Here is a 144,179-nt window from a genome sequence, read left to right as displayed (position 1 = left end):
AAAACATCCCATAAGTGGAGGTAAGGCATAAGTTAGGAGTGAACTGAACACTGTTATGGGCAATTGGACTTCAAATAAAGTGTGAAAGGCAGTGAGGTTACACTTTTAATGTAATGCAGATTAAACACACAGGGGAATTAGCCCAAATGGTAGAGCGCTCGCTTAGCAAGCGAGAGGTAGTGGGATTGATGCCCGCATTCTCCATTATAAAATTTGCATACATTTTATTTTTAACTTGTCATTGCCAAGGTCAATGCAGAGTAAGATCAGAAAAATCACAGATGGCTTTCAAATATGGTCTCATTATAACAACTAAAGTGGTTTAATCAAAAGGGTTCAGGTATTCTTTAGCACGTGAGAGGAATTTGAATTCTTATGCAATCTCAAAATGAAGTTCTCACAACTTCCGTTTTTATTTTTTCTTATTTTATTTGACACTCTGTCCTCTGAAGCATGTATAAATCTGGCTTTCCTTGCAAAACAAGAGTAGAGGAATATCCAGGATTTGATTTTCTTCACAAAAAGTGATTGGTCTGCATACTGTCTTAAGGAGGGAGCCCGGCTAGCTCAGTCGGTACTGTATGAGACTCTTAATCTCAGGGTCGTGGGTTTGAGCCCCACGTTGGGCGAAAAAGAGTAAGTTTTTGCCTGAATATTGCATTGACTCTCTTAATATGGAGATTAATCTTGCATTAGACATGCAATAACTTCCAAAAATTGTCCAGGAATGGATTTCCTTCATAAAAAATGATTAGTCTGCATACCATCTTGAAGAGGGAGCCTGGCTAGCTCAGTTGGTAGAGCATGAGACTCTTAATCTCAGGGACGTGTGTTCGAGCCCCACGTTGGGTGAAAATGAGTAATTTTTGCTGGATTATTGCATTGACTCTCATAATCTGGTGATTTTTCTTGCATTAGACATGCAATAAGTATCAACAATGGTATCTCCCTTGGTTTCTCATTGGTGGGAAATTTAACTTCAAGATTAGGTAGGGTATGAGTCTAGATGAACACACCGCAATATCACTCATATTCTAGGAGTAAACAGGCCAACCTGAACTGTAAAACATCCCATAAGTGGAGGTAAGGCATAAGTTAGGAGTGAACTGAACACTGTTATGGGCAATTGGACTTCAAATAAAGTGTGGAAGGCAGTAAGGTTACTTTTTTCATGTTATGCAGATTAAACACACAGGGGAATTAGCTCAAATGGTAGAACCCTCGCTTAGCATGCGAGAGGTAGCGGGATCGATGCCCGCATTCTCCATTATAAAATTGGCTACATTTTATTTTTAACTTGTCATTGCCAAGGTCAATGCAGAGTAAGATCAGAAAAATCACAGATGGCTTTCAAATATGGTCTCATTATAACAACTGAAGTGGTTTAATCAAAAGGGTTCATGTATTCTTTAGCATGTGAGAGGAATTTGAATTCTTATGCAATCTCAAAATGAAGTTCTCACAACTTCCGTTTTCATTTTCTCTTATTTTTTTTGACACTCTATCCTCTGAAGGATGTATAAATCTGGCTTTCCTTGCAAAACAAGAGTAGAGGAATATCCAGGATTTGATTTTCTTCACAAAAAGGGATTGGTCTGCATACTGTCTTAAGGAGGGAGCCCAGCTAGCTCAGACGGTAGAGCATGAGACTCTTAATCTCTGGGTCGTGGGTTCGAGCCCCGCGTTGGGCAAAAACGAGTAATTTTTGCCTGAATATTGCATTGACTCTCATAATATGGAGCTTCATCTTGCATTAGACATGCAATAACTCACAAAAATTGTCCAGGAATGGATTTCCTTCATAAAAAATGATTAGTCTGCATACCATCTTGAAGTGGGAGCCCGGCTAGCTCAGTTGGTAGAGCATGACACTCTTAATCACAGGGTCGTGGGTTCGAGCCCCACGTTGGGCGAAAATGAGTAATTTTTGCTGGATTATTGCATTTACTCTCATAATCTGGTGATTTTTCTTGCATTAGACATGCAATAAGTATCAAAAATGGTATCTCCCTTGGTTTCTCATTGGTGGGAAATTTAACTTCAAGATTAGGTAGGGTATGAGTCTAGATGAACACACCGCAATATCACTCATATTCAAGGAGTAAACAGGCCAACCTGAACTGTAAAACATCCCATAAGTGGAGGTAAGGCATAAGTTAGGAGTGAACTGAACACTGTTATGGGCAATTGGACTTCAAATAAAGTGTGGAAGGCAGTGAGGTTACTTTTTTCATGTTATGCAGATTAAACACACAGGGGAATTAGCTCAAATGGTAGAACCCTCGCTTAGCATGCGAGAGGTAGCGGGATCGATGCCCGCATTCTCCATTATAAAATTTGCATACATTTTATTTTTAACTTGTCATTGCCAAGGTCAATGCAGAGTAAGATCAGAAAAATCACAGATGGCTTTCAAATATGGTCTCATTATAACAACTGAAGTGGTTTAATCAAAAGGGTTCATGTATTCTTTAGCACGTGAGAGGAATTTGGATTCTTATGCAATCTCAAAATGAAGTTCTCACAACTTCCATTTTCATTTTCTCTTGTTTTATTTGACACTCTATCCTCTGAAGGATGTATAAATCTGGCTTTCCTTGCAAAACAAGAGTAGAGGAATATCCAGGATTTGATTTTCTTCACAAAAAGGGATTGGTCTGCATACTGTCTTAAGGAGGGAGCCCAGCTAGCTCAGTCGGTAGAGCATGAGACTCTTAATCTCAGGGTCGTGGGTTCGAGCCCCACATTGGGCGAAAACGAGTAATTTTTGCCTGAATATTGCATTGACTCTCATAATATGGAGCTTCATCTTGCATTAGACATGCAATAACTCGCAAAAATTGTCCAGGAGTGGATTTCCTTCATAAAAAATGATTAGTCTGCATACCATCTTGAAGTGGGAGCCCGGCTAGCTCAGTCGGTAGAGCATGACACTCTTAATCACAGGGTCGTGGGTTCGAGCCCCACGTTGGGCGAAAATTAGTAATTTTTGCTGGACTCTCATAATCTGGTGATTATTCTTGCATTAGACATGCAATAAGTATCAAAAATGGTATCTCCCTTGGTTTCTCATTGGTGGGAAATTTAACTTCAAGATTAGGTAGGGTATGAGTCTAGATGAACACACCGCAATATCACTCATATTCGAGTAGTAAACAGGCCAACCTGAACTGTAAATCATCCCATAAGTGGAGGTAAGGCATAAGTTATGAGTGAACTGAACACTGTTGTGGGCAATTGGACTTCAAATAAAGTGTGGAAGGCAGTGAGGTTACTTTTTTCATGTTATGCAGATTAAATACACAGGGGAATTAGCTCAAATGGTAGAGTGCTCGCTTAGCATGTGAGAGGTAGCGCGATCGATGCCCGCATTCTCCATTATAAAATTTGCATACATTTTATTTTTAACTTGTCATTGCCAAGGTCATTGCAGAGTAAGAACAGAAAAATCACAGATGGCTTTCAAATATGGTCTCATTATAACAACTAAAGTGGTTTAATCAAAAGGGTTCATGTATTCTTTAGCACGTGAGAGGAATTTGAATTCTTATGCAATCTCAAAATGAAGTTCTCACAACTTCCATTTTCATTTTCTCTTGTTTTATTTGACACTCTATCCTCTGAAGGATGTATAAATCTGGCTTTCCTTGCAAAACAAGAGTAGAGGAATATCCAGGATTTGATTTTCTTCACAAAAAGGGATTGGTCTGCATACTGTCTTAAGGAGGGAGCCTGGCTAGCTCAGTCGGTAGAGCATGAGACTCTTAATCTCAGGGTTGAGGTTTGAGCCCCACATTGGGCGAAAAAGTGTACCTTTTGCCTGAATATTGCATTGACTCTCATAATATGGAGATTAATCTTGCATTAGACATGCAATAACTCCCAAAAATTGTCCAGGAATGGATTTCCTTCAAGAAAAAATGATTAGTCTGCATACCACCTTGAAGAGAGAAACCGGCTAGCTCAGTCGGTAGAGCATGAAACTCTTACTCTCAGGGCCGTGGGTTCGAACCCCACGTTGGGCGAAAATGAGTAATTTTTGCTGGATTATTGCATTGACTCTCATAATCTGGTGATTATTCTTGCATTAGACATGCAATAACTATCAAAAATGGTATCTCCCTTGGTTTCTCATTGGTGGGAAATTTAACTTCAAGATTAGGTAGGGTATGAGTCTAGATGAACACACTGCAATATCACTCATATTTGAGTAGTAAACAGGCCAACCTGAACTGTAAAACATCCCATAAGTGGAGGTAAGGCATAAATTAGGAGTGAACTGAACACTGTTATGGGCAATTGGACTTCAAAAAAGTGTGGAAGGCAGTGAGGTTACTTTTCTCATGTTATGCAGATTAAATACACAGGGGAATTTGCTCAAATGATAGAGTGCTCGCTTAGCATGTGAGAGGTAGCGGGATCAATGCCCGCTTTCTCCATTATAAAATTTGCATACATTTTATTTTTAACTTGTCATTGCCAAGGTCATTGCAGAGTAAGAACAGAAAAATCACAGATGGCTTTCAAATATGGTCTCATTATAACAACTAAAGTGGTTTAATCAAAAGGGTTCAGGTATTCTTTAGCACGTGAGAGGAATTTGAATTCTTATGCAATCTCAAAATGAAGTTCCCACAACTTCCATTTTCATTTTCTCTTGTTTTATTTGACACTCTGTCCTCTGAAGGATGTATAAATCTGGCTTTCCTTGCAAAACAAGAGTAGAGGAATATCCAGGATTTGATTTTCTTCACAAAAAGGGATTGGTTTGCATACTGTCTTAAGGAGGGAGCCCGGCTAGCTCAGTCGGTAGAGCATGAGACTTTTAATCTCAGGGTCGTGGGTTCGAGCCCCACGTCGGGCGAAAAAGAGTAATTTTTGCCTGAATATTGCATTGACTCTCATAATATGGAGCTTCATCTTGCATTAGACATGCAATAACTCCCAAAAATTGTCCAGGAATGGATTTCCTTCATAAAAAATGATTAGTCTGCATACCATCTTGAAGTGGGAGCCCGGCTAGCTCAGTCGGTAAAGCATGAGACTCTTAATCTCAGGGTCGTGGGTTCGAGCCCCACGTTGGGCGAAAATGAGTAATTTTTGCTGGACTCTCATAATCTGGTGATTATTCTTGCATTAGACATGCAATAACTATCAAAAATGGTATCTCCCTTGGTTTCTCATTGGTGGGAAATTTTACTTCAAGATTAGGTAGAGTATGAGTCTAGATGAACACACCACAATATCACTCATAATCGAGTAGTAAACAGGCCAACCTGAACTGTAAAACATCCCATAAGTGGAGGTAAGGCATAAGTTAGCCTGAATATTGAATTGACTCTCATAATATGGAGCTTCATCTTGCATTAGACATGCAATAACTCGCAAAAAATGTCCAGGAATGGATTTCCTTCATAAAAAATGATTAGTCTGCATACCATCTTGAAGTGGGAGCCCGGCTAGCTCAGTCAGTAAAGCATGACACTCTTAATCACAGGGTTGTGGGTTCGAGCCCCACGTTGGGCGAAAATGAGTAACTTTTGCTGGACTCTCATAATCTGGTGATTATTCTTGCATTAGACATGCAATAAGTATCAAAAATGGTATCTCCCTTGGTTTCCCATTGGTGGGAAATTTAACTTCAAGATTAGGTAGGGTATGAGTCTAGATGAACACACCGCAATATCACTCATATTCGAGTAGTAAACAGGCCAACCTGAACTGTAAAACATCCCATAAGTGGAGGTAAGGCATAAGTTAGGAGTGAACTGAACACTGTTATGGGCAATTGGACTTCAAACAAAGTGTGAAAGGCAGTGAGGTTACACTTTTAATGTAATGCAGATTAAACACACAGGGGAATTAGCTCAAATGGTAGAACCCTCGCTTAGCATGCGAGAGGTAGCGGGATCGATGCCCGCATTCTCCATTATAAAATTGGCTACATTTTATTTTTAACTTGTCATTGCCAAGGTCAATGCAGAGTAAGATCAGAAAAATCACAGATGGCTTTCAAATATGGTCTCATTATAACAACTGAAGTGGTTTAATCAAAAGGGTTCATGTATTCTTTAGCACGTGAGAGGAATTTGAATTCTTATGCAATCTCAAAATGAAGTTCTCACAACTTCCATTTTCATTTTCTCTTGTTTTATTTGACACTCTATCCTCTGAAGGATGTATAAATCTGGCTTTCCTTGCAAAACAAGAGTAGAGGAATATCCAGGATTTGATTTTCTTCACAAAAAGGGATTGGTCTGCATACTGTCTTAAGGAGGGAGCCCAGCTAGCTCAGACGGTAGAGCATGAGACTCTTAATCTCTGGGTCGTGGGTTCGAGCCCCGCGTTGGGCAAAAACGAGTAATTTTTGCCTGAATATTGCATTGACTCTCATAAAATGGAGCTTCATCTTGCATTAGACATGCAATAACTCGCAAAAATTGTCCAGGAATGGATTTCCTTCATAAAAAATGATTAGTCTGCATACCATCTTGAAGTGGGAGCCCGGCTAGCTCAGTTGGTAGAGCATGACACTCTTAATCACAGGGTCGTGGGTTCGAGCCCCACGATGGGCGAAAATGAGTAATTTTTGCTGGATTATTGCATTTACTCTCATAATCTGGTGATTTTTCTTGCATTAGACATGCAATAAGTATCAAAAATGGTATCTCCCTTGGTTTCTCATTGGTGGGAAATTTAACTTCAAGATTAGGTAGGGTATGAGTCTAGATGAACACACCGCAATATCACTCATATTCAAGGAGTAAACAGGCCAACCTGAACTGTAAAACATCCCATAAGTGGAGGTAAGGCATAAGTTAGGAGTGAACTGAACACTGTTATGGGCAATTGGACTTCAAATAAAGTGTGGAAGGCAGTGAGGTTACTTTTTTCATGTTATGCAGATTAAACACACAGGGGAATTAGCTCAAATGGTAGAACCCTCGCTTAGCATGCGAGAGGTAGCGGGATCGATGCCCGCATTCTCCATTATAAAATTTGCATACATTTTATTTTTAACTTGTCATTGCCAAGGTCAATGCAGAGTAAGATCAGAAAAATCACAGATGGCTTTCAAATATGGTCTCATTATAACAACTGAAGTGGTTTAATCAAAAGGGTTCATGTATTCTTTAGCACGTGAGAGGAATTTGGATTCTTATGCAATCTCAAAATGAAGTTCTCACAACTTCCATTTTCATTTTCTCTTGTTTTATTTGACACTCTATCCTCTGAAGGATGTATAAATCTGGCTTTCCTTGCAAAACAAGAGTAGAGGAATATCCAGGATTTGATTTTCTTCACAAAAAGGGATTGGTCTGCATACTGTCTTAAGGAGGGAGCCCAGCTAGCTCAGTCGGTAGAGCATGAGACTCTTAATCTCAGGGTCGTGGGTTCGAGCCCCACATTGGGCGAAAACGAGTAATTTTTGCCTGAATATTGCATTGACTCTCATAATATGGAGCTTCATCTTGCATTAGACATGCAATAACTCGCAAAAATTGTCCAGGAATGTATTTCCTTCATAAAAAATGATTAGTCTGCATACCATCTTGAAGTGGGAGCCCGGCTAGCTCAGTCGGTAGAGCATGACACTCTTAATTACAGGGTCGTGGGTTCGAGCCCCACGTTGGGCGAAAATTAGTAATTTTTGCTGGACTCTCATAATCTGGTGATTATTCTTGCATTAGACATGCAATAAGTATCAAAAATGGTATCTCCCTTGGTTTCTCATTGGTGGGAAATTTAACTTCAAGATTAGGTAGGGTATGAGTCTAGATGAACACACCGCAATATCACTCATATTCGAGTAGTAAACAGGCCAACCTGAACTGTAAATCATCCCATAAGTGGAGGTAAGGCATAAGTTAGGAGTGAACTGAACACTGTTATGGGCAATTGGACTTCAAATAAAGTGTGGAAGGCAGTCAGGTTACTTTTTTAATGTTATGCAGATTAAATACACAGGGGAATTAGCTCAAATGGTAGAGCGCTCGCTTAGCAAGCGAGAGGTAGTGGGATTGATGCCCGCATTCTCCATTATAAAATTTGCATACATTTTATTTTTAACTTGTCATTGCCAAGGCAATTGCAGAGTAAGAACAGAAAAATCACAGATGGCTTTCAAATATGGTCTCATTATAACAACTAAAGTGGTTTAATCAAAAGGGTTCAGGTATTCTTTAGCACGTGAGAGGAATTTGAATTCTTATGCAATCTCAAAATGATGTTCTCACAACTTCCGTTTTTATTTTTTCTTATTTTATTTGACACTCTGTCCTCTGAAGGATGTATAAATCTGGCTTTCCTTGCAAAACAAGAGTAGAGGAATATCCAGGATTTGATTTTCTTCACAAAAAGTGATTGGTCTGCATACTTTCTTAAGGAGGGATCCCGGCTAGCTCAGTCGGTAGAGCATGAGACTCTTAATCGCAGGGTCATGGGTTTGAGCCCCACGTTGGGCGAAAACGAGTAATTTTTGCCTGAATATTGCATTGATTCTCATAATATGGAGCTTCATCTTGCATTAGACATGCAATAACTCGCAAAAATTGTCCAGGATTGGATTTCCTTCATAAAAAATGATTAGTCTGCATACCATGTTGAAGTGGGAGCCCGGCTAGCTCAGTTGGTAGAGCATGACACTCTTAATCACAGGGTCGTGGGTTCGAGCCCCACGTTGGGCGAAAATGAGTAATTTTTGCTGGATTATTGCATTTACTCTCATAATCTGGTGATTTTTCTTGCATTAGACATGCAATAAGTATCAAAAATGGTATCTCCCTTGGTTTCTCATTGGTGGGAAATTTAACTTCAAGATTAGGTAGGGTATGAGTCTAGATGAACACACCGCAATATCACTCATATTCAAGGAGTAAACAGGCCAACCTGAACTGTAAAACATCCCATAAGTGGAGGTAAGGCATAAATTAGGAGTGAACTGAACACTGTTATGGGCAATTGGACTTCAAATAAAGTGTGGAAGGCAGTGAGGTTACTTTTTTCATGTTATGCAGATTAAACACACAGGGGAATTAGCTCAAATGGTAGAACCCTCGCTTAGCATGCGAGACATAGCGGGATCGATGCCTGCATTCTCCATTATAAAATGTGCATACATTTTATTTTTAACTTGTCATTGCCAAGGTCAATGCAGAGTAAGATCAGAAAAATCACAGATGGCTTTCAAATATGGTCTCATTATAACAACTGAAGTGGTTTAATCAAAAGGGTTCATGTATTCTTTAGCACGTGAGAGGAATTTGGATTCTTATGCAATCTCAAAATGAAGTTCTCACAACTTCCATTTTCATTTTCTCTTGTTTTTTTTGACACTCTGTCCTCTGAAGGATGTATAAATCTGGCTTTCCTTGCAAAACAAGAGTAGAGGAATATCCAGGATTTGATTTTCTTCACAAAAAGGGATTGGTCTGCATACTGTCTTAAGGAGGGAGCCCAGCTAGCTCAGTCGGTAGAGCATGAGACTCTTAATCTCAGGGTCGTGGGTTCGAGCCCCACATTTGGCGAAAACGAGTAATTTTTGCCTGAATATTGCATTGACTCTCATAATATGGAGCTTCATCTTGCATTAGACATGCAATAACTCGCAAAAATTGTCCAGGAGTGGATTTCCTTCATAAAAAATGATTAGTCTGCATACCATCTTGAAGTGGGAGCCCGGCTAGCTCAGTCGGTAGAGCATGACACTCTTAATCACAGGGTCGTGGGTTCGAGCCCCACGTTGGGCGAAAATTAGTAATTTTTGCTGGACTCTCATAATCTGGTGATTATTCTTGCATTAGACATGCAATAAGTATCAAAAATGGTATCTCCCTTGGTTTCTCATTGGTGGGAAATTTAACTTCAAGATTAGGTAGGGTATGAGTCTAGATGAACACACCGCAATATCACTCATATTCGAGTAGTAAACAGGCCAACCTGAACTGTAAATCATCCCATAAGTGGAGGTAAGGCATATGTTAGGAGTGAACTGAACACTGTTATGGGCAATTGGACTTCAAATAAAGTGTGGAAGGCAGTGAGGTTACTTTTTTCATGTTATGCAGATTAAATACACAGGGGAATTAGCTCAAATGGTAGAGTGCTCGCTTAGCATGTGAGAGGTAGCGCGATCGATGCCCGCATTCTCCATTATAAAATTTGCATACATTTTATTTTTAACTTGTCATTGCCAAGGTCATTGCGGAGTAAGAACAGAAAAATCACAGATGGCTTTCAAATATGGTCTCATTATAACAACTAAAGTGGTTTAATCAAAAGGGTTCATGTATTCTTTAGCACGTGAGAGGAATTTGAATTCTTTTGCAATCTCAAAATGAAGTTCTCACAACTTCCATTTTCATTTTCTCTTGTTTTATTTGACACTCTGTCCTCTGAAGGATGTATAAATCTGGCTTTCCTTGCAAAACAAGAGTAGAGGAATATCCAGGATTTGATTTTCTTCACAAAAAGGGATTGGTCTGCATACTGTCTTAAGGAGGGAGCCTGGCTAGCTCAGTCGGTAGAGCATGAGACTCTTAATCTCAGGGTTGAGGTTTGAGCCCCACATTGGGCGAAAAAGTGTACCTTTTGCCTGAATATTGCATTGACTCTCATAATATGGAGATTAATCTTGCATTAGACATGCAATAACTCCCAAAAATTGTCCAGGAATGGATTTCCTTCAAGAAAAAATGATTAGTCTGCATACCACCTTGAAGAGAGAAACTGGCTAGCTCAGTCGGTAGAGCATGAAACTCTTACTCTCAGGGCCGTGGGTTCGAACCCCACGTTGGGCGAAAATGAGTAATTTTTGCTGGATTATTGCATTGACTCTCATAATCTGGTGATTATTCTTGCATTAGACATGCAATAACTATCAAAAATGGTATCTCCCTTGGTTTCTCATTGGTGGGAAATTTAACTTCAAGATTAGGTAGGGTATGAGTCTAGATGAACACACTGCAATATCACTCATATTTGAGTAGTAAACAGGCCAACCTGAACTGTAAAACATCCCATAAGTGGAGGTAAGGCATAAATTAGGAGTGAACTGAACACTGTTATGGGCAATTGGACTTCAAAAAAGTGTGGAAGGCAGTGAGGTTACTTTTCTCATGTTATGCAGATTAAATACACAGGGGAATTTGCTCAAATGATAGAGTGCTCGCTTAGCATGTGAGAGGTAGCGGGATCAATGCCCGCTTTCTCCATTATAAAATTTGCATACATTTTATTTTTAACTTGTCATTGCCAAGGTCATTGCAGAGTAAGAACAGAAAAATCACAGATGGCTTTCAAATATGGTCTCATTATAACAACTAAAGTGGTTTAATCAAAAGGGTTCAGGTATTCTTTAGCACGTGAGAGGAATTTGAATTCTTATGCAATCTCAAAATGAAGTTCCCACAACTTCCATTTTCATTTTCTCTTGTTTTATTTGACACTCTGTCCTCTGAAGGATGTATAAATCTGGCTTTCCTTGCAAAACAAGAGTAGAGGAATATCCAGGATTTGATTTTCTTCACAAAAAGGGATTGGTTTGCATACTGTCTTAAGGAGGGAGCCCGGCTAGCTCAGTCGGTAGAGCATGAGACTTTTAATCTCAGGGTCGTGGGTTCGAGCCCCACGTCGGGCGAAAAAGAGTAATTTTTGCCTGAATATTGCATTGACTCTCATAATATGGAGCTTCATCTTGCATTAGACATGCAATAACTCGCAAAAAATGTCCAGGAATGGATTTCCTTCATAAAAAATGATTAGTCTGCATACCATCTTGAAGTGGGAGCCCGGCTAGCTCAGTCAGTAAAGCATGACACTCTTAATCACAGGGTTGTGGGTTCGAGCCCCACGTTGGGCGAAAATGAGTAACTTTTGCTGGACTCTCATAATCTGGTGATTATTCTTGCATTAGACATGCAATAAGTATCAAAAATGGTATCTCCCTTGGTTTCCCATTGGTGGGAAATTTAACTTCAAGATTAGGTAGGGTATGAGTCTAGATGAACACACCGCAATATCACTCATATTCGAGTAGTAAACAGGCCAACCTGAACTGTAAAACATCCCATAAGTGGAGGTAAGGCATAAGTTAGGAGTGAACTGAACACTGTTATGGGCAATTGGACTTCAAATAAAGTGTGGAAGGCAGTCAGGTTACTTTTTTAATGTTATGCAGATTAAACACACAGGGGAATTAGCTCAAATGGTAGAGCGCTCGCTTAGCAAGCGAGAGGTAGTGGGATTGATGCCCGCATTCTCCATTATAAAATTTGCATACATTTTATTTTTAACTTGTCATTGCCAAGGCAATTGCAGAGTAAGAACAGAAAAATCACAGATGGCTTTCAAATATGGTCTCATTATAACAACTAAAGTGGTTTAATCAAAAGGGTTCAGGTATTCTTTAGCACGTGAGAGGAATTTGAATTCTTATGCAATCTCAAAATGATGTTCTCACAACTTCCGTTTTTATTTTTTCTTATTTTATTTGACACTCTGTCCTCTGAAGCATGTATAAATCTGGCTTTCCTTGCAAAACAAGAGTAGAGGAATATCCAGGATTTGATTTTCTTCACAAAAAGTGATTGGTCTGCATACTGTCTTAAGGAGGGAGCCCGGCTAGCTCAGTCGGTACTGTATGAGACTCTTAATCTCAGGGTCGTGGGTTTGAGCCCCACGTTGGGCGAAAAAGAGTAAGTTTTTGCCTGAATATTGCATTGACTCTCTTAATATGGAGATTAATCTTGCATTAGACATGCAATAACTTCCAAAAATTGTCCAGGAATGGATTTCCTTCATAAAAAATGATTAGTCTGCATACCATCTTGAAGAGGGAGCCTGGCTAGCTCAGTTGGTAGAGCATGAGACTCTTAATCTCAGGGACGTGTGTTCGAGCCCCACGTTGGGTGAAAATGAGTAATTTTTGCTGGATTATTGCATTGACTCTCATAATCTGGTGATTTTTCTTGCATTAGACATGCAATAAGTATCAACAATGGTATCTCCCTTGGTTTCTCATTGGTGGGAAATTTAACTTCAAGATTAGGTAGGGTATGAGTCTAGATGAACACACCGCAATATCACTCATATTCAAGGAGTAAACAGGCCAACCTGAACTGTAAAACATCCCATAAGTGGAGGTAAGGCATAAGTTAGGAGTGAACTGAACACTGTTATGGGCAATTGGACTTCAAATAAAGTGTGGAAGGCAGTAAGGTTACTTTTTTCATGTTATGCAGATTAAACACACAGGGGAATTAGCTCAAATGGTAGAACCCTCGCTTAGCATGCGAGAGGTAGCGGGATCGATGCCCGCATTCTCCATTATAAAATTGGCTACATATTATTTTTAACTTGTCATTGCCAAGGTCAATGCAGAGTAAGATCAGAAAAATCACAGATGGCTTTCAAATATGGTCTCATTATAACAACTGAAGTGGTTTAATCAAAAGGGTTCATGTATTCTTTAGCACGTGAGAGGAATTTGAATTCTTATGCAATCTCAAAATGAAGTTCTCACAACTTCCATTTTCATTTTCTCTTATTTTATTTGACACTCTGTCCTTTGAAGGATGTTTAAATCTGGCTTTCCTTGCAAAACAAGAGTAGAGGAATATCCAGGATTTGATTTTCTTCACAAAAAGGGATTGGTCTGCATACTGTCTTAAGGAGGGAGCCCAGCTAGCTCAGACGGTAGAGCATGAGACTCTTAATCTCTGGGTCGTGGGTTCGAGCCCCGCGTTGGGCAAAAACGAGTAATTTTTGCCTGAATATTGCATTGACTCTCATAATATGGAGCTTCATCTTGCATTAGACATGCAATAACTCGCAAAAATTGTCCAGGAATGGATTTCCTTCGTAAAAAATGATTAGTCTGCATACCATCTTGAAGTGGGAGCCCGGCTAGCTCAGTTGGTAGAGCATGACACTCTTAATCACAGGGTCGTGGGTTCGAGCCCCACGTTGGGCGAAAATGAGTAATTTTTGCTGGATTATTGCATTTACTCTCATAATCTGGTGATTTTTCTTGCATTCGACATGCAATAAGTATCAAAAATGGTATCTCCCTTGGTTTCTCATTGGTGGGAAATTTAACTTCAAGATTAGGTAGGGTATGAGTCTAGATGAACACACCGCAATATCACTCATATTCAAGGAGTAAACAGGCCAACCTGAACTGTAAAACATCCCATAAGTGGAGGTAAGGCATAAGTTAGGAGTGAACTGAACACTGTTATGGGCAATTGGACTTCAAATAAAGTGTGGAAGGCAGTGAGGTTACTTTTTTCATGTTATGCAGATTAAACACACAGGGGAATTAGCTCAAATGGTAGAACCCTCGCTTAGCATGCGAGAGGTAGCGGGATCGATGCCCGCATTCTCCATTATAAAATTTGCATACATTTTATTTTTAACTTGTCATTGCCAAGGTCAATGCAGAGTAAGATCAGAAAAATCACAGATGGCTTTCAAATATGGTCTCATTATAACAACTGAAGTGGTTTAATCAAAAGGGTTCATGTATTCTTTAGCACGTGAGAGGAATTTGGATTCTTATGCAATCTCAAAATGAAGTTCTCACAACTTCCATTTTCATTTTCTCTTGTTTTATTTGACACTCTATCCTCTGAAGGATGTATAAATCTGGCTTTCCTTGCAAAACAAGAGTAGAGGAATATCCAGGATTTGATTTTCTTCACAAAAAGGGATTGGTCTGCATACTGTCTTAAGGAGGGAGCCCAGCTAGCTCAGTCGGTAGAGCATGAGACTCTTAATCTCAGGGTCGTGGGTTCGAGCCCCACATTGGGCGAAAACGAGTAATTTTTGCCTGAATATTGCATTGACTCTCATAATATGGAGCTTCATCTTGCATTAGACATGCAATAACTCGCAAAAATTGTCCAGAAATGTATTTCCTTCATAAAAAATGATTAGTCTGCATACCATCTTGAAGTGGGAGCCCGGCTAGCTCAGTCGGTAGAGCATGACACTCTTAATCACAGGGTCGTGGGTTCGAGCCCCACGTTGGGCGAAAATTAGTAATTTTTGCTGGACTCTCATAATCTGGTGATTATTCTTGCATTAGACATGCAATAAGTATCAAAAATGGTATCTCCCTTGGTTTCTCATTGGTGGGAAATTTAACTTCAAGATTAGGTAGGGTATGAGTCTAGATGAACACACCGCAATATCACTCATATTCGAGTAGTAAACAGGCCAACCTGAACTGTAAATCATCCCATAAGTGGAGGTAAGGCATAAGTTAGGAGTGAACTGAACACTGTTATGGGCAATTGGACTTCAAATAAAGTGTGGAAGGCAGTCAGGTTACTTTTTTAATGTTATGCAGATTAAACACACAGGGGAATTAGCTCAAATGGTAGAGCGCTCGCTTAGCAAGCGAGAGGTAGTGGGATTGATGCCCGCATTCTCCATTATAAAATTTGCATACATTTTATTTTTAACTTGTCATTGCCAAGGCAATTGCAGAGTAAGAACAGAAAAATCACAGATGGCTTTCAAATATGGTCTCATTATAACAACTAAAGTGGTTTAATCAAAAGGGTTCAGGTATTCTTTAGCATGTGAGAGGAATTTGAATTCTTATGCAATCTCAAAATGATGTTCTCACAACTTCCGTTTTTATTTTTTCTTATTTTATTTGACACTCTGTCCTCTGAAGGATGTATAAATCTGGCTTTCCTTGCAAAACAAGAGTAGAGGAATATCCAGGATTTGATTTTCTTCACAAAAAGTGATTGGTCTGCATACTTTCTTAAGGAGGGATCCCGGCTAGCTCAGTCGGTAGAGCATGAGACTCTTAATCGCAGGGTCATGGGTTTGAGCCCCACGTTGGGCGAAAACGAGTAATTTTTGCCTGAATATTGCATTGATTCTCATAATATGGAGCTTCATCTTGCATTAGACATGCAATAACTCGCAAAAATTGTCCAGGATTGGATTTCCTTCATAAAAAATGATTAGTCTGCATACCATGTTGAAGTGGGAGCCCGGCTAGCTCAGTTGGTAGAGCATGACACTCTTAATCACAGGGTCGTGGGTTCGAGCCCCACGTTGGGCGAAAATGAGTAATTTTTGCTGGATTATTGCATTTACTCTCATAATCTGGTGATTTTTCTTGCATTAGACATGCAATAAGTATCAAAAATGGTATCTCCCTTGGTTTCTCATTGGTGGGAAATTTAACTTCAAGATTAGGTAGGGTATGAGTCTAGATGAACACACCGCAATATCACTCATATTCAAGGAGTAAACAGGCCAACCTGAACTGTAAAACATCCCATAAGTGGAGGTAAGGCATAAATTAGGAGTGAACTGAACACTGTTATGGGCAATTGGACTTCAAATAAAGTGTGGAAGGCAGTGAGGTTACTTTTTTCATGTTATGCAGATTAAACACACAGGGGAATTAGCTCAAATGGTAGAACCCTCGCTTAGCATGCGAGAGGTAGCGGGATCGATGCCCGCATTCTCCATTATAAAATTTGCATACATTTTATTTTTAACTTGTCATTGCCAAGGTCAATGCAGAGTAAGATCAGAAAAATCACAGATGGCTTTCAAATATGGTCTCATTATAACAACTGAAGTGGTTTAATCAAAAGGGTTCATGTATTCTTTAGCACGTGAGAGGAATTTGGATTCTTATGCAATCTCAAAATGAAGTTCTCACAACTTCCATTTTCATTTTCTCTTGTTTTATTTGACACTCTATCCTCTGAAGGATGTATAAATCTGGCTTTCCTTGCAAAACAAGAGTAGAGGAATATCCAGGATTTGATTTTCTTCACAAAAAGGGATTGGTCTGCATACTGTCTTAAGGAGGGAGCCCAGCTAGCTCAGTCGGTAGAGCATGAGACTCTTAATCTCAGGGTCGTGGGTTCGAGCCCCACATTTGGCGAAAACGAGTAATTTTTGCCTGAATATTGCATTGACTCTCATAATATGGAGCTTCATCTTGCATTAGACATGCAATAACTCGCAAAAATTGTCCAGGAGTGGATTTCCTTCATAAAAAATGATTAGTCTGCATACCATCTTGAAGTGGGAGCCCGGCTAGCTCAGTCGGTAGAGCATGACACTCTTAATCACAGGGTCGTGGGTTCGAGCCCCACGTTGGGCGAAAATTAGTAATTTTTGCTGGACTCTCATAATCTGGTGATTATTCTTGCATTAGACATGCAATAAGTATCAAAAATGGTATCTCCCTTGGTTTCTCATTGGTGGGAAATTTAACTTCAAGATTAGGTAGGGTATGAGTCTAGATGAACACACCGCAATATCACTCATATTCGAGTAGTAAACAGGCCAACCTGAACTGTAAATCATCCCATAAGTGGAGGTAAGGCATAAGTTAGGAGTGAACTGAACACTGTTATGGGCAATTGGACTACAAATAAAGTGTGGAAGGCAGTCAGGTTACTTTTTTAATGTTATGCAGATTAAACACACAGGGGAATTAGCTCAAATGGTAGAGCACTCGCTTAGCAAGCGAGAGGTAGCGGGATTGATGCTCGCATTCTCCATTATAAAATTTGCATACATTTTATTTTTAACTTGTCATTGCCAAGGTCAATGCAGAGTAAGATCAGAAAAATCACAGATGGCTTTCAAATATGGTCTCATTATAACAACTAAAGTGGTTTAATCAAAAGGGTTCAGGTATTCTTTAGCACGTGAGAGGAATTTGAATTCTTATGCAATCTCAAAATGATGTTCTCACAACTTCCGTTTTTATTTTTTCTTATTTTATTTGACACTCTGTCCTCTGAAGGATGTATAAATCTGGCTTTCCTTGCAAAACAAGAGTAGAGGAATATCCAGGATTTGATTTTCTTCACAAAAAGTGATTGGTCTGCATACTTTCTTAAGGAGGGATCCCGGCTAGCTCAGTCGGTAGAGCATGAGACTCTTAATAGCAGGGTCATGAGTTTGAGCCCCACGTTGGGCGAAAACAAGTAATTTTTGCCTGAATATTGCATTGATTCTCATAATATGGAGCTTCATCTTGCATTAGACATGCAATAACTCGCAAAAATTGTCCAGGATTGGATTTCCTTCATAAAAAATGATTAGTCGGCATACCAGCTTGAAGAGGGAGCCTGGCTAGCTCAGTTGGTAGAGCATGAGACTCTTAATCTCAGGGCCGTGTGTTCGAGCCCCACGTTGGGTGAAAATGAGTAATTTTTGCTGGATTATTGCATTGACTCTCATAATCTGGTGATTTTTCTTGCATTAGACATGCAATAAGTATCAACAATGGTATCTCCCTTGGTTTCTCATTGGTGGGAAATTTAACTTCAAGATTAGGTAGGGTATGAGTCTAGATGAACACACCGCAATATCACTCATATTCAAGGAGTAAACAGGCCAACCTGAACTGTAAAACATCCCATAAGTGGAGGTAAGGCATAAGTTAGGAGTGAACTGAACACTGTTATGGACAATTGGACTTCAAATAAAGTGTGGAAGGCAGTAAGGTTACTTTTTTCATGTTATGCAGATTAAACACACAGGGGATTTAGCTCAAATGGTAGAACCCTCGCTTAGCATGCGAGAGGTAGCGGGATCGATGCCCGCATTCTCCATTATAAAATTGGATACATTTTATTTTTAACTTGTCATTGCCAAGGTCAATGCAGAGTAAGATCAGAAAAATCACAGATGGCTTTCAAATATGGTCTCATTATAACAACTGAAGTTGTTTAATCAAAAGGGTTCATGTATTCTTTAGCACGTGAGAGGAATTTGAATTCTTATGCAATCTCAAAATGAAGTTCTCACAACTTCCATTTTCATTTTCTCTTGTTTTATTTGACACTCTATCCTCTGAAGGATGTATAAATCTGGCTTTCCTTGCAAAACAAGAGTAGAGGAATATCCAGGATTTGATTTTCTTCACAAAAAGGGATTGGCCTGCATACTGTCTTAAGGAGGGAGCCCAGCTAGCTCAGTCGGTAGAGCATGAGACTCTTAATCTCTGGGTGGTGGGTTCGAGCCCCGCGTTGGGCAAAAACGAGTAATTTTTGCCTGAATATTGCATTGACTCTCATAATATGGAGCTTCATCTTGCATTAGACATGCAATAACTCGCAAAAATTGTCCAGGAATGGATTTCCTTCATAAAAAATGATTAGTCTGCATACCATCTTGAAGTGGGAGCCCGGCTAGCTCAGTTGGTAGAGCATGACACTCTTAATCACAGGGTCGTGGGTTCGAGCCCCACGTTGGGCGAAAATGAGTAATTTTTGCTGGACTCTCATAATCTGGTGATTATTCTTGCATTAGACATGCAATAAGTATCAAAAATGGTATCTCCCTTGGTTTCTCATTGGTGGGAAATTTAACTTCAAGATTAGGTAGGGTATGAGTCTAGATGAACACACCGCAATATCACTCATATTCAAGGAGTAAACAGGCCAACCTGAACTGTAAAACATCCCATAAGTGGAGGTAAGGCATAAGTTAGGAGTGAACTGAACACTGTTATGGGCAATTGGACTTCAAATAAAGTGTGGAAGGCAGTGAGGTTACTTTTTTCATGTTATGCAGATTAAATACACAGGGGAATTAGCTCAAATGGTAGAGTGCTCGCTTAGCATGTGAGAGGTAGCGCGATCGATGCCCGCATTCTCCATTATAAAATTTGCATACATTTTATTTTTAACTTGTCATTGCCAAGGTCATTGCAGAGTAAGAACAGAAAAATCACAGATGGCTTTCAAATATGGTCTCATTATAACAACTAAAGTGGTTTAATCAAAAGGGTTCATGTATTCTTTAGCACGTGAGAGGAATTTGAATTCTTATGCAATCTCAAAATGAAGTTCTCACAACTTCCATTTTCATTTTCTCTTGTTTTATTTGACACTCTATCCTCTGAAGGATGTATAAATCTGGCTTTCCTTGCAAAACAAGAGTAGAGGAATATCCAGGATTTGATTTTCTTCACAAAAAGGGATTGGTCTGCATACTGTCTTAAGGAGGGAGCCTGGCTAGCTCAGTCGGTAGAGCATGAGACTCTTAATCTCAGGGTTGAGGTTTGAGCCCCACATTGGGCGAAAAAGTGTACCTTTTGCCTGAATATTGCATTGACTCTCATAATATGGAGATTAATCTTGCATTAGACATGCAATAACTCCCAAAAATTGTCCAGGAATGGATTTCCTTCAAGAAAAAATGATTAGTCTGCATACCACCTTGAAGAGAGAAACCGGCTAGCTCAGTCGGTAGAGCATGAAACTCTTACTCTCAGGGCCGTGGGTTCGAACCCCACGTTGGGCGAAAATGAGTAATTTTTGCTGGATTATTGCATTGACTCTCATAATCTGGTGATTATTCTTGCATTAGACATGCAATAACTATCAAAAATGGTATCTCCCTTGGTTTCTCATTGGTGGGAAATTTAACTTCAAGATTAGGTAGGGTATGAGTCTAGATGAACACACTGCAATATCACTCATATTTGAGTAGTAAACAGGCCAACCTGAACTGTAAAACATCCCATAAGTGGAGGTAAGGCATAAATTAGGAGTGAACTGAACACTGTTATGGGCAATTGGACTTCAAAAAAGTGTGGAAGGCAGTGAGGTTACTTTTCTCATGTTATGCAGATTAAATACACAGGGGAATTTGCTCAAATGATAGAGTGCTCGCTTAGCATGTGAGAGGTAGCGGGATCAATGCCCGCTTTCTCCATTATAAAATTTGCATACATTTTATTTTTAACTTGTCATTGCCAAGGTCATTGCAGAGTAAGAACAGAAAAATCACAGATGGCTTTCAAATATGGTCTCATTATAACAAATAAAGTGGTTTAATCAAAAGGGTTCAGGTATTCTTTAGCACGTGAGAGGAATTTGAATTCTTATGCAATCTCAAAATGAAGTTCTCACAACTTCCATTTTCATTTTCTCTTATTTTATTTGACACTCTGTCCTCTGAAGCATGTATAAATCAGGCTTTCCTTGCAAAACAAGAGTAGAGGAATATCCAGGATTTGATTTTCTTCACAAAAAGTGATTGGTCTGCATACTGTCTTAAGGAGGGAGCCCGGCTAGCTCAGTCGGTAGATCATGAGATTCTTAATCTCAGGGTCGTGGGTTTGAGCCCCAAGTTGGGCGAAAACGAGTAATTTTTGCCTGAATATTGAATTGACTCTCATAATATGGAGCTTCATCTTGCATTAGACATGCAATAACTCGCAAAAAATGTCCAGGAATGGATTTCCTTCATAAAAAATGATTAGTCTGCATACCATCTTGAAGTGGGAGCCCGGCTAGCTCAGTCAGTAAAGCATGACACTCTTAATCACAGGGTTGTGGGTTCGAGCCCCACGTTGTGCGAAAATGAGTAACTTTTGCTGGACTCTCATAATCTGGTGATTATTCTTGCATTAGACATGCAATAAGTATCAAAAATGGTATCTCCCTTGGTTTCCCATTGGTGGGAAATTTAACTTCAAGATTAGGTAGGGTATGAGTCTAGATGAACACACCGCAATATCACTCATATTCGAGTAGTAAACAGGCCAACCTGAACTGTAAAACATCCCATAAGTGGAGGTAAGGCATAAGTTAGGAGTGAACTGAACACTGTTATGGGCAATTGGACTTCAAATAAAGTGTGAAAGGCAGTGAGGTTACACTTTTAATGTAATGCAGATTAAACACACAGGGGAATTAGCCCAAATGGTAGAGCGCTCGCTTAGCAAGCGAGAGGTAGTGGGATTGATGCCCGCATTCTCCATTATAAAATTTGCATACATTTTATTTTTAACTTGTCATTGCCAAGGTCAATGCAGAGTAAGATCAGAAAAATCACAGATGGCTTTCAAATATGGTCTCATTATAACAACTAAAGTGGTTTAATCAAAAGGGTTCAGGTATTCTTTAGCACGTGAGAGGAATTTGAATTCTTATGCAATCTCAAAATGAAGTTCTCACAACTTTCGTTTTTATTTTTTCTTATTTTATTTGACACTCTGTCCTCTGAAGCATGTATAAATCTGGCTTTCCTTGCAAAACAAGAGTAGAGGAATATCCAGGATTTGATTTTCTTCACAAAAAGTGATTGGTCTGCATACTGTCTTAAGGAGGGAGCCCGGCTAGCTCAGTCGGTACTGTATAAGACTCTTAATCTCAGGGTCGTGGGTTTGAGCCCCACGTTGGGCGAAAAAGAGTAAGTTTTTGCCTGAATATTGCATTGACTCTCTTAATATGGAGATTAATCTTGCATTAGACATGCAATAACTTCCAAAAATTGTCCAGGAATGGATTTCCTTCATAAAAAATGATTAGTCTGCATACCATCTTGAAGAGGGAGCCTGGCTAGCTCAGATGGTAGAGCATGAGACTCTTAATCTCAGGGCCGTGGGTTCGAGCCCCACGTTGGGCGAAAATGAGTAATTTTTGCTGGATTATTGCATTGACTCTCAGAATCTGGTGATTTTTCTTGCATTAGACATGCAATAAGTATCAAAAAGGTATCTCCCTTGGTTTCTCATTGGTGGGAAATTTAACTTCAAGATTAGGTAGGGTATGAGTCTAGATGAACACACCGCAATATCACTCATATTCAAGGAGTAAACAGGCCAACCTGAACTGTAAAACATCCCATAAGTGGAGGTAAGGCATAAGTTAGGAGTGAACTGAACACTGTTATGGGCAATTGGACTTCAAATAAAGTGTGGAAGGCAGTGAGGTTACTTTTTTCATGTTATGCAGATTAAATACACAGGAAAATTAGCTCAAATGGTAGAGTGCTCGCTTAGCATGTGAGAGGTAGCGCGATCGATGCCCGCATTCTCCTTTATAAAATTTGCATACATTTTATTTTTAACTTGTCATTGCCAAGGTCATTGCAGAGTAAGAACAGAAAAATCACAGATGGCTTTCAAATATGGTCTCATTATAACAACTAAAGTGGTTTAATCAAAAGGGTTCATGTATTCTTTAGCACGTGAGAGGAATTTGAATTCTTATGCAATCTCAAAATGAAGTTCTCACAACTTCCATTTTCATTTTCTCTTGTTTTATTTGACACTCTATCCTCTGAAGGATGTATAAATCTGGCTTTCCTTGCAAAACAAGAGTAGAGGAATATCCAGGATTTGATTTTCTTCACAAAAAGGGATTGGTCTGCATACTGTCTTAAGGAGGGAGCCTGGCTAGCTCAGTCGGTAGAGCATGAGACTCTTAATCTCAGGGTCGTGGGTTCGAGCCCCACGTTGGGCAAAAACGAGTAATTTTTGCCTGAATATTGCATTGACTCTCATAATATGGAGCTTCATCTTGCATTAGACATGCAATAACTCACAAAAATTGTCAAGGAATGGATTTCCTTCATAAAAAATGATTAGTCTGCATACCATCTTGAAGTGGGAGCCCGGCTAGCTCAGTCGGTAGAGCATGAGACTCTTAATCTCAGGGTCGTGGGTTCGAGCCCCACGTTGGACGAAAATGAGTAATTTTTGCTGGACTCTCATAATCTGGTGATTATTCTTGCATTAGACATGCAATAAGTATCAAAAATGGTATCTCCCTTGGTTTCCCATTGGTGGGAAATTTAACTTCAAGATTAGGTAGGGTATGAGTCTAGATGAACACACCGCAATATCACTCATATTCGAGTAGTAAACAGGCCAACCTGAACTGTAAAACATCCCATAACTGGAGGTAAGGCATAAGTTAGGAGTGAACTGAACACTGTTATGGGCAATTGAACTTCAAATAAAGTGTGGAAGGCAGTCAGGTTACTTTTTTAATGTTATGCAGATTAAACACACAGGGGAATTAGCTCAAATGGTAGAGCGCTCGCTTAGCAAGCGAGAGGTAGCGGGATTGATGCCCGCATTCTCCATTATAAAATTTGCATACATTTTATTTTTAACTTGTCATTGCCAAGGTTATTGCAGAGTAAGAACAGAAAAATCACAGATGGCTTTCAAATATGGTCTCATTATAACAACTAAAGTGGTTTAATCAAAAGGGTTCAGGTATTCTTTAGCACGTGAGAGGAATTTGAATTCTTATGCAATCTCAAAATGAAGTTCTCACAACTTCCATTTTCATTTTCTCTTGTTTTATTTGACTCTCTGTCCTCTGAAGGATGTATAAATCTGGCTTTCCTTGCAAAACAAGAGTAGAGGAATATCCAGGATTTGATTTTCTTCACAAAAAGGGATTGGTCTGCATACTGTCTTAAGGAGGGAGCCCGGCTAGCTCAGTCGGTAGAGCATGACACTCTTAATCTCACTGTTGTGGGTTCGAGCCCCACGTTGGGCGAAAAAGAGTAATTTTTGCCTGAATATTGCATTGACTCTCATATTATGGAGATTCATCTTGCATTAGACATGCAATAACTCACAAAAATTGTCCAGGAATGGATTTCCTTCATAAAAAATGATTAGTATGCATACCATCTTGAAATGGGAGCCCGGCTAGCTCAGTCGGTAGAGCATGAGACTCTTAATCTCAGGGTCCTGGGTTCAAGCCCCACGTTGGGTGAAAATGAGTAATTTTTGCAGGATTATTGCATTGACTCTCATAATCTGGTGATTATTCTTGCATTAGACATGCAATAAGTATCAAAAATGGTATCTCCCTTGGTTTCTCATTGGTGGGAAATTTAACTTCAAGATTAGGTAGGGTATGAGTCTAGATGAACACACCGCAATATCACTCATATTCGAGTAGTAAACAGGCCAACCTGAACTGTAAAACATCCCATAAGTGGAGGTAAGGCATAAGTTAGGAGTGAACTGAACACTGTTATGGGCAATTGGACTTCAAATAAAGTGTGGAAGGCAGTGAGGTTACTTTTTTAATGTTATGCAGATTAAACACACAGGGGAATTAGCTCAAATGGTAGAGCGCTCGCTTAGCAAGCGAGAGGTAGTGGGATTGATGCCCGCATTCTTCATTATAAAATTTGCATACATTTTATTTTTAACTTGTCATTGCCAAGGTCATTGCAGAGTAAGAACAGAAAAATCACAGATGGCTTTTGTGAGAAGTTGGCCCGATATGCAGCGTTCGCTATTCTAGCGACCGCTATGTATCGTTCCAAACGACCCTTATGGTGATTGGTTGTAAGTCAACCTACAGACCAGCTATCCTAGTAGCGTGGATACGAGCAGTCTAAGGTTAAAGACTCGAGAGGGCGTGTTAAGCCAGCTGTTATACCATCTGTGAGAAGTTGGCCTGGTATATAATGCTCACTAATTCTAGTGATCACTTTGTACCATGCCAAGCAACCCTTATGATGATGGTTGTAATTCAACCTTGTAGACCAGTTATCCTAGTGGTAACGTGGACAAAGCAGTCTTAGGCTAAACTCTGAAAGGCATGTGAAGCCAGCTGTTATACCATACACAACCCCCTTGAATACCAAATGAAAGGGACACCACACAGATATATATTGAAAATATATATTGATTTATTAACTATTAAAATCCCCTGGACTCTTTATGAGCACAGAAGCACAAGCGTAAAATCACAAGACAGTTTAAAATACACAAAAGTTGCACAATATGGATGAGCCCTAGGGGCCACCTAAACCATATACTAAATAAGTGGTATAAGAGATACCTAAAGGAAAGTGAAGAGGCCTAGGGCCTTGGGAATCGCTGGAGCTATTCGAGACTGGAGTTAACTAAGTCGGGAAAGGCCCACGGGACTCGGGTGCAGTGTTCAAAGTGCACGCACTTCTCAATACAAAGTCTATGGTGCGTAAAAAGCACAAAGTTAGAAAGTTAGGAACCTTCCGAGTGACCTACGGAGCTGAAACTTAAAACACAGGCCCTTGGGATGTGTACCAGTGCAGGAGCACTGGCGGAGCTGAGTTACCTCACCCACAGGAAGCGGGTGCACAGGGTCGAAGATGTGTCGGGTTTCGTCACGCTGGTCGATGGTGCTTGGAGCTGAAGATGCTGCAGGCGGCTCGATGAGAAGAGTTCCGGTGGATCCAAGGGTGGATCGGAAGAGTTGAAGACCTGAAAGCAGAGGGGACAGTGTTCAAAGTCACTAGCCAGTGACTGCCGTGGAACCAGAGTGGAACCAGGTGATGTCGGGTGCAAACAGGCGTTGTCGGGTAGCTTCTTTCTGCAGCCACGTGGATACCCGGGGTCGAGGACGTCCAGGAGTCGGTCACGAGCTGTCCCACGTAGGCTTCTCGCTGTTGGCGGTGTCGGCGACCTGATCGGGGCAAACAGGCCTTGGCAAATGCAAGCCACGCAGAAGTTGAAAGATGCTGTTCACTCGGACCAGCAAGGTCAGAGCGAGGGCTCCTTTTCACAGGAGCTTGGGTAGGTCTGGAGCAACCAGACCTGCTGTTTAAATCTTCGGGTTCGTCGCCAAGATGGCCGCTGGCCGCGTGGCTAGTGGCCGGGATGGCGCGTCGAGTGGCACAGTGCAAAAGGGCCCCACGCAGATCGTGGAGATGCTGGGGGGCTGATCTTCGGTGCAAGGGCTGCTCGGTGGTGGGGGTTCTCAATCCCCAAAGCACAACGTCGAGGATGCCTCAGAAGCTGCGCAGTCAGCTTTTCGAGTGTCTTTCAAGAGGTCCGGTCCCACGTCACTCGGTGCCTCCACGGGTCCCTTCTTCGCAGGGACTGTGGATCGGGCTCTGAGAGGTCTGGGAGTCTGGTTCTTGTCGGGCTCTGGGCTCGGTCTCCGGCGGGAGGCGGCGGCAAAGCAGACGTCGAGTTGCTGGTTGGTACCTGTGTTCACAGGGTGGTCACTCCTTGGCCACAAGGGAGATTCTTCTTCAGTCTTCTGTGCAGCAGAATGTCGAAGTCCAGTCTTCTTCTTAGTTTTAAGTTGATTTCGGGATGATCTGCTGTGCAATGGCACTGCTCCCCCTCTTATTCCAATCTAGGGGGTGGATCACCTACTAGGTCCCTCCTCTGGGAGGAACCAGGAAGGGGGGCGGTTACACCCCCTTTCCTTTGTCCAGCTCCGCGCCAGGACTGGGGCTGGAAGGCCCCAGAACCGGTTTGGGCTGGCCTATGCACGGGGACACCTTGTGTGCCCCGGGCATGTCTGATTCTATTCAGCCCTGTCCTACCCAATACACAAAATCCTGTCTGGGGTGGTGCTCGCACCTCCCAAGGCAGGAAACCCTTTGTCCAGGCCACCATCTGCCGAGTTTCGGTCAGCAGCAGGAGGCCAGACTTGTGTCTGTGGTGGCAGCGTCCATTTTGTGAAGCTGAGGCTCTGTTTAACTTTAACCGGGGTTAAGGCTACACACATGTCGTGTCCCTCTAGAAGGGTGGAATGCTATCCCCGTCGCCAGAATTGGCGAGGGGATAGTATTCCAATTCGTATGACACCTTACTCGACATGTTTTGATAAAGCCAAACCAAAGATAGCATTTAACCGCGAGGATTATAATGCACTTAAGAGTATATGGTATGGCAATATCCCGGAACAGCTTAGGGAGTGGTTCCCGACAGCTGCAGACAGGCTCAGCTCATGCTAGAGCACCATCTCACATATTTCCAAGCACTCTGCCTCCAGGATTGATGAGGCCTTCCATAGGAGTGGCTGATAGGAACATATGTGTCCAGTTTAGGGTTAGGCACAGACATACTGTACCTAAGTAAGAGGTGATTACACCAACTTACCCCAGCTGAGTGATCAGCCAGTTGTGTCAAATATGGAGGCCAGGCCAGGGGTGGCACAATACATGCTGCAGCCCCTGGTAGGCCTTGGCTACACCTATGCCCTGGGTACCTATGGTACACTGTTACAGGGGCCTATAAGGTGAACCAATTCCAATTGTGTTATGCACCTAAGGTACATGGAGTCCATTTTAAGGAGAGAGCAATCAGCCTGGGGCCCTGAATAGCAGGATCCCAGGCCAACTAAGTCAAAAACCAGCTAAACACCAGGCAAAAAGTTTGGGGGTAACCATAGTCAGATATCCACCTTCCTACATAACCCCCCCCCCAAACGAAAGGAGATAAGGCTATCCTTGACCAGGTAAGCCTATATTGCCTAAGTGGCCATATAAGGAAGTACCAGCTCTGGCTTGGTAACCCCCTGTCTCATGGTCCACTAAGCAATCCCTCACCCTAAGGGTATCTGAGGGTCTCCACCATAGGGAATCTCTACCTGTGGTGTGTCTTTGCAAAGTCAAAGGCTGGTGTTGGGATGGAGTACTGAAGTGAGTTTCCTCTGTAGGGCTCAGCTTCCTCCAATCACTCTCCACCATGTGTGCCTTTCTTTCTCTGACTGAGTTGCACTGTGCTCTCAGGGTCAACCTCTGGCTACCTAAAGCTGGAGGCTGGGTCCCTCTGTTTGGCTTACTGGAGGGACAGGTCAGGTTTGGGGCCTTTTGGTCCCAGGTTTGGCTGTGCCCAACAATATCCATCTGGGGGAGGTCCCTAACTACTTTTAAGGGGGATCCCTCAGGAGTTTTTAAAGTTTTCACCTCACTAGGGCTACTAGTTTCGGTGCCCCTAATCTGTTGATGGGGGTGCTTTATTTGACAGGGGGCCCTTTGGGTCTCACTGTCCTTCTTGTCCTCTGCAGCCCTGGGCTGAGTAAGGCAAGGTAGAGAGGGGCAGGTTACCTGCTCCAGACTGGGTCCCTCCTGAGAAGGGTCCACTGCCATCAGAGGCTCTGTCAGGCCAGGCCTAACAACCTCTGGGACAGTTCCTTCATCAGGGGTAAGATCAGTTCCCTGAGGAGGCTGATCCTTTCCTAAAGTCTGGTGGGAGGGAGATTTCTCTTCCTCCTCAATGCTCTCTGTTTGGGTGGAGTGATCCATCATTTCAGGCTTCACTACCCATGTATCAGTTTGAGTTTGGGCTGTGGCCATCACAGCCCCACCAACCTTTTCAGGAGGAGACTCAGTTTGGGTATGGGCTGTTACTAGTACAGCCCTGCTACTCTTTTCAGGAGGGAAGTTATCTAAAGATGGGGCTGAGGTTTGCTCAGCCCTCCCAACCTTTTCAGGAAGGACATCTTGAATTGGGGCTGTAGCCATTACAGCCCCACTAACCTTTCCATGGAGATTTACCATTCTAGAATGGGTTTGCTGTTCAACCTCAGCCCAGGCTGAGATTTCCAAATCATTACCCAGTAGGCAATCTACAGGCAAGTTTGCTGACACTGCCACTCTCTTTGGGCCAGTGACACCTCCCCAGCTAAGATTGACTACTGCCATGGGATGATTGGATTCTATGCCATCAATGTTTGTCACCTGATATTTGGCATCAGGTAAAAGTTGCCTTGAGGGGACTAGACATTCAGCCACCATGGTGATGCTAGCCCCTGTGTCTCTGAAGGCCTCAACTTTCAAGCCATTGATGAGGGGCTCCTGTCTATACTTGCTCAAAGTGTTTGGGCAAGCCGTGAAATTGGCAAACCCCATGCCAGTCTCATAGACAAGAGTATCTGAGTTAGGGGACCTGGATAGGCCAGAGTCCACCTGTCCTCCAAAAGTAAACCCACCCAAATTCTTGGGGGTGCTCCCACCACCTGGGGGACCACTGCTAACAGTGACAGGAGGTGTTGGAGCCTTACCTGGAGGTATATTCTCCTTATTGCCATTCTTGGGACAACAGCTATCTGTTTTGTAATGCCCCACCTGTTTACAGGTATGACAATAAGGCTTTTTCTGGGATGTAGAAGTGTCTTGGGACCCACCCCCATTCTTGGAGTTTTGGGGCCCTGGGGAAGTCTTTTCCTTACTTTTATCCCCACCCTTCTCTTGAGGCTTGGTAGTCTCTTTCTTTTGGTCACCACCCTGGTTCTTAGGCCTGATCCTGGTTCTGACCCATTTGTCTGCCCTCCTACCCAATTCTTGTGGGGAGGTCAGATCAGAGTCAACCAGGTGCTGATGTAGAAGCTGATTTTGACAATTACTTAAGATTTGCTCTCTCATAATTAAATTATACAATCCTGTATAGTCAGTAACCTTACTTCCCAGCAACCAGCCCTCCAGAGCCTTAGTGGCACACTCAACAAATTCAGACCAGTCCTGAGTCTGTGTCTTCTGGGTGTCTCTGAACATTAACCTGTACTGTTCAGTGGTTAAGCCTAACCCATCAATCAGAGCACTCTTCAGGACCATGTAGTTTCTAGAATCCTCATCACTAACTGTGAGGAGTCTGTCTCTGCCTCTACCTTCAAAGGAGAGCCACAAGATTGCTGCCCACTGCTCCTGAGGGATCTGCTGTACCATGCAGGCTCTCTCAAGTGCAGTCATCCATTTGTGGATATCATCCCCAGCTTTGTAGGGGGGCACAATCTTACTCAGGTTTCTTGTATCAAAGGACCTGTCTTTATCCTTCTGGATATTGCTGCCACCAGTGGATCCTAATCCACTCTCTCTAGGCTGTCTTGCTCTAGCAAGTTTCTCCTTGGCCAGGGCAACCTCTAGTTCTTGCCTCTGGATCCTAAGCTCAGCCTCTCTCATCTTGGCCTCATGTTCCCTTCTCTGAGGGCTAGTCATCTCCTTTCTGGAGTGACCATGAGAGCCTCTAGAGACATGGGAGGTATTGGATTCACCTGAGTGATGCCTTCTCCTCCTATGGCCCTGGTTAAGTCCACCTGGGGGTCTGAATGGGTTGTTACCTGATTCATTCCCAAGTTGACTTAAGTTAGCCTGGTTCAGTCTACTGACCAGCACCTGACTATCTCTGTCATCATCTGACTCACTGCTTTCCACCTCCTCCTCCTCTTCTTCTTCCTCTTCCTCTACATCTACTTGAGGAGCTCCAGTGGTGGAGGCTTCCTCATCTACTAGGATGATAGGGGTAGGGGTGTCTACAGTGTCATCCTCTGAAGGATGGCCTCCTTCAGCATTCCCTGTGGGGTTTGCTTTAGAGGTCTTTAGAGCTTCAGACTGATCCAAGAGCTCTCTTAGGTGGTCTGCAGTAGGGGAAGGCCCTGTCTTCAGACCCCTTAAGACACAAAGCTGTCTTAGTTCCTTAAAAGGAAAAATAGCAAACTGGGATGGTGCCCTTGGAGGGTCACTCTCAACAGGAGTAAGTCCACTGGACCCCTCTGTTCCAGACATTGCTCTAGTGTGGGTGGATGTGTTGCAATCTACCTACACTGGTGTTTACCTACTAAACCTATCTAGTAGTTGTAGCTAGGGTGTGCTACTCCCTTTGCTCTACAACAACTAAGTTCAGTAGAACTTAAGTATACTAGTCTTGTTTTATATGTACCTAGCAGGTACCTGTGTGATCTTTCAGATGATAATCTCAAAGATTGTAATGGTAAAACAACAGCAAGCTCAGATCCCAATCCGCTGCTCACCAATGTGAGAAGTTGGCCTGGTATATAATGCTCACTAATTCTAGTGATCACTTTGTACCATGCCAAGCAACCCTTATGATGATGGTTGTAATTCAACCTTGTAGACCAGTTATCCTAGTGGTAACGTGGACAAAGCAGTCTTAGGCTAAACTCTGAAAGGCATGTGAAGCCAGCTGTTATACCATACACAACCCCCTTGAATACCAAATGAAAGGGACACCACACAGATATATATTGAAAATATATATTGATTTATTAACTATTAAAATCCCCTGGACTCTTTATGAGCACAGAAGCACAAGCGTAAAATCACAAGACAGTTTAAAATACACAAAAGTTGCACAATATGGATGAGCCCTAGGGGCCACCTAAACCATATACTAAATAAGTGGTATAAGAGATACCTAAAGGAAAGTGAAGAGGCCTAGGGCCTTGGGAATCGCTGGAGCTATTCGAGACTGGAGTTAACTAAGTCGGGAAAGGCCCACGGGACTCGGGTGCAGTGTTCAAAGTGCACGCACTTCTCAATACAAAGTCTATGGTGCGTAAAAAGCACAAAGTTAGAAAGTTAGGAACCTTCCGAGTGACCTACGGAGCTGAAACTTAAAACACAGGCCCTTGGGATGTGTACCAGTGCAGGAGCACTGGCGGAGCTGAGTTACCTCACCCACAGGAAGCGGGTGCACAGGGTCGAAGATGTGTCGGGTTTCGTCACGCTGGTCGATGGTGCTTGGAGCTGAAGATGCTGCAGGCGGCTCGATGAGAAGAGTTCCGGTGGATCCAAGGGTGGATCGGAAGAGTTGAAGACCTGAAAGCAGAGGGGACAGTGTTCAAAGTCACTAGCCAGTGACTGCCGTGGAACCAGAGTGGAACCAGGTGATGTCGGGTGCAAACAGGCGTTGTCGGGTAGCTTCTTTCTGCAGCCACGTGGATACCCGGGGTCGAGGACGTCCAGGAGTCGGTCACGAGCTGTCCCACGTAGGCTTCTCGCTGTTGGCGGTGTCGGCGACCTGATCGGGGCAAACAGGCCTTGGCAAATGCAAGCCACGCAGAAGTTGAAAGATGCTGTTCACTCGGACCAGCAAGGTCAGAGCGAGGGCTCCTTTTCACAGGAGCTTGGGTAGGTCTGGAGCAACCAGACCTGCTGTTTAAATCTTCGGGTTCGTCGCCAAGATGGCCGCTGGCCGCGTGGCTAGTGGCCGGGATGGCGCGTCGAGTGGCACAGTGCAAAAGGGCCCCACGCAGATCGTGGAGATGCTGGGGGGCTGATCTTCGGTGCAAGGGCTGCTCGGTGGTGGGGGTTCTCAATCCCCAAAGCACAACGTCGAGGATGCCTCAGAAGCTGCGCAGTCAGCTTTTCGAGTGTCTTTCAAGAGGTCCGGTCCCACGTCACTCGGTGCCTCCACGGGTCCCTTCTTCGCAGGGACTGTGGATCGGGCTCTGAGAGGTCTGGGAGTCTGGTTCTTGTCGGGCTCTGGGCTCGGTCTCCGGCGGGAGGCGGCGGCAAAGCAGACGTCGAGTTGCTGGTTGGTACCTGTGTTCACAGGGTGGTCACTCCTTGGCCACAAGGGAGATTCTTCTTCAGTCTTCTGTGCAGCAGAATGTCGAAGTCCAGTCTTCTTCTTAGTTTTAAGTTGATTTCGGGATGATCTGCTGTGCAATGGCACTGCTCCCCCTCTTATTCCAATCTAGGGGGTGGATCACCTACTAGGTCCCTCCTCTGGGAGGAACCAGGAAGGGGGGCGGTTACACCCCCTTTCCTTTGTCCAGCTCCGCGCCAGGACTGGGGCTGGAAGGCCCCAGAACCGGTTTGGGCTGGCCTATGCACGGGGACACCTTGTGTGCCCCGGGCATGTCTGATTCTATTCAGCCCTGTCCTACCCAATACACAAAATCCTGTCTGGGGTGGTGCTCGCACCTCCCAAGGCAGGAAACCCTTTGTCCAGGCCACCATCTGCCGAGTTTCGGTCAGCAGCAGGAGGCCAGACTTGTGTCTGTGGTGGCAGCGTCCATTTTGTGAAGCTGAGGCTCTGTTTAACTTTAACCGGGGTTAAGGCTACACACATGTCGTGTCCCTCTAGAAGGGTGGAATGCTATCCCCGTCGCCAGAATTGGCGAGGGGATAGTATTCCAATTCGTATGACACCTTACTCGACATGTTTTGATAAAGCCAAACCAAAGATAGCATTTAACCGCGAGGATTATAATGCACTTAAGAGTATATGGTATGGCAATATCCCGGAACAGCTTAGGGAGTGGTTCCCGACAGCTGCAGACAGGCTCAGCTCATGCTAGAGCACCATCTCACATATTTCCAAGCACTCTGCCTCCAGGATTGATGAGGCCTTCCATAGGAGTGGCTGATAGGAACATATGTGTCCAGTTTAGGGTTAGGCACAGACATACTGTACCTAAGTAAGAGGTGATTACACCAACTTACCCCAGCTGAGTGATCAGCCAGTTGTGTCAAATATGGAGGCCAGGCCAGGGGTGGCACAATACATGCTGCAGCCCCTGGTAGGCCTTGGCTACACCTATGCCCTGGGTACCTATGGTACACTGTTACAGGGGCCTATAAGGTGAACCAATTCCAATTGTGTTATGCACCTAAGGTACATGGAGTCCATTTTAAGGAGAGAGCAATCAGCCTGGGGCCCTGAATAGCAGGATCCCAGGCCAACTAAGTCAAAAACCAGCTAAACACCAGGCAAAAAGTTTGGGGGTAACCATAGTCAGATATCCACCTTCCTACACCATCACATACCTCTTGAACACCAAGTGAAAGGACACCACACAAGTGTTATGAAAATAAACAGTATATTTATTAAGAATCACAACAGCCCTGTACTCTTTATGAGGACAGGGTACTAAGCACAAACCAAATCTCTTAGGAAAATACTTCAAGTGCACAATTAAAACAAGTGTCCGAGGACACGGAAAGTTTAGTGGTCTCGGGCGGACCCGATAAGGCAAGTCGGAAGCGAGGGACTCGGGACCCTAGAGTAAAGAGGCTATGCAGGCACCGAAATGCCGAAGTTACCTAGCCACGAGGGCTGCGGCTGCACAAGTCTTACAGGCGTCGGGGGTCTTCGCTGACGAACCAGGAGCCGGAAGAAAAAGGAGTTGCTGGCCGGCGACCAGTGATGAATAGTTCGTAGAGATCCAAGCCTGGATCAGAGATCGATGATACCTGAAAGCAGAGGGGACCAAGTTCGTACTACTAGCCAGTAGTCAGAGGGTGCCAGGAGGGCACCGGTTGGCCGTCACCTCGACCAGGTGAGTGGGCGACGCTAGGCTCTGCAGTCTCACGGACCAGGAGGCGTTCTCGGCGACCAGGATGGAGGTGCGAGCTGTCCCACGAAGAATGATGCTGTCGGCGTCGCTGGGCCCAGGATTGGGGCAACAAGCCTTGGCAGATCTCGGGCCACGTGGTGGGCCTAAGATGGCGTCTTTGGATGGACCAGGTGGGTCCGGGGTGCTCCTCTCGAAAAAAAGGGAGCAAGGGCCGGGCTGGAGCAACCAGACCAGCAGTGTTGGTTGTCGGATGTCGTCAAGGAAGGGCACAAGCCAGCGGCTAGTGACCAGACAACGTGCTTGAGCAGCGAGCAGAAGGGCCCCACGCAGATCGTGGAGATGCTGGGAGACTGCACTTCGGTGCTGGAGCTGCTCAGGGTCGGGGCTTCTCGGACCCCAGAGCACTCACCAGAGAATTGCTTCGATGGTCGTGCTGGTTAAGAAAAACGTGCAGGTTTTGATGATGGCCGGTCCCTCGAGGTCTCGTCGCACCCACAGATCACAGCTGAGCTGATGACGTGGGTAGAGGTCGGAGGTGCCAGGGAAGCCGGTTCTCGTCGAGCTGGGCCGTCGGATCCTTGAGGAAGGACTTGCAGCAAACCGCAGAGTTCTTAGATGGTGCCTGCTGATGCAGGGTGACTACTCCTTAGTCACAAGGGAGAAATCTTGAGAAGAGTCTCGAATGTCCTTTCGTAGAAAGTAGTTCTTGATTCAAAGATGATCTAATTTGGAAGGGTCCCCGCTCCGGCCTTTATTCTAAAGAAAGGGGTGGGTACATGACTAGGTCCTGCCCTAAGGGTGGGACCAGGAAGGGGGGTAGTTACACCCCTCTCCCCTGCCGGACTTTCCCCAGGCCAGGGCTGGCGCCCCTGGAACTGGTTCTGACCGGCAGATGCGTAGTGAGCACCGGGGTGCCACTCCGCAGTCACCTTCTCGCAAAAGCCCTACCTACCCAGAATACACAAACCCTGTCTGGGACGGTGCGAACACCGCCCTTGACAGGAACCCTTTGTCCAAGCGCTCCTCGCTGGAAGGACTCCCAGCAGCAGGAGGTCAGACTCGTGTCTGTGGTGGCAGCATCCATTTTGTGGAGCTGAGGCTTTAGTTAACTTTAACCGGGGTTCACAGTTACGTACATGTCGTGTCCCTCTAGAAGGGCGGAATGCTAACCTCGTCGCCAGAATTGGTGAGAGGGCAGCATCCCGATTCGTATGACACCTTACTCGACATGCCTTGATAATGCGACACCGAAGTTACCGAGGTGGTACGCGTTATCATGGAACAGCCATTGGGTCTTCATTCCGCAAGCTGCAACCGGGCTCGGCTCGGGCCAGAACCTAGTTCACACGAGCCCACGCACTCTGCCTTCAGGATTGTCAAGGCCTGCCATAGGAGTGACTGATAGGAACTCGGGTGTCCATTGTATGGTTAGATATAGAGCTACTATACCTAAAGCAAAGGGTGATTACACGACTTTGCCCCAGCTGTCATGCAGCCAGTTGTGTCAAATTTAGGAGGCCAGCCAGGGGTGGCATAATACATGCTGCAGCCCCTGGCGGCCCTGGGTACACCTATGCCCTGAGTTACAGGGTCTGAAAAGGTGGCCCAGTACCAATTGGTAAATGCACCTAGGGTACATATCGTAATTTAGAAAGAGAACAGCCAGGCTGTGGGTCTGATTGGCAGGCCCACAGCCAGAGAAAGTCGTAAACCAGTGAAACAAAAGCAAAAAATCTGGGTGATCATAGGATTGCAGACCCTACTCTCCTACATGACCCCCCCCCAAACGTCGGAACAATAAGCTAACCTTGACCAGGTGAGTCTTCTTGTTCTAAGTGGAAATATCTGGAGAGCCCATCGGCATTGCCATGATCAGTACCAGGTCTATGTTCCACTGTAAAGTGCATCCCCTGTAGGGAAATGGACCACCTAAGCAGTTTGGGGTTTTCACCCTTCATCTGATTTAGCCATAAGAGGGGCTTATGGTCGGTCTGAATCTTGAAGTGAGTGCCAAACAAGTATGGCCTCAGCTTCTTCAGGGCCCAAACCACAGCAAAGGCCTCCCTCTCAATAGCTGACCAATTCTTCTCTCTAGGGGTCAGCCTTCTGCTTATAAAAGCAATGGGCTGGTCTTGACCATCAAAATTCAGTTGAGAAAGAACAGCTCCCACACCCAACTCAGAAGCATCTGTTTGGACAATGAATGGTTTGGAGTAGTCCGGACTCTTAAGGATAGGCGCCGTGCACATGGCCTGCTTTAGGTCATCGAATGCTTTTTGACAGCTCGCTGTCCACTGAACCTTTTTTGGCATTTTCTTGCTTGTCAGTTCGTTTAATGGTGTCACGATGGAACCATAGTTCCTGACAAACTTCCGGTAGTATCCAGTCAGGCCCAAGAAAGCTCGAACCTGAGTCTGGGTGGTTGGAGGAGCCCAGTCCCTGATTGACTGTATTTTGCTCTCCAGTGGCTGAACCTGGCCTCCACCTACAAGGTGGCCCAGGTATACAACCTGTGTCTGCCCTATCTGGCACTTGGTGGCCTTGATAGTGAGGCCTGCTGCTTGCAGAGCCTCTAACGCTTTCCGCAGGTGGACCAGGTGATCCTCCCAGGTGGAGCTAAAGACAGCAATATCGTCTAGATACGCCGCACAGAAGTCATCCAGCCCAGTAAGGACTTGATTCACCAACCTTTGGACGGTGGCAGGTGCATTTTTCAGACCAAAGGGCATCACCACGAACTGATAATGCCCACCAGGGGTAGAAAATGCGGTCTTAGGCTTGGCGTCCTCAGCTAACCTGATTTGCCAATACCCAGCTGTCAGGTCAAACGTACTTAGGTAGTTGGCCGAAGCCAATCTATCGATAAGCTCGTCTGCCCTTGGTATTGGGTGGGCGTCAGTCTTAGTGACTGCATTGAGACCCCTGTAGTCTACGCAGAACCTCATCTCTTTCTTACTGCCCTGGGTGCGAGGTTTCGGCACTAGAACTACGGGACTAGCTCAAGGGCTATCCGAGGGTTCAATGACTCCCAGCTCCAACATTTTCTGCACTTCACTCTTGATGCAGTCTCTAACGTGATCAGGCTGCCGGTAGATTTTACTCTTGACGGGCAAGCTGTCACCAGTGTCAACCTCATGGGTGCACCAATCGGTCTGACTGGGTGTTAGAGAGAACATATGTCTGAAAGACTGAAGAACCTGTTTACAGTCTTTCTGTTGATGTTCGGAGAGGCTGCCACAAAAGACAACACCATCGACCGATCCATCGTCAGGATTCTGAGTGAGCAGGTCGGGGAGAGGGTCACTCTCCTCTTCCTGTCCCTCATCTAGGGCCATGAGCAAACTCATGTCCTTCCTGTCGACATATGCCTTGAGCCTGTTGACATGAAGCACCCTGTGGGGGCTCCGGGGAGTTCCCAGGTCGACCAGGTAGGTGACCTCTCCCTTTTTCTCCAGGATGGTGTAGGGCCCGGACCATTTGTCCTTGAGTGCTGCTGGGGCCACTGGCTCCAACACCCACACCTTCTGTCCGGGCTGGTAAACAGTCAAGACAGCCTTTTGGTCATGCCAAGCTTTTTGGAGTTCTTGGCTGGCCTTAAGGTTTTCAGATGCCTTCTCCATGTATTCAGCCATCCGCGAGCGGAGGCCAAGCACATAGTCCACTATGTTGGCTGCAGGCTTTTTGAGAGGTCTCTCCCATCCTTCCTTCACCAAACACAGGGGTCCTCTCACAGGATGCCCGTACAAAAGTTCAAAAGGGCTGTAGCCAACCCCCTTCTGTGGGACTTCTCTGTAAGCGAATAAAAGGCAGGGGATCAGGACGTCCCATCTACGCCGAAGCTTTTCAGGTAGTCCATGAATCATCCCTTTTAGGGTCCTGTTGAATCTCTCAACAAGCCCATTGCATTGTGGATGATAGGGTGTAGTGAACTTGTAGTTGACACCACATTCCTTCCACATAGCAGTTAAGTAGCTCGACATAAAGTTTGCACCTCTGTCGGAGACGACCTCCTTAGGGAAGCCCACTCTGGAGAATACTCCAACTAGGGCTCTTGCCACAACAGGCGCTGTAGTGGTCCTAAGGGGAATAGCTTCAGGATACCTGGTGGCATGATCCACTACCACCAGTATAAATTTGTGCCCTGATGCTGTTGGTGGTTCCATGGGACCGACGATGTCGATCCCCACCCGTTCAAAGGGCACCCCCACCACTGGCATTGGTATAAGGGGGGCCTTTGTCGTGCCACCTGACTTACCACTGGCTTGGCAAGTGACACAGGAGCGGCAAAACTCCTTGGTATCTTCGTTCATATGAGGCCAGTGAAAGTGTGAGACAAGCCTGTCCCACGTCTTTGTCTGGCCTAAGTGACCTGCTAAGGGAATCTCGTGGGCCAAGGTAAGTAGGAAACCTCGCTGAGACAAGGGTACAACCAGCCTCCTGGTCATGCCAGGCTTGGGGTCTCTTGACTCAGTGTACAGGAGTCCATCTTCCCAGTATACCTTGTGGGTACCTGTGGCGTTCCCAGCAGCCTCAGCAGCAGCCTGCTGTCTGAGGGGTTCAAGAGAAGGTCAGTCTAACTGGTCCTTCCCCAGGTCTTCCCTTGAGGGTCCCCCTGAACCCAAGAATTCAACTTGATCAAGTTCGAACTCTCTAGGCTCAGTTTCCCTCAATTCCTGTAGGTCAGCCTCCTCTGAGACTTGATCCACGACCTGGGGCAAGGGGGAAGGCGCAGCCTTAACCCTACCGCTCTTTTTCTTGGGAGGTGTCTGGTCCGTTGTTCCAGGATCCAGCACCTGTTCAGTGGGGCATTTCCTGACCTGTGACCTGGTCACAGCGAACACATGTGCTGGCAAGCCTAACATTTCCATGTGAGTCCGGTGCTCCACTTCTGACCATTGTGATGACTCCAAATCATTGCCCAACAAACAATCCACTGGGAGGTCTGAACTAACTACAACCTTCTTTTGGCCAGTTACCCCTCCCCAGGAGAAAGCTACAATTGCCATACTGTGATTGGTAGTGACATTGCTTGCATTGGTCACCAGGAATTCTGTACCTGGCATGATCTGTCCAGGGTCCACAAAGTTAGGTGTCACCATGGTGACACTGGCACAAGTGTCCCTATAGGCCTGAGCCATTTTTCCGTTTATGAAAGGTGTCTGTCTGTATTTGCCCAAAGTATTGGGGCTTACGTCAGGGGACATATCCACATCCCCTGTACTGACAAGGACAGCCTGAGTGAGTGTACCAACTAAGTTGTCACGCCCCTCAGAACCCAGGGTTAACCCTACTAAACCCTTGGGAGGTGCACTACCACTGCTGGCTGTACTAGGGGGCACAGGTGCCTTAGGGGCTGCAGTGGCAGGAGTCTGCCCTCCTTTCTTGGTGCACTCACTAAACCAGTGAGATTTACTTTTGCAGTATTGGCAGCATCTTTTAGATTGGCCTTCTTTCTTCTTTTGGGGAGCTTGACCCCCACCCTCTTTGGGTTGTTGGGGACCTGTCGAAGACTTCTGGTCATTTTGTTCCCCCTTAGAATCTTTACCCTTCTGGTCTGCTTTCTTCTGACCACCTTGATTCTGGCCCTGGTTCTGTTTAACTCTTGTTCGAACCCATCTGTCTGCCTTCTTTCCCAATACTTGGGGAGAGGTCAGATCCGAGTCGACAAGATGCTGATGCAACAACTGGTTCTGACAATTGTTTAAAATTTGTTCTCTCATCATCAAATTATACAATCCTTCGTAATCAGTAACCTTACTGCCCAGCAACCAGCCCTCAAAAGCCTTAGTGGCACAATCGACAAAGTCAGACCAATCTTGAGACTGCGTTTTCTGGGTATCCCGGAACAGCACCCTGTACTGCTCCGTGGTTAGGCCAAACCCTTCAACCAGTGTACTCTTCAAGACGTGGTAATTATTAGCATCCTCTACCCTTGTGGTGAGGAGCTTGTCTCTACCTTTACCTTCAAAGGAGAGCCACAAGATAGCTGCCCACTGACTCTGGGGAACACCCTGCACAGTGCAGGCTCTCTCCAAAGCAGTAATCCATTTGTGGATGTCGTCCCCTTGTTTAAAGGGGGGCACTATCTTACCAAGGTGTTTCGTATCAAAACTCCTTTCCCTATTGCTAGGTACAATGCTGCCACCAATGGGGACTGCCCCACCTAACTGTTGCTCTCTATCAAAGGCAAGCCTCTCTTTGGCCAGGGCAAGTTCTTCCCTTTCAATCCTTAGATTAGCTGCCCTTTCTTTAGCTTCGTACACTCTCCTCTGAGGGGACGTCATCCCTCTTTGAGAAGAGTTGTGAGAGCCATTGGTTTGAAGGGATCTGCCAGAGTCTCTTGACAGAGATCTGGCTCGTCCATTCCCAATGTTAAGCTGACCTGATAGCGGCCCCGGGGGTCCCTCAGTACCACTGTCATGTTTGCTTAAGTTGGACCTGCTTAGTCTGACGACTTCTACCTGTCCCTTATCTGCCTCATCCCCAGAGGGATCCTCATTCTCATCATCCTCTACATCTTCAGTCTCAGTTGAGAGGTGGATGAGGTCAGGATCGTCTCTGGTTCCCTCGAGGGGAGGCATGTCTCCTTCTGGATTAGAAGAGCTAAGACGGGTCTCAGCTTTTCTGGCATCATAAGTCTCCAAGAGACCAATCAGAAAGGACGTTGTGGGGTTAGACCCCTGCTTGATCTTCCTGGAGTGACACACCTGTCTTAACTCCTTGAAGCTCAGCACAGTATATCTTGAAGGGATGACCTGTGGAGGGTCAACTGACACAAGGGGAGACTCAGAGTTTCCTCCTTTGTCCGACATACTGTTTCTAGTGTGGTGTACCTACACTATGTGTTTACCTACTGATCCCTTGCTAAGAGTTGCAGCCAAGGTGTGCTAAGCCTTGAGGAGCTACAACAGCTGGTTCAGTAGAACTCAGAGTATTCTAAGCTTCAGTTATATGTACTAACAGTACTTATGTGATCTTTCAACAAGATATTCTTAGGATACGTGTGGTAAAACAACAGCAAGCTCAAATCCCAACCGCTGCTCACCAATGTGAGAAGTTGGCCCGATATGCAGCGTTTGCTATTCTAGCGACCGCTATGTATCGTTCCAAACGACCCTTATGGTGATTGGTTGTAAGTCAACCTACAGACCAGCTATCCTAGTAGCGTGGATACGAGCAGTCTAAGGCTAAAGACTCGAGAGGGCGTGTTAAGCCAGCTGTTATACCATCACATACCCCTTGAACACCAAGTGAAAGGACACCACACAAGTGTTATGAAAATAAACAGTATATTTATTAAGAATCACAACAGCCCTGTACTCTTTATGAGGACAGGGTACTAAGCACAAACCAAATCTCTTAGGAAAATACTTCAAGTGCACAATTAAAACAAGTGTCCGAGGACACGGAAAGTTTAGTGGTCTCGGGCGGACCCGATAAGGCAAGTCGGAAGCGAGGGACTCGGGACCCTAGAGTAAAGAGGCTATGCAGGCACCGAAATGCCGAAGTTACCTAGCCACGAGGGCTGCGGCTGCACAAGTCTTACAGGCGTCGGGGGTCTTCGCTGACGAACCAGGAGCCGGAAGAAAAAGGAGTTGCTGGCCGGCGACCAGTGATGAATAGTTTGTAGAGATCCAAGCCTGGATCAGAGATCGATGATACCTGAAAGCAGAGGGGACCAAGTTCGTAAAACTAGCCAGTAGTCAGAGGGTGCCAGGAGGGCACCGGTTGGCCGTCACCTCGACCAGGTGAGTGGGCGACGCTAGGCTCTGCAGTCTCACGGACCAGGAGGCGTTCTCGGCGACCAGGATGGAGGTGCGAGCTGTCCCACGAAGAATGATGCTGTCGGCGTCGCTGGGCCCAGGATTGGGGCAACAAGCCTTGGCAGATCTCGGGCCACGTGGTGGGCCTAAGATGGCGTCTTTGGATGGACCAGGTGGGTCCGGGGTGCTCCTCTCGAAAAAGGGAGCAAGGGCCGGGCTGGAGCAACCAGACCAGCAGTGTTGGTTGTCGGATGTCGTCAAGGAAGGGCACAAGCCAGCGGCTAGTGACCAGACAACGTGCTTGAGCAGCGAGCAGAAGGGCCCCACGCAGATCGTGGAGATGCTGGGAGACTGCACTTCGGTGCTGGAGCTGCTCAGGGTCGGGGCTTCTCGGACCCCAGAGCACTCACCAGAGAATTGCTTCGATGGTCGTGCTGGTTAAGAAAAACGTGCAGGTTTTGATGATGGCCGGTCCCTCGAGGTCTCGTCGCACCCACAGATCACAGCTGAGCTGATGACGTGGGTAGAGGTCGGAGGTGCCAGGGAAGCCGGTTCTCGTAGAGCTGGGCCGTCGGATCCTTGAGGAAGGACTTGCAGCAAACCGCAGAGTTCTTAGATGGTGCCTGCTGATGCAGGATGACTACTCCTTAGTCACAAGGGAGAAATCTTGAGAAGAGTCTCGAATGTCCTTTCGTAGAAAGTAGTTCTTGATTCAAAGATGATCTAATTTGGAAGGGTCCCCGCTCCGGCCTTTATTCTAAAGAAAGGGGTGGGTACATGACTAGGTCCTGCCCTAAGGGTGGGACCAGGAAGGGGGGTAGTTACACCCCTCTCCCCTGCCGGACTTTCCCCAGGCCAGGGCTGGCGCCCCTGGAACTGGTTCTGACCGGCAGATGCGTAGTGAGCACCGGGGTGCCACTCCGCAGTCACCTTCTCGCAAAAGCCCTACCTACCCAGAATACACAAACCCTGTCTGGGACGGTGCGAACACCGCCCTTGACAGGAACCCTTTGTCCAAGCGCTCCTCGCTGGAAGGACTCCCAGCAGCAGGAGGTCAGACTCGTGTCTGTGGTGGCAGCATCCATTTTGTGGAGCTGAGGCTTTAGTTAACTTTAACCGGGGTTCACAGTTACGTACATGTCGTGTCCCTCTAGAAGGGCGGAATGCTAACCTCGTCGCCAGAATTGGTGAGAGGGCAGCATCCCGATTCGTATGACACCTTACTCGACATGCCTTGATAATGCGACACCGAAGTTACCGAGGTGGTACGCGTTATCATGGAACAGCCATTGAGTCTTGATTCCGCAAGCTGCAACCGGGCTCGGCTCGGGCCAGAACCTAGTTCACATGAGCCCACGCACTCTGTCTTCAGGATTGTCAAGGCCTGCCATAGGAGTGACTGATAGGAACTCGGGTGTCCATTGTATGGTTAGATATAGAGCTACTATACCTAAAGCAAAGGGTGATTACACGACTTTGCCCCAGCTGTCATGCAGCCAGTTGTGTCAAATTTAGGAGGCCAGCCAGGGGTGGCATAATACATGCTGCAGCCCCTGGCGGCCCTGGATACACCTATGCCCTGAGTTACAGGGTCTGAAAAGGTGGCCCAGTACCAATTGGTAAATGCACCTAGGGTACATATCGTAATTTAGAAAGAGAACAGCCAGGCTGTGGGTCTGATTGGCAGGCCCACAGCCAGAGAAAGTCGTAAACCAGTGAAACAAAAGCAAAAAATCTGGGTGATCATAGGATTGCAGACCCTACTCTCCTACAGCTTTCAAATATGGTCTCATTATAACAACTAAAGTGGTTTAATCAAAAGGGTTCAGGTATTCTTTAGCACGTGAGAGGAATTTGAATTCTTATGCAATCTCAAAATGATGTTCTCACAACTTCCGTTTTTATTTTTTCTTATTTTATTTGACACTCTATCCTCTGAAGGATGTATAAATCAGGCTTTCCTTGCAAAACAAGAGTAGAGGAATATCCAGGATTTGATTTTCTTCACAAAAAGGGATTGGTCTGCATACTGTCTTAAGGAGGGAGCCCAGCTAGCTCAGTCGGTAGAGCATGAGACTCTTAATCTCAGGGTCGTGGGTTCGAGCCCCACGTTGGGCTAAAACGAGTAATTTTTGCCTGAATATTGCATTGACTCTCATAATATGGAGCTTCATCTTGCATTAGACATGCAATAACTCGCAAAAATTGTCCAGGAATGGATTTCCTTCATAAAAAATGATTAGTCTGCATACCATCTTGAAGTGGGAGCCCGGCTAGCTCAGTCGGTAGAGCATGACACTCTTAATCACAGGGTCGTGGGTTCGAGCCCCACGTTGGGCGAAAATGAGTAATTTTTGCTGGACTCTCATAATCTGGTGATTATTCTTGCATTAGACATGCAATAAGTATCAAAAATGGTATCTCCCTTGGTTTCTCATTGGTGGGAAATTTAACTTCAAGATTAGGTAGGGTATGAGTCTAGATGAACACACCGCAATATCACTCATATTCGAGTAGTAAACAGGCCAACCTGAACTGTAAATCATCCCATAAGTGGAGGTAAGGCATAAGTTAGGAGTGAACTGAACACTGATATGGGCAATTGGACTTCAAATAAAGTGTGGAAGGCAGTCAGGTTACTTTTTTAATGTTATGCAGATTAAACACACAGGGGAATTAGCTCAAATGGTAGAGCGCTCGCTTAGCAAGCGAGAGGTAGTGGGATTGATGCACGCATTCTCCATTATAAAATTTGCATACATTTTATTTTTAACTTGTCATTGCCAAGGCAATTGCAGAGTAAGAACAGAAAAATCACAGATGGCTTTCAAATATGGTCTCATTATAACAACTAAAGTGGTTTAATCAAAAGGGTTCAGGTATTCTTTAGCATGTGAGAGGAATTTGAATTCTTACGCAATCTCAAAATGTAGTTCTCACAACTTCCATTTTCATTTTCTCTTATTTTTTTGACACTCTGTCCTCTGAAGGATGTATAAATCTGGCTTTCCTTGCAAAACAAGAGTAGAGGAATATCCAGGATTTGATTTTCTTCACAAAAAGGGATTGGTCTGCATACTGTCTTAAGGAGGGAGCCCGGCTAGCTCAGTCGGTACTGTATGAGACTCTTAATCTCAGGGTCATGGGTTTGAGCCCCACGTTGGGCGAAAAAGAGTAATTTTTGCCTGAATATTGCATTGACTCTCATAATATGGAGATTAATCTTGCATTAGACATGCAATAACTTCCAAAAATTGTCCAGGAATGGATTTCCTTCATAAAAAATGATTAGTCTGCATACCATCTTGAAGAGGGAGCCTGGCTAGCTCAGATGGTAGAGCATGAGACTCTTAATCTCAGGGCCGTGGGTTCGAGCCCCACGTTGGGCGAAAATGAGTAATTTTTGCTGGATTATTGCATTGACTCTCAGAATCTGGTGATTTTTCTTGCATTAGACATGCAATAAGTATTAAAAATGGTATCTCCCTTGGTTTCTCATTGGTGGGAAATTTAACTTCAAGATTAGGTAGGGTATGAGTCTAGATGAACACACCACAATACCACTCATATTCAAGGAGTAAACAGGCCAACCTGAACTGTAAAACATCCTATAAGTGGAGGTAAGGCATAAGTTAGGAGTGAACTGAACACTGTTATGGGCAATTGGACTTCAAATAAAGTGTGGAAGGCAGTGAGGTTACTTTTTTCATGTTATGCAGATTAAATACACAGGGTAATTAGCTCAAAGGGTAGAGTGCTCGCTTAGCATGTGAGAGGTAGCGCGATCGATGCCCGCATTCTCCATTATAAAATTTGCATACATTTTATTTTTTACTTGTCATTGCCAAGGTCATTGCAGAGTAAGAACAGAAAAATCACAGATGGCTTTCAAATATGGTCTCATTATAACAACTAAAGTGTTTTAATCAAAAGGGTTCATGTATTCTTTAGCACGTGAGAGGAATTTGAATTCTTATGCAATCTCAAAATGAAGTTCTCACAACTTCCATTTTCATTTTCTCTTGTTTTATTTGACACTCTGTCCTCTGAAGGATGTATAAATTTCGCTTTCCTTGCAAAACAAGAGTAGAGGAATATCCAGGATTTGATTTTCTTCACAAAAAGGGATTGGTCTGCATACTGTCTTAAGGAGGGAGCCCGGCTAGCTCAGTTGGTAGAGCATGAGACTCTTAATCTCAGGGTCGTGGGTTTGAGCTCCACGTTGGGCGAAAAAGAGTAATTTTTGCCTGAATATTGCATTGACTCTCATAATATGGAGATTCATCTTGCATTAGACATGCAATAACTCACAAAAATTGTCCAGGAATGGATTTCCTTCATAAAAAATGATTAGTCTGCATACCATCTTGAAGTGGGAGCCCGGCTAGCTCAGTCGGTAGAGCATGAGACTCTTAATCTCAGGGTCGTGGGTTTGAGCCCCACGTTGGGTGAAAATTAGTAATTTTTGCAGGATTATTGCATTGACTCTCATAATCTGGTGATTATTCTTGCATTAGACATGCAATAAGTATCAAAAATGGTATCTCCCTTGGTTTCTCATTGGTGGGAAATTTAACTTCAAGATTAGGTAGGGTATGAGTCTAGATGAACACATCGCAATATCACTCATATTCGAGTAGTAAACAGGCCAACCTGAACTGTAAAACATCCCATAAGTGGAGGTAAGGCATAAATTAGGAGTGAACTGAACACTGTTATGGGCAATTGGACTTCAAATAAAGTGTGGAAGGCAGTGAGGTTACTTTTTTAATGTTATGCAGATTAAACACACAGGGGAATTAGCTCAAATGGTAGAGCGCTCGCTTAGCAAGCGAGAGGTAGCGGGATCGATGCCCGCATTCTCCATTATAAAATTTGCATACATTTTATTTTTAACTTGTCATTGCCAAGGTCATTGCAGAGTAAGAACAGAAAAATCACAGATGGCTTTCAAATATGGTCTCATTATAACAACTAAAGTGGTTTAATCAAAAGGGTTCAGGTATTCTTTAGCACGTGAGAGGAATTTGAATTCTTATGCAATCTCAAAATGAAGTTCTCACAACTTTTGTTTTTATTTTTTCTTATTTTTTTTGACACTCTATCCTCTGAAGGATGTATAAATCTGGCTTTCCTTGCAAAACAAGAGTAGAGGAATATCCAGAATTTGATTTTCTTCACAAAAAGTGATTGGTCTGCATACTGTCTTAAGGAGGGAGCCCAGCTAGCTCAGTTGGTACTGCATGAGACTCTTAATCTCAGGGTCGTGAGTTCGAGCCCCACGTTGGGCAAAAAAGAGTAATTTTTGCCTGAATATTGCATTGACTCTCATATTATGGAGATTAATCTTGCATTAGACATGCAATAACTCCCAAAAATTGTCCAGGAATGGATTTCCTTCATAAAAAATGATTAGTCTGCATGCCATCTTGAAGTGGGAGCCCGGCTAGCTCAGTCGGTAGAGCATGACACTCTTAATCACAGGGTCGTGGGTTCGAGCCCCACATTGGGCGAAAATGAGTAATTTTTGCTGGACTCTCATAATCTGGTGATTATTCTTGCATTAGACATGCAATAAGTATAAAAAATGGTATCTCCCTTGGTTTCCCATTGGTGGGAAATTTAACTTCAAGATTAGGTAGGGTATGAGTCTAGATGAACACACCGCAATATCACTCATATTCGAGTAGTAAACAGGCCAACCTGAACTGTAAAACATCCCATAAGTGGAGGTAAGGCATAAGTTAGGAGTGAACTGAACACTGTTATGGGCAATTGGACTTCAAATAAAGTGTGGAAGGCAGTCAGGTTACTTTTTTAATGTTATGCAGATGAAACACACAGGGGAATTAGCTCAAATGGTAGAGTGCTCGCTTAGCAAGCGAGAGGTAGTGGGATTGATGTCCGCATTCTCCATTATAAAATTTGCATACATTTTATTTTAAACTTGTCATTGCCAATGCAATTGCAGAGTAAGAACAGAAAAATCACAGATGGCTTTCAAATATGGTCTCATTATAACAACTAAAGTGGTTTAATCAAAAGGGTTCAGGTATTCTTTAGCACGTGAGAGGAATTTGAATTCTTATGCAATCTCAAAATGAAGTTCTCACAACTTTTGTTTTTATTTTTTCTTATTTTATTTGACACTCTGTCCTCTGAAGCATGTATAAATCTGGCTTTCCTTGCAAAACAAGAGTAGAGGAATATACAGGATTTGATTTTCTTCACAAAAAGTGATTGGTCTGCATACTGTCTTAAGGAGGGAGCCCGGCTAGCTCAGTCGGTACTGTATGAGACTCTTAATCTCAGGGTCGTGGGTTTGAGCCCCACGTTGGGCGAAAAAGAGTAATTTTTGCCTGAATATTGCATTGACTCTCATAATATGGAGATTAATCTTGCATTAGACATGCAATAACTCCCAAAAATTGTCCAGGAATGGATTTCCTTCATAAAAAATGATTAGTCTGCATACCATCTTGAAGAGGGAGCCTGGCTAGCTCAGTTGGTAGAGCATGAGACTCTTAATCTCAGGGCCGTGGGTTCGAGCCCCACGTTGGGCGAAAATGAGTAATTTTTGCTGGATTATTGCATTGACTCTCATAATCTGGTGATTTTTCTTGCATTAGACATGCAATAAGTATCAAAAATGGTATCTCCCTTGGTTTCTCATTGGTGGGAAATTTAACTTCAAGATTAGGTAGGGTATGAGTCTAGATGAACAAACCGCAATATCACTCATATTCAAGGAGTAAACAGGCCAACCTGAACTGTAAAACATCCCATAAGTGGAGGTAAGGCATAAATTAGGAGTGAACTGAACACTGTTATGGGCAATTGGACTTCAAATAAAGTGTGGAAGGCAGTAAGGTTACTTTTTTCATGTTATGCAGATTAAACACACAGGGAAATTAGCTCAAATGGTAGAACCCTCGCTTAGCATGCGAGAGGTACTGGGATCGATGCCTGCATTCTCCATTATAAAATTTGCATACATTTTATTTTTAACTTGTCATTGCCAAGGTCATTGCAGAGTAAGAACAGAAAAATCACAGATGGCTTTCAAATATGGTCTCATTATAACAACTAAAGTGGTTTAATCAAAAGGGTTCAGGTATTCTTTAGCACGTGAGAGGAATTTGAATTCTTATGCAATCTCAAAATGATGTTCTCACAACTTCCGTTTTTATTTTTTCTTATTTTATTTGACACTCTGTCCTCTGAAGCATGTATAAATCTGGCTTTCCTTGCAAAACAAGAGTAGAGGAATATCCAGGATCTGATTTTCTTCACAAAAAGTGATTGGTCTGCATACTGTCTTAAGGAGGGAGCCCAGCTAGCTCAGTCGGTACTGCATGAGACTCTTAATCTCAGGGTCGTGGGTTCGAGCCCCACGTTTGGCTAAAAAGAGTAATTTTTGCCTGAATATTGCATTGACTCTCATATTATGGAGATTAATCTTGCATTAGACATGCAATAACTCCCAAAAATTGTCCTGGAATGGATTTCCTTCATAAAAAATGATTAGTCTGCATACCATCTTGAAGAGGGAGCCCGGCTAGCTCAGTCGGTAGAGCATGAGACTCTTAATCTCAGGGCCGTGGGTTCGAGCCCCTTATTGGGCAAAAATGAGTAATTTTTGCTGGATTATTGCATTGACTCTCATAATCTGGTGATTTTTCTTGCATTAGACATGCAATAAGTATCAAAAATGGTATCTCCCTTGGTTTCTCATTGGTGGGAAATTTAACTTCAAGATTAGCTAGGGTATGAGTCTAGATGAACACAGCGCAATATCACTCATATTCAAGGAGTAAACAGGCCAACCTGAACTGTAAAACATCCCATAAGTGGAGGTAAGGCATAAGTTAGGAGTGAACTGAACACTGTTATGGGCAATTGGACTTCAAATAAAGTGTGGAAGGCAGTGAGGTTACTTTTTTCATGTTATGCAGATTAAATACACAGGTGAATTAGCTCAAATGGTAGAGTGCTCGCTTAGCATGTGAGAGGTAGCGCGATCGATGCCCGCATTCTCCATTCTAAAATTTGCATACATTTTATTTTTAACTTGTCATTGCCAAGGTCATTGCAGAGTAAGAACAGAAAAATCACAGATGGCTTTCAAATATGGTCTCATTATAACAACTGAAGTGGTTTAATCAAAAGGGTTCATGTATTCTTTAGCACGTGAGAGGAATTTGAATTCTTATGCAATCTCAAAATGAAGTTCTCACAACTTCCATTTTCATTTTCTCTTGTTTTATTTGACACTCTATCCTCTGAAGGATGTATAAATCTGGCTTTCCTTGCAAAACAAGAGTAGAGGAATATCCAGGATTTGATTTTCTTCACAAAAAGGGTTTGGTCTGCATACTGTCTTAAAGAGGGACCCCAGCTAGCTCAGTCGGTAGAGCATGAGACTCTTAATCTCAGGGTAGTGGGTTCGAGCCCCACGTTGGGCAAAAACAAGTAATTTTTGCCTGAATATTGCATTGACTCTCATAATATGGAGCTTCATCTTGCATTAGACATGCAATAACTCGCAAAAATTGTCCCGGAATGGATTTCCTTCATAAAAAATGATTAGTCTGCATACCATCTTGAAGTGGGAGCCCGGCTAGCTCAGTCGGTAGAGCATGAGACTCTTAATCACAGGGTCGTGGGTTCGAGCCCCACGTTGGGCGAAAATGAGTAATTTTTGCTGGACTCTCATAATCTGGTGATTATTCTTGCATTAGACATGCAATAAGTATCAAAAATGGTATCTCCCTTGGTTTCTCATTGGTGGGAAATTTAACTTCAAGATTAGGTAGGGTATGTGTCTAGATGAACACACCGCAATATCACTCATATTCAAGGAGTAAACAGGCCAACCTGAACTGTAAAACATCCCATAAGTGGAGGTATGGCATAAGTTAGGAGTGAACTGAACACTGTTATGGGCAATTGGACTTCAAATAAAGTGTGGAAGGCAGTGAGGTTACTTTTTTCATGTTATGCAGATTAAATACACAGGGGAATTAGCTCAAATGGTAGAGTGCTCGCTTAGCATGTGAGAGGTAGCGCGATCGATGCCCGCATTCTCCATTATAAAATTTGCATACATTTTATTTTTAACTTGTCATTGCCAAGGTCATTGCAGAGTAAGAACAGAAAAATCACAGATGGCTTTCAAATATGGTCTCATTATAACAACTAAAGTGGTTTAATCAAAAGGGTTCATGTATTCTTTAGCACGTGAGAGGAATTTGAATTCTTATGCAATCTTAAAATGAAGTTCTCACAACTTCCATTTTCATTTTCTCTTGTTTTATTTGACACTCTATCCTCTGAAGGATGTATAAATCTGGCTTTCCTTGCAAAACAAGAGTAGAGGAATATCCAGGATTTGATTTTCTTCACAAAAAGGGATTGGTCTGCATACTGTTTTAAGGAGGGAGCCTGGCTAGCTCAGTCGGTAGAGCATGAGACTCTTAATCTCAGGGTCGTGGGTTCGAGCCCCACGTTGGGCAAAAACGAGTAATTTTTGCCTGAATATTGCATTGACTCTCATAATATGGAGCTTCATCTTGCATTAGACATGCAATAACTCGCAAAAATTGTCCAGGAATGGATTTCCTTCATAAAAAATGATTAGTCTGCATACCATCTTGAAGTGGGAGCCTGGCTAGCTCAGTCGGTAGAGCATGGCACTCTTAATCACAGGTCGTGGGTTCGAGCCCCACGTTGGGTGAAAATGAGTAATTTTTGCTGGATTATTGCATTGACTCTCATAATCTGATGATTATTCTTGCATTAGACATAAAATAACTATCAAAAATGGTTTCTCCCTTGGTTTCTCATTGGTGGGAAATTTAACTTCAAGATTAGGTAGGGTATGAGTCTAGATGAACACACCGCAATATCACTCATATTCAAGGAGTAAACAGGCCAACCTGAACTGTAAAACATCCCATAAGAGGAGGTAAGGCATAAGTTAGGAGTGAACTGAACACTGTTATGGGCAATTGGACTTCAAATAAAGTGTGGAAGGCAGTAAGGTTACTTTTTTCATGTTATGCAGATTAAACACACATGGAAATTAGCTCAAATGGTAGAGTGCTCGCTTAGCATGCGAGAGGTAGCGGGATCGATGCCCGCATTCTCCATTATAAAATTTGCATACATTTTATTTTTAACTTGTCATTGCCAAGGTCATTGCAGAGTAAGAACAGAAAAATCACAGATGGCTTTCAAATATGGTCTCATTATAACAACTAAAGTGGTTTAATCAAGAGGGTTCAGGTATTCTTTAGCACGTGAGAGGAATTTGAATTCTTATGATATTTGATATTTGATATTTTTGGGTATTTGTAGAGCGCAGACATACGCTCCAGAAGGAGCATCTTGGCGCTAAGTTAGCAAGCAGCGGGAACAAAAGAGATGGAGTGTGGTGAGGAGACTAGAACTAGATGGCTGCCAATACAGAGGTATCTGATTGTTGGTAGACCCAGGTCTTTAGGAGTTTTCTGAAGGTGTTCTCCTTGTCGGTTAATCTGAGATTGACAGGAAGATTGTTCCATGCCCTAGCTGCGAGGACGGTAAAGGTCCTCCCGCCCCTGGTTTTGAATTTGAATCTTGGAATGGTGATGAGATTTGTGCCTGATGATCTCAGAACTCGCGAGGGGTTGTAGCGTGTAAAACGCTTTGCAAAGTAGTGGGGCTTTGAGTTTTTCATAGTTTTAAAAACAGTAAGGAGAAGTTTAAAAAGAATCCTTTTGTGTAACGGTAGCCAATGGAGAGTGTTCAACGCCGTTGAAGCTGATGACCTTCTAGGAAGTCCCAACACCAATCTGGCGGCTGCATGTTGGACGCTCTGCAGCTTTTTAAGGGTGGACTTTTTTACTCCCGCCATTAAACCATTACAATAATCAAGTCGGGAGAGTATTAGAGCTACCGCGACTGATTTTCGGGCTGCAATGGTGAGGAAGTCAAAGAATTTTTTCAAAGACTTGATGAGTCCAAAACAGCGGCCAGCAGTGATCCTGACGTGGTCATCGAAGGAGAGGGACGAATCGAATTGCACGCCCAGGTTCCGTGCCGAGTGTACAGCGCTAGGTGGGGCCTCAGAGCCTGAGGGCCACCAATCCTTCGGGCAGAAGTATATATCTTTGCTCAGCAGTATGATTTCGGTCTTGGCACTATTGCATCTTAGATGGTTGTTGTTAAGCCACTGGAAGACATCAGAGATGCAATCTCAAAATGAAGTTCTCACAACTTCCATTTTCATTTTCTCTTGTTTTATTTGACACTCTGTCCTCTGAAGGATGTATAAATCTGGCTTTCCTTGCAAAACAAGAGTAGAGGAATATCCAGGATTTGATTTTCTTCACAAAAAGGGATTGGTCTGCATACTGTTTTAAGGAGGGAGCCCGGCTAGCTCAGTCAGTAGAGCATGAGACTCTTAATCTCAGGGTCGTGGGTTCGAGCCCAACGTTGGGCGAAAAAGAGTAAGTTTTTGCCTGAATATTGCATTGACTCTCATAATATGGAGATTCATCCTGCATTAGACATGCAATAACTCACACAAATTGTCCAGGAATGGATTTCCTTCATAAAAAATGATTAGTCTGCATACCATCTTGAAATTGGAGCCCGGCTAGCTCAGTCGGTAGAGCATGAGACTCTTAATCTCAGGGTCGTGGGTTCAAGCCCCACGTTGGGTGAAAATGAGTAATTTTTGCAGGATTATTGCATTGACTCTCATAATCTGGTGATTATTCTTGCATTAGACATGCAATAAGTATCAAAAATGGTATCTCCCTTGGTTTCTCATTGGTGGGAAATTTAACTTCAAGATTAGGTAGGGTATGAGTCTAGATGAACACACCGCAATATCACTCATATTCGAGTAGTAAACAGGCCAACCTGAACTGTAAAACATCCCATAAGTGGAGGTAAGGCATAAGTTAGGAGTGAACTGAACACTGTTATGGGCAATTGGACTTCAAATAAAGTGTGGAAGGCAGTGAGGTTACTTTTTTAATGTTATGCAGATTAAACACACAGGGGAATTAGCTCAAATGGTAGAGTGCTCGCTTAGCATGTGAGAGGTAGCGCGATCGATGCCCGCATTCTCCATTATAAAATTTGCATACATTTTATTTTTAACTTGTCATTGCCATGGTCATTGCAGAGTAAGAACAGAAAAATCACAGATGGCTTTCAAATATGGTCTCATTATAACAACTAAAGTGGTTTAATCAAAAGGGTTCATGTATTCTTTAGCACGTGAGAGGAATTTGAATTCTTATGCAATCTCAAAATGAAGTTCTCACAACTTCCATTTTCATTTTCTCTTGTTTTATTTGACACTCTATCCTCTGAAGGATGTATAAATCTGGCTTTCCTTGCAAAACAAGAGTAGAGGAATATCCAGGATTTGATTTTCTTCACAAAAAGGGATTGGTCTGCATACTGTCTTAAGGAGGGAGCCTGGCTAGCTCAGTCGGTAGAGCATGAGACTCTTAATCTCAGGGTCGTGGGTTCGAGCCCCACGTTGGGCAAAAACAAGTAATTTTTGCCTGAATATTGCATTGACTCTCATAATATGGAGCTTCATCTTGCATTAGACATGCAATAACTCGCAAAAATTGTCCAGGAATGGATTTTCTTCATAAAAAATGATTAGTCTGCATACCATCTTGAAGTGGGAGCCCGGCTAGCTCAGTCGGTAGAGCATGACACTCTTAATCACAGGGTCGTGGGTTCGAGCCCCACGTTGGGTGAAAATGAGTAATTTTTGCTGGATTATTGCATTGACTCTCATAATCTGATGATTATTCTTGCATTAGACATGCAATAACTATCAAAAATGGTTTCTCCCTTGGTTTCTCATTGGTGGGAAATTTAACTTCAAGATTAGGTAGGGTATGAGTCTAGATGAACACACCGCAATATCACTCATATTCAAGGAGTAAACAGGCCAACCTGAACTGTAAAACATCCCATAAGAGGAGGTAAGGCATAAGTTAGGAGTGAACTGAACACTGTTATGGGCAATTGGACTTCAAATAAAGTGTGGAAGGCAGTGAGGTTACTTTTTTCATGTTATGCAGATTAAACACACAGGGGAATTAGCTCAAATGGTAGAGCGCTCGCTTAGCAAGCGAGAGGTAGTGGGATTCATGCCCGCATTCTCCATTATAAAATTTGCATACATTTTATTTTTAACTTGTCATTGCCAAGGTCATTGCAGAGTAAGAACAGAAAAATCACAGATGGCTTTCAAATATGGTCTCATTATAACAACTAAAGTGGTTTAATCAAAAGGGTTCAGGTATTCTTTAGCACGTGAGAGGAATTTGAATTCTTATGCAATCTCAAAATGAAGTTCTCACAACTTCCATTTTCATTTTCTCTTGTTTTATTTGACTCTCTGTCCTCTGAAGGATGTATAAATCTGGATTTCCTTGCAAAACAAGAGTAGAGGAATATCCAGGATTTGATTTTCTTCACAAAAAGGGATTGGTCTGCATACTGTCTTAAGGAGGGAGCCCGGCTAGCTCAGTCGGTAGAGCATGAGACTCTTAATCTCACGGTCGTGGGTTCGAGCCCCACGTTGGGCAAAAAAGAGTAATTTTTGCCTGAATATTGCATTGACTCTCATAATATGGAGATTCATCTTGCATTAGACATGCAATAACTCACAAAAATTGTCCAGGAATGGATTTCCTTCATAAAAAATGATTAGTATGCATACCATCTTGAAATGGGAGCCCGGCTAGCTCAGTCGGTAGAGCATGAGACGCTTAATCTCAGGGTTGTGGGTTCAAGCCCCACGTTGGGTGAAAATGAGTAATTTTTGCAGGATTATTACATTGACTCTCATAATCTGGTGATTATTCTTGCATTAGACATGCAATAAGTATCAAAAATGGTATCTCCCTTGGTTTCTCATTGGTGGGAAATTTAACTTCAAGATTAGGTAGGGTATAAGTCTAGATGAACACACCGCAATATCACTCATATTCGAGTAGTAAACAGGCCAACCTGAACTGTAAAACATCCCATAAGTGGAGGTAAGGCATAAGTTAGGAGTGAACTGAACACTGTTATGGGCAATTGGACTTCAAATAAAGTGTGGAAGGCAGTAAGGTTACTTTTTTCATGTTATGCAGATTAAACACACAGGGGAGTTAGCTCAAATGGTAGAGCGATCGCTTAGCATGCGAGAGGTAGCGGGATCGATGCCTGCATTCTCCATTATAAAATTTGCATACATTTTATTTTTAACTTGTCATTGCCAAGGTCATTGCAGAGTAAGAACAGAAAAATCACAGATGGCTTTCAAATATGGTCTCATTATAACAACTAAAGTGGTTTAATCAAAAGGGTTCAGGTATTCTTTAGCACGTGAGAGGAATTTGAATTCTTATGCAATCTCAAAATGATGTTCTCACAACTTCCGTTTTTATTTTTTCTTATTTTATTTGAAACTCTGTCCTCTGAAGCATGTATAAATCTGGCTTTCCTTGCAAAACAAGAGTAGAGGAATATCCAGGATCTGATTTTCTTCACAAAAAGTGATTGGTCTGCATACTGTCTTAAGGAGGGAGCCCAGCTAGCTCAGTCGGTACTGCATGAGACTCTTAATCTCAGGGTCGTGGGTTCGAGCCCCACGTTGGGCAAAAAAGAGTAATTTTTGCCTGAATATTGCATTGACTCTCATATTATGGAGATTAATCTTGCATTAGACATGCAATAACTCCCAAAAATTGTCCAGGAATGGATTTCCTTCATAAAAAATGATTAGTCTGCATAACATCTTGAAGAGGGAGCCTGGCTAGCTCATTTGGTAGAGCATGAGACTCTTAATCTCAGGGCCGTGGGTTCGAGCCCCACGTTGGGCGAAAATGAGTAATTTTTGCTGGATTATTGCATTGACTCTCATAATCTGGTGATTTTTCTTGCATTAGACATGCAATAAGTATCAAAAATGGTATCTCCCTTGGTTTCTCATTGGTGGGAAATTTAACTTCAAGATAAGGTAGGGTATGAGTCTAGATGAACAAACCGCAATATCACTCATATTCAAGGAGTAAACAGGCCAACCTGAACTGTAAAACATCCCATAAGTGGAGGTAAGGCATAAATTAGGAGTGAACTGAACACTGTTATGGGCAATTGGACTTCAAATAAAGTGTGGAAGGCAGTAAGGTTACTTTTTTCATGTTATGCAGATTAAACACACAGGGGAATTAGCTCAAATGGTAGAACCCTCGCTTAGCATGCGAGAGGTGGCGGGATCGATGCCCGCATTCTCCATTATAAAATTTGCATACATTTTATTTTTAACTTGTCATTGCCAAGGTCAATGCAGAGTAAGATCAGAAAAATCACAGATGGCTTTCAAATATGGTCTCATTATAACAACTGAAGTGGTTTAATCAAAAGGGTTCATGTATTCTTTAGCACGTGAGAGGAATTTGAATTCTTATGCAATCTCAAAATGAAGTTCTCACAACTTCCATTTTCATTTTCTCTTGTTTTATTTGACACTCTATCCTCTGAAGGATGTATAAATCTGGCTTTCCTTGCAAAACAAGAGTAGAGGAATATCCAGGATTTGATTTTCTTCACAAAAAGGGATTGGTCTGCATACTGTCTTAAGGAGGGAGACCATCTAGCTCAGTCGGTAGAGCATGAGACTCTTAATCTCAGGGTCGTGGGTTCAAGCCCCACATTGGGCGAAAACAAGTAATTTTTGCCCGAATATTGCATTGACTCTCATAATATGGAGCTTCATCTTGCATTAGACATGCAATAACTCGCAAAAATTGTCCAGGAATGGATTTTCTTCATAAAAAATGATTAGTCTGCATACCATCTTGAAGTGGGAGCCCGGCTAGCTCAGTCGGTAGAGCATGACACTCTTAATCACAGGGTCGTGGGTTCGAGCCCCACGTTGGGTGAAAATGAGTAATTTTTGCTGGATTATTGCATTGACTCTCATAATCTGATGATTATTCTTGCATTAGACATGCAATAACTATCAAAAATGGTTTCTCCCTTGGTTTCTCATTGGTGGGAAATTTAACTTCAAGATTAGGTAGGGTATGAGTCTAGATGAACACACCGCAATATCACTCATATTCAAGGAGTAAACAGGCCAACCTGAACTGTAAAACATCCCATAAGAGGAGGTAAGGCATAAGTTAGGAGTGAACTGAACACTGTTATGGGCAATTGGACTTCAAATAAAGTGTGGAAGGCAGTGAGGTTACTTTTTTAATGTTATGCAGATTAAACACACAGGGGAATTAGCTCAAATGGTAGAGCGCTCGCTTAGCAAGCGAGAGGTAGTGGGATTCATGCCCGCATTCTCCATTATAAAATTTGCATACATTTTATTTTTAACTTGTCATTGCCAAGGTCATTGCAGAGTAAGAACAGAAAAATCACAGATGGCTTTCAAATATGGTCTCATTATAACAACTAAAGTGGTTTAATCAAAAGGGTTCAGGTATTCTTTAGCACGTGAGAGGAATTTGAATTCTTATGCAATCTCAAAATGAAGTTCTCACAACTTCCATTTTCATTTTCTCTTGTTTTATTTGACTCTCTGTCCTCTGAAGGATGTATAAATCTGGATTTCCTTGCAAAACAAGAGTAGAGGAATATCCAGGATTTGATTTTCTTCACAAAAAGGGATTGGTCTGCATACTGTCTTAAGGAGGGAGCCCGGCTAGCGCAGTCGGTAGAGCATGAGACTCTTAATCTCACGGTCGTGGGTTCGAGCCCCACGTTGGGCAAAAAAGAGTAATTTTTGCCTGAATATTGCATTGACTCTCATAATATGGAGATTCATCTTGCATTAGACATGCAATAACTCACAAAAATTGTCCAGGAATGGATTTCCTTCATAAAAAATGATTAGTATGCATACCATCTTGAAATGGGAGCCCGGCTAGCTCAGTCGGTAGAGCATGAGACGCTTAATCTCAGGGTTGTGGGTTCAAGCCCCACGTTGGGTGAAAATGAGTAATTTTTGCAGGATTATTACATTGACTCTCATAATCTGGTGATTATTCTTGCATTAGACATGCAATAAGTATCAAAAATGGTATCTCCCTTGGTTTCTCATTGGTGGGAAATTTAACTTCAAGATTAGGTAGGGTATAAGTCTAGATGAACACACCGCAATATCACTCATATTCGAGTAGTAAACAGGCCAACCTGAACTGTAAAACATCCCATAAGTGGAGGTAAGGCATAAGTTAGGAGTGAACTGAACACTGTTATGGGCAATTGGACTTCAAATAAAGTGTGGAAGGCAGTAAGGTTACTTTTTTCATGTTATGCAGATTAAACACACAGGGGAGTTAGCTCAAATGGTAGAGCGATCGCTTAGCATGCGAGAGGTAGCGGGATCGATGCCTGCATTCTCCATTATAAAATTTGCATACATTTTATTTTTAACTTGTCATTGCCAAGGTCATTGCAGAGTAAGAACAGAAAAATCACAGATGGCTTTCAAATATGGTCTCATTATAACAACTAAAGTGGTTTAATCAAAAGGGTTCAGGTATTCTTTAGCACGTGAGAGGAATTTGAATTCTTATGCAATCTCAAAATGATGTTCTCACAACTTCCGTTTTTATTTTTTCTTATTTTATTTGAAACTCTGTCCTCTGAAGCATGTATAAATCTGGCTTTCCTTGCAAAACAAGAGTAGAGGAATATCCAGGATCTGATTTTCTTCACAAAAAGTGATTGGTCTGCATACTGTCTTAAGGAGGGAGCCCAGCTAGCTCAGTCGGTACTGCATGAGACTCTTAATCTCAGGGTCGTGGGTTCGAGCCCCACGTTGGGCAAAAAAGAGTAATTTTTGCCTGAATATTGCATTGACTCTCATATTATGGAGATTAATCTTGCATTAGACATGCAATAACTCCCAAAAATTGTCCAGGAATGGATTTCCTTCATAAAAAATGATTAGTCTGCATAACATCTTGAAGAGGGAGCCTGGCTAGCTCATTTGGTAGAGCATGAGACTCTTAATCTCAGGGCCGTGGGTTCGAGCCCCACGTTGGGCGAAAATGAGTAATTTTTGCTGGATTATTGCATTGACTCTCATAATCTGGTGATTTTTCTTGCATTAGACATGCAATAAGTATCAAAAATGGTATCTCCCTTGGTTTCTCATTGGTGGGAAATTTAACTTCAAGATTAGGTAGGGTATGAGTCTAGATGAACAAACCGCAATATCACTCATATTCAAGGAGTAAACAGGCCAACCTGAACTGTAAAACATCCCATAAGTGGAGGTAAGGCATAAATTAGGAGTGAACTGAACACTGTTATGGGCAATTGGACTTCAAATAAAGTGTGGAAGGCAGTAAGGTTACTTTTTTCATGTTATGCAGATTAAACACACAGGGGAATTAGCTCAAATGGTAGAACCCTCGCTTAGCATGCGAGAGGTGGCGGGATCGATGCCCGCATTCTCCATTATAAAATTTGCATACATTTTATTTTTAACTTGTCATTGCCAAGGTCAATGCAGAGTAAGATCAGAAAAATCACAGATGGCTTTCAAATATGGTCTCATTATAACAACTGAAGTGGTTTAATCAAAAGGGTTCATGTATTCTTTAGCACGTGAGAGGAATTTGAATTCTTATGCAATCTCAAAATGAAGTTCTCACAACTTCCATTTTCATTTTCTCTTGTTTTATTTGACACTCTATCCTCTGAAGGATGTATAAATCTGGCTTTCCTTGCAAAACAAGAGTAGAGGAATATCCAGGATTTGATTTTCTTCACAAAAAGGGATTGGTCTGCATACTGTCTTAAGGAGGGAGACCATCTAGCTCAGTCGGTAGAGCATGAGACTCTTAATCTCAGGGTCGTGGGTTCAAGCCCCACATTGGGCGAAAACAAGTAATTTTTGCCTGAATATTGCATTGACTCTCATAATATGGAGCTTCATCTTGCATTAGACATGCAATAACTCGCAAAAATTGTCCAGGAATGGATTTCCTTCATAAAAAATGATTAGTCTGCATACCATCTTGAAGTGGGAGCCCGGCTAGCTCAGTCGGTAGAGCATGACACTCTTAATCACAGGGTCGTGGGTTCGAGCCCCACGTTGGGCGAAAATGAGTAATTTTTGCTGGACTCTCATAATCTGGTGATTATTCTTGCATTAGACATGCAATAAGTATCAAAAATGGTATCTCCCTTGGTTTCTCATTGGTGGGAAATTTAACTTCAAGATTAGGTAGGGTATGAGTCTAGATGAACACACCGCAATATCACTCATATTCGAGTAGTAAACAGGCCAACCTGAACTGTAAAACATCCCATAAGTGGAGGTAAGGCATAAGTTAGGAGTGAACTGAACACTGTTATGTGCAATTGGACTTCAAATAAAGTGTGGAAGGCAGTGAGGTTACTTTTTTCATGTTATGCAGATTAAATACACAGGGGAATTAGCTCAAATGGTAGAGTGCTCGCTTAACATGTGAGAGGTAGCGCGATCGATGCCCGCATTCTCCATTATAAAATTTGCATACATTTTATTTTTAACTTGTCATTGCCAAGGTCATTGCAGAGTAAGAACAGAAAAATCACAGACGGCTTTCAAATATGGTCTCATTATAACAACTAAAGTGGTTTAATCAAAAGGGTTCAGGTATTCTTTAGCACGTGAGAGGAATTTGAATTCTCATGCAATCTCAAAATGATGTTCTCACAACTTCCGTTTTTATTTTTTCTTATTTTATTTGACACTCTGTCCTCTGAAGCATGTATAAATCTGGCTTTCCTTGCAAAACAAGAGTAGAGGAATATCCAGGATCTGATTTTCTTCACAAAAAGTGATTGGTCTGCATACTGTCTTAAGGAGGGAGCCCAGCTAGCTCAGTCGGTACTGCATGAGACTCTTAATCTCAGGGTCGTGGGTTCGAGCCCCACGTTTGGCTAAAAAGAGTAATTTTTGCCTGAATATTGCATTGACTCTCATATTATGGAGATTAATCTTGCATTAGACATGCAATAACTCCCAAAAATTGTCCAGGAATGGATTTCCTTCATAAGAAATGATTAGTCTGCATACCATCTTGAAGAGGGAGCCTGGCTAGCTCAGTTGGTAGAGCATGAGACTCTTAATCTCAGGGCCGTGGGTTCGAGGCCCACGTTGGGCAAAAATTAGTAATTTTTGCTGGATTATTGCATTGACTCTCATAATCTGGTGATTTTTCTTGCATTAGACATGCAATAAGTATCAAAAATGGTATCTCCCTTGGTTTCTCATTGGTGGGAAATTTAACTTCAAGATTAGGTAGGGTATGAGTCTAGATGAACACACCGCAATATCACTCATATTCAAGGAGTAAACAGGCCAACCTGAACTGTAAAACATCCCACAAGTGGAGGTAAGGCATAAATTAGGAGTGAACTGAACACTGTTATGGGCAATTGGACTTCAAATAAAGTGTGGAAGGCAGTGAGGTTACTTTTTGCATGTTATGCAGATTAAACACACAGGGGACTTAGCTCAAATGGTAGAACCCTCGCTTAGCATGCGAGAGGTAGCGGGATCGATGCCCGCATTCTCCATTATAAAATTTGCATACATTTTATTTTTAACTTGTCATTGCCAAGGTCAATGCAGAGTAAGATCAGAAAAATCACAGATGGCTTTCAAATATGGTCTCATTATAACAACTGAAGTGGTTTAATCAAAAGGGTTCATGTATTCTTTAGCACGTGAGAGGAATTTGAATTCTTGTGCAATCTCAAAATGAAGTTCTCACAACTTCCATTTTCATTTTCTCTTGTTTTATTTGACACTCTATCCTCTGAAGGATGTATAAATCTGGCTTTCCTTGCAAAACAAGAGTAGAGGAATATCCAGGATTTGATTTTCTTCACAAAAAGGGATTGGTCTGCATACTGTCTTAAGGAGGGAGCCCAGCTAGCTCAGTCGGTAGAGCATGAGACTCTTAATCTCAGGGTCGTGGGTTCGAGCCCCACGTTGGGCGAAAACGAGTAATTTTTGCCTGAATATTGCATTGACTCTCATAATATGGAGCTTCATCTTGCATTAGACATGCAATAACTCGCAAAAATTGTCCAGGAATGGATTTCCTTCATAAAAAATGATTAGTCTGCATACCATCCTGAAGTGGGAGCCCGGCTAGCTCAGTCGGTAGAGCATGACAATCTTAATCACAGGGTCGTGGGTTCGAGCCCCACGTTGGGCGAAAATGAGTCATTTTTGCTGGACTCTCATAATCTGGTGATTATTCTTGCATTAGACATGCAATAAGTATCAAAAATGGTATCTCCCTTGGTTTCTCATTGGTGGGAAATTTAACTTCAAGATTAGGTAGGGTATGAGTCTAGATGAACACACCGCAATATCACTCATATTCAAGGAGTAAACAGGCCAACCTGAACTGTAAAACATCCCATAAGTGGAGGTAAGGCATAAGTTAGGAGTGAACTGAACACTGTTATGGGCAATTGGACTTCAAATAAAGTGTGGAAGGCAGTGAGGTTACTTTTTTCATGTTATGCAGATTAAATACACAGGTGAATTAGCTCAAATGGTAGAGTGCTCGCTTAGCATGTGAGAGGTAGCGCGATCGATGCCCGCATTCTCCATTATAAAATTTGCATACATTTTATTTTTAACTTGTCATTGCCAAGGTCATTGCAGAGTAAGAACAGAAAAATCACAGATGGCTTTCAAATATGGTCTCATTATAACAACTGAAGTGGTTTAATCAAAAGGGTTCATGTATTCTTTAGCACGTGAGAGGAATTTGAATTCTTATGCAATCTCAAAATGAAGTTCTCACAACTTCCATTTTCATTTTCTCTTGTTTTATTTGACACTCTATCCTCTGAAGGATGTATAAATCTGGCTTTCCTTGCAAAACAAGAGTAGAGGAATATCCAGGATTTGATTTTCTTCACAAAAAGGGATTGGTCTGCATACTGTCTTAAGGAGGGAGCCTGGCTAGCTCAGTCGGTAGAGCATGAGACTCTTAATCTCAGGGTCGTGGGTTCGAGCCCCACGTTGGGCAAAAAAGAGTAATTTTTGCCTGAATATTGCATTGACTCTCATATTATGGAGATTAATCTTGCATTAGACATGCAATAACTCCCAAAAATTGTCCAGGAATGGATTTCCTTCATAAAAAATGATTAGTCTGCATACCATCTTGAAGAGGGAGCCTGGCTAGCTCAGTTGGTAGAGCATGACACTCTTAATCTCAGGGCCGTGGGTTCGAGCCCCACGTTGGGCGAAAATGAGTAATTTTTGCTGGATTATTGCATTGACTCTCATAATCTGGTGATTTTTCTTGCATTAGACATGCAATAAGTATCAAAAATGGTATCTCCCTTGGTTTCTCATTGGTGGGAAATTTAACTTCAAGATTAGGTAGGGTATGAGTCTAGATGAACACACCGCAATATCACTCATATTCAAGGAGTAAACAGGCCAACCTGAACTGTAAAACATCCCATAAGTGGAGGTAAGGCATAAGTTAGGAGTGAACTGAACACTGTTATGGGCAATTGGACTTCAAATAAAGTGTGGAAGGCAGTAAGGTTACATTTTTCATGTTATGCAGATTAAATACACAGGGGAATTAGCTCAAATGGTAGAGCGCTCGCTTAGCATGCGAGAGGTAGCGGGATCGATGCCCGCATTCTCCATTATAAAATTTGCATACATTTTATTTTTAACTTGTCATTGCCAAGGTCATTGCAGAGTAAGAACAGAAAAATCACAGATGGCTTTCAAATATGGTCTCATTATAACAACTAAAGTGGTTTAATCAAAAGGGTTCATGTATTCTTTAGCACGTGAGAGGAATTTGAATTCTTATGCAATCTCAAAATGAAGTTCTCACAACTTCCATTTTCATTTTCTCTTATTTTTTTTGACACTCTGTCCTCTGAAGGATGTATAAATCTGGCTTTCCTTGCAAAACAAGAGTAGAGGAATATCCAGGATTTGATTTTCTTCACAAAAAGGGATTGGTCTGCATAATGTTTTAAGGAGGGAGCCTGGCTAGCTCAGTCGGTAGAGCATGAGTCTCTTAATCTCAGGGTCGTGGGTTCGAGCCCCACGTTGGGCAAAAACGAGTAATTTTTGCCTGAATATTGCATTGACTCTCATAATATGGAGCTTCATCTTGCATTAGACATGCAATAACTCGCAAAAATTGTCCAGGAATGGATTTCCTTCATAAAAAATGATTAGTCTGCATACCATCTTGAAGTGGGAGCCCGGCTAGCTCAGTCGGTAGAGCATGGCACTCTTAATCACAGGGTCGTGGGTTCGAGCCCCATGTTGGGTGAAAATGAGTAATTTTTGCTGGATTATTGCATTGACTCTCATAATCTGATGATTATTCTTGCATTAGACATGAAATAACTATCAAAAATGGTTTCTCCCTTGGTTTCTCATTGGTGGGAAATTTAACTTCAAGATTAGGTAGGGTATGAGTCTAGATGAACACACCTCAATATCACTCATATTCAAGGAGTAAACAGGCCAACCTGAACTGTAAAACATCCCATAAGAGGAGGTAAGGCATAAGTTAGGAGTGAACTGAACACTGTTATGGGCAATTGGACTTCAAATAAAGTGTGGAAGGCAGTAAGGTTACTTTTTTCATGTTATGCAGATTAAACACACATGGAAATTAGCTCAAATGGTAGAGTGCTCGCTTAGCATGCGAGAGGTAGCGGGATCGATGTCCGCATTCTCCATTATAAAATTTGCATACATTTTATTTTTAACTTGTCATTGCCAAGGTCATTGCAGAGTAAGAACAGAAAAATCACAGATGGCTTTCAAATATGGTCTCATAATAACAACTAAAGTGGTTTAATCAAAAGGGTTCAGGTATTCTTTAGCACGTGAGAGGAATTTGAATTCTTATGCAATCTCAAAATGAAGTTCTCACAACTTCCATTTTCATTTTCTCTTGTTTTATTTGACACTCTGTCCTCTGAAGGATGTATAAATCTGGCTTTCCTTGCAAAACAAGAGTAGAGGAATATCCAGGATTTGATTTTCTTCACAAAAAGGGATTGGTCTGCATACTGTCTTAAGGAGGGAGCCCGGCTAGCTCAGTCAGTAGAGCATGAGACTCTTAATCTTAGGGTCGTGGGTTCGAGCCCCACGTTGGGCGAAAAAGAGTAAGTTTTTGCCTGAATATTGCATTGACTCTCATAATATGGAGATTCATCCTGCATTAGACATGCAATAACTCACACAAATTGTCCAGGAATGGATTTCCTTCATAAAAAATGATTAGTCTGCATACCATCTTGAAATTGGAGCCCGGCTAGCTCAGTCGGTAGAGCATGAGACTCTTAATCTCAGGGTCGTGGGTTCAAGCCCCACGTTGGGTGAAAATGAGTAATTTTTGCAGGATTATTGCATTGACTCTCATAATCTGGTGATTATTCTTGCATTAGACATGCAATAAGTATCAAAAATGGTATCTCCCTTGGTTTCTCATTGGTGGGAAATTTAACTTCAAGATTAGGTAGGGTATGAGTCTAGATGAACACACCGCAATATCACTCATATTCGAGTAGTAAACAGGCCAACCTGAACTGTAAAACATCCCATAAGTGGAGGTAAGGCATAAGTTAGGAGTGAACTGAACACTGTTATGGGCAATTGGACTTCAAATAAAGTGTGGAAGGCAGTGAGGTTACTTTTTTAATGTTATGCAGATTAAACACACAGGGGAATTAGCTCAAATGGTAGAGTGCTCGCTTAGCATGTGAGAGGTAGCGCGATCGATGCCCGCATTCTCCATTATAAAATTTGCATACATTTTATTTTTAACTTGTCATTGCCAAGGTCATTGCAGAGTAAGAACAGAAAAATCACAGATGGCTTTCAAATATGGTCTCATTATAACAACTAAAGTGGTTTAATCAAAAGGGTTCATGTATTCTTTAGCACGTGAGAGGAATTTGAATTCTTATGCAATCTCAAAATGAAGTTCTCACAACTTCCATTTTCATTTTCTCTTGTTTTATTTGACACTCTATCCTCTGAAGGATGTATAAATCTGGCTTTCCTTGCAAAACAAGAGTAGAGGAATATCCAGGATTTGATTTTCTTCACAAAAAGGGATTGGTCTGCATACTGTCTTAAGGAGGGAGCCTGGCTAGCTCAGTCGGTAGAGCATGAGACTCTTAATCTCAGGGTCGTGGGTTCGAGCCCCACGTTGGGCAAAAAAACAGTAATTTTTGCCTGAATATTGCATTGACTCTCATAATATGGAGCTTCATCTTGCATTAGACATGCAATAACTCGCAAAAATTGTCCAGGAATGGATTTTCTTCATAATAAATGATTAGTCTGCATACCATCTTGAAGTGGGAGCCCGGCTAGCTCAGTCGGTAGAGCATGACACTCTTAATCACAGGGTCGTGGGTTCGAACCCCACGTTGGGTGAAAATGAGTAATTTTTGCTGGATTATTGCATTGACTCTCATAATCTGATGATTATTCTTGCATTAGACATGCAATAACTATCAAAAATGGTTTCTCCCTTGGTTTCTCATTGGTGGGAAATTTAACTTCAAGATTAGGTAGGGTATGAGTCTAGATGAACACACCGCAATATCACTCATATTCAAGGAGTAAACAGGCCAACCTGAACTGTAAAACATTCCATAAGAGGAGGTAAGGCATATGTTAGGAGTGAACTGAACACTGTTATGGGCAATTGGACTTCAAATAAAGTGTGGAAGGCAGTAAGGTTACTTTTTTCATGTTATGCAGATTAAACACACATGGGAATTAGCTCAAATGGTAGAGCGCTCGCTTAGCATGCAAGAGGTAGCGGGATCGATGCCCGCATTCTCCATTATAAAATTTGCATACATTTTATTTTTAACTTGTCATTGCCAAGGTCATTGCAGAGTAAGAACAGAAAAATCACAGATGGCTTTCAAATATGGTCTCATTATAACAACTAAAGTGGTTTAATCAAAAGGGTTCAGGTATTCTTTAGCACGTGAGAGGAATTTGAATTCTTATGCAATCTCAAAATGAAGTTCTCACAACTTCCATTTTCATTTTCTCTTGTTTTATTTGATACTCTGTCCTCTGAAGGAAGTATAAATCTGGCTTTCCTTGCAAAACAAGAGTAGAGGAATATCCAGGATTTGATTTTCTTCACAAAAAGGGATTGGTCTGCATACTGTCTTAAGGAGGGAGCCCGGCTAGCTCAGTCGGTAGAGCATGAGACTCTTAATCTCAGGGTCGTGGGTTCGAGCCCCACGTTGTGCGAAAAAGAGGAATTTTTGCCTGAATATTGCATTGACTCTCATAATATGGAGATTCATCTTGCATTAGACATGCAATAACTCACACATATTGTCCAGGAATGGATTTCCTTCATAAAAAATGATTAGTCTGCATACCATCTTGAAATTGGAGCCCGGCTAGCTCAGTCGGTAGAGCATGAGACTCTTAATCTCAGGGTCGTGGGTTCAAGCCCCACGTTGGGTGAAAATGAGTAATTGTTGCTGGATTATTGCATTGACTCTCATAATCTGGTGATTTTTCTTGCATTAGACATGCAATAAGTATCAACAATGGTATCTCCCTTGGTTTCTCATTGGTGGGAAATTTAACTTCAAGATTAGGTAGGGTATGAGTCTAGATGAACACACCGCAATATCACTCATATTCAAGGAGTAAACAGGCCAACCTGAACTGTAAAACATCCCATAAGTGGAGGTAAGGCATAAATTAGGAGGGAACTGAACACTGTTATGGGCAATTGGACTTCAAATAAAGTGTGGAAGGCAGTGAGGTTACTTTTTTCATGTTATGCAGATTAATTACACAGGGGAATTAGCTCAAATGGTAGAGTGCTCGCTTAGCAAGCGAGAGGTAGCGGGATCGATTCCCGCATTCTCCATTATAAAATTTGCATACATTTTATTTTTAACTTGTCATTGCCAAGGTCAATGCAGAGTAAGATCAGAAAAATCACAGATGGCTTTCAAATATGGTCTCATTATAACAACTAAAGTGGTTTAATCAAAAGGGTTCAGGTATTCTTTAGCACGTGAGAGGAATTTGAATTCTTATGCATTCTCAAAATGAAGTTCTCACAACTTCCATTTCATTTTCTCTTGTTTTATTTGACACTCTATCCTCTGAAGGATGTATAAATCTGGCTTTCCTTGCAAAACAAGAGTAGAGGAATATCCAGGATTTGATTTTCTTCACAAAAAGGGATTGGTCTGCATACTGTCTTAAGGAGGGAGCCCGGCTAGCTCAGTCGGTAGAGCATGAGACTCTTAATCTCAGGGTTGTGGGTTTGAGCCCCACGTTGGGTGAAAAAGAGTAACTTTTGCCTGAATATTGCATTGACTCTCATAATATGGAGATTCATCTTGCATTAGACATGCAATAACTCACAAAAATTGTCCAGGAATGGATTTCCTTCTTAAAAAATGATTAGTCTGCATACCATCTTGAAGTGGGAGCCCGGCTAGATCAGTCGGTAGAGCATGAGACTCTTAATCTCAGGGTCGTGGGTTCGAGCCCCACGTTGGGTGAAAATTAGTAATTTTTGCAGGATTATTGCATTGACTCTCATAATCTGGTGATTATTCTTGCATTAGACATGCAATAAGTATCAAAAATGGTATCTCCCTTGGTTTCTCATTGGTGGAAAATTTAACTTCAAGATTAGGTATGGTATGAGTCTAGATGAACACACCGAAATATCACTCATATTCGAGTAGTAAACAGGCCATCCTGAACTGTAAAACATCCCATAAGTGGAGGTAAGGCATAAGTTAGGAGTGAACTGAACACTGTTATGGGCAATTGGACTTCAAATAAAGTGTGGAAGGCAGTGAGGTTACTTTTTTAATGTTATGCAGATTAAACACACAGGGGAATTAGCTCAAATGGTAGAGTGCTTGCTTAGCAAGCGAGAGGTAGTGGGATTGATGCCCGCATTCTCCATTATAAAATTTGCATACATTTTATTTTTAACTTGTCATTGCCAAGGTCATTGCAGAGTAAGAACAGAAAAATCACAGATGGCTTTCAAATATGGTCTCATTATAACAACTAAAGTGGTTTAATCAAAAGGGTTCAGGTATTCTTTAGCACGTGAGAGGAATTTGAATTCTTATGCAATCTCAAAATGATGTTCTCACAACTTCCGTTTTTATATTTTCTTATTTTATTTGACACTCTGTCCTCTGAAGCATGTATAAATCTTGCTTTCCTTGCAAAACAAGAGTAGAGGAATATCCAGGATTTGATTTTCTTCACAAAAAGTGATTGGTCTGCATACTGTTTTAAGGAGGGAGCCCGGCTAGCTCAGTCGGTACTGAATGAGACTCTTAATATCAGGGTCGTGGGTTTGAGCCCCACGTTGGGCGAAAAAGAGTAATTTTTGCCTGACTATTGCATTGACTCTCATAATATGGAGATTAATCTTGCATTAGACATGCAATAACTTCCAAAAATTGTCCAGGAATGGATTTCCTTCATAAAAAATGATTAGACTGCATACCATCTTGAAGAGGGAGCCTGGCTAGCGCAGTTGGTAGAGCATGAGACTCTTAATCTCAGGGCCGTGGGTTTGAGCCCGACGTTGGGCGAAAATGAGTAATTTTTGCTGGATTATTGCATTGACTCTCATAATCTGGTGAATATTCTTGCATTAGACATGCAATAACTATCAGAAATGGTATCTCCCTTGGTTTCTCATTGGTGGGAAATTTAACTTCAAGATTAGCTAGGGTATGAGTCTAGATGAACACACCGCAATATCACTCATATTCAAGGAGTAAACAGGCCAACCTGAACTGTAAAACATCCCATAAGTGGAGGTAAGGCATAAATTAGGAGTGAACTGAACACTGTTATGGGCAATTGGACTTCAAATAAAGTGTGGAAGGCAGTGAGGTTACTTTTTTCATGTTATGCAGATTAAATACACAGGGGAATTAGCTCAAATGGTAGAGTGCTCGCTTAGCATGTGAGAGGTAGCGTGATCGATGCCCGCATTCTCCATTATAAAATGTGCATACATTTTATTTTTAACTTGTCATTGCCAAGGTCATTGCAGAGTAAGAACAGAAAAATCACAGATGGCTTTCAAATATGGTCTCATTATAACAACTAAAGTGGTTTAATCAAAAGGGTTCATGTATTCTTTTGCACGTGAGAGGAATTTGAATTCTTATGCAATCTCAAAACGAAGTTCTCACAACTTCCATTTTCATTTTCTCTTGTTTTATTTGACACTCTATTCTCTGAAGGATGTATAAATCTGGCTTTCCTTGCAAAACAAGAGTAGAGGAATATCCAGGATTTGATTTTCTTCACAAAAAGGGATTGGTCTGCATACTGACTTAAGGAGGGAGCCCGGCTAGCTCAGTCGGTAGAGCATGAGACTCTTAATCTCAGGGTTGTCGGTTCGAGCCCCACGTTGGGCGAAAACGAGTAATTTTTGCCTGAATATTGCATTGACTCTCATAATATGGAGCTTCATCTTGCATTAGACATGCAATAACTCGCAAAAATTGTCCAGGAATGGATTTCCTTCATAAAAAACGATTAGTCTGCATACCATCTTGAAGTTTGAGCCCGGCTAGCTCAGTCGGTAGAGCATGACACTCTTAATCACAGGGTCGTGGGTTCGAGCCCCACATTGGGTGAAAATGAGTAATTTTTGCTGGATTATTGCATTGACTCTCATAATCTGGTGATTATTCTTGCATTAGACATGCAATAACTATCAAAATGGTTTCTCCCTTGGTTTCTCATTGGTGGGAAATTTAACTTCAAGATTAGGTAGGGTATGAGTCTAGATGAACACACCGCAATATCACTCATATTCGAGTAGTAAACAGGCCAACCTGAACTGTAAAACATCCCATAAGTGGAGGTAAGGCATAAGTTAGGAGTGAACTGAACACTGTTATGGGCAATTGGACTTCAAATAAAGTGTGGAAGGCAGTCAGGTTACTTTTTTCATGTTATGCAGATTAAACACACAGGAGAAGTAGCTCAAATGGTAGAGCGCTCGCTTAGCAAGCGAGAGGTAGTGGGATTAATGCCCGCATTCTCCATTATAAAATTTGCATACATTTTATTTTTAACTTGTCATTGCCAAGGTCAATGCAGAGTAAGATCAGAAAAATCACAGATGGCTTTCAAATATGGTCTCATTATAACAACTAAAGTGGTTTAATCAAAAGGGTTCAGGTATTCTTTAGCACGTGAGAGGAATTTGAATTCTTATGCAATCTCAAAATGAAGTTCTCACAACTTCTGTTTTTATTTTTTCTTATTTTATTTGACACTCTGTCCTCTGAAGCATGTATAAATCTGGCTTTCCTTGCAAAACAAGAGTAGAGGAATATCCAGGATTTGATTTTCTTCACAAAAAGTGATTGGTCTGCATACTGTCTTAAGGAGGGAGCCCGGCTAGCTCAGTCGGTAGAGCATGAGACTCTTAATCTCAGGGTCGTGGGTTCGAGCCCCACGTTGGGCGAAAACGAGTAATTTGTGCCTGAATATTGCATTGATTCTCATAATATGGAGCTTCACCTTGCATTAGACATGCAATAACTCGCAATAATTGTCCAGGAATGGATTTCCTTCATAAAAAACGATTAGTCTGCATACCATCTTGAAGTTTGAGCCCGGCTAGCTCAGTCGGTAGAGCATGACACTCTTAATCACAGGGTCGTGGGTTCGAGCCCCACATTGGGTGAAATTGAGTAATTTTTGCTGGATTATTGCATTGACTCTCATAATCTGGTGATTATTCTTGCATTAGACATGCAATAACTATCAAAATGGTTTCTCCCTTGGTTTCTCATTGGTGGGAAATTTAACTTCAAGATTAGGTAGGGTATGAGTCTAGATGAACACACCGCAATATCACTCATATTCGAGTAGTAAACAGGCCAACCTGAACTGTAAAACATCCCATAAGTGGAGGTAAGGCATAAGTTAGGAGTGAACTGAACACTGTTATGGGCAATTGGACTTCAAATAAAGTGTGGAAGGCAGTGAGGTTACTTTTTTAATGTTATGCAGATTAAACACACAGGAGAATTAGCTCAAATGGTAGAGCGCTCGCTTAGCAAGCGAGAGGTAGTGGGATTAATGCCCGCATTCTCCATTATACAATTTGCATACATTTTATTTTTAACTTGTCATTGCCAAGGTCAATGCAGAGTAAGATCAGAAAAATCACAGATGGCTTTCTAATATGGTCTCATTATAACAACTAAAGTGGTTTAATCAAAAGGGTTCATGTATTCTTTAGCACGTGAGAGGAATTTGAATTCTTATGCAATCTCAAAATGAAGTTCTCACAACTTCTGTTTTTATTTTTTCTTATTTTATTTGACACTCTGTCCTCTGAAGCATGTATAAATCTGGCTTTCCTTGCAAAACAAGAGTAGAGGAATATCCAGGATTTGATTTTCTTCACAAAAAGTGATTGGTCTGCATACTGTCTTAAGGAGGGAGCCCAGCTAGCTCAGTCGGTACTGTATGAGACTCTTAATCTCAGGGTCGTGAGTTTGAGCCCCACGTTGGGCAAAAAAGAGTAATTTTTGCCTGAATATTGCATTGACTCTCATAATATGGAGATTAATCTTGCATTAGACATGCAATAACTTCCAAAAATTGTCCAGGAATGGATTTCCTTCATAAAAAATGATTAGTCTGCATACCATCTTGAAGAGGGAGCCTGGCTAGCTCAGTTGGTAGAGCATGAGACTCTTAATCTCAGGGCCGTGGGTTCGAGCCCGACGTTGGGTAAAAATGAGTAATTTTTGCTGGATTATTGCATTGACTCTCATAATCTGGTGATTATTCTTGCATTAGACATGCAATAACTATCAAAAATGTTTTCTCCCTTGGTTTCTCATTGGTGGGAAATTTAACTTCAAGATTAGGTAGGGTATGAGTCTAGATGAACACATCGCAATATCACTCATATTCGAGTAGTAAACAGGCCAACCTGAACTGTAAAACATCCCATAAGTGGAGGTAAGGCATAAGTTAGGAGTGAACTGAACACTGTTATGGGCAATTGGACTTCAAATAAAGTGTGGAAGGCAGTGAGGTTAATTTTTTAATGTTATGCAGATTAAACACACAGGGGAATTAGCCTAAATGGTAGAGCGCTTGCTTAGCAAGTGAGAGGTAGTGGGATTGATGCCCGCATTCTCCATTATAAAATTTGCATACATTTTATTTTTAACTTGTCATTGCCAAGGTCAATGCAGAGTAAGATCAGAAAAATCACAGATGGCTTTCAAATATGGTCTCATTATAACAACTAAAGTGGTTTAATCAAAAGGGTTCATGTATTCTTTAGCACGTGAGAGGAATTTGAATTCTTATGCAATCTCAAAATGAAGTTCTCACAACTTCCATTTTCATTTTCTCTTGTTTTATTTGACACTCTATCCTCTGAAGGATGTATAAATCTGGCTTTCCTTGCAAAACAAGAGTAGAGGAATATCCAGGATTTGATTTTCTTCACAAAAAGGGATTGGTCTGCATACTGTCTTAAGGAGGGAGCCCACGGTAGAGCATGAGACTCTTAATCTCAGGGTCGTGGGTTCGAGCCCCACGTTGGGCGAAAACGAGTAATTTTTGCCTGAATATTGCATTGACTCTCATAATATGGAGCTTCATGCAATAACTCGCAAAAATTGTCCAGGAATGGATTTCCTTCATAAAAAATGATTAGTCTGCATACCATCTTGAAGTGGGAGCCCGGCTAGCTCAGTCCGTAGAGCATGACACTCTTAATCACAGGGTCGTTGGTTCGAGCCCCACGTTGGGCGAAAAAGAGTAATTTTTGCTGGACTCTCATAATCTGGTGATTATTCTTGCATTAGACATGCAATAAGTATCAAAAATGGTATCTCCCTTGGTTTCTCATTGGTGGGAAATTTAACTTCAAGATTAGGTAGGGTATCAGTCTAGATGAACACACCGCAATATCACTCATATTCGAGTAGTAAACAGGCCAACCTGAACTGTAAAACATCCCATAAGTGGAGGTAAGGCATAAGTTAGGAGTGAACTGAACACTGTTATGGGCAATTGGACTTCAAATAAAGTGTGGAAGGCAGTGAGGTTACTTTTTTAATGTTATGAAGATTAAACACACAGGGGAATTAGCTCAAATGGTAGAGCGCTCGCTTAGCATGTGAGAGGTAGCGCGATCGATGCCCGCATTCTCCATTATAAAATTTGCATACATTTTATTTTTAACTTGTCATTGCCAAGGTCATTGCAGAGTAAGAACAGAAAAATCACAGATGGCTTTCAAATATGGTCTCATTATAACAACTAAAGTGGTTTAATCAAAAGGGTTCATGTATTCTTTAGCACGTGAGAGGAATTTGAATTCTTATGCAATCTCAAAATGAAGTTCTCACAACTTCCATTTTCATTTTCTCTTGTTTTATTTGACACTCTATCCTCTGAAGGATGTATAAATCTGGCTTTCCTTGCAAAACAAGAGTAGAGGAATATCCAGGGTTTGATTTTCTTCACAAAAAGGGATTGGTCTGCATACTGTCTTAAGGAGGGAGCCCGCGGTTGAGCATGAGACTCTTAATCTCAGGGTCGTGGGTTCGAGCCCCATGTTGGGCGAAAACGAGTAATTTTTGCCTGAATATTGCATTGACTCTCATAATATGGAGCTTCATGCAATAACTCGCAAAAATTGTCCAGGAATGGATTTCCTTCATAAAAAATGATTAGTCTGCATACCATCTTGAAGTGGGAGCCTGTCTAGCTCAGTCGGTAGAGCATGACACTCTTAATCACAGGGTCGTTAGTTCGAGCCCCACGTTGGGCGAAAATGAGTAATTTTTGCTGGACTCTCATAATCTGGTGATTATTCTTGCATTAGACATGCAATAAGTATCAAAAATGGTATCTCCCTTGGTTTCTCATTGGTGGGAAATTTAACTTCAAGATTAGGTAGGGTATCAGTCTAGATGAACACACCGCAATATCACTCATATTCGAGTAGTAAACAGGCCAACCTGAACTGTAAAACATCCCATAAGTGGAGGTAAGGCATAAGTTAGGAGTGAACTGAACACTGTTATGGGCAATTGGACTTCAAATAAAGTGTGGAAGGCAGTGAGGTTACTTTTTTAATGTTATGAAGATTAAACACACAGGGGAATTAGCTCAAATGGTAAAGCGCTCACTTAACATGTGAGAGGTAGCGCGATCGATGCCCGCATTCTCCATTATAAAATTTGCATACATTTTATTTTTAACTTGTCATTGCCAAGGTCATTGCAGAGTAAGAACAGAAAAATCTCAGATGGCTTTCAAATATGGTCTCATTATAACAACTAAAGTGGTTTAATCAAAAGGGTTCATGTATTCTTTAGCACGTGAGAGGAATTTGAATTCTTATGCAATCTCAAAATGAAGTTCTCACAACTTTCATTTTCATTTTCTCTTGTTTTATTTGACACTCTATCCTCTGAAAGATGTATAAATCTGGCTTTCCTTGCAAAACAAGAGTAGAGGAATATCCAGGATTTGATTTTCTTCACAAAAAGGGATTGGTCTGCATGCTGTCTTAAGGAGGGAGCCTGGCTAGCTCAGTCGGTAGAGCCTGAGACTCTTAATCTCAGGGTTGTGGGTTCGAGCCCCACGTTGGGCAAAAACGAGTAATTTTTGCCTGAATATTGCATTGACTCTCATAATATGGAGCTTCATCTTGCATTAGACATGCAATAACTCGCAAAAATTGTCCAGGAATGGATTTCCTTCATAAAAAATGATTAGTTTGCATACCATCTTGAAGTGGGAGCCCGGCTAGCTCAGTCGGTAGAGCATGACACTCTTAATCACAGGGTCGTGGGTTGGAGCCCCACGTTGGGTGAAAATGAGTAATTTTTGCTGGATTATTGCATTGACTCTCATAATCTGGTGATTATTCTTGCATTAGACATGCAATAACTATCAAAAATGGTTTCTCCCTTGGTTTCTCATTGGTGGGAAATTTAACTTCAAGATTAGGTAGGGTATGAGTCTAGATGAACACACCGCAATATCACTCATATTCGAGTAGTAAACAGGCCAACCTGAACTGTAAAACATCCCATAAGTGGAGGTAAGGCTTAAGTTAGGAGTGAACTGAACACTGTTATGGGCAATTGGACTTCAAATAATGTGTGGAAGGCAGTGAGGTTACTTTCTTAATGTTATGCAGATTAAACACACAGGGGAATTAGCCCAAATGGTAGAGCGCTTGCTTAGCAAGCGAGAGGTAGTGGGATTGAAGCCCGCGTTCTCCATTATAAAATTTGCATACATTTTATTTTTAACTTGTCATTGCCAAGGTCATTGCAGAGTAAGAACAGAAAAATCACAGATGGCTTTCAAATATGGTCTCATTATAACAACTAAAGTGGTTTAATCAAAAGGGTTCAGGTATTCTTTAGCACGTGAGAGGAATTTGAATTCTTATGCAATCTCAAAATGAAGTTCTCACAACTTCCATTTTCATTTTCTCTTGTTTTATTTGACACTCTGTCCTCTGAAGCATGTATAAATCTGGCTTTCCTTGCAAAACAAGAGTAGTCGGTAGAGCATGAGACTCTTAATCTCAGGGTCGTGGGTCCGAGCCCCACGTTGGGTGAAAATTAGTAATTTTCGCAGGATTATTGCATTGACTCTCATAATCTGGTGATTATTCTTGCATTAGACATGCAATAAGTATCAAAAATGGTATCTCCCTTGGTTTCTCATTGGTGGGAAATTTAACTTCAAGATTAGCTAGGGTATGAGTCTAGATGAACACACCGCAATATCACTCATATTCGAGTAGTAAACAGGCCAACCTGAACTGTAAAACATCCCATAAGTGGAGGTAAGGCATAAATTAGGAGTGAACTTAACACTTTTATGGGCAATTGGACTTCAAATAATGTGTGGAAGGCAGTGAGGTTACTTTTTTAATGTTATGCAGATTAAACACACAGGGGAATTAGCTCAAATGGTAGAGCGCTTGCTTAGCAAGCGAGAGGTAGTGGGATTGAAGCCCGCATTCTCCATTATAAAATTTGCATACATTTTATTTTTAACTTGTCATTGCCAAGGTCATTGCAGAGTAAGAACAGAAAAATCACGGATGGCTTTCAAATATGGTGTCATTATAACAACTAAAGTGGTTTAATCAAAAGGGTTCAGGTATTCTTTAGCATGTGAGAGGAATTTGAATTCTTATGCAATCTCAAAATGAAGTTCTCACAACTTCCATTTTCATTTTCTCTTATTTTTTTTGACACTCTGTCCTCTGAAGGATGTATAAATCTGGCTTTCCTTGCAAAACAAGAGTAGAGGAATATCCAGGATTTGATTTTCTTCACAAAAAGGGATTGGTCTGCATACTGTTTTAAGGAGGGAACCCGGCTAGCTCAGTCGGAAGAGCATGAGACTCTTAATCTCAGGGTCGTGGGTTCGAGCCCCACGTTGGGCGAAAATGAGTAATTTTTGCCTGAATATTGCATTGACTCTCATAATATGGAGATTAATCTTGCATTAGACATGCAATAACTCCCAAAATTGTCCAGAAATTGATTTCCTTCATAAAAAATGATTAGTCTGCATACCATCTTGAAGTGGGAGCCCGGCTAGCTCAGTCGGTAGAGCATGAGACTCTTAATCTCAGGGTTGTGGGTTTGAGACCCACGTTGGGCGAAAATGAGTAATTTTTGCTGGATTATTGCATTGACTCTCATAATCTGGTGAATATTATTGCATTAGACATGCAATAACTATCAGAAATGGTATCTCCCTTGGTTTCTCATTGGTGGGAAATGTAACTTCAAGATTAGCTAGGGTATGAGTCTAGATGAACACACCGTAATATCACTCATATTCGAGTAGTAAACAGGCCAACCTGAACTGTAAAACATCCCATAAGTGGAGGTAAGGCATAAGTTAGGAGTGAACTTAACACTTTTATGGGCAATTGGACTTCAAATAAAGTGTGGAAGGCAGTAAGGTTACTTTTTTCATGTTATGCAGATTAAACACACAGGGGAATTAGCTCAAATAGTAAAGCGCTCGCTTAGCATGCGAGAGGTAGCGGGATCGATGCCCGCATTCTCCATTATGAAATTTGCAGACATTTTATTTTTAACTTGTCATTGCCAAGGTCATTGCAGAGTAAGAACAGAAAAATCACAGATGGCTTTCAAATATGGTCTCATTATAACAACTAAAGTGGTTTAATCAAAAGGGTTCAGGTATTCTTTAGCATGTGAGAGGAATTTGAATTCTTATGCAATCTCAAAATGAAGTTCTCACAACTTCCATTTTCATTTTCTCTTATTTTTTTGACACTCTGTCCTCTGAAGGATGTATAAATCTGGCTTTCCTTGCAAAACAAGAGTAGAGGAATATCCGAGATTTGATTTTCTTCACAAAAAGGGATTGGTCTGCATACTGGCTTAAGGAGGGAGCCCGGCTAGCTCAGTCGGTAGAGCATGAGACTCTTAATCTCAGGGTCATGGGTTCGAGCCCCCCATTGGGCGAAAACGAGTAATTTTTGCCTGAATATTGCATTGACTCTCATAATATGAAGATTAATCTTGCATTAGACCTGCAATAACTCCCAAAAATGGTCCAGGAATGGATTTCCTTCATAAAAAATGATTAGTCCGCATACCATCTTGAAGTGGGAGCCCGGCTAGCTCAGTCGGTAGAGCATGAGACTCTTAATCTCAAGGTCGTGGGTGCGAGCCCCACGTTGGGCGAAAATGAGTAATTTTTGCTGGATTATTGCATTGACTCTCATAATCTGGTGAATATTCTTGCATTAGACATGCAATAACTATCAGAAATGGTATCTCCCTTGGTTTCTCATTGGTGGGAAATTTAACTTCAAGATTAGCTAGGGTATGAGTCTAGATGAACACACCGCAATATCACTCATATTCGAGTAGTAAACAGGCCAACCTGAACTGTAAAACATCCCATAAGTGGAGGTAAGGCATAAGTTAGGAGTGAACTTAACACTGTTATGGGCAATTGGACTTCAAATAAAGTGTGGAAGGCAGTAAGGTTACTTTTTTCATGTTATGCAGATTAAACACACAGGGGAATTAGCTCAAATGGTAGAGCGCTCGCTTAGCATGCGAGAGGTAGCGGGATCGATGCCCGCATTCTCCATTATAAAATTTGCATACATTTTATTTTTAACTTGTCATTGCCAAGGTCATTGCAGAGTAAGAACAGAAAAATCACAGATGGCTTTCAAATATGGTCTCATTATAACAACTAAAGTTGTTTAATCAAAAGGGTTCAGGTATTCTTTAGCATGTGAGAGGAATTTGAATTCTTATGCAATCTCAAAATGAAGTTCTCACAACTTCCATTTTCATTTTCTCTTATTTTTTTGACACTCTGTCCTCTGAAGGATGTATAAATCTGGCTTTCCTTGCAAAACAAGAGTAGAGGAATATCCGAGATTTGATTTTCTTCACAAAAAGGGATTGGTCTGCATACTGTCTTAAGGAGGGAGCCCGGCTAGCTCAGTCGGTAGAGCATGAGACTCTTAATCTCAGGGTCATGGGTTCGAGCCCCCCATTGGGCGAAAACTAGTAATTTTTGCCTGAATATTGCATTGACTCTCATAATATGAAGATTAATCTTGCATTAGACCTGCAATAACTCCCAAAAATGGTCCAGGAATGGATTTCCTTCATAAAAAATGATTAGTCCGCATACCATCTTGAAGTGGGAGCCCGGCTAGCTCCGTCGGTAGAGCATGAGACTCTTAATCTCAGGGTCGTGAGTTCGAGCCCCACGTTGGGCAAAAATGAATAATTTTTGCTGGACTCTCATAATCTGGTGATTATTCTTGCATTAGACATGCAATAACTTTCAAAAATGGTATCTCCCTTGGTTTCTCATTGGTGGGAAATTTACCTTCAAGATTAGGTAGGGTATGAGTCTAGATGAACACACCACAATATCACTCATATTCGAGTAGTAAACAGGCCAACCTGAACTGTAAAACATCCCGTAAGTGGAGGTAAGGCATAAGTTAGGAGTGAACTGAACACTGTTATGGGCAATTGGACTTCAAATAAAGTGTGGAAGGCAGTGAGGTTACTTTTTTCATGTTATGCAGATTAAACACACAGGGGAATAAGCTCAAATGGTAGAGCGCTCGCTTAGCATGCGAGAGGTAGCGGGATCGATGCCCGCATTCTCCATTATAAAATTTGCATACATTTTATTTTTAACTTGTCATTGCCAAGGTCATTGCAGAGTAAGAACAGAAAAATCACAGATGGCTTTCAAATATGGTCTCATTATAACAACTAAAGTGGTTTAATCAAAAGGGTTCAGCTATTCTTTAGCATGTGAGAGGAATTTGAATTCTTATGCAATCTCAAAATGAAGTTCTCACAACTTCCATTTTCATTTTCTCTTAATTTTTTTTTGACACTCTGTCCTCTGAAGGATGTATGAATCTGGCTTTCCTTGCAAAACAAGAGTAGAGGACTATCCAGGATTTGATTTTCTTCACAAAAAGGGATTGGTCTGCATACTGTCTTAAGGAGGGAACCCGGCTAGCTCACTCGGTAGAGCATGAGACTCTTAATCTCAGGGTCGTGGGTTCGAGCCCCGCGATGGGTGAAAATGAGTAATTTTTGCCTGAATATTGCATTGACTCTCATAATATGCAGATTAATCTTGCATTAGACATGCAATAGCTCCCAAAAATTGTCCAGGAATGGATTTCCTTCATAAAAAATGATTAGTCTGCATACCATCTTGAAGTGGAAGGCCGGCTAGCTCAGTTGGTAGAGCATAAGACTCTTAATCTCAGGGTCATGGGTTCCAGCCCCACGTTGGGCGAAAATGAGTAATTTTTGCTGGACTCTCATAATCTGGTGATTATTCTTGCATTAGACATGCAATAACTATCAAAAATGGTATCTCCCTTGGTTTCTCATTGGTGGGAAATTTAACTTCAAGATTAGGTAGGGTATGAGTCTAGATGAACACACCACAATATCACTCATATTCGAGTAGTAAACAGGCCAACCTGAACTGTAAAACATCCCATAAGTGGAGGTAAGGCATAAGTTAGGAGTGAACTGAACACTGTTATGGGCAATTGGACTTCAAATAAAGTGTGGAAGGCAGTGAGGTTACTTTTTTCGTGTTATGCAGATTAAACACACAGGGGAATTAGCTCAAATGGTAGAGCGCTCGCTTAGCTTGTGAGAGGTAGCGGGATCGATGCCCGTATTCTCCATTATAAAATTTGCATACATTTTATTTTTAACTTGTCATTGCCAAGGTCATTGCAGAGTAAGAACAGAAAAATCACGGATGGCTTTCAAATATGGTCTCATTATAACAACTAAAGTGGTTTAATCAAAAGGGTTCAGGTATTCTTTAGCATGTGAGAGGAATTTGAATTCTTATGCAATCTCAAAATGAAGTTCTCACAACTTCCATTTTCATTTTCTCTTAATTTTTTTTTGACACTCTGTCCTCTGAAGGATGTATGAATCTGGCTTTCCTTGCAAAACAAGAGTAGAGGACTATCCAGGATTTGATTTTCTTCACAAAAAGGGATTGGTCTGCATACTGTCTTAAGGAGGGAACCCGGCTAGCTCACTCGGTAGAGCATGAGACTCTTAATCTCAGGGTCGTGGGTTCGAGCCCCGCGATGGGTGAAAATGAGTAATTTTTGCCTGAATATTGCATTGACTCTCATAATATGCAGATTAATCTTGCATTAGACATGCAATAGCTCCCAAAAATTGTCCAGGAATGGATTTCCTTCATAAAAAATGATTAGTCTGCATACCATCTTGAAGTGGAAGGCCGGCTAGCTCAGTTGGTAGAGCATAAGACTCTTAATCTCAGGGTCATGGGTTCCAGCCCCACGTTGGGCGAAAATGAGTAATTTTTGCTGGACTCTCATAATCTGGTGATTATTCTTGCATTAGACATGCAATAACTATCAAAAATGGTATCTCCCTTGGTTTCTCATTGGTGGGAAATTTAACTTCAAGATTAGGTAGGGTATGAGTCTAGATGAACACACCACAATATCACTCATATTCGAGTAGTAAACAGGCCAACCTGAACTGTAAAACATCCCATAAGTGGAGGTAAGGCATAAGTTAGGAGTGAACTGAACACTGTTATGGGCAATTGGACTTCAAATAAAGTGTGGAAGGCAGTGAGGTTACTTTTTTCGTGTTATGCAGATTAAACACACAGGGGAATTAGCTCAAATGGTAGAGCGCTCGCTTAGCTTGTGAGAGGTAGCGGGATCGATGCCCGTATTCTCCATTATAAAATTTGCATACATTTTATTTTTAACTTGTCATTGCCAAGGTCATTGCAGAGTAAGAACAGAAAAATCACGGATGGCTTTCAAATATGGTCTCATTATAACAACTAAAGTGGTTTAATCAAAAGGGTTCAGGTATTCTTTAGCATGTGAGAGGAATTTGAATTCTTATGCAATCTCAAAATGAAGTTCTCACAACTTCCATTTTCATTTTCTCTTATTTTTTTTGACACTCTGTCCTCTGAAGGATGTATAAATCTGGCTTTCCTTGCAAAACAAGAGTAGAGGAATATCCGAGATTTGATTTTCTTCACAAAAAGGGATTGGTCTGCATACTGTCTTAAGGAGGGAGCCCGGCTAGCTCAGTCGGTAGAGCATGAGACTCTTAATCTCAGGGTCATGGGTTCGAGCCCCACGTTGGGCGAAAACGAGTAATTTTTGCCTGAATATTGCATTGACTCTCATAATATGAAGATTAATCTTGCATTAGACCTGCAATAACTCCCAAAAATGGTCCAGGAATGGATTTCCTTCATAAAAAAGGATTAGTCCGCATACTATCTTGAAGTGGGAGCCCGGCTAGCTCAGTCTGTAGAGCATGAGACTCTTAATCTCAGGGTCGTGGGTTCGAGCCCCACGTTGGGCGAAAATGAGTAATTTTTGCTGGACTCTCATAATCTGGTGATTATTCTTGCATTAGACATGCAATAACTATCAAAAATGGTATCTCCCTTGGTTTCTCATTGGTGGGAAATTTAACTTCAAGATTAGGTAGGGTATGAGTCTAGATGAACACACCACAATATCACTCATATTCGAGTAGTAAACAGGCCAACCTGAACTGTAAAACATCCCATAAGTGGAGGTAAGGCATAAGTTAGGAGTGAACTGAACACTGTTCTGGGCAATTGGACTTCAAATAAAGTGTGGAAGGCAGTAAGGTTACTTTTTTCATGTTATGCAGATTAAACACACAGGGGAATTAGCTCAAATGGTAGAGCGCTCGCTTAGCATGCGAGAGGTAGCGGGATCGATGCCCGCATTCTCCATTATAAAATTTGCATACATTTTATTTTTAACTTGTCATTGCCAAGGTCATTGCAGAGTAAGAACAGAAAAATCACAGATGGCTTTCAAATATGGTCTCATTATAACAACTAAAGTTGTTTAATCAAAAGGGTTCAGGTATTCTTTAGCATGTGAGAGGAATTTGAATTCTTATGCAATCTCAAAATGAAGTTCTCACAACTTCCATTTTCATTTTCTCTTATTTTTTTGACACTCTGTCCTCTGAAGGATGTATAAATCTGGCTTTCCTTGCAAAACAAGAGTAGAGGAATATCCGAGATTTGATTTTCTTCACAAAAAGGGATTGGTCTGCATACTGTCTTAAGGAGGGAGCCCGGCTAGCTCAGTCGGTAGAGCATGAGACTCTTAATCTCAGGGTCATGGGTTCGAGCCCCCCATTGGGCGAAAACTAGTAATTTTTGCCTGAATATTGCATTGACTCTCATAATATGAAGATTAATCTTGCATTAGACCTGCAATAACTCCCAAAAATGGTCCAGGAATGGATTTCCTTCATAAAAAATGATTAGTCCGCATACCATCTTGAAGTGGGAGCCCGGCTAGCTCCGTCGGTAGAGCATGAGACTCTTAATCTCAGGGTCGTGAGTTCGAGCCCCACGTTGGGCAAAAATGAATAATTTTTGCTGGACTCTCATAATCTGGTGATTATTCTTGCATTAGACATGCAATAACTTTCAAAAATGGTATCTCCCTTGGTTTCTCATTGGTGGGAAATTTACCTTCAAGATTAGGTAGGGTATGAGTCTAGATGAACACACCACAATATCACTCATATTCGAGTAGTAAACAGGCCAACCTGAACTGTAAAACATCCCGTAAGTGGAGGTAAGGCATAAGTTAGGAGTGAACTGAACACTGTTATGGGCAATTGGACTTCAAATAAAGTGTGGAAGGCAGTGAGGTTACTTTTTTCATGTTATGCAGATTAAACACACAGGGGAATAAGCTCAAATGGTAGAGCGCTCGCTTAGCATGCGAGAGGTAGCGGGATCGATGCCCGCATTCTCCATTATAAAATTTGCATACATTTTATTTTTAACTTGTCATTGCCAAGGTCATTGCAGAGTAAGAACAGAAAAATCACAGATGGCTTTCAAATATGGTCTCATTATAACAACTAAAGTGGTTTAATCAAAAGGGTTCAGATATTCTTTAGCATGTGAGAGGAATTTGAATTCTTATGCAATCTCAAAATGAAGTTCTCACAACTTCCATTTTCATTTTCTCTTAATTTTTTTTTGACACTCTGTCCTCTGAAGGATGTATGAATCTGGCTTTCCTTGCAAAACAAGAGTAGAGGACTATCCAGGATTTGATTTTCTTCACAAAAAGGGATTGGTCTGCATACTGTCTTAAGGAGGGAACCCGGCTAGCTCACTCGGTAGAGCATGAGACTCTTAATCTCAGGGTCGTGGGTTCGAGCCCCGCGATGGGTGAAAATGAGTAATTTTTGCCTGAATATTGCATTGACTCTCATAATATGCAGATTAATCTTGCATTAGACATGCAATAGCTCCCAAAAATTGTCCAGGAATGGATTTCCTTCATAAAAAATGATTAGTCTGCATACCATCTTGAAGTGGAAGGCCGGCTAGCTCAGTTGGTAGAGCATAAGACTCTTAATCTCAGGGTCATGGGTTCCAGCCCCACGTTGGGCGAAAATGAGTAATTTTTGCTGGACTCTCATAATCTGGTGATTATTCTTGCATTAGACATGCAATAACTATCAAAAATGGTATCTCCCTTGGTTTCTCATTGGTGGGAAATTTAACTTCAAGATTAGGTAGGGTATGAGTCTAGATGAACACACCACAATATCACTCATATTCGAGTAGTAAACAGGCCAACCTGAACTGTAAAACATCCCATAAGTGGAGGTAAGGCATAAGTTAGGAGTGAACTGAACACTGTTATGGGCAATTGGACTTCAAATAAAGTGTGGAAGGCAGTGAGGTTACTTTTTTCGTGTTATGCAGATTAAACACACAGGGGAATTAGCTCAAATGGTAGAGCGCTCGCTTAGCTTGTGAGAGGTAGCGGGATCGATGCCCGTATTCTCCATTATAAAATTTGCATACATTTTATTTTTAACTTGTCATTGCCAAGGTCATTGCAGAGTAAGAACAGAAAAATCACGGATGGCTTTCAAATATGGTCTCATTATAACAACTAAAGTGGTTTAATCAAAAGGGTTCAGGTATTCTTTAGCATGTGAGAGGAATTTGAATTCTTATGCAATCTCAAAATGAAGTTCTCACAACTTCCATTTTCATTTTCTCTTATTTTTTTTGACACTCTGTCCTCTGAAGGATGTATAAATCTGGCTTTCCTTGCAAAACAAGAGTAGAGGAATATCCGAGATTTGATTTTCTTCACAAAAAGGGATTGGTCTGCATACTGTCTTAAGGAGGGAGCCCGGCTAGCTCAGTCGGTAGAGCATGAGACTCTTAATCTCAGGGTCATGGGTTCGAGCCCCACGTTGGGCGAAAACGAGTAATTTTTGCCTGAATATTGCATTGACTCTCATAATATGAAGATTAATCTTGCATTAGACCTGCAATAACTCCCAAAAATGGTCCAGGAATGGATTTCCTTCATAAAAAAGGATTAGTCCGCATACTATCTTGAAGTGGGAGCCCGGCTAGCTCAGTCGGTAGAGCATGAGACTCTTAATCTCAGGGTCGTGGGTTCGAGCCCCCCATTGGGTGAAAACGAGTAATTTTTGCCTGAATATTGCATTGACTATCATAATATGAAGATTAATCTTGCATTAGACCTGCAATAACTCCCAAAAATGGTCCAGGAATGGATTTCCTTCATAAAAAATGATTAGTCCGCATACCATCTTGAAGTGGGAGCCCGGCTAGCTCAGTCGGTAGAGCATGAGACTCTTAATCTCAGGGTCGTGGGTTCGAGCCCCACGTTGGGCAAAAATGATTAATTTTTGCTGGACTCTCATAATCTGGTGATTATTCTTGCATTAGACATGCAATAACTATCAAAAATGGTATCTCCCTTGGTTTCTCATTGGTGGGAAATTTAACTTCAAGATTAGGTAGGGTATGAGTCTAGATGAACACACCACAATATCACTCATATTCGAGTAGTAAACAGGCCAACCTGAACTGTAAAACATCCCGTAAGTGGAGGTAAGGCATAAGTTAGGAGTGAACTGAACACTGTTATGGGCAATTGGACTTCAAATAAAGTGTGGAAGGCAGTGAGGTTACTTTTTTCATGTTATGCAGATTAAACACACAGGGGAATTAGCTCAAATGGTAGAGCGCTCGCTTAGCATGCGAGAGGTAGCGGAATCGATGCCAGCATTCTCCATTATAAAATTTGCATACATTTTATTTTTAACTTGTCATTGCCAAGGTCATTGCAGAGTAAGAACAGAAAAATCACAGATGGCTTTCAAATATGGTCTCATTATAACAACTAAAGTGGTTTAATCAAAAGGGTTCAGGTATTCTTTAGCATGTGAGAGGAATTTGAATTCTTATGCAATCTCAAAATGAAGTTCTCACAACTTCCGTTTTCATTTTCTCTTATTTTTTTTTACACTCTGTCCTCTGAAGGATGTATAAATCTGGCTTTCCTTGCAAAACAAGAGTAGAGGAATATCCAGGATTTGATTTTCTTCACAAAAAGGGATTGGTCTGCATACTGTCTTAAGGAGGGAGCCCGGCTAGCTAAGTCGGTAGAGCATTAGACTCTTAATCTCAGGGTCGTGGGTTCAAGCCCCACGTTTGGCGAAAACGAGTAATTTTTGCCTGAATATTGCATTGACTCTCATAATATGGAGATTAATCTTGCATTAGACCCGCAATAACCCCCAAAAATTGTCCAGGAATGGATTTCCTTCATAAAAAATGATTAGTCTGCATACCATCTTGAAGTGGGAGCCCGGCTAGCTCAGTCGGTAGAGCATGAGACTCTTAATCTCAGGGTCGTGGGTTCGAGCCCCACGTTGAGCGAAAATGAGTAATTTTTGCTGGACTCTCATAATCTGGTGATTATTCTTGCATTAGACATGCAATAACTATCAAAAATTGTATCTCCCTTGGTTTCTCATTGGTGGGAAATTTAACTTCAAGATTAGGTAGGGTATGAGTCTAGATGAACACACCACAATATCACTCATTTTCGAGTAGTAAACAGGCCAACCTGAACTGTAAAACATCCCATAAGTAGAGGTAAGGCATAAGTTAGGAGTGAACTGAACACTGTTATGGGCGATTGAACTTCAAATAAAGTGTGAAAGGCAGTGAGGTTACTTTTTTCATGTTATGCAGATTTAACACACAGGGGAATTAGCTCAAATGGTAGAGCGCTCGCTTAGCATGCGAGAGGTAGCGGGATCGATGGCCGCATTCTCCATTATAAAATTTGCATACATTTTATTTTTAACTTGTCATTGCCAAGGTCATTGCAGAGTAAGAACAGAAAAATCACAGATGGTTTTCAAATATGGTCTCATTATAACAACTAAAGTGGTTTAATCAAAAGGGTTCAGGTATTCTTTAGCATGTGAGAGGAATTTGAATTCTTATGCAATCTCAAAATGAAGTTCTCACAACTTCCATTTTCATTTTCTCTTAATTTTTTTTTGACACTCTGTCCTCTGAAGGATGTATGAATCTGGCTTTCCTTGCAAAACAAGAGTAGAGGACTATCCAGGATTTGATTTTCTTCACAAAAAGGGATTGGTCTGCATTTGGTCTTAAGGAGGGAACCCGGCTAGCTCAGTCGGTAGAGCAGGAGACTCTTAATCTCAGGGTCGTGGGTTCGAGCCCCGCGATGGGCGAAAATGAGTAATTTTTGCCTGAATATTGCATTGACTCTCATAATATGCAGATTAATCTTGCATTAGACATGCAATAACTCCCAAAAATTGTCCAGGAATGGATTTCCTTCATAAAAAATGATTAGTCTGCATACCATCTTGAAGTGGGAGGCCGGCTAGCTCAGTTGGTAGAGCATAAGACTCTTAATCTCAGGGTCGTGGGTTCCAGCCCCACGTTGGGCGAAAATGAGTAATTTTTGCTGGACTCTCATAATCTGGTGATTATTCTTGCATTAGACATGCAATAACTATCAAAAATGGTATCTCCCTTGGTTTCTCATTGGTGGGAAATTTAACTTCAAGATTAGGTAGGGTATGAGTCTAGATGAACACACCACAATATCACTCATATTCGAGTAGTAAACAGGCCAACCTGAACTGTAAAACATCCCGTAAGTGGAGATAAGGCATAAGTTAGGAGTGAACTGAACACTGTTATGGGCAATTGGACTTCAAATAAAGTGTGGAAGGCAGTGAGGTTACTTTTTTCATGTTATGCAGATTAAACACACAGGGGAATTAGCTCAAATGGTAGAGCGCTCGCTAAGCTTGCGAGAGGTAGCGGGATCGATGCCCGCATTCTCCATTATAAAATTTGCATACTATTGATTTTTAACTTGTCATTGCCAAGGTCATTGCAGAGTAAGAACAGAAAAATCACGGATGGCTTTCAAATATGGTCTCATTATAACAACTAAAGTGGTTTAATCAAAAGGGTTCAGGTATTCTTTAGCATGTGAGAGGAATTTGAATTCTTATGCAATCTCAAAATGAAGTTCTCACAACTTCCATTTTCATTTTCTCTTATTTTTTTTGACACTCTGTCCTCTGAAGGATGTATAAATCTGGCTTTCCTTGCAAAACAAGAGTAGAGGAATATCCAGGATTTGATTTTCTTCACAAAAAGGGATTGGTCTGCATACTGTCTTAAGGAGGGAACCCGGCAAGCTCAGTCGGAAGAGCATGAGACTCCTAATCTCAGGGTCGTGGGTTCGAGCCCCACGTTGGGCGAAAATGAGTAATTTTTGCCTGAATATTGCATTGACTCTCATAATATGGAGATTGATCTTGCATTAGACATGCAATAACTCCCAAAATTGTCCAAAAATGGATTTCCTTCATAAAAAATGATTAGTCTGCATACCATCTTGAAGTGGGAGCCCGGCTAGCTCAGTCGGTAGAGCATGAGACTCTTAATCTCAGGGTCGTGGGTTCGAGACCCACGTTGGGCGAAAATGAGTAATTTTTGCTGGATTATTGCATTGACTCTCATAATCTGGTGAATATTATTGCATTAGACATGCAATAACTATCAGAAATGGTATCTCCCTTGGTTTCTCATTGGTGGGAAATGTAACTTCAAGATTAGCTAGGGTATGAGTCTAGATGAACACACCGTAATATCACTCATATTCGAGTAGTAAACAGGCCAACCTGAACTGTAAAACATCCCATAAGTGGAGGTAAGGCATAAGTTAGGAGTGAACTTAACACTTTTATGGGCAATTGGACTTCAAATAAAGTGTGGAAGGCAGTAAGGTTACTTTTTTCATGTTATGCAGATTAAACACACAGGGGAATTAGCTCAAATAGTAAAGCGCTCGCTTAGCATGCGAGAGGTAGCGGGATCGATGCCCGCATTCTCCATTATGAAATTTGCATACATTTTATTTTTAACTTGTCATTGCCAAGGTCATTGCAGAGTAAGAACAGAAAAATCACAGATGGCTTTCAAATATGGTCTCATTATAACAACTAAAGTGGTTTAATCAAAAGGGTTCAGGTATTCTTTAGCATGTGAGAGGAATTTGAATTCTTATGCAATCTCAAAATGAAGTTCTCACAACTTCCATTTTCATTTTCTCTTATTTTTTTTGACACTCTGTCCTCTGAAGGATGTATAAATCTGGCTTTCCTTGCAAAACAAGAGTAGAGGAATATCCGAGATTTGATTTTCTTCACAAAAAGGGATTGGTCTGCATACTGTCTTAAGGAGGGAGCCAGGCTAGCTCAGTCGGTAGAGCATGAGACTGTTAATCTCAGGGTCGTGGGTTCGAGCCCCATGTTGAGCGAAAATGAGTAATTTTTGCTGGACTCTCATAATCTGGTGATTATTCTTGCATTAGACATGCAATAACTATCAAAAATTGTATCTCCCTTGGTTTCTCATTGGTGGGAAATTTAACTTCAAGATTAGGTAGGGTATGAGTCTAGATGAACACACCACAATATCACTCATATTCGAGTAGTAAACAGGCCAACCTGAACTGTAAAACATCCCATAAGTAGAGGTAAGGCATAAGTTAGGAGTGAACTGAACACTGTTATGAGCGATTGAACTTCAAATAAAGTGTGAAAGGCAGTGAGGTTACTTTTTTCATGTTATGCAGATTTAACACACAGGGGAATTAGCTCAAATGGTAGAGCGCTCGCTTAGCATGCGAGAGGTAGCGGGATCGATGCCCGCATTCTCCATTATAAAATTTGCATACATTTTATTTTCAACTTGTCATTGCCAAGGTCATTGCAGAGTAAGAACAGAAAAATCACAGATGGCTTTCAAATATGGTCTCATTATAACAACTAAAGTGGTTTAATCAAAAGGGTTCAGGTATTCTTTAGCATGTGAGAGGAATTTGAATTCTTATGCAATCTCAAAATGAAGTTCTCACAACTTCCGTTTTCATTTTCTCTTATTTTTTTTGACACTCTGTCCTCTGAAGGATGTATAAATCTGGCTTTCCTTGCAAAACAAGAGTAGAGGAATATCCAGGATTTGATTTTCTTCACAAAAAGGGATTGGTCTGCATACTATCTTAAGGAGGGAACCCGGCTAGCTCAGTCGGAAGAGCATGAGACTCTTAATCTCAGGGTCGTGGGTTCGAGCCCCACGTTGGGCGAAAATGAGTAATTTTTGCCTGAATATTGCATTGACTCTCATAATATGGAGATTAATCTTGCATTAGACATGCAATAACTCCCAAAATTGTCCAGAAATTGATTTCCTTCATAAAAAATGATTAGTCTGCATACCATCCTGAAGTGGGAGCCTGGCTAGCTCAGTCGGTAGAGCATGAGACTCTTAATCTCAGTGTCGTGGGTTCGAGACCCACGTTGGGCGAAAATGTGTAATTTTATGCTGAATTATTGCATTGACTCTCATAATCAGGTGAATATTATTGCATTAGACATGCAATAACTATCAGAAATGGTATCTCCCTTGGTTTCTCATTGGTGGGAAATGTAACTTCAAGATTAGCTAGGGTATGAGTCTAGATGAACACACCGTAATATCACTCATATTCGAGTAGTAAACAGGCCAACCTGAACTGTAAAACATCCCATAAGTGGAGGTAAGGCATAAGTTAGGAGTGAACTTAACACTTTTATGGGCAATTGGACTTCAAATAAAGTGTGGAAGGCAGTAAGGTTACTTTTTTCATGTTATGCAGATTAAACACACAGGGGAATTAGCTCAAATGGTAGAGCGCTCGCTTAGCATGCGAGAGGTAGCGGGATCGATGCCCGCATTCTCCATTATGAAATTTGCATACATTTTATTTTTAACTTGTCATTGCCAAGGTCATTGCAGAGTAAGAACAGAAAAATCACAGATGGCTTTCAAATATGGTCTCATTTTAACAACTAAAGTGGTTTAATCAAAAGGGTTCAGGTATTCTTTAGCATGTGAGAGGAATTTGAATTCTTATGCAATCTCAAAATGAAGTTCTCACAACTTCCATTTCATTTTCTCTTATTTTTTTTGACACTCTGTCCTCTGAAGGATGTATAAATCTGGCTTTCCTTGCAAAACAAGAGTAGAGGAATATCCGAGATTTGATTTTCTTCACAAAAAGGGATTGGTCTGCATACTGTCTTAAGGAGGGAGCCCGGCTAGCTCAGTCGGTAGAGCGTGAGACTCTTAATCTCAGGGTCGTGGGTTCAAGCCCCACGTTGGGCGAAAACGAGTAATTTTTGCCTGAATATTGCATTGACTCTCATAATATGGAGATTAATCTTGCATTAGACCTACAATAACTCCCAAAAATTGTCCAGGAATGGATTTCCTTCATAAAAAATGATTAGTCTGCATACCATCTTGAAAAGGGAACCCGGCTAGCTCAGTCGGTAGAGCATGAGACTCTAAATCTCAGGGTCGTGGGTTCGAGCCCCACGTTGAGCGAAAATGAGTAATTTTTGCTGGACTCTCATAATCTGGTGATTATTCTTGCATTAGACATGCAATAACTATCAAAAATTGTATCTCCCTTGGTTTCTCATTGGTGGGAAATTTAACTTCAAGATTAGGTAGGGTATGAGTCTAGATGAACACACCACAATATCACTCATTTTCGAGTAGTAAACAGGCCAACCTGAACTGTAAAACATCCCATAAGTAGAGGTAAGGCATAAGTTAGGAGTGAACTGAACACTGTTATGGGCGATTGAACTTCAAATAAAGTGTGAAAGGCAGTGAGGTTACTTTTTTCATGTTATGCAGATTTAACACACAGGGGAATTAGCTCAAATGGTAGAGCGCTCGCTTAGCATGCGAGAGGTAGCGGGATCGATGGCCGCATTCTCCATTATAAAATTTGCATACATTTTATTTTTAACTTGTCATTGCCAAGGTCATTGCAGAGTAAGAACAGAAAAATCACAGATGGTTTTCAAATATGGTCTCATTATAACAACTAAAGTGGTTTAATCAAAAGGGTTCAGGTATTCTTTAGCATGTGAGAGGAATTTGAATTCTTATGCAATCTCAAAATGAAGTTCTCACAACTTCCATTTTCATTTTCTCTTAATTTTTTTTTGACACTCTGTCCTCTGAAGGATGTATGAATCTGGCTTTCCTTGCAAAACAAGAGTAGAGGACTATCCAGGATTTGATTTTCTTCACAAAAAGGGATTGGTCTGCATTTGGTCTTAAGGAGGGAACCCGGCTAGCTCAGTCGGTAGAGCAGGAGACTCTTAATCTCAGGGTCGTGGGTTCGAGCCCCGCGATGGGCGAAAATGAGTAATTTTTGCCTGAATATTGCATTGACTCTCATAATATGCAGATTAATCTTGCATTAGACATGCAATAACTCCCAAAAATTGTCCAGGAATGGATTTCCTTCATAAAAAATGATTAGTCTGCATACCATCTTGAAGTGGGAGGCCGGCTAGCTCAGTTGGTAGAGCATAAGACTCTTAATCTCAGGGTCGTGGGTTCCAGCCCCACGTTGGGCGAAAATGAGTAATTTTTGCTGGACTCTCATAATCTGGTGAGTATTCTTGCATTAGACATGCAATAACTATCAAAAATGGTATCTCCCTTGGTTTCTCATTGGTGGGAAATTTAACTTCAAGATTAGGTAGGGTATGAGTCTAGATGAACACACCACAATATCACTCATATTCGAGTAGTAAACAGGCCAACCTGAACTGTAAAACATCCCGTAAGTGGAGATAAGGCATAAGTTAGGAGTGAACTGAACACTGTTATGGGCAATTGGACTTCAAATAAAGTGTGGAAGGCAGTGAGGTTACTTTTTTCATGTTATGCAGATTAAACACACAGGGGAATTAGCTCAAATGGTAGAGCGCTCGCTAAGCTTGTGAGAGGTAGCGGGATCGATGCCCGCATTCTCCATTATAAAATTTGCATACTATTGATTTTTAACTTGTCATTGCCAAGGTCATTGCAGAGTAAGAACAGAAAAATCACGGATGGCTTTCAAATATGGTCTCATTATAACAACTAAAGTGGTTTAATCAAAAGGGTTCAGGTATTCTTTAGCATGTGAGAGGAATTTGAATTCTTATGCAATCTCAAAATGAAGTTCTCACAACTTCCATTTTCATTTTCTCTTATTTTTTTTGACACTCTGTCCTCTGAAGGATGTATAAATCTGGCTTTCCTTGCAAAACAAGAGTAGAGGAATATCCAGGATTTGATTTTCTTCACAAAAAGGGATTGGTCTGCATACTGTCTTAAGGAGGGAACCCGGCAAGCTCAGTCGGAAGAGCATGAGACTCCTAATCTCAGGGTCGTGGGTTCGAGCCCCACGTTGGGCGAAAATGAGTAATTTTTGCCTGAATATTGCATTGACTCTCATAATATGGAGATTGATCTTGCATTAGACATGCAATAACTCCCAAAATTGTCCAAAAATGGATTTCCTTCATAAAAAATGATTAGTCTGCATACCATCTTGAAGTGGGAGCCCGGCTAGCTCAGTCGGTAGAGCATGAGACTCTTAATCTCAGGGTCGTGGGTTCGAGACCCACGTTGGGCGAAAATGAGTAATTTTTGCTGGATTATTGCATTGACTCTCATAATCTGGTGAATATTATTGCATTAGACATGCAATAACTATCAGAAATGGTATCTCCCTTGGTTTCTCATTGGTGGGAAATGTAACTTCAAGATTAGCTAGGGTATGAGTCTAGATGAACACACCGTAATATCACTCATATTCGAGTAGTAAACAGGCCAACCTGAACTGTAAAACATCCCATAAGTGGAGGTAAGGCATAAGTTAGGAGTGAACTTAACACTTTTATGGGCAATTGGACTTCAAATAAAGTGTGGAAGGCAGTAAGGTTACTTTTTTCATGTTATGCAGATTAAACACACAGGGGAATTAGCTCAAATAGTAAAGCGCTCGCTTAGCATGCGAGAGGTAGCGGGATCGATGCCCGCATTCTCCATTATGAAATTTGCATACATTTTATTTTTAACTTGTCATTGCCAAGGTCATTGCAGAGTAAGAACAGAAAAATCACAGATGACTTTCAAATATGGTCTCATTATAACAACTAAAGTGGTTTAATCAAAAGGGTTCAGGTATTCTTTAGCATGTGAGAGGAATTTGAATTCTTATGCAATCTCAAAATGAAGTTCTCACAACTTCCATTTTCATTTTCTCTTATTTTTTTTGACACTCTGTCCTCTGAAGGATGTATAAATCTGGCTTTCCTTGCAAAACAAGAGTAGAGGAATATCCGAGATTTGATTTTCTTCACAAAAAGGGATTGGTCTGCATACTGTCTTAAGGAGGGAGCCAGGCTAGCTCAGTCGGTAGAGCATGAGACTGTTAATCTCAGGGTCGTGGGTTCGAGCCCCATGTTGAGCGAAAATGAGTAATTTTTGCTGGACTCTCATAATCTGGTGATTATTCTTGCATTAGACATGCAATAACTATCAAAAATTGTATCTCCCTTGGTTTCTCATTGGTGGGAAATTTAACTTCAAGATTAGGTAGGGTATGAGTCTAGATGAACACACCACAATATCACTCATATTCGAGTAGTAAACAGGCCAACCTGAACTGTAAAACATCCCATAAGTAGAGGTAAGGCATAAGTTAGGAGTGAACTGAACACTGTTATGAGCGATTGAACTTCAAATAAAGTGTGAAAGGCAGTGAGGTTACTTTTTTCATGTTATGCAGATTTAACACACAGGGGAATTAGCTCAAATGGTAGAGCGCTCGCTTAGCATGCGAGAGGTAGCGGGATCGATGCCCGCATTCTCCATTATAAAATTTGCATACATTTTATTTTCAACTTGTCATTGCCAAGGTCATTGCAGAGTAAGAACAGAAAAATCACAGATGGCTTTCAAATATGGTCTCATTATAACAACTAAAGTGGTTTAATCAAAAGGGTTCAGGTATTCTTTAGCATGTGAGAGGAATTTGAATTCTTATGCAATCTCAAAATGAAGTTCTCACAACTTCCGTTTTCATTTTCTCTTATTTTTTTTGACACTCTGTCCTCTGAAGGATGTATAAATCTGGCTTTCCTTGCAAAACAAGAGTAGAGGAATATCCAGGATTTGATTTTCTTCACAAAAAGGGATTGGTCTGCATACTATCTTAAGGAGGGAACCCGGCTAGCTCAGTCGGAAGAGCATGAGACTCTTAATCTCAGGGTCGTGGGTTCGAGCCCCACGTTGGGCGAAAATGAGTAATTTTTGCCTGAATATTGCATTGACTCTCATAATATGGAGATTAATCTTGCATTAGACATGCAATAACTCCCAAAATTGTCCAGAAATTGATTTCCTTCATAAAAAATGATTAGTCTGCATACCATCCTGAAGTGGGAGCCCGGCTAGCTCAGTCGGTAGAGCATGAGACTCTTAATCTCAGTGTCGTGGGTTCGAGACCCACGTTGGGCGAAAATGTGTAATTTTATGCTGAATTATTGCATTGACTCTCATAATCTGGTGAATATTATTGCATTAGACATGCAATAACTATCAGAAATGGTATCTCCCTTGGTTTCTCATTGGTGGGAAATGTAACTTCAAGATTAGCTAGGGTATGAGTCTAGATGAACACACCGTAATATCACTCATATTCGAGTAGTAAACAGGCCAACCTGAACTGTAAAACATCCCATAAGTGGAGGTAAGGCATAAGTTAGGAGTGAACTTAACACTTTTATGGGCAATTGGACTTCAAATAAAGTGTGGAAGGCAGTAAGGTTACTTTTTTCATGTTATGCAGATTAAACACACAGGGGAATTAGCTCAAATGGTAGAGCGCTCGCTTAGCATGCGAGAGGTAGCGGGATCGATGCCCGCATTCTCCATTATGAAATTTGCATACATTTTATTTTTAACTTGTCATTGCCAAGGTCATTGCAGAGTAAGAACAGAAAAATCACAGATGGCTTTCAAATATGGTCTCATTTTAACAACTAAAGTGGTTTAATCAAAAGGGTTCAGGTATTCTTTAGCATGTGAGAGGAATTTGAATTCTTATGCAATCTCAAAATGAAGTTCTCACAACTTCCATTTCATTTTCTCTTATTTTTTTTGACACTCTGTCCTCTGAAGGATGTATAAATCTGGCTTTCCTTGCAAAACAAGAGTAGAGGAATATCCGAGATTTGATTTTCTTCACAAAAAGGGATTGGTCTGCATACTGTCTTAAGGAGGGAGCCCGGCTAGCTCAGTCGGTAGAGCGTGAGACTCTTAATCTCAGGGTCGTGGGTTCAAGCCCCACGTTGGGCGAAAACGAGTAATTTTTGCCTGAATATTGCATTGACTCTCATAATATGGAGATTAATCTTGCATTAGACCTACAATAACTCCCAAAAATTGTCCAGGAATGGATTTCCTTCATAAAAAATGATTAGTCTGCATACCATCTTGAAAAGGGAACCCGGCTAGCTCAGTCGGTAGAGCATGAGACTCTTAATCTCAGGGTCGTGGGTTCGAGCCCCACGTTGGGCGAAAATGAGTAATTTTTTGCTGGACTCTCATAATCTGGTGATTATTCTTGCATTAGACATGCAATAACTATCAAAAATGGTATCTCCCTTGGTTTCTCATTGGTGGGAAATTTAACTTCAAGATTAGGTAGGGTATGAGTCTAGATGAACACACCACAATATCACTCATATTCGAATAGTAAACAGGCCAACCTGAACTGTAAAACATCCCATAAGTGGAGGTAAGGCATAAGTTAGGAGTGAACTGAACACTGTTATGGGCAATTGGCAATTGGACTTCAAATAAAGTGTGGAAGGCAGTCAGGTTACTTTTTTCATGTTATGCAGATTTAACACACAGGGGAATTAGCTCAAATGGTAGAGCGCTCGCTTAGCATGCGAGAGGTAGCGGGATCGATGCCCGCATTCTCCATTATAAAATTTGCATACATTTTATTTTTAACTTGTCATTGCCAAGGTCATTGCAGAGTAAGAACAGAAAAATCACAGATGGCTTTCAAATATGGTCTCATTATAACAACTAAAGTGGTTTAATCAAAAGGGTTCAGGTATTCTTTAGCATGTGAGAGGAATTTGAATTCTTATGCAATCTTAAAATGAAGTTCTCACAACTTCCGTTTTCATTTTCTCTTATTTTTTTTGACACTCTGTCCTCTGAAGGATGTATAAATCTGGCTTTCCTTGCAAAACAAGAGTAGAGGAATATCCAGGATTTGATTTTCTTCACAAAAAGAGACTCTTAATCTCAGGGTCGTGGGTTCGAGCCCCACGTTGGGCGAAAACGAGTAATTTTTGCCTGAATATTGCATTGACTCTCATAATATGGAGATTAATCTTGCATTAGACATGCAATAACTCCCAAAAAATGTCCAGGAATGGATTTCCTTCATAAAAAATGATTAGTCGGCATACCATCTTGAAGTGGGAGCCCGGCTAGCTCAGTCGGTAGAGCATAAGACTCTTAATCTCAGGGTCGTGGGTTCGAGCCCCACGTTGGGCAAAAATGAGTAATTTTTGCTGGATTATTGCATTGACTCTCATAATCTGGTGAATATTCTTGCATTAGACATGCAATAACTATCAAAAATGGTATCTCCCTTGGTTTCTCATTGGTCGGAAATTTAACTTCAAGATTAGGTAGGGTATGAGTCTAGATGAACACACCACAATATCACTCATATTCGAGTAGTAAACAGGCCAACCTGAACTGTAAAACATCCCATAAGTGGAGGTAAGGCATAAGTTAGGAGTGAACTGAACACTGTTATGGCCAATTGGACTTCAAATACAGTGTGGAAGGCAGTGAGGTTACTTTTTTCATGTTATGCAGATTAAACACACAGGGGAATTAGCTCAAATGGTAGAGTGCTCGCTTAGCATGCGAGAGGTAGCGGGATCGATGCCCACATTCTCCATTATAAAATTTGCATACATTTTATTTTTAACTTGTCATTGCCCATGGTCATTGCAGAGTAAGAACAGAAAAATCACAGATGGCTTTCAAATATGGTCTCATTATAACAACTAAAGTGGTTTAATCAAAAGGGTTCAGGTATTCTTTAGCATGTGAGAGGAATTTGAATTCTTATGCAATCTCAAAATGAAGTTCTCACAACTTCCGTTTTCATTTTCTCTTATTTTTTTTGACACTCTGTCCTCTGAAGGATGTATAAATCTGGCTTTCCTTGCAAAACAAGAGTAGAGGAATATCCAGGATTTGATTTTTTTCACAAAAAGGGATTGGTCTGCATACTGTCTTAAGGAGGGAGCCCGGCTAGCTGAGTCGGTAGAGCATGAGACTCTTAATCTCAGGGTCGTGGGTTCGAGCCCCACGTTGGGCGAAAACAAGTAATTTTTTCCTGAATATTGCATTGACTCTCATAATCTGGAGATTAATCTTGCATTAGACCTGCAATAACTCCCAAAAATTGTCCAGGAATGGATTTCCTTCATAAAAAATGATTAGTCTGCATACCATCTTGAAGTGGGAGCCCGGCTAGCTCAGTCGGTAGAGCATGAGACTCTTAATCTCAGGGTCGTGGGTTCGAGCCCCACGTTGGGCGAAAATGAGTAATTTTTGCTGGACTCTCATAATCTGGTGATTATTCTTGCATTAGACATGCAATAACTATCAAAAATGGTATCTCCCTTGGTTTCTCATTGGTGGGAAATTTAACTTCAAGATTAGGTAGGGTATGAGTCTAGATGAACACACCACAATATCACTCATATTCGAGTAGTAAACAGGCCAACCTGAACTGTAAAACATCCCATAAGTGGAGGTAAGGCATAAGTTAGGAGTGAACTGAACACTGTTATGGGCAATTGGACTGCAAATAAAGTGTGGAAGGCAGTGAGGTTACTTTTTTCATGTTATGCAGATTAAACACACAGGGGAATTAGCTCAAATGGTAGAGTGCTCGCTTAGCATGCGAGAGGTAGCGGGATCGATGCCCGCATTCTCCATTATAAAATTTGCATACATTTTATTTTTAACTTGTCATTGCCCATGGTCATTGCAGAGTAAGAACAGAAAAATCACAGATGGCTTTCAAATATGGTCTCAATATAACAACTAAAGTGGTTTAATCAAAAGGGTTCAGGTATTCTTTAGCATGTGAGAGGAATTTGAATTCTTCTGCAATCTCAAAACGAAGTTCTCACAACTTCCATTTTCATTTTCTCTTATTTTTTTTGACACTCTGTCCTCTGAAGGATGTATAAATCTGGCTTTCCTTGCAAAACAAGAGTAGAGGAATATCCAGGATTTGATTTTTTTCACAAAAAGGGATTGGTCTGCATACTGTCTTAAGGAGGGAGCCCGGCTAGCTCAGTCGGTAGAGCATGAGACTCTTAATCTCAGGGTCGAGCCCCACGTTGGGCGAAAACGAGTAATTTTTGCCTGAATATTGCATTGACTCTCATAATATGGAGATTATTCTTGCATTAGACCTGCAATAACTCCCAAAAATTGTCCAGGAATGGATTTCCTTCATAAAAAATGATTAGTCTGCATACCATCTTGAAGTGGGAGCCCGGCTAGCTCAGTCGGTAGAGCATGAGACTCTTAATCTCAGGGTCGTGGGTTCGAGCCCCACGTTGGGCGAAAATGAGTAATTTTTGCTGGACTCTCATAATCTGGTGATTATTCTTGCATTAGACATGCAATAACTATCAAAAATGGTATCTCCCTTGGTTTCTCATTGGTGGGAAATTTAACTTCAAGATTAGGTAGGGTATGAGTCCAGATGAACACACCACAATATCACTCATATTCGAGTAGTAAACAGGCCAACCTGAACTGTAAAACATCCCATAAGTGGAGGTAAGGCATAAGTTAGGAGTGAACTGAACACTGTTATGGGCAATTGGACTTCAAATAAAGTGTGGAAGGCAGTGAGGTTACTTTTTTCATGTTATGCAGATTAAACACACAGGGGAATTAGCTCAAATGGTAGAGCGCTTGCTTAGCATGCGAGAGGTAGCGGGATCGATGCCCGCATTCTTCATTATAAAATTTGCATACATTTTATTTTTTACTTGTCATTGCCAAGGTCATTGCAGAGTAAGAACAGAAAAATCACAGATTGCTTTCAAATATGGTCTCATTATAACAAGTAAAGTGGTTTAATCAAAAGGGTTCAGGTATTCTTTAGCATGTGAGAGGAATTTGAATTCTTATGCAATCTCAAAATGAAGTTCTCACAACTTCCGTTTTCATTTTCTCTTATTTTTTTTGACACTCTGTCCTCTGAAGGATGTATAAATCTGGCTTTTCTTGCAAAACAAGAGTAGAGGAATATCCAGGATTTGATTTTTTTCACAAAAAAGGATTGGTCTGCATACTGTCTTAAGGAGGGAGCCCGGCTCGCTCAGTCGGTAGAGCATGAGACTCTTAATCTCAGGGTCGTGGGTTAGAGCCCCACGTTGGGCGAAAACGAGTAATTTTTTCCTGAATATTGCATTGACTCTCATAATATGGAGATTAATCTTGCATTAGACCTGCAATAACTCCCAAAAATTGTCCAGGAATGGATTTCCGTCATAAAAAATGATTAGTCTGCATACCATCTTGAAGTGGGAGCCCGGCTAGCTCAGTCGGTAGAGCATGAGACTCTTAATCTCAGGGTCGTGGGTTCGAGCCCCACGTTGGGCGAAAATGAGTAATTTTTGCTGGACTCTCATAATCTGGTGATTATTCTTGCATTAGACATGCAATAACTATCAAAAATGGTATCTCCCTTGGTTTCTCATTGGTGGGAAATTTAACTTCAAGATTAGGTAGGGTATGAGTCTAGATGAACACACCACAATATCACTCATATTCGAGTAGTAAACAGGCCAACCTGAACTGTAAAACATCCCATAAGTGGAGGTAAGGCATAAGTTAGGAGTGAACTGAACACTGTTATGGGCAATTGGACTGCAAATAAAGTGTGGAAGGCAGTGAGGTTACTTTTTTCATGTTATGCAGATTAAACACTCAGGGGAATTAGCTCAAATGGTAGAGCGCTCGCTTAGCATGCAAGAGGTAGTGGGGTTGATGCCCGCATTCTCCATTATAAAATTTGCATACATTTTATTTTTAACTTGTCATTGCCCATGGTCATTGCAGAGTAAGAACAGAAAAATCACAGATTGCTTTCAAATATGGTCTCATTATAACAACTAAAGTGGTTTAATCAAAAGGGTTCAGGTATTCTTTAGCATGTGAGAGGAATTTGAATTCTTATGCAATCTCAAAATGAAGTTCTCACAACTTCCGTTTTCATTTTCTCTTATTTTTTTTTGACACTCTGTCCTCTGAAGGATGTATAAATCAGGCTTTCCTTGCAAAACAAGAGTAGAGGAATATCCAGGATTTGATTTTCTTCACAAAAAGGGATTGGTCTGCATACTGTCTTAAGGAGGGAGCCCGGCTAGCTCAGTCGGTAGAGCATGAGACTCTTAATCTCAGGGTCGTGGGTTCGAGCCCCACGTTGGGCGAAAACGAGTAATTTTTGCCTGAATATTGCATTGACTCTCATAATATGGAGATTAATCTTGCATTAGACCTGCAATAACTCCCAAAAATTGTCCAGGAATGGATTTCCTTCATAAAAAATGATTAGTCTGCATACCATCTTGAAGTGGGAGCCCGGCTAGCTCAGTCGGTAGAGCATGAGACTCTTAATCTCAGGGTCGTGGGTTTGAGCCCCACGTTGGGCGAAAATGAGTAATTTTTGCTGGACTCTCATAATCTGGTGATTATTCTTGCATTAGACATGCAATAACTATCAAAAATGGTATCTCCCTTGGTTTCTCATTGGTGGGAAATTTAACTTCAAGATTAGGTAGGGTATGAGTCTAGATGAACACACCACAATATCACTCATATTCGAGTAGTAAACAGGCCAACCTGAACTGTAAAACATCCCATAAGTGGAGGTAAGGCATAAGTTAGGAGTGAACTGAACACTGTTATGGGCAATTGGACTGCAAATAAAGTGCGGAAGGCAGTGAGGTTACTTTTTTCATGTTATGCAGATTAAACACTCAGGGGAATTAGCTCAAATGGTAGAGCGCTCGCTTAGCATGCGAGAGGTAGCGAGGTTGATGCCCGCATTCCCCATTATAAAATTTGCATACATTTTATTTTTAACTTGTCATTGCCCATGGTCATTGCAGAGTAAGAACAGAAAAATCACAGATGGCTTTCAAATATGGTCTCATTATAACAACTAAAGTGGTTTAATCAAAAGGGTTCAGGTATTCTTTAGCATGTGAGAGGAATTTGAATTCTTATGCAATCTCAAAATGAAGTTCTCACAACTTCCGTTTTCATTTTCTCTTATTTTTTTTTGACACTCTGTCCTCTGAAGGATGTATAAATCAGGCCTTCCTTGCAAAACAAGAGTAGAGGAATATCCAGGATATGATTTTCTTCACAAAAAGGGATTGGTCTGCATACTGTCTTAAGGAGGGAGCCCGGCTAGCTCAGTCGGTAGAGCATGAGACTCTTAATCTCAGGGTCGTGGGTTCGAGCCCCACGTTGGGCGAAAACGAGTAATTTTTGCCTGAATATTGCATTGACTCTCATAATATGGAGATTAATCTTGCATTAGACCTGCAATAACTCCCAAAAATTGTCCAGGAATGGATTTCCTTCATAAAAAATGATTAGTCTGCATACCATCTTGAAGTGGGAGCCCGGCTAGCTCAGTCGGTAGAGCATGAGACTCTTAATCTCAGGGTCGTGGGTTTGAGCCCCACGTTGGGCGAAAATGAGTAATTTTTGCTGGACTCTCATAATCTGGTGATTATTCTTGCATTAGACATGCAATAACTATCAAAAATGGTATCTCCCTTGGTTTCTCATTGGTGGGAAATTTAACTTCAAGATTAGGTAGGGTATGAGTCTAGATGAACACACCACAATATCACTCATATTCGAGTAGTAAACAGGCCAACCTGAACTGTAAAACATCCCATAAGTGGAGGTAAGGCATAAGTTAGGAGTGAACTGAACACTGTTATGGGCAATTGGACTGCAAATAAAGTGTGGAAGGCAGTGAGGTTACTTTTTTCATGTTATGCAGATTAAACACTCAGGGGAATTAGCTCAAATGGTAGAGCGCTCGCTTAGCATGCGAGAGGTAGCGGGGTTGATGCCCGCATTCTCCATTATAAAATTTGCATACATTTTATTTTTAACTTGTCATTGCCCATGGTCATTGCAGAGTAAGAACAGAAAAATCACAGATGGCTTTCAAATATGGTCTCATTATAACAACTAAAGTGGTTTAATCAAAAGGGTTCAGGTATTCTTTAGCATGTTTAGAGGAATTTGAATTCTTATGCAATCTCAAAATGAAGTTCTCACAACTTCCGTTTTCATTTTCTCTTATTTTTTTTTTGACACTCTGTCCTCTGAAGGATGTATAAATCAGGCTTTCCTTGCAAAACAAGAGTAGAGGAATATCCAGGATTTGATTTTCTTCACAAAAAGGGATTGGTCTGCATACTGTCTTAAGGAAGGAGCCCGGCTAGCTCAGTCGGTAGAGCATGAGACTCTTAATCTCAGGGTCGTGGGTTCGAGCCCCACGTTGGGCGAAAACGAGTAATTTTTGCCTGAATATTGCATTGACTCTCATAATATGGAGATTAATCTTGCATTAGACCTGCAATAACTCCCAAAAATTGTCCAGGAATGGATTTCCTTCATAAAAAATGATTAGTCTGCATACCATCTTGAAGTGGGAGCCCGGCTAGCTCAGTCGGTAGAGCATGAGACTCTTAATCTCAGGGTCGTGGGTTTGAGCCCCACGTTGGGCGAAAATGAGTAATTTTTGCTGGACTCTCATAATCTGGTGATTATTCTTGCATTAGACATGCAATAACTATCAAAAATGGTATCTCCCTTGGTTTCTCATTGGTGGGAAATTTAACTTCAAGATTAGGTAGGGTATGAGTCTAGATGAACACACCACAATATCACTCATATTCGAGTAGTAAACAGGCCAACCTGAACTGTAAAACATCCCATAAGTGGAGGTAAGGCATAAGTTAGGAGTGAACTGAACACTGTTATGGGCAATTGAACTGCAAATAAAGTGTGGAAGGCAGTGAGGTTACTTTTTTCATGTTATGTAGATTAAACACTCAGGGGAATTAGCTCAAATGGTAGAGCGCTCGCTTAGCATGCGAGAGGTAGCGGGGTAGATGCCCGCATTCTCCATTATAAAATTTGCATACATTTTATTTTTAACTTGTCATTGCCCATGGTCATTGCAGAGTAAGAACAGAAAAATCACAGATGGCTTTCAAATATGGTCTCATTATAACAACTAAAGTGGTTTAATCAAAAGGGTTCAGGTATTCTTTAGCATGTGAGAGGAATTTGAATTCTTATGCAATCTCAAAATGAAGTTCTCACAACTTCCGTTTTCATTTTCTCTTATTTTTTTTGACACTCTGTCCTCTGAAGGATGTATAAATCAGGCTTTCCTTGCAAAACAAGAGTAGAGGAATATCCAGGATTTGATTTTCTTCACAAAAAGGGATTGGTCTGCATACTGTCTTAAGGAGGGAGCCCGGCTAGCTCAGTCGGTAGAGCATGAGACTCTTAATCTCAGGGTCGTGGGTTCGAGCTCCACGTTGGGCGAAAACGAGTAATTTTTGCCTGAATACTGCATTGACTCTCATAATATGGAGATTAATCTTGCATTAGACCTGCAATAACTCCCAAAAATTGTCCAGGAATGGATTTCCTTCATAAAAAATGATTAGTCTGCATACCATCTTGAAGTGGGAGCCCGGCTAGCTCAGTCGGTTGAGCATGAGACTCTTAATCTCAGGGTCGTGGGTTCGAGCCCCACGTTGGGCGAAAATGAGTAATTTTTGCTGGACTCTCATAATCTGGTGATTATTCTTGCATTAGACATGCAATAACTATCAAAAATGGTATCTCCCTTGGTTTCTCATTGGTGGGAAATTTAACTTCAAGATTAGGTAGGGTTTGAGTCTAGATGAACACACCACAATATCACTCATATTCGAGTAGTAAACAGGCCAACCTGAACTGTAAAACATCCCATAAGTGGAGGTAAGGCATAAGCTAGGAGTGAACTGAACACTGTTATGGGCAATTGGACTGCAAATAAAGTGTGGAAGGCAGTGAGGTTACTTTTTTCATGTTATGCAGATTAAACACACAGGGGAATTAGCTCAAATGGTAGAGTGCTCGCTTAGCATGCGAGAGGTAGCGGGATCGATGCCCGCATTCTCCATTATAAAATTTGCATACATTTTATTTTTAACTTGTCATTGCCCATGGTCATTGCAGAGTAAGAACAGAAAAATCACAGATGGCTTTCAAATATGGTCTCAATATAACAACTAAAGTGGTTTAATCAAAAGGGTTCAGGTATTCTTTAGCATGTGAGAGGAATTTGAATTCTTATGCAATCTCAAAATGAAGTTCTCTCAACTTCCATTTTCATTTTCTCTTATTTTTTTTGACACTCTGTCCTCTGAAGGATGTATAAATCTGGCTTTCCTTGCAAAACAAGAGTAGAGGAATATCCAGGATTTGATTTTTTTCACAAAAAGGGATTGGTCTGCATACTGTCTTAAGGAGGGAGCCTGGCTAGCTCAGTCGGTAGAGCATGAGACTCTTAATCTCAGGGTCGTGGGTTCGAGCCCCACGTTGGGCGAAAACGAGTAATTTTTGCCTGAATATTGCATTGACTCTCATAATATGGAGATTAATCTTGCATTAGACCTGCAATAACTCCCAAAAATTGTCCAGGAATGGATTTCCTTCATAAAAAATGATTAGTCTGCATACCATCTTAGAGTGGGAGCCCGGCTAGCTCAGTCGGTAGAGCATGGGACTTTTAATCTCAGGGTCGTGGGTTCGAGCTCCACGTTGGGCGAAAATGTGTAATTTTTGCTCGACTCTCATAATCTGGTGATTATTCTTGCATTAGACATGCAATAACTATCAAAAATGGTATCTCCCTTGGTTTCTCATTGGTGGGAAATTTAACTTCAAGATTAGGTAGGGTATGAGTCTAGATGAACACACCACAATATCACTCATATTCGAGTAGTAAACAGGCCAAACTGAACTGTAAAACATCCCATAAGTGGAGGTAAGGCATAAGTTAGGAGTGAACTGAACACTGTTATGGGCAATTGGACTTCAAATACAGTGTGGAAGGCAGTGAGGTTACTTTTTTCATGTTATGCAGATTAAACACACAGGGGAATTAGCTCAAATGGTAGAGTGCTCGCTTAGCATGCGAGAGGTAGCGGGATCGATGCCCGCATTCTCCATTATAAAATTTGCATACATTTTATTTTTAACTTGTCATTGCCCATGGTCATTGCAGAGTAAGAACAGAAAAATCACAGATGGCTTTCAAATATGGTCTCATTATAACAACTAAAGTGGTTTAATCAAAAGGGTTCAGGTATTCTTTAGCATGTGAGAGGAATTTGAATTCTTATGCAATCTCAAAATGAAGTTCTCACAACTTCCGTTTTCATTTTCTCTTATTTTTTTTGACACTCTGTCCTCCGAAGGATGTATAAATCTGGCTTTCCTTGCAAAACAAGAGTAGAGGAATATCCAGGATTTGATTTTTTTCACAAAAAGGGATTGGTCTGCATACTGTCTTAAGGAGGGAGCCCGGCTAGCTCAGTCGGTAGAGCATGAGACTCTTAATCTCAGGGTCGTGGGTTAGAGCCCCACGTTGGGCGAAAATTAGTAATTTTTGCTGGACTCTCATAATCTGGTGATTATTCTTGCATTAGACATGCAATAACTATCAAAAATGGTATCTCCCTTGGTTTCTCATTGGTGGGAAATTTAACTTCAAGATTAGGTAGGGTATGAGTCCAGATGAACACACCACAATATCACTCATATTCGAGTAGTAAACAGGCCAACCTGAACTGTAAAACATCCCATAAGTGGAGGTAAGGCATAAGTTAGGAGTGAACTGAACACTGTTATGGGCAATTGGACTTCAAATAAAGTGTGGAAGGCAGTGAGGTTACTTTTTTCATGTTATGCAGATTAAACACACAGGGGAATTAGCTCAAATGGTAGAGCGCTCGCTTAGCATGCGAGAGGTAGCGGGATCGATGCCAGCATTCTCCATTATAAAATGTGCATACATTTTATTTTTAACTTGTCATTGCCAAGGTCATTGCAGAGTAAGAACAGAAAAATCACAGATGGCTTTCAAATATGGTCTCATTATAACAACTAAAGTGGTTTAATCAAAAGGGTTCAGGTATTCTTTAGCATGTGAGAGGAATTTGAATTCTTATGCAATCTCAAAATGAAGTTCTCACAACTTCCGTTTTCATTTTCTCTTATTTTTTTTGACACTCTGTCCTCTGAAGGATGTATAAATCTGGCTTTCCTTGCAAAACAAGAGTAGAGGAATATCCAGGATTTGATTTTTTTCACAAAAAGGGATTGGTCTGCATACTGTCTTAAGGAGGGAGCCCGGCTAGCTCAGTCAGTAGAGCATGAGACTCTTAATCTCAGGGTCGTGGGTTCGAGCCCCACGTTGGGCGAAAACGAGTAATTTTTGCCTGAATATTGCATTGACTCTCATAATATGGAGATTAATCTTGCATTAGACCTGCAATAACTCCCAAAAATTGTCCAGGACTGGATTTCCTTCATAAAAAATGATTAGTCTGCATACCATCTTAGAGTGGGAGCCCGGCTAGCTCAGTCGGTAGAGCATGAGACTTTTAATCTCAGGGTCGTGGGTTCGAGCTCCACGTTGGGCGAAAATGTGTAATTTTTGCTCTACTCTCATAATCTGGTGATTATTCTTGCATTAGACATGCAATAACTATCAAAAATGGTATCTCCCTTGGTTTCTCATTGGTGGGAAATTTAACTTCAAGATTAGGTAGAGTATGAGTCTAGATGAACACACCACAATATCACTCATATTCGAGTAGTAAACAGGCCAACCTGAACTGTAAAACATCCCATAAGTGGAGGTAAGGCATAAGTTAGGAGTGAACTGAACACTGTTATGGCCAATTGGACTTCAAATACAGTGTGGAAGGCAGTGAGGTTACTTTTTTCATGTTATGCAGATTAAACACACAGGGGAATTAGCTCAAATGGTAGAGTGCTCGCTTAGCATGCGAGAGGTAGCGGGATCGATGCCCACATTCTCCATTATAAAATTTGCATACATTTTATTTTTAACTTGTCATTGCCCATGGTCATTGCAGAGTAAGAACAGAAAAATCACAGATGGCTTTCAAATATGGTCTCATTATAACAACTAAAGTGGTTTAATCAAAAGGGTTCAGGTATTCTTTAGCATGTGAGAGGAATTTGAATTCTTATGCAATCTCAAAATGAAGTTCTCACAACTTCCGTTTTCATTTTCTCTTATTTTTTTTGACACTCTGTCCTCTGAAGGATGTATAAATCTGGCTTTCCTTGCAAAACAAGAGTAGAGGAATATCCAGGATTTGATTTTTTTCACAAAAAGGGATTGGTCTGCATACTGTCTTAAGGAGGGAGCCCGGCTAGCTGAGTCGGTAGAGCATGAGACTCTTAATCTCAGGGTCGTGGGTTCGAGCCCCACGTTGGGCGAAAACAAGTAATTTTTTCCTGAATATTGCATTGACTCTCATAATCTGGAGATTAATCTTGCATTAGACCTGCAATAACTCCCAAAAATTGTCCAGGAATGGATTTCCTTCATAAAAAATGATTAGTCTGCATACCATCTTGAAGTGGGAGCCCGGCTAGCTCAGTCGGTAGAGCATGAGACTCTTAATCTCAGGGTCGTGGGTTCGAGCCCCACGTTGGGCGAAAATGAGTAATTTTTGCTGGACTCTCATAATCTGGTGATTATTCTTGCATTAGACATGCAATAACTATCAAAAATGGTATCTCCCTTGGTTTCTCATTGGTGGGAAATTTAACTTCAAGATTAGGTAGGGTATGAGTCTAGATGAACACACCACAATATCACTCATATTCGAGTAGTAAACAGGCCAACCTGAACTGTAAAACATCCCATAAGTGGAGGTAAGGCATAAGTTAGGAGTGAACTGAACACTGTTATGGGCAATTGGACTGCAAATAAAGTGTGGAAGGCAGTGAGGTTACTTTTTTCATGTTATGCAGATTAAACACACAGGGGAATTAGCTCAAATGGTAGAGTGCTCGCTTAGCATGCGAGAGGTAGCGGGATCGATGCCCGCATTCTCCATTATAAAATTTGCATACATTTTATTTTTAACTTGTCATTGCCCATGGTCATTGCAGAGTAAGAACAGAAAAATCACAGATGGCTTTCAAATATGGTCTCAATATAACAACTAAAGTGGTTTAATCAAAAGGGTTCAGGTATTCTTTAGCATGTGAGAGGAATTTGAATTCTTCTGCAATCTCAAAACGAAGTTCTCACAACTTCCATTTTCATTTTCTCTTATTTTTTTTGACACTCTGTCCTCTGAAGGATGTATAAATCTGGCTTTCCTTGCAAAACAAGAGTAGAGGAATATCCAGGATTTGATTTTTTTCACAAAAAGGGATTGGTCTGCATACTGTCTTAAGGAGGGAGCCCGGCTAGCTCAGTCGGTAGAGCATGAGACTCTTAATCTCAGGGTCGAGCCCCACGTTGGGCGAAAACGAGTAATTTTTGCCTGAATATTGCATTGACTCTCATAATATGGAGATTATTCTTGCATTAGACCTGCAATAACTCCCAAAAATTGTCCAGGAATGGATTTCCTTCATAAAAAATGATTAGTCTGCATACCATCTTGAAGTGGGAGCCCGGCTAGCTCAGTCGGTAGAGCATGAGACTCTTAATCTCAGGGTCGTGGGTTCGAGCCCCACGTTGGGCGAAAATGAGTAATTTTTGCTGGACTCTCATAATCTGGTGATTATTCTTGCATTAGACATGCAATAACTATCAAAAATGGTATCTCCCTTGGTTTCTCATTGGTGGGAAATTTAACTTCAAGATTAGGTAGGGTATGAGTCCAGATGAACACACCACAATATCACTCATATTCGAGTAGTAAACAGGCCAACCTGAACTGTAAAACATCCCATAAGTGGAGGTAAGGCATAAGTTAGGAGTGAACTGAACACTGTTATGGGCAATTGGACTTCAAATAAAGTGTGGAAGGCAGTGAGGTTACTTTTTTCATGTTATGCAGATTAAACACACAGGGGAATTAGCTCAAATGGTAGAGCGCTTGCTTAGCATGCGAGAGGTAGCGGGATTGATGCCCGCATTCTTCATTATAAAATTTGCATACATTTTAGTTTTTACTTGTCATTGCCAAGGTCATTGCAGAGTAAGAACAGAAAAATCACAGATTGCTTTCAAATATGGTCTCATTATAACAAGTAAAGTGGTTTAATCAAAAGGGTTCAGGTATTCTTTAGCATGTGAGAGGAATTTGAATTCTTATGCAATCTCAAAATGAAGTTCTCACAACTTCCGTTTTCATTTTCTCTTATTTTTTTTGACACTCTGTCCTCTGAAGGATGTATAAATCTGGCTTTTCTTGCAAAACAAGAGTAGAGGAATATCCAGGATTTGATTTTTTTCACAAAAAAGGATTGGTCTGCATACTGTCTTAAGGAGGGAGCCCGGCTCGCTCAGTCGGTAGAGCATGAGACTCTTAATCTCAGGGTCGTGGGTTAGAGCCCCACGTTGGGCGAAAACGAGTAATTTTTTCCTGAATATTGCATTGACTCTCATAATATGGAGATTAATCTTGCATTAGACCTGAAATAACTCCCAAAAATTGTCCAGGAATGGATTTCCGTCATGAAAAATGATTAGTCTGCATACCATCTTGAAGTGGGAGCCCGGCTAGCTCAGTCGGTAGAGCATGAGACTCTTAATCTCAGGGTCGTGGGTTCGAGCCCCACGTTGGGCGAAAATGAGTAATTTTTGCTGGACTCTCATAATCTGGTGATTATTCTTGCATTAGACATGCAATAACTATCAAAAATGGTATCTCCCTTGGTTTCTCATTGGTGGGAAATTTAACTTCAAGATTAGGTAGGGTATGAGTCTAGATGAACACACCACAATATCACTCATATTCGAGTAGTAAACAGGCCAACCTGAACTGTAAAACATCCCATAAGTGGAGGTAAGGCATAAGTTAGGAGTGAACTGAACACTGTTATGGGCAATTGGACTGCAGATAAAGTGTGGAAGGCAGTGAGGTTACTTTTTTCATGTTATGCAGATTAAACACACAGGGGAATTAGCTCAAATGGTAGAGTGCTCGCTTAGCATGCGAGAGGTAGCGGGATCGATGCCCGCATTCTCCATTATAAAATTTGCATACATTTTATTTTTAACTTGTCATTGCCCATGGTCATTGCAGAGTAAGAACAGAAAAATCACAGATTGCTTTCAAATATGGTCTCATTATAACAAGTAAAGTGGTTTAATCAAAAGGGTGCAGGTATTCTTTAGCATGTGAGAGGAATTTGAATTCTTATGCAATCTCAAAATGAAGTTCTCACAACTTCCGTTTTCATTTTCTCTTATTTTGTTTGACACTCTGTCCTCTGAAGGATGTATAAATCTGGCTTTTCTTGCAAAACAAGAGTAGAGGAATATCCAGGATTTGATTTTTTTCACAAAAAGGGATTGGTCTGCATACTGTCTTAAGGAGGGAGCCCGGCTCGCTCAGTCGGTAGAGCATGAGACTCTTAATCTCAGGGTCGTGAGTTCGAGCCCCACGTTGGGCGAAAACGAGTAATTTTTTCCTGAATATTGCATTGACTCTCATAATATGGAGATTAATCTTGCATTAGACCTGCAATAACTCCCAAAAATTGTCCAGGAATGGATTTCCTTCATAAAAAATGATTAGTCTGCATACCATCTTGAAGTGGGAGCCCGGCTAGCTCAGTCGGTAGAGCATGAGACTCTTAATCTTAGGGTCGTGGGTTTGAGCCCCACGTTGGGCGAAAATGAGTAATTTTTGCTGGACTCTCATAATCTGGTGATTATTCTTGCATTAGACATGCAATAACTATCAAAAATGGTATCTCCCTTGGTTTCTCATTGGTGGGAAATTTAACTTCAAGATTAGGTAGGGTATGAGTCTAGATGAACACACCACAATATCACTCATATTCGAGTAGTAAACAGGCCAACCTGAACTGTAAAACATCCCATAAGTGGAGGTAAGGCATAAGTTAGGAGTGAACTGAACACTGTTATGGGCAATTGGACTGCAAATAAAGTGTGGAAGGCAGTGAGGTTACTTTTTTCATGTTATGCAGATTAAACACTCAGGGGAATTAGCTCAAATGGTAGAGCGCTCGCTTAGCATGCAAGAGGTAGCGGGGTTGATGCCCGCATTCTCCATTATAAAATTTGCATACATTTTATTTTTAACTTGTCATTGCCCATGGTCATTGCAGAGTAAGAACAGAAAAATCACAGATGGCTTTCAAATATGGTCTCATTATAACAACTAAAGTGGTTTAATCAAAAGGGTTCAGGTATTCTTTAGCATGTGAGAGGAATTTGAATTCTTATGCAATCTCAAAATGAAGTTCTCACAACTTCCGTTTTCATTTTCTCTTATTTTTTTTTGACACTCTGTCCTCTGAAGGATGTATAAATCAGGCTTTCCTTGCAAAACAAGAGTAGAGGAATATCCAGGATTTGATTTTCTTCACAAAGAGGGATTGGTCTGCATACTGTCTTAAGGAGGGAGCCCGGCTAGCTCAGTCGGTAGAGCATGAGACTCTTAATCTCAGGGTCGTGGGTTCGAGCCCCACGTTGGGCGAAAACGAGTAATTTTTGCCTGAATATTGCATTGACTCTCATAATATGGAGATTAATCTTGCATTAGACCTGCAATAACTCCCAAAAATTGTCCAGGAATGGATTTCCTTCATAAAAAATGATTAGTCTGCATACCATCTTGAAGTGGGAGCCCGGCTAGCTCAGTCGGTAGAGCATGAGACTCTTAATCTCAGGGTCGTGGGTTTGAGCCCCACGTTGGGCGAAAATGAGTAATTTTTGCTGGACTCTCATAATCTGGTGATTATTCTTGCATTAGACATGCAATAACTATCAAAAATGGTATCTCCCTTGGTTTCTCATTGGTGGGAAATTTAACTTCAAGATTAGGTAGGGTATGAGTCTAGATGAACACACCACAATATCACTCATATTCGAGTAGTAAACAGGCCAACCTGAACTGTAAAACATCCCATAAGTGGAGGTAAGGCATAAGTTAGGAGTGAACTGAACACTGTTATGGGCAATTGGACTGCAAATAAAGTGCGGAAGGCAGTGAGGTTACTTTTTTCATGTTATGCAGATTAAACACTCAGGGGAATTAGCTCAAATGGTAGAGCGCTCGCTTAGCATGCGAGAGGTAGCGAGGTTGATGCCCGCATTCCCCATTATAAAATTTGCATACATTTTATTTTTAACTTGTCATTGCCCATGGTCATTGCAGAGTAAGAACAGAAAAATCACAGATGGCTTTCAAATATGGTCTCATTATAACAACTAAAGTGGTTTAATCAAAAGGGTTCAGGTATTCTTTAGCATGTGAGAGGAATTTGAATTCTTATGCAATCTCAAAATGAAGTTCTCACAACTTCCGTTTTCATTTTCTCTTATTTTTTTTTGACACTCTGTCCTCTGAAGGATGTATAAATCAGGCCTTCCTTGCAAAACAAGAGTAGAGGAATATCCAGGATATGATTTTCTTCACAAAAAGGGATTGGTCTGCATACTGTCTTAAGGAGGGAGCCCGGCTAGCTCAGTCGGTAGAGCATGAGACTCTTAATCTCAGGGTCGTGGGTTCGAGCCCCACGTTGGGCGAAAACGAGTAATTTTTGCCTGAATATTGCATTGACTCTCATAATATGGAGATTAATCTTGCATTAGACCTGCAATAACTCCCAAAAATTGTCCAGGAATGGATTTCCTTCATAAAAAATGATTAGTCTGCATACCATCTTGAAGTGGGAGCCCGGCTAGCTCAGTCGGTAGAGCATGAGACTCTTAATCTCAGGGTCGTGGGTTTGAGCCCCACGTTGGGCGAAAATGAGTAATTTTTGCTGGACTCTCATAATCTGGTGATTATTCTTGCATTAGACATGCAATAACTATCAAAAATGGTATCTCCCTTGGTTTCTCATTGGTGGGAAATTTAACTTCAAGATTAGGTAGGGTATGAGTCTAGATGAACACACCACAATATCACTCATATTCGAGTAGTAAACAGGCCAACCTGAACTGTAAAACATCCCATAAGTGGAGGTAAGGCATAAGTTAGGAGTGAACTGAACACTGTTATGGGCAATTGGACTGCAAATAAAGTGTGGAAGGCAGTGAGGTTACTTTTTTCATGTTATGCAGATTAAACACTCAGGGGAATTAGCTCAAATGGTAGAGCGCTCGCTTAGCATGCGAGAGGTAGCGGGGTTGATGCCCGCATTCTCCATTATAAAATTTGCATACATTTTATTTTTAACTTGTCATTGCCCATGGTCATTGCAGAGTAAGAACAGAAAAATCACAGATGGCTTTCAAATATGGTCTCATTATAACAACTAAAGTGGTTTAATCAAAAGGGTTCAGGTATTCTTTAGCATGTTTAGAGGAATTTGAATTCTTATGCAATCTCAAAATGAAGTTCTCACAACTTCCGTTTTCATTTTCTCTTATTTTTTTTTTGACACTCTGTCCTCTGAAGGATGTATAAATCAGGCTTTCCTTGCAAAACAAGAGTAGAGGAATATCCAGGATTTGATTTTCTTCACAAAAAGGGATTGGTCTGCATACTGTCTTAAGGAAGGAGCCCGGCTAGCTCAGTCGGTAGAGCATGAGACTCTTAATCTCAGGGTCGTGGGTTCGAGCCCCACGTTGGGCGAAAACGAGTAATTTTTGCCTGAATATTGCATTGACTCTCATAATATGGAGATTAATCTTGCATTAGACCTGCAATAACTCCCAAAAATTGTCCAGGAATGGATTTCCTTCATAAAAAATGATTAGTCTGCATACCATCTTGAAGTGGGAGCCCGGCTAGCTCAGTCGGTAGAGCATGAGACTCTTAATCTCAGGGTCGTGGGTTTGAGCCCCACGTTGGGCGAAAATGAGTAATTTTTGCTGGACTCTCATAATCTGGTGATTATTCTTGCATTAGACATGCAATAACTATCAAAAATGGTATCTCCCTTGGTTTCTCATTGGTGGGAAATTTAACTTCAAGATTAGGTAGGGTATGAGTCTAGATGAACACACCACAATATCACTCATATTCGAGTAGTAAACAGGCCAACCTGAACTGTAAAACATCCCATAAGTGGAGGTAAGGCATAAGTTAGGAGTGAACTGAACACTGTTATGGGCAATTGAACTGCAAATAAAGTGTGGAAGGCAGTGAGGTTACTTTTTTCATGTTATGTAGATTAAACACTCAGGGGAATTAGCTCAAATGGTAGAGCGCTCGCTTAGCATGCGAGAGGTAGCGGGGTAGATGCCCGCATTCTCCATTATAAAATTTGCATACATTTTATTTTTAACTTGTCATTGCCCATGGTCATTGCAGAGTAAGAACAGAAAAATCACAGATGGCTTTCAAATATGGTCTCATTATAACAACTAAAGTGGTTTAATCAAAAGGGTTCAGGTATTCTTTAGCATGTGAGAGGAATTTGAATTCTTATGCAATCTCAAAATGAAGTTCTCACAACTTCCGTTTTCATTTTCTCTTATTTTTTTTGACACTCTGTCCTCTGAAGGATGTATAAATCAGGCTTTCCTTGCAAAACAAGAGTAGAGGAATATCCAGGATTTGATTTTCTTCACAAAAAGGGATTGGTCTGCATACTGTCTTAAGGAGGGAGCCCGGCTAGCTCAGTCGGTAGAGCATGAGACTCTTAATCTCAGGGTCGTGGGTTCGAGCTCCACGTTGGGCGAAAACGAGTAATTTTTGCCTGAATACTGCATTGACTCTCATAATATGGAGATTAATCTTGCATTAGACCTGCAATAACTCCCAAAAATTGTCCAGGAATGGATTTCCTTCATAAAAAATGATTAGTCTGCATACCATCTTGAAGTGGGAGCCCGGCTAGCTCAGTCGGTTGAGCATGAGACTCTTAATCTCAGGGTCGTGGGTTCGAGCCCCACGTTGGGCGAAAATGAGTAATTTTTGCTGGACTCTCATAATCTGGTGATTATTCTTGCATTAGACATGCAATAACTATCAAAAATGGTATCTCCCTTGGTTTCTCATTGGTGGGAAATTTAACTTCAAGATTAGGTAGGGTTTGAGTCTAGATGAACACACCACAATATCACTCATATTCGAGTAGTAAACAGGCCAACCTGAACTGTAAAACATCCCATAAGTGGAGGTAAGGCATAAGCTAGGAGTGAACTGAACACTGTTATGGGCAATTGGACTGCAAATAAAGTGTGGAAGGCAGTGAGGTTACTTTTTTCATGTTATGCAGATTAAACACACAGGGGAATTAGCTCAAATGGTAGAGTGCTCGCTTAGCATGCGAGAGGTAGCGGGATCGATGCCCGCATTCTCCATTATAAAATTTGCATACATTTTATTTTTAACTTGTCATTGCCCATGGTCATTGCAGAGTAAGAACAGAAAAATCACAGATGGCTTTCAAATATGGTCTCAATATAACAACTAAAGTGGTTTAATCAAAAGGGTTCAGGTATTCTTTAGCATGTGAGAGGAATTTGAATTCTTATGCAATCTCAAAATGAAGTTCTCTCAACTTCCATTTTCATTTTCTCTTATTTTTTTTGACACTCTGTCCTCTGAAGGATGTATAAATCTGGCTTTCCTTGCAAAACAAGAGTAGAGGAATATCCAGGATTTGATTTTTTTCACAAAAAGGGATTGGTCTGCATACTGTCTTAAGGAGGGAGCCTGGCTAGCTCAGTCGGTAGAGCATGAGACTCTTAATCTCAGGGTCGTGGGTTCGAGCCCCACGTTGGGCGAAAACGAGTAATTTTTGCCTGAATATTGCATTGACTCTCATAATATGGAGATTAATCTTGCATTAGACCTGCAATAACTCCCAAAAATTGTCCAGGAATGGATTTCCTTCATAAAAAATGATTAGTCTGCATACCATCTTGAAGTGGGAGCCTGGCTAGCTCAGTCGGTAGAGCATGAGACTCTTAATCTCAGGGTCGTGGGTTCGAGCCCCACGTTGGGCGAAAATGAGTAATTTTTGCTGGACTCTCATAATCTGGTGATTATTCTTGTATTAGACATGCAATAACTATCAAAAATGGTATCTCCCTTGGTTTCTCATTGGTGGGAAATTTAACTTCAAGATTAGGTAGGGTATGAGTCCAGATGAACACACCACAATATCACTCATATTCGAGTAGTAAACAGGCCAACCTGAACTGTAAAACATCCCATAAGTGGAGGTAAGGCATAAGTTAGGAGTGAACTGAACACTGTTATGGGCAATTGGACTTCAAATAAAGTGTGGAAGGCAGTGAGGTTACTTTTTTCATGTTATGCAGATTAAACACACAGGGGAATTAGCTCAAATGGTAGAGCGCTCGCTTAGCATGCGAGAGGTAGCGGGATCGATGCCCGCATTCTCCATTATAAAATTTGCATACATTTTATTTTTAACTTGTCATTGCCAAGGTCATTGCAGAGTAAGAACAGAAAAATCACAGATGGCTTTCAAATATGGTCTCATTATAACAACTAAAGTGGTTTAATCAAAAGGGTTCAGGTATTCTTTAGCATGTGAGAGGAATTTGAATTCTTATGCAATCTCAAAATGAAGTTCTCACAACTTCCGTTTTCATTTTCTCTTATTTTTTTTGACACTCTGTCCTCTGAAGGATGTATAAATCTGGCTTTCCTTGCAAAACAAGAGTAGAGGAATATCCAGGATTTGATTTTTTTCACAAAAAGGGATTGGTCTGCATACTGTCTTAAGGAGGGAGCCCGGCTAGCTCAGTCAGTAGAGCATGAGACTCTTAATCTCAGGGTCGTGGGTTCGAGCCCCACGTTGGGCGAAAACGAGTAATTTTTGCCTGAATATTGCATTGACTCTCATAATATGGAGATTAATCTTGCATTAGACCTGCAATAACTCCCAAAAATTGTCCAGGACTGGATTTCCTTCATAAAAAATGATTAGTCTGCATACCATCTTAGAGTGGGAGCCCGGCTAGCTCAGTCGGTAGAGCATGGGACTTTTAATCTCAGGGTCGTGGGTTCGAGCTCCACGTTGGGCGAAAATGTGTAATTTTTGCTCGACTCTCATAATCTGGTGATTATTCTTGCATTAGACATGCAATAACTATCAAAAATGGTATCTCCCTTGGTTTCTCATTGGTGGGAAATTTAACTTCAAGATTAGGTAGGGTATGAGTCTAGATGAACACACCACAATATCACTCATATTCGAGTAGTAAACAGGCCAAACTGAACTGTAAAACATCCCATAAGTGGAGGTAAGGCATAAGTTAGGAGTGAACTGAACACTGTTATGGGCAATTGGACTTCAAATACAGTGTGGAAGGCAGTGAGGTTACTTTTTTCATGTTATGCAGATTAAACACACAGGGGAATTAGCTCAAATGGTAGAGTGCTCGCTTAGCATGCGAGAGGTAGCGGGATCGATGCCCGCATTCTCCATTATAAAATTTGCATACATTTTATTTTTAACTTGTCATTGCCCATGGTCATTGCAGAGTAAGAACAGAAAAATCACAGATGGCTTTCAAATATGGTCTCATTATAACAACTAAAGTGGTTTAATCAAAAGGGTTCAGGTATTCTTTAGCATGTGAGAGGAATTTGAATTCTTATGCAATCTCAAAATGAAGTTCTCACAACTTCCGTTTTCATTTTCTCTTATTTTTTTTGACACTCTGTCCTCCGAAGGATGTATAAATCTGGCTTTCCTTGCAAAACAAGAGTAGAGGAATATCCAGGATTTGATTTTTTTCACAAAAAGGGATTGGTCTGCATACTGTCTTAAGGAGGGAGCCCGGCTAGCTCAGTCGGTAGAGCATGAGACTCTTAATCTCAGGGTCGTGGGTTAGAGCCCCACGTTGGGCGAAAATTAGTAATTTTTGCTGGACTCTCATAATCTGGTGATTATTCTTGCATTAGACATGCAATAACTATCAAAAATGGTATCTCCCTTGGTTTCTCATTGGTGGGAAATTTAACTTCAAGATTAGGTAGGGTATGAGTCCAGATGAACACACCACAATATCACTCATATTCGAGTAGTAAACAGGCCAACCTGAACTGTAAAACATCCCATAAGTGGAGGTAAGGCATAAGTTAGGAGTGAACTGAACACTGTTATGGGCAATTGGACTTCAAATAAAGTGTGGAAGGCAGTGAGGTTACTTTTTTCATGTTATGCAGATTAAACACACAGGGGAATTAGCTCAAATGGTAGAGCGCTCGCTTAGCATGCGAGAGGTAGCGGGATCGATGCCAGCATTCTCCATTATAAAATGTGCATACATTTTATTTTTAACTTGTCATTGCCAAGGTCATTGCAGAGTAAGAACAGAAAAATCACAGATGGCTTTCAAATATGGTCTCATTATAACAACTAAAGTGGTTTAATCAAAAGGGTTCAGGTATTCTTTAGCATGTGAGAGGAATTTGAATTCTTATGCAATCTCAAAATGAAGTTCTCACAACTTCCGTTTTCATTTTCTCTTATTTTTTTTGACACTCTGTCCTCTGAAGGATGTATAAATCTGGCTTTCCTTGCAAAACAAGAGTAGAGGAATATCCAGGATTTGATTTTTTTCACAAAAAGGGATTGGTCTGCATACTGTCTTAAGGAGGGAGCCCGGCTAGCTCAGTCAGTAGAGCATGAGACTCTTAATCTCAGGGTCGTGGGTTCGAGCCCCACGTTGGGCGAAAACGAGTAATTTTTGCCTGAATATTGCATTGACTCTCATAATATGGAGATTAATCTTGCATTAGACCTGCAATAACTCCCAAAAATTGTCCAGGACTGGATTTCCTTCATAAAAAATGATTAGTCTGCATACCATCTTAGAGTGGGAGCCCGGCTAGCTCAGTCGGTAGAGCATGAGACTTTTAATCTCAGGGTCGTGGGTTCGAGCTCCACGTTGGGCGAAAATGTGTAATTTTTGCTCGACTCTCATAATCTGGTGATTATTCTTGCATTAGACATGCAATAACTATCAAAAATGGTATCTCCCTTGGTTTCTCATTGGTGGGAAATTTAACTTCAAGATTAGGTAGAGTATGAGTCTAGATGAACACACCACAATATCACTCATATTCGAGTAGTAAACAGGCCAACCTGAACTGTAAAACATCCCATAAGTGGAGGTAAGGCATAAGTTAGGAGTGAACTGAACACTGTTATGGCCAATTGGACTTCAAATACAGTGTGGAAGGCAGTGAGGTTACTTTTTTCATGTTATGCAGATTAAACACACAGGGGAATTAGCTCAAATGGTAGAGTGCTCGCTTAGCATGCGAGAGGTAGCGGGATCGATGCCCACATTCTCCATTATAAAATTTGCATACATTTTATTTTTAACTTGTCATTGCCCATGGTCATTGCAGAGTAAGAACAGAAAAATCACAGATGGCTTTCAAATATGGTCTCATTATAACAACTAAAGTGGTTTAATCAAAAGGGTTCAGGTATTCTTTAGCATGTGAGAGGAATTTGAATTCTTATGCAATCTCAAAATGAAGTTCTCACAACTTCCGTTTTCATTTTCTCTTATTTTTTTTGACACTCTGTCCTCTGAAGGATGTATAAATCTGGCTTTCCTTGCAAAACAAGAGTAGAGGAATATCCAGGATTTGATTTTTTTCACAAAAAGGGATTGGTCTGCATACTGTCTTAAGGAGGGAGCCCGGCTAGCTGAGTCGGTAGAGCATGAGACTCTTAATCTCAGGGTCGTGGGTTCGAGCCCCACGTTGGGCGAAAACAAGTAATTTTTTCCTGAATATTGCATTGACTCTCATAATCTGGAGATTAATCTTGCATTAGACCTGCAATAACTCCCAAAAATTGTCCAGGAATGGATTTCCTTCATAAAAAATGATTAGTCTGCATACCATCTTGAAGTGGGAGCCCGGCTAGCTCAGTCGGTAGAGCATGAGACTCTTAATCTCAGGGTCGTGGGTTCGAGCCCCACGTTGGGCGAAAATGAGTAATTTTTGCTGGACTCTCATAATCTGGTGATTATTCTTGCATTAGACATGCAATAACTATCAAAAATGGTATCTCCCTTGGTTTCTCATTGGTGGGAAATTTAACTTCAAGATTAGGTAGGGTATGAGTCTAGATGAACACACCACAATATCACTCATATTCGAGTAGTAAACAGGCCAACCTGAACTGTAAAACATCCCATAAGTGGAGGTAAGGCATAAGTTAGGAGTGAACTGAACACTGTTATGGGCAATTGGACTGCAAATAAAGTGTGGAAGGCAGTGAGGTTACTTTTTTCATGTTATGCAGATTAAACACACAGGGGAATTAGCTCAAATGGTAGAGTGCTCGCTTAGCATGCGAGAGGTAGCGGGATCGATGCCCGCATTCTCCATTATAAAATTTGCATACATTTTATTTTTAACTTGTCATTGCCCATGGTCATTGCAGAGTAAGAACAGAAAAATCACAGATGGCTTTCAAATATGGTCTCAATATAACAACTAAAGTGGTTTAATCAAAAGGGTTCAGGTATTCTTTAGCATGTGAGAGGAATTTGAATTCTTCTGCAATCTCAAAGCGAAGTTCTCACAACTTCCATTTTCATTTTCTCTTATTTTTTTTGACACTCTGTCCTCTGAAGGATGTATAAATCTGGCTTTCCTTGCAAAACAAGAGTAGAGGAATATCCAGGATTTGATTTTTTTCACAAAAAGGGATTGGTCTGCATACTGTCTTAAGGAGGGAGCCCGGCTAGCTCAGTCGGTAGAGCATGAGACTCTTAATCTCAGGGTAGAGCCCCACGTTGGGCGAAAACGAGTAATTTTTGCCTGAATATTGCATTGACTCTCATAATATGGAGATTATTCTTGCATTAGACCTGCAATAACTCCCAAAAATTGTCCAGGAATGGATTTCCTTCATAAAAAATGATTAGTCTGCATACCATCTTGAAGTGGGAGCCCGGCTAGCTCAGTCGGTAGAGCATGAGACTCTTAATCTCAGGGTCGTGGGTTCGAGCCCCACGTTGGGCGAAAATGAGTAATTTTTGCTGGACTCTCATAATCTGGTGATTATTCTTGCATTAGACATGCAATAACTATCAAAAATGGTATCTCCCTTGGTTTCTCATTGGTGGGAAATTTAACTTCAAGATTAGGTAGGGTATGAGTCCAGATGAACACACCACAATATCACTCATATTCGAGTAGTAAACAGGCCAACCTGAACTGTAAAACATCCCATAAGTGGAGGTAAGGCATAAGTTAGGAGTGAACTGAACACTGTTATGGGCAATTGGACTTCAAATAAAGTGTGGAAGGCAGTGAGGTTACTTTTTTCATGTTATGCAGATTAAACACACAGGGGAATTAGCTCAAATGGTAGAGCGCTTGCTTAGCATGCGAGAGGTAGCGGGATCGATGCCCGCATTCTTCATTATAAAATTTGCATACATTTTAGTTTTTACTTGTCATTGCCAAGGTCATTGCAGAGTAAGAACAGAAAAATCACAGATTGCTTTCAAATATGGTCTCATTATAACAAGTAAAGTGGTTTAATCAAAAGGGTTCAGGTATTCTTTAGCATGTGAGAGGAATTTGAATTCTTATGCAATCTCAAAATGAAGTTCTCACAACTTCCGTTTTCATTTTCTCTTATTTTTTTTGACACTCTGTCCTCTGAAGGATGTATAAATCTGGCTTTTCTTGCAAAACAAGAGTAGAGGAATATCCAGGATTTGATTTTTTTCACAAAAAAGGATTGGTCTGCATACTGTCTTAAGGAGGGAGCCCGGCTCGCTCAGTCGGTAGAGCATGAGACTCTTAATCTCAGGGTCGTGGGTTAGAGCCCCACGTTGGGCGAAAACGAGTAATTTTTTCCTGAATATTGCATTGACTCTCATAATATGGAGATTAATCTTGCATTAGACCTGAAATAACTCCCAAAAATTGTCCAGGAATGGATTTCCGTCATGAAAAATGATTAGTCTGCATACCATCTTGAAGTGGGAGCCCGGCTAGCTCAGTCGGTAGAGCATGAGACTCTTAATCTCAGGGTCGTGGGTTCGAGCCCCACGTTGGGCGAAAATGAGTAATTTTTGCTGGACTCTCATAATCTGGTGATTATTCTTGCATTAGACATGCAATAACTATCAAAAATGGTATCTCCCTTGGTTTCTCATTGGTGGGAAATTTAACTTCAAGATTAGGTAGGGTATGAGTCTAGATGAACACACCACAATATCACTCATATTCGAGTAGTAAACAGGCCAACCTGAACTGTAAAACATCCCATAAGTGGAGGTAAGGCATAAGTTAGGAGTGAACTGAACACTGTTATGGGCAATTGGACTGCAGATAAAGTGTGGAAGGCAGTGAGGTTACTTTTTTCATGTTATGCAGATTAAACACACAGGGGAATTAGCTCAAATGGTAGAGTGCTCGCTTAGCATGCGAGAGGTAGCGGGATCGATGCCCGCATTCTCCATTATAAAATTTGCATACATTTTATTTTTAACTTGTCATTGCCCATGGTCATTGCAGAGTAAGAACAGAAAAATCACAGATTGCTTTCAAATATGGTCTCATTATAACAAGTAAAGTGGTTTAATCAAAAGGGTGCAGGTATTCTTTAGCATGTGAGAGGAATTTGAATTCTTATGCAATCTCAAAATGAAGTTCTCACAACTTCCGTTTTCATTTTCTCTTATTTTGTTTGACACTCTGTCCTCTGAAGGATGTATAAATCTGGCTTTTCTTGCAAAACAAGAGTAGAGGAATATCCAGGATTTGATTTTTTTCACAAAAAGGGATTGGTCTGCATACTGTCTTAAGGAGGGAGCCCGGCTCGCTCAGTCGGTAGAGCATGAGACTCTTAATCTCAGGGTCGTGAGTTCGAGCCCCACGTTGGGCGAAAACGAGTAATTTTTTCCTGAATATTGCATTGACTCTCATAATATGGAGATTAATCTTGCATTAGACCTGCAATAACTCCCAAAAATTGTCCAGGAATGGATTTCCTTCATAAAAAATGATTAGTCTGCATACCATCTTGAAGTGGGAGCCCGGCTAGCTCAGTCGGTAGAGCATGAGACTCTTAATCTTAGGGTCGTGGGTTTGAGCCCCACGTTGGGCGAAAATGAGTAATTTTTGCTGGACTCTCATAATCTGGTGATTATTCTTGCATTAGACATGCAATAACTATCAAAAATGGTATCTCCCTTGGTTTCTCATTGGTGGGAAATTTAACTTCAAGATTAGGTAGGGTATGAGTCTAGATGAACACACCACAATATCACTCATATTCGAGTAGTAAACAGGCCAACCTGAACTGTAAAACATCCCATAAGTGGAGGTAAGGCATAAGTTAGGAGTGAACTGAACACTGTTATGGGCAATTGGACTGCAAATAAAGTGTGGAAGGCAGTGAGGTTACTTTTTTCATGTTATGCAGATTAAACACTCAGGGGAATTAGCTCAAATGGTAGAGCGCTCGCTTAGCATGCAAGAGGTAGCGGGGTTGATGCCCGCATTCTCCATTATAAAATTTGCATACATTTTATTTTTAACTTGTCATTGCCCATGGTCATTGCAGAGTAAGAACAGAAAAATCACAGATGGCTTTCAAATATGGTCTCATTATAACAACTAAAGTGGTTTAATCAAAAGGGTTCAGGTATTCTTTAGCATGTGAGAGGAATTTGAATTCTTATGCAATCTCAAAATGAAGTTCTCACAACTTCCGTTTTCATTTTCTCTTATTTTTTTTTGACACTCTGTCCTCTGAAGGATGTATAAATCAGGCTTTCCTTGCAAAACAAGAGTAGAGGAATATCCAGGATTTGATTTTCTTCACAAAAAGGGATTGGTCTGCATACTGTCTTAAGGAGGGAGCCCGGCTAGCTCAGTCGGTAGAGCATGAGACTCTTAATCTCAGGGTTGTGGGTTCGAGCTCCACGTTGGGTGAAAACGAGTAATTTTTGCCTGAATATTGCATTGACTCTCATAATATGGAGATTATTCTTGCATTAGACCTGCAATAACTCCCAAAAATTGTCCAGGAATGGATTTCCTTCATAAAAAATGATTAGTCTGCATATCATCTTGCAGTGGGAGCCCGGCTAGCTCAGTCGGTAGAGCATGAGACTCTTAATCTCAGGGTCGTGGGTTTGAGCCCCACGTTGGGCGAAAATGAGTAATTTTTGCTGGACTCTCATAATCTGGTGATTATTCTTGCATTAGACATGCAATAACTATCAAAAATGGTATCTCCCTTGGTTTCTCATTGGTGGGAAATTTAACTTCAAGATTAGGTAGGGTATGAGTCCAGATGAACACACCACAATATCACTCATATTCGAGTAGTAAACAGGCCAACCTGAACTGTAAAACATCCCATAAGTGGAGGTAAGGCATAAGTTAGGAGTGAACTGAACACTGTTATGGGCAATTGGACTTCAAATAAAGTGTGGAAGGCAGTGAGGTTACTTTTTTCAAGTTATGCAGATTAAACACACAGGGGAATTAGCTCAAATGGTAGAGCGCTTGCTTAGCATGCGAGAGGTAGCGGGATCGATGCCCGCATTCTTCATTATAAAATTTGCATACATTTTAGTTTTTACTTGTCATTGCCAAGGTCATTGCAGAGTAAGAACAGAAAAATCACAGATTGCTTTCAAATATGGTCTCATTATAACAAGTAAAGTGGTTTAATCAAAAGGGTTCAGGTATTCTTTAGCATGTGAGAGGAATTTGAATTCTTATGCAATCTCAAAATGAAGTTCTCACAACTTCCGTTTTCATTTTCTCTTATTTTTTTTGACACTCTGTCCTCTGAAGGATGTATAAATCTGGCTTTTCTTGCAAAACAAGAGTAGAGGAATATCCAGGATTTGATTTTTTTCACAAAAAAGGATTGGTCTGCATACTGTCTTAAGGAGGGAGCCCGGCTCGCTCAGTCGGTAGAGCATGAGACTCTTAATCTCAGGGTCGTGGGTTAGAGCCCCACGTTGGGCGAAAACGAGTAATTTTTTCCTGAATATTGCATTGACTCTCATAATATGGAGATTAATCTTGCATTAGACCTGAAATAACTCCCAAAAATTGTCCAGGAATGGATTTCCGTCATGAAAAATGATTAGTCTGCATACCATCTTGAAGTGGGAGCCCGGCTAGCTCAGTCGGTAGAGCATGAGACTCTTAATCTCAGGGTCGTGGGTTCGAGCCCCACGTTGGGCGAAAATGAGTAATTTTTGCTGGACTCTCATAATCTGGTGATTATTCTTGCATTAGACATGCAATAACTATCAAAAATGGTATCTCCCTTGGTTTCTCATTGGTGGGAAATTTAACTTCAAGATTAGGTAGGGTATGAGTCTAGATGAACACACCACAATATCACTCATATTCGAGTAGTAAACAGGCCAACCTGAACTGTAAAACATCCCATAAGTGGAGGTAAGGCATAAGTTAGGAGTGAACTGAACACTGTTATGGGCAATTGGACTGCAGATAAAGTGTGGAAGGCAGTGAGGTTACTTTTTTCATGTTATGCAGATTAAACACACAGGGGAATTAGCTCAAATGGTAGAGTGCTCGCTTAGCATGCGAGAGGTAGCGGGATCGATGCCCGCATTCTCCATTATAAAATTTGCATACATTTTATTTTTAACTTGTCATTGCCCATGGTCATTGCAGAGTAAGAACAGAAAAATCACAGATTGCTTTCAAATATGGTCTCATTATAACAAGTAAAGTGGTTTAATCAAAAGGGTGCAGGTATTCTTTAGCATGTGAGAGGAATTTGAATTCTTATGCAATCTCAAAATGAAGTTCTCACAACTTCCGTTTTCATTTTCTCTTATTTTGTTTGACACTCTGTCCTCTGAAGGATGTATAAATCTGGCTTTTCTTGCAAAACAAGAGTAGAGGAATATCCAGGATTTGATTTTTTTCACAAAAAGGGATTGGTCTGCATACTGTCTTAAGGAGGGAGCCCGGCTCGCTCAGTCGGTAGAGCATGAGACTCTTAATCTCAGGGTCGTGAGTTCGAGCCCCACGTTGGGCGAAAACGAGTAATTTTTTCCTGAATATTGCATTGACTCTCATAATATGGAGATTAATCTTGCATTAGACCTGCAATAACTCCCAAAAATTGTCCAGGAATGGATTTCCTTCATAAAAAATGATTAGTCTGCATACCATCTTGAAGTGGGAGCCCGGCTAGCTCAGTCGGTAGAGCATGAGACTCTTAATCTTAGGGTCGTGGGTTTGAGCCCCACGTTGGGCGAAAATGAGTAATTTTTGCTGGACTCTCATAATCTGGTGATTATTCTTGCATTAGACATGCAATAACTATCAAAAATGGTATCTCCCTTGGTTTCTCATTGGTGGGAAATTTAACTTCAAGATTAGGTAGGGTATGAGTCTAGATGAACACACCACAATATCACTCATATTCGAGTAGTAAACAGGCCAACCTGAACTGTAAAACATCCCATAAGTGGAGGTAAGGCATAAGTTAGGAGTGAACTGAACACTGTTATGGGCAATTGGACTGCAAATAAAGTGTGGAAGGCAGTGAGGTTACTTTTTTCATGTTATGCAGATTAAACACTCAGGGGAATTAGCTCAAATGGTAGAGCGCTCGCTTAGCATGCAAGAGGTAGCGGGGTTGATGCCCGCATTCTCCATTATAAAATTTGCATACATTTTATTTTTAACTTGTCATTGCCCATGGTCATTGCAGAGTAAGAACAGAAAAATCACAGATGGCTTTCAAATATGGTCTCATTATAACAACTAAAGTGGTTTAATCAAAAGGGTTCAGGTATTCTTTAGCATGTGAGAGGAATTTGAATTCTTATGCAATCTCAAAATGAAGTTCTCACAACTTCCGTTTTCATTTTCTCTTATTTTTTTTTGACACTCTGTCCTCTGAAGGATGTATAAATCAGGCTTTCCTTGCAAAACAAGAGTAGAGGAATATCCAGGATTTGATTTTCTTCACAAAAAGGGATTGGTCTGCATACTGTCTTAAGGAGGGAGCCCGGCTAGCTCAGTCGGTAGAGCATGAGACTCTTAATCTCAGGGTCGTGGGTTCGAGCCCCACGTTGGGCGAAAACGAGTAATTTTTGCCTGAATATTGCATTGACTCTCATAATATGGAGATTAATCTTGCATTAGACCTGCAATAACTCCCAAAAATTGTCCAGGAATGGATTTCCTTCATAAAAAATGATTAGTCTGCATACCATCTTGAAGTGGGAGCCCGGCTAGCTCAGTCGGTAGAGCATGAGACTCTTAATCTCAGGGTCGTGGGTTTGAGCCCCACGTTGGGCGAAAATGAGTAATTTTTGCTGGACTCTCATAATCTGGTGATTATTCTTGCATTAGACATGCAATAACTATCAAAAATGGTATCTCCCTTGGTTTCTCATTGGTGGGAAATTTAACTTCAAGATTAGGTAGGGTATGAGTCTAGATGAACACACCACAATATCACTCATATTCGAGTAGTAAACAGGCCAACCTGAACTGTAAAACATCCCATAAGTGGAGGTAAGGCATAAGTTAGGAGTGAACTGAACACTGTTATGGGCAATTGGACTGCAAATAAAGTGCGGAAGGCAGTGAGGTTACTTTTTTCATGTTATGCAGATTAAACACTCAGGGGAATTAGCTCAAATGGTAGAGCGCTCGCTTAGCATGCGAGAGGTAGCGAGGTTGATGCCCGCATTCCCCATTATAAAATTTGCATACATTTTATTTTTAACTTGTCATTGCCCATGGTCATTGCAGAGTAAGAACAGAAAAATCACAGATGGCTTTCAAATATGGTCTCATTATAACAACTAAAGTGGTTTAATCAAAAGGGTTCAGGTATTCTTTAGCATGTGAGAGGAATTTGAATTCTTATGCAATCTCAAAATGAAGTTCTCACAACTTCCGTTTTCATTTTCTCTTATTTTTTTTTGACACTCTGTCCTCTGAAGGATGTATAAATCAGGCCTTCCTTGCAAAACAAGAGTAGAGGAATATCCAGGATATGATTTTCTTCACAAAAAGGGATTGGTCTGCATACTGTCTTAAGGAGGGAGCCCGGCTAGCTCAGTCGGTAGAGCATGAGACTCTTAATCTCAGGGTCGTGGGTTCGAGCCCCACGTTGGGCGAAAACGAGTAATTTTTGCCTGAATATTGCATTGACTCTCATAATATGGAGATTAATCTTGCATTAGACCTGCAATAACTCCCAAAAATTGTCCAGGAATGGATTTCCTTCATAAAAAATGATTAGTCTGCATACCATCTTGAAGTGGGAGCCCGGCTAGCTCAGTCGGTAGAGCATGAGACTCTTAATCTCAGGGTCGTGGGTTTGAGCCCCACGTTGGGCGAAAATGAGTAATTTTTGCTGGACTCTCATAATCTGGTGATTATTCTTGCATTAGACATGCAATAACTATCAAAAATGGTATCTCCCTTGGTTTCTCATTGGTGGGAAATTTAACTTCAAGATTAGGTAGGGTATGAGTCTAGATGAACACACCACAATATCACTCATATTCGAGTAGTAAACAGGCCAACCTGAACTGTAAAACATCCCATAAGTGGAGGTAAGGCATAAGTTAGGAGTGAACTGAACACTGTTATGGGCAATTGGACTGCAAATAAAGTGTGGAAGGCAGTGAGGTTACTTTTTTCATGTTATGCAGATTAAACACTCAGGGGAATTAGCTCAAATGGTAGAGCGCTCGCTTAGCATGCGAGAGGTAGCGGGGTTGATGCCCGCATTCTCCATTATAAAATTTGCATACATTTTATTTTTAACTTGTCATTGCCCATGGTCATTGCAGAGTAAGAACAGAAAAATCACAGATGGCTTTCAAATATGGTCTCATTATAACAACTAAAGTGGTTTAATCAAAAGGGTTCAGGTATTCTTTAGCATGTTTAGAGGAATTTGAATTCTTATGCAATCTCAAAATGAAGTTCTCACAACTTCCGTTTTCATTTTCTCTTATTTTTTTTTTGACACTCTGTCCTCTGAAGGATGTATAAATCAGGCTTTCCTTGCAAAACAAGAGTAGAGGAATATCCAGGATTTGATTTTCTTCACAAAAAGGGATTGGTCTGCATACTGTCTTAAGGAGGGAGCCCGGCTAGCTCAGTCGGTAGAGCATGAGACTCTTAATCTCAGGGTCGTGGGTTCGAGCCCCACGTTGGGCGAAAACGAGTAATTTTTGCCTGAATATTGCATTGACTCTCATAATATGGAGATTAATCTTGCATTAGACCTGCAATAACTCCCAAAAATTGTCCAGGAATGGATTTCCTTCATAAAAAATGATTAGTCTGCATACCATCTTGAAGTGGGAGCCCGGCTAGCTCAGTCGGTAGAGCATGAGACTCTTAATCTCAGGGTCGTGGGTTTGAGCCCCACGTTGGGCGAAAATGAGTAATTTTTGCTGGACTCTCATAATCTGGTGATTATTCTTGCATTAGACATGCAATAACTATCAAAAATGGTATCTCCCTTGGTTTCTCATTGGTGGGAAATTTAACTTCAAGATTAGGTAGGGTATGAGTCTAGATGAACACACCACAATATCACTCATATTCGAGTAGTAAACAGGCCAACCTGAACTGTAAAACATCCCATAAGTGGAGGTAAGGCATAAGTTAGGAGTGAACTGAACACTGTTATGGGCAATTGAACTGCAAATAAAGTGTGGAAGGCAGTGAGGTTACTTTTTTCATGTTATGTAGATTAAACACACAGGGGAATTAGCTCAAATGGTAGAGCGCTCGCTTAGCATGCGAGAGGTAGCGGGGTAGATGCCCGCATTCTCCATTATAAAATTTGCATACATTTTATTTTTAACTTGTCATTGCCTATGGTCATTGCAGAGTAAGAACAGAAAAATCACAGATGGCTTTCAAATATGGTCTCATTATAACAACTAAAGTGGTTTAATCAAAAGGGTTCAGGTATTCTTTAGCATGTGAGAGGAATTTGAATTCTTATGCAATCTCAAAATGAAGTTCTCACAACTTCCGTTTTCATTTTCTCTTATTTTTTTTGACACTCTGTCCTCTGAAGGATGTATAAATCAGGCTTTCCTTGCAAAACAAGAGTAGAGGAATATCCAGGATTTGATTTTCTTCACAAAAAGGGATTGGTCTGCATACTGTCTTAAGGAGGGAGCCCCGCTAGCTCAGTCGGTAGAGCATGAGACTATTAATCTCAGGGTCGTGGGTTCGAGCCCCACGTTGGGCGAAAACGAGTAATTTTTGCCTGAATATTGCATTGACTCTCATAATATGGAGATTAATCTTGCATTAGACCTGCAATAACTCCCAAAAATTGTCCAGGAATGGATTTCCTTCATAAAAAATGAATAGTCTGCATACCATCTTGAAGTGGGAGCCCGGCTAGCTCATTCGGTAGAGCATGAGACTCTTAATCTCAGGGTCGTGGGTTCGAGCCCCACGTTGGGCGAAAATGAGTAATTTTTGCTGGACTCTCATAATCTGGTGATTATTCTTGCATTAGACATGCAATAACTATCAAAAATGGTATCTCCCCTGGTTTCTCATTGGTGGGAAATTTAACTTCAAGATTAGGTAGGGTATGAGTCTAGATGAACACACCACAATATCACTCATATTCGAGTAGTAAACAGGCCAACCTGAACTGTAAAACATCCCATAAGTGGAGGTAAGGCATAAGTTAGGAGTGAACTGAACACTGTTATGGGCAATTGGACTGCAAATAAAGTGTGGAAGGCAGTGAGGTTACTTTTTTCATGTTATGCAGAATAAACACACAGGGGAATTAGCTCAAATGGTAGAGTGCTCGCTTAGCATGCGAGAGGTAGCGGGATCGATGCCCGCATTCTCCATTATAAAATTTGCATACATTTTATTTTTAACTTGTCATTGCCCATGGTCATTGCAGAGTAAGAACAGAAAAATCACAGATGGCTTTCAAATATGGTCTCAATATAACAACTAAAGTGGTTTAATTAAAAGGGTTCAGGTATTCTTTAGCATGTGAGAGGAATTTGAATTCTTATGCAATCTCAAAATGAAGTTCTCACAACTTCCATTTTCATTTTCTCTTATTTTTTTTGACACTCTGTCCTCTGAAGGATGTATAAATCTGGCTTTCCTTGCAAAACAAGAGTAGAGGAATATCCAGGATTTGATTTTTTTCACAAAAAGGGATTGGTCTGCATACTGTCTTAAGGATGGAGCCCGGCTAGCTCAGTCGGTAGAGCATGAGACTCTTAATCTCAGGGTCGTCGGTTCGAGCCCCACGTTGGGCGAAAACGAGTAATTTTTGCCTGAATATTGCATTGACTCTCATAATATGGAGATTAATCTTGCATTAGACCTTCAATAACTCCCAAAAATTGTCCAGGAATGGATTTCCTTCATAAAAAATGATTAGTCTGCATACCATCTTGAAGCGGGAGCCCGGCTAGCTCAGTCGGTAGAGCATGAGACTCTTAATCTCAGGGTCGTGGGTTCGAGCCCCATGTTGGGCGAAAATGAGTAATTTTTGCTGGATTCTCATAATCTGGTGATTATTCTTGCATTAGACATGCAATAACTATCAAAAATGGTATCTCCCTTGGTTTCTCATTGGTGGGAAATTTAACTTCAAGATTAGGTAGAGTATGAGTCTAGATGAACACACCACAATATCACTCATAATCGAGTAGTAAACAGGCCAACCTGAACTGTAAAACATCCCATAAGTGGAGGTAAGGCATAAGTTAGGAGTGAACTGAACACTGTTATGGGCAATTGGACTTCAAATAAAGTGTGGAAGGCAGTGAGGTTACTTTTTTCATGTTATGCAGATTAAATGCAAAGGGGAATTAGCTCAAATGGTAGAGCGCTCGCTTAGCATGCGAGAGGTAGCGGGATCGATGCCCGCATTCCCCATTATAAAATTTGCATACATTTTATTTTTAACTTGTCATTGCCCATGGTCATTGCAGAGTAAGAACAGAAAAATCACAGATGGCTTTCAAATATGGTCTCATTATAACAACTAAAGTGGTTTAATCAAAAGGGTTCAGGTATTCTTTAGCATGTGAGAGGAATTTGAATTCTTATGCAATCTCAAAATGAAGTTCTCACAACTTCCATTTTCATTTTCTCTTATTTTTTTTGACACTCTGTCCTCTGAAGGATGTATAAATCTGGCTTTCCTTGCAAAACAAGAGTAGAGGAATATCCAGGATTTGATTTTTTTCACAAAAAGGGATTGGTCTGCATACTGTCTTAAGGAGGGAGCCCGGCTAGCTCAGTCGGTAGAGCATGAGACTCTTAATCTCAGGGTCGTGGGTTCGAGCCCCACGTTGGGCGAAAATGAGTAATTTTTGCCTGGATATTGCATTGACTCTCATAATATGGAGATTAATCTTGCATTAGACCTGCAATAACTCCCAAAAATTGTCCAGGAATGGATTTCCTTCATAAAAAATGATTAGTCTGCATACCATCTTGAAGTGGGAGCCCGGCTAGCTCAGTCGGTAGAGCATGAGACTCTTAATCTCAGGGTCGTGGGTTCGAGCCCCACGTTGGGCGAAAATGAGTAATTTTTGCTGGACTCTCATAATCTGGTGATTATTCTTGCATTAGACATGCAATAACTATCAAAAATGGTATCTCCCTTGGTTTCTCATTGGTGGGAAATTTAACTTCAAGATTAGGTAGAGTATGAGTCTAGATGAACACACCACAATATCACTCATAATCGAGTAGTAAACAGGCCAACCTGAACTGTAAAACATCCCATAAGTGGAGGTAAGGCATAAGTTAGGAGTGAACTGAACACTGTTATGGGCAATTGGACTTCAAATAAAGTGTGGAAGGCCTGTGAGGTTACTTTTTTCATGTTATGCAGATTAAACACACAGGGGAATTAGCTCAAATGGTAGAGCGCTCGCTTAGCATGCGAGAGGTAGCGGGATCGATGCCCGCATTCTCCATTATAAAATTTGCATACATTTTATTTTTAACTTGTCATTGCCAAGGTCATTGCAGAGTAAGAACAGAAAAATCACAGATTGCTTTCAAATATGGTCTCATTATAACAACTAAAGTGGTTTAATCAAAAGGGTTCAGGTATTCTTTAGCATGTGAGAGGAATTTGAATTCTTATGCAATCTCAAAATGAAGTTCTCACAACTTCCGTTTTCATTTTCTCTTATTTTTTTTGACACTCTGTCCTCTGAAGGATGTATAAATCTGGCTTTTCTTGCAAAACAAGAGTAGAGGAATATCCAGGATTTGATTTTTTTCTCAAAAAGGGATTGGTCTGCATACTGTCTTAAGGAGGGAGCCCGGCTCGCTCAGTCGGTAGAGCATGAGACTCTTAATCTCAGGGTCGTGGGTTAGAGCCCCATGTTGGGCGAAAACGAGTAATTTTTTCCTGAATATTGCATTGACTCTCATAATATGGAGATTAATCTTGCATTAGACCTGCAATAACTCCCAAAAATTGTCCAGGAATGGATTTCCTTCATAAAAAATGATTAGTCTGCATACCATCTTGCAGTGGGAGCCCGGCTAGCTCAGTCGGTAGAGCATGAGACTCTTAATCTCAGGGTCGTGGGTTTGAGCCCCACGTTGGGCGAAAATGAGTAATTTTTGCTGGACTCTCATAATCTGGTGATTATTCTTGCATTAGACATGCAATAACTATCAAAAATGGTATCTCCCTTGGTTTCTCATTGGTGGGAAATTTAACTTCAAGATTAGGTAGGGTATGAGTCTAGATGAACACACCACAATATCACTCATATTCGAGTAGTAAACAGGCCAACCTGAACTGTAAAACATCCCATAAGTGGAGGTAAGGCATAAGTTAGGAGTGAACTGAACACTGTTTTGGGCAATTGGACTGCAAATAAAGTGTGGAAGGCAGTGAGGTTACTTTTTTCATGTTAGGCAGATTTAACACACAGGGGAATTAGCTCAAATGGTAGAGCGCTCGCTTAGCATGCGAGAGGTAGCGGGATCGATGTCCGCATTCTCCATTATAAAATTTGCATACATTTTATTTTTAACTTGTCATTGCCCATGGTCATTGCAGAGTAAGAACAGAAAAATCACAGATGGCTTTCAAATATGGTCTCATTATAACAACTAAAGTGGTTTAATCAAAAGGGTTCAGGTATTCTTTAGCATGTGAGAGGAATTTGAATTCTTATGCAATCTCAAAATGAAGTTCTCACAACTTCCATTTTCATTTTCTCTTATTTTTTTTGACACTCTGTCCTCTGAAGGATGTATAAATCTGGCTTTCCTTGCAAAACAAGAGTAGAGGAATATCCAGGATTTGATTTTTTTCACAAAAAGGGATTGGTCTGCATACTGTCTTAAGGAGGGAGCCCGGCTAGCTCAGTCGGTAGAGCATGAGACTCTTAATCTCAGGGTTGTGGGTTCGAGCTCCACGTTGGGTGAAAACGAGTAATTTTTGCCTGAATATTGCATTGACTCTCATAATATGGAGATTATTCTTGCATTAGACCTGCAATAACTCCCAAAAATTGTCCAGGAATGGATTTCCTTCATAAAAAATGATTAGTCTGCATATCATCTTGCAGTGGGAGCCCGGCTAGCTCAGTCGGTAGAGCATGAGACTCTTAATCTCAGGGTCGTGGGTTTGAGCCCCACGTTGGGCGAAAATGAGTAATTTTTGCTGGACTCTCATAATCTGGTGATTATTCTTGCATTAGACATGCAATAACTATCAAAAATGGTATCTCCCTTGGTTTCTCATTGGTGGGAAATTTAACTTCAAGATTAGGTAGGGTATGAGTCTAGATGAACACACCACAATATCACTCATATTCGAGTAGTAAACAGGCCAACCTGAACTGTAAAACATCCCATAAGTGGAGGTAAGGCATAAGTTAGGAGTGAACTGAACACTGTTTTGGGCAATTGGACTGCAAATAAAGTGTGGAAGGCAGTGAGGTTACTTTTTTCATGTTATGCAGATTAAACACACAGGGGAATTAGCTCAAATGGTAGAGTGCTCGCTTAGCATGCGAGAGGTAGCGGGATCGATGCCCGCATTCTCCATTATAAAATTTGCATACATTTTATTTTTAACTTGTCATTGCCCATGGTCATTGCAGAGTAAGAACAGAAAAATCACAGATGGCTTTCAAATATGGTCTCAATATAACAACTAAAGTGGTTTAATCAAAAGGGTTCAGGTATTCTTTAGCATGTGAGAGGAATTTGAATTCTTATGCAATCTCAAAATGAAGTTCTCACAACTTCCGTTTTCATTTTCTCTTATTTTTTTTGACACTCTGTCCTCTGAAGGATGTATAAATCTGGCTTTTCTTGCAAAACAAGAGTAGAGGAATATCCAGGATTTGATTTTTTTCACAAAAAGGGATTGGTCTGCATACTGTCTTAAGGAGGGAGCCCGGCTCGCTCAGTCGGTAGAGCATGAGACTCTTAATCTCAGGGTCGTGGGTTAGAGCCCCATGTTGGGCGAAAACAAGTAATTTTTTCCTGAATATTGCATTGACTCTCATAATATGGAGATTAATCTTGCATTAGACCTGCAATAACTCCCAAAAATTGTCCAGGAATGGATTTCCTTCATAAAAAATGATTAGTCTGCATACCATCTTGCAGTGGGAGCCCGGCTAGCTCAGTCGGTAGAGCATGAGACTCTTAATCTCAGGGTCGTGGGTTTGAGCCCCACGTTGGGCGAAAATGAGTAATTTTTGCTGGACTCTCATAATCTGGTGATTATTCTTGCATTAGACATGCAATAACTATCAAAAATGGTATCTCCCTTGGTTTCTCATTGGTGGGAAATTTAACTTCAAGATTAGGTAGGGTATGAGTCTAGATGAACACACCACAATATCACTCATATTCGAGTAGTAAACAGGCCAACCTGAACTGTAAAACATCCCATAAGTGGAGGTAAGGCATAAGTTAGGAGTGAACTGAACACTGTTTTGGGCAATTGGACTGCAAATAAAGTGTGGAAGGCAGTGAGGTTACTTTTTTCATGTTATGCAGATTAAACACACAGGGGAATTAGCTCAAATGGTAGAGTGCTCGCTTAGCATGCGAGAGGTAGCGGGATCGATGCCTGCATTCTCCATTATAAAATTTGCATACATTTTATTTTTAACTTGTCATTGCCCATGGTCATTGCAGAGTAAGAACAGAAAAATCACAGATGGCTTTCAAATATGGTCTCAATATAACAACTAAAGTGGTTTAATCAAAAGGGTTCAGGTATTCTTTAGCATGTGAGAGGAATTTGAATTCTTATGCAATCTCAAAATGAAGTTCTCACAACTTCCATTTTCATTTTCTCTTATTTCTTTTGACACTCTGTCCTCTGAAGGATGTATAAATCTGGCTTTCCTTGCAAAACAAGAGTAGAGGAATATCCAGGATTTGATTTTTTTCACAAAAAGGGATTGGTCTGCATACTGTCTTAAGGAGGGAGCCCGGCTAGCTCAGTCGGTAGAGCATGAGACTCTTAATCTCAGGGTTGTGGGTTCGAGCCCCACGTTGAGCGAAAACGAGTAATTTTTGCCTGAATATTGCATTGACTCTCATAATATGGAGATTAATCTTGCATTAGACCTGCAATAACTCCCAAAAATTGTCCAGGAATGGATTTCCTTCATAAAAAATGATTAGTCTGCATACCATCTTGAAGTGGGAGCCCGGCTAGCTCAGTCGGTAGAGCATGAGACTCTTAATCTCAGGGTCGTGGGTTCGAGCCCCACGTTGGGCGAAAATGAGTAATTTTTGCTGGACTCTCATAATCTGGTGATTATTCTTGCATTAGACATGCAATAACTATCAAAAATGGTATCTCCCTTGGTTTCTCATTGGTGGGAAATTTAACTTCAAGATTAGGTAGAGTATGAGTCTAGATGAACACACCACAATATCACTCATAATCGAGTAGTAAACAGGCCAACCTGAACTGTAAAACATCCCATAAGTGGAGGTAAGGCATAAGTTAGGAGTGAACTGAACACTGTTATGGGCAATTGGACTTCAAATAAAGTGTGGAAGGCAGTGAGGTTACTTTTTTCATGTTAGGCAGATTTAACACACAGGGGAATTAGCTCAAATGGTAGAGCGCTCGCTTAGCATGCGAGAGGTAGCGGGATCGATGCCCGCATTCTCCATTATAAAATTTGCATAATTTTATTTTTAACTTGTCATTGCCCATGGTCATTGCAGCGTAAGAACAGAAAAATCACAGATGGCTTTCAAATATGGTCTCATTATAACAACTAAAGTGGTTTAATCAAAAGGGTTCAGGTATTCTTTAGCATGTGAGAGGAATTTGAATTCTTATGCAATCTCAAAATGAAGTTCTCACAACTTCCATTTTCATTTTCTCTTATTTTTTTTGACACTCTGTCCTCTGAAGGATGTATAAATCTGGCTTTCCTTGCAAAACAAGAGTAGAGGAATATCCAGGATTTGATTTTTTTCACAAAAAGGGATTGGTCTGCATACTGTCTTAAGGAGGGAGCCCGGCTAGCTCAGTCGGTAGAGCATGAGACTCTTAATCTCAGGGTTGTGGGTTTGAGCTCCACGTTGGGCGAAAACAAGTAATTTTTGCCTGAATATTGCATTGACTCTCATAATATGGAGATTATTCTTGCATTAGACCTGCAATAACTCCCAAAAATTGTCCAGGAATGGATTTCCTTCATAAAAAATGATTAGTCTGCATACCATCTTGAAGTGGGAGCCCGGCTAGCTCAGTCGGTAGAGCATGAGACTCTTAATCTCAGGGTCGTGGGTTTGAGCCCCACGTTGGGCGAAAATGAGTAATTTTTGCTGGACTCTCATAATCTGGTGATTATTCTTGCATTAGACATGCAATAACTATCAAAAATGGTATCTCCCTTGGTTTCTCATTGGTGGGAAATTTAACTTCAAGATTAGGTAGGGTATGAGTCCAGATGAACACACCACAATATCACTCATATTCGAGTAGTAAACAGGCCAACCTGAACTGTAAAACATCCCATAAGTGGAGGTAAGGCATAAGTTAGGAGTGAACTGAACACTGTTATGGGCAATTGGACTTCAAATAAAGTGTGGAAGGCAGTGAGGTTACTTTTTTCATGTTATGCAGATTAAACACACAGGGGAATTAGCTCAAATGGTAGAGCGCTCGCTTAGCATGCGAGAGGTAGCGGGATCGATGCCCGCATTCTCCATTATAAAATTTGCATACATTTTATTTTTAACTTGTCATTGCCAAGGTCATTGCAGAGTAAGAACAGAAAAATCACAGATTGCTTTCAAATATGGTCTCATTATAACAACTAAAGTGGTTTAATCAAAAGGGTTCAGGTATTCTTTAGCATGTGAGAGGAATTTGAATTCTTATGCAATCTCAAAATGAAGTTCTCACAACTTCCGTTTTCATTTTCTCTTATTTTTTTTGACACTCTGTCCTCTGAAGGATGTATAAATCTGGCTTTTCTTGCAAAACAAGAGTAGAGGAATATCCAGGATTTGATTTTTTTCACAAAAAGGGATTGGTCTGCATACTGTCTTAAGGAGGGAGCCCGGCTCGCTCAGTCGGTAGAGCATGAGACTCTTAATCTCAGGGTCGTGGGTTAGAGCCCCATGTTGGGCGAAAACGAGTAATTTTTTCCTGAATATTGCATTGACTCTCATAATATGGAGATTAATCTTGCATTAGACCTGCAATAACTACCAAAAATTGCCCAGGAATGGATTTCCGTCATAAAAAATGATTAGTCTGCATACCATCTTGAAGTGGGAGCCCGGCTAGCTCAGTCGGTAGCGCATGAGACTCTTAATCTCAGGGTCGTGGGTTTGAGCCCCACGTTGGGCGAAAATGAGTAATTTTTGCTGGACTCTCATAATCTGGTGATTATTCTTGCATTAGACATGCAATAACTATCAAAAATGGTATCTCCCTTGGTTTCTCATTGGTGGGAAATTTAACTTCAAGATTAGGTAGGGTATGAGTCTAGATGAACACACCACAATATCACTCATATTCGAGTAGTAAACAGGCCAACCTGAACTGTAAAACATCCCATAAGTGAGGTAAGGCATAAGTTAGGAGTGAACTGAACACTGTTATGGGCAATTGGACTGCAAATAAAGTGTGGAAGGCAGTGAGGTTACTTTTTTCATGTTATGCAGATTAAACACTCAGGGGAATTAGCTCAAATGGTAGAGCGCTCGCTTAGCATGCGAGAGGTAGCGGGGTTGATGCCCGCATTCTCCATTATAAAATTTGCATACATTTTATTTTTAACTTGTCATTGCCCATGGTCATTGCAGAGTAAGAACAGAAAAATCACAGATGGCTTTCAAATATGGTCTCATTATAACAACTAAAGTGGTTTAATCAAAAGGGTTCAGGTATTCTTTAGCATGTGAGAGGAATTTGAATTCTTATGCAATCTCAAAATGAAGTTCTCACAACTTCCGTTTTCATTTTCTCCTATTTTTTTTTGACACTCTGTCCTCTGAAGGATGTATAAATCAGGCTTTCCTTGCAAAACAAGAGTAGAGGAATATCCAGGATTTGATTTTCTTCACAAAAAGGGATTGGTCTGCATACTGTCTTAAGGAGGGAGCCCGGCTAGCTCAGTCGGTAGAGCATGAGACTCTTAATCTCAGGGTCGTGAGTTCGAGCCCCACGTTGGGCGAAAACGAGTAATTTTTGCCTGAATATTGCATTGACTCTCATAATATGGAGATTAATCTTGCATTAGACCTGCAATAACTCCCAAAAATTGTCCAGGAATGGATTTCCTTCATAAAAAATGATTAGTCTGCATACCATCTTGCAGTGGGAGCCCGGCTAGCTCAGTCGGTAGAGCATGAGACACTTAATCTCAGGGTCGTGGGTTTGAGCCCCACGTTGGGCGAAAATGAGTAATTTTTGCTGGACTCTCATAATCTGGTGATTATTCTTGCATTAGACATGCAATAACTATCAAAAATGGTATCTCCCTTGGTTTCTCATTGGTGGGAAATTTAACTTCAAGATTAGGTAGGGTATGAGTCTAGATGAACACACCACAATATCACTCATATTCGAGTAGTAAACAGGCCAACCTGAACTGTAAAACATCCCATAAGTGGAGGTAAGGCATAAGTTAGGAGTGAACTGAACACTGTTTTGGGCAATTGGACTGCAAATAAAGTGTGGAAGGCAGTGAGGTTACTTTTTTCATGTTATGCAGATTAAACACACAGGGGAATTAGCTCAAATGGTAGAGTGCTCGCTTAGCATGCGAGAGGTAGCGGGATCGATGCCCGCATTCTCCATTATAAAATTTGCATACATTTTATTTTTAACTTGTCATTGCCCATGGTCATTGCAGAGTAAGAACAGAAAAATCACAGATGGCTTTCAAATATGGTCTCAATATAACAACTAAAGTGGTTTAATCAAAAGGGT

At 41.2% G+C, this 144,179-nt stretch overlaps 27 non-coding genes across 27 annotated transcripts; all 27 read left to right on the top strand.

Moving 5' to 3' along the window:
• The first annotated feature begins 4,791 nt into the window (after positions 1-4,791).
• Positions 4,792-4,864, top strand: TRNAK-UUU (transfer RNA lysine (anticodon UUU)). Its single transcript has one exon. It is a non-coding gene; the product is annotated as a tRNA-Lys (tRNA).
• A 6,701-nt stretch (positions 4,865-11,565) lies between these two features.
• Positions 11,566-11,638, top strand: TRNAK-UUU (transfer RNA lysine (anticodon UUU)). Its single transcript has one exon. It is a non-coding gene; the product is annotated as a tRNA-Lys (tRNA).
• A 35,510-nt stretch (positions 11,639-47,148) lies between these two features.
• Positions 47,149-47,221, top strand: TRNAA-AGC (transfer RNA alanine (anticodon AGC)). The gene has a single exon. It is a non-coding gene; the product is annotated as a tRNA-Ala (tRNA).
• An 8,671-nt stretch (positions 47,222-55,892) lies between these two features.
• TRNAK-CUU (transfer RNA lysine (anticodon CUU)) lies at positions 55,893-55,965 on the top strand. Its single transcript has one exon. It is a non-coding gene; the product is annotated as a tRNA-Lys (tRNA).
• A 7,349-nt stretch (positions 55,966-63,314) lies between these two features.
• On the top strand, positions 63,315-63,387 carry TRNAK-CUU (transfer RNA lysine (anticodon CUU)). The gene has a single exon. It is a non-coding gene; the product is annotated as a tRNA-Lys (tRNA).
• Positions 63,388-65,001: 1,614 nt separating this feature from the next.
• Positions 65,002-65,074, top strand: TRNAA-AGC (transfer RNA alanine (anticodon AGC)). The gene has a single exon. It is a non-coding gene; the product is annotated as a tRNA-Ala (tRNA).
• A 4,177-nt stretch (positions 65,075-69,251) lies between these two features.
• Positions 69,252-69,324, top strand: TRNAA-AGC (transfer RNA alanine (anticodon AGC)). The gene has a single exon. It is a non-coding gene; the product is annotated as a tRNA-Ala (tRNA).
• An 11,227-nt stretch (positions 69,325-80,551) lies between these two features.
• Positions 80,552-80,624, top strand: TRNAA-AGC (transfer RNA alanine (anticodon AGC)). The gene has a single exon. It is a non-coding gene; the product is annotated as a tRNA-Ala (tRNA).
• Positions 80,625-84,754: 4,130 nt separating this feature from the next.
• TRNAA-AGC (transfer RNA alanine (anticodon AGC)) lies at positions 84,755-84,827 on the top strand. Its single transcript has one exon. It is a non-coding gene; the product is annotated as a tRNA-Ala (tRNA).
• A 2,897-nt stretch (positions 84,828-87,724) lies between these two features.
• On the top strand, positions 87,725-87,797 carry TRNAK-CUU (transfer RNA lysine (anticodon CUU)). Its single transcript has one exon. It is a non-coding gene; the product is annotated as a tRNA-Lys (tRNA).
• Positions 87,798-90,654: 2,857 nt separating this feature from the next.
• On the top strand, positions 90,655-90,727 carry TRNAR-CCU (transfer RNA arginine (anticodon CCU)). Its single transcript has one exon. It is a non-coding gene; the product is annotated as a tRNA-Arg (tRNA).
• A 988-nt stretch (positions 90,728-91,715) lies between these two features.
• TRNAN-GUU (transfer RNA asparagine (anticodon GUU)) lies at positions 91,716-91,788 on the top strand. Its single transcript has one exon. It is a non-coding gene; the product is annotated as a tRNA-Asn (tRNA).
• Positions 91,789-92,118: 330 nt separating this feature from the next.
• TRNAA-AGC (transfer RNA alanine (anticodon AGC)) lies at positions 92,119-92,191 on the top strand. Its single transcript has one exon. It is a non-coding gene; the product is annotated as a tRNA-Ala (tRNA).
• Positions 92,192-93,180: 989 nt separating this feature from the next.
• On the top strand, positions 93,181-93,253 carry TRNAA-AGC (transfer RNA alanine (anticodon AGC)). The gene has a single exon. It is a non-coding gene; the product is annotated as a tRNA-Ala (tRNA).
• A 351-nt stretch (positions 93,254-93,604) lies between these two features.
• Positions 93,605-93,677, top strand: TRNAK-CUU (transfer RNA lysine (anticodon CUU)). Its single transcript has one exon. It is a non-coding gene; the product is annotated as a tRNA-Lys (tRNA).
• Positions 93,678-95,706: 2,029 nt separating this feature from the next.
• Positions 95,707-95,779, top strand: TRNAR-CCU (transfer RNA arginine (anticodon CCU)). Its single transcript has one exon. It is a non-coding gene; the product is annotated as a tRNA-Arg (tRNA).
• Positions 95,780-96,767: 988 nt separating this feature from the next.
• TRNAN-GUU (transfer RNA asparagine (anticodon GUU)) lies at positions 96,768-96,840 on the top strand. Its single transcript has one exon. It is a non-coding gene; the product is annotated as a tRNA-Asn (tRNA).
• A 330-nt stretch (positions 96,841-97,170) lies between these two features.
• Positions 97,171-97,243, top strand: TRNAA-AGC (transfer RNA alanine (anticodon AGC)). Its single transcript has one exon. It is a non-coding gene; the product is annotated as a tRNA-Ala (tRNA).
• A 989-nt stretch (positions 97,244-98,232) lies between these two features.
• On the top strand, positions 98,233-98,305 carry TRNAA-AGC (transfer RNA alanine (anticodon AGC)). The gene has a single exon. It is a non-coding gene; the product is annotated as a tRNA-Ala (tRNA).
• Positions 98,306-98,656: 351 nt separating this feature from the next.
• On the top strand, positions 98,657-98,729 carry TRNAK-CUU (transfer RNA lysine (anticodon CUU)). Its single transcript has one exon. It is a non-coding gene; the product is annotated as a tRNA-Lys (tRNA).
• Positions 98,730-99,289: 560 nt separating this feature from the next.
• TRNAA-AGC (transfer RNA alanine (anticodon AGC)) lies at positions 99,290-99,362 on the top strand. Its single transcript has one exon. It is a non-coding gene; the product is annotated as a tRNA-Ala (tRNA).
• A 20,668-nt stretch (positions 99,363-120,030) lies between these two features.
• On the top strand, positions 120,031-120,103 carry TRNAA-AGC (transfer RNA alanine (anticodon AGC)). Its single transcript has one exon. It is a non-coding gene; the product is annotated as a tRNA-Ala (tRNA).
• Positions 120,104-133,891: 13,788 nt separating this feature from the next.
• Positions 133,892-133,964, top strand: TRNAN-AUU (transfer RNA asparagine (anticodon AUU)). Its single transcript has one exon. It is a non-coding gene; the product is annotated as a tRNA-Asn (tRNA).
• A 1,603-nt stretch (positions 133,965-135,567) lies between these two features.
• TRNAA-AGC (transfer RNA alanine (anticodon AGC)) lies at positions 135,568-135,640 on the top strand. The gene has a single exon. It is a non-coding gene; the product is annotated as a tRNA-Ala (tRNA).
• A 979-nt stretch (positions 135,641-136,619) lies between these two features.
• Positions 136,620-136,692, top strand: TRNAA-AGC (transfer RNA alanine (anticodon AGC)). Its single transcript has one exon. It is a non-coding gene; the product is annotated as a tRNA-Ala (tRNA).
• A 4,130-nt stretch (positions 136,693-140,822) lies between these two features.
• On the top strand, positions 140,823-140,895 carry TRNAA-AGC (transfer RNA alanine (anticodon AGC)). The gene has a single exon. It is a non-coding gene; the product is annotated as a tRNA-Ala (tRNA).
• A 977-nt stretch (positions 140,896-141,872) lies between these two features.
• Positions 141,873-141,945, top strand: TRNAA-AGC (transfer RNA alanine (anticodon AGC)). The gene has a single exon. It is a non-coding gene; the product is annotated as a tRNA-Ala (tRNA).
• The last annotated feature ends 2,234 nt before the right edge of the window (positions 141,946-144,179 follow it).

The sequence above is a fragment of the Lissotriton vulgaris genome, chromosome 1_1, assembly GCF_964263255.1.
Source record: "Lissotriton vulgaris chromosome 1_1, aLisVul1.2, whole genome shotgun sequence".
In the NCBI taxonomy this organism is placed as follows: domain Eukaryota; kingdom Metazoa; phylum Chordata; class Amphibia; order Caudata; family Salamandridae; genus Lissotriton; species Lissotriton vulgaris.
Note: the sequence above shows the minus strand (reverse complement) of the source record. Positions and strands in the feature narration are given on the sequence as shown.